At 38.2% G+C, this 133,660-nt stretch overlaps 2 protein-coding genes across 7 annotated transcripts; both read right to left on the bottom strand.

Annotated features, from left to right (window-relative positions):
* Positions 1-23,406: 23,406 nt before the first annotated feature.
* Positions 23,407-85,037, bottom strand: hectd2 (HECT domain containing 2). 3 transcript variants are annotated; one of them, XM_011484259.4, is made up of 22 exons: positions 84,395-85,037; positions 76,396-76,537; positions 70,156-70,294; positions 69,953-70,055; positions 69,773-69,862; positions 69,122-69,186; positions 67,291-67,336; positions 64,779-64,888; positions 64,166-64,314; positions 63,960-64,083; positions 62,689-62,785; positions 62,493-62,600; positions 60,337-60,469; positions 58,134-58,222; positions 49,644-49,708; positions 48,735-48,828; positions 45,875-45,949; positions 40,794-40,881; positions 40,292-40,398; positions 34,979-35,094; positions 33,253-33,396; positions 23,407-27,068 (listed from the first exon to the last, which is right to left on the bottom strand). In XM_011484259.4, exons 1-22 carry the CDS (start codon positions 84,476-84,478, stop codon positions 26,948-26,950), a joined length of 2,289 nt encoding a protein of 762 aa, XP_011482561.1. In that variant the 5' UTR covers positions 84,479-85,037; the 3' UTR covers positions 23,407-26,947. The 3 variants fall into 3 exon arrangements, with proteins under 3 accessions (XP_011482561.1, XP_078788538.1, XP_078788539.1); XM_078932412.1 differs by lacking the exon at positions 84,395-85,037 and adding an exon at positions 74,821-75,000; XM_078932413.1 differs by lacking the exons at positions 76,396-76,537; positions 84,395-85,037 and adding an exon at positions 71,963-72,081.
* A 25,509-nt stretch (positions 85,038-110,546) lies between these two features.
* On the bottom strand, positions 110,547-125,730 carry pcgf5a (polycomb group ring finger 5a). Of its 4 annotated transcripts, none has more exons than XM_078932416.1 (10): positions 125,417-125,730; positions 125,244-125,344; positions 122,188-122,916; positions 121,143-121,239; positions 120,777-120,832; positions 118,133-118,192; positions 117,085-117,263; positions 116,785-116,883; positions 115,376-115,475; positions 110,547-110,948 (listed from the first exon to the last, which is right to left on the bottom strand). In XM_078932416.1, the coding sequence occupies exons 3-10, from the start codon at positions 122,300-122,302 to the stop codon at positions 110,929-110,931; spliced, it is 726 nt and encodes a 241-aa protein (XP_078788542.1). In that variant the 5' UTR covers positions 122,303-122,916; positions 125,244-125,344; positions 125,417-125,730; the 3' UTR covers positions 110,547-110,928. The 4 variants fall into 4 exon arrangements, with proteins under 4 accessions (XP_078788542.1, XP_011482560.1, XP_078788541.1 ...); XM_011484258.4 differs by having other exon boundaries at positions 115,386-115,475; XM_078932415.1 differs by lacking the exon at positions 125,244-125,344.
* Between the last annotated feature and the right edge of the window lie 7,930 nt (positions 125,731-133,660).

The following is a 133,660-nucleotide window of genomic DNA, read 5'->3' as shown; positions in this document are numbered from 1 at the left end:
GTTCAAAATGTATTACTCAATCAAGCAATGACAATGCCCTTTCGTTAAGGGTGGTCTACATTTCAACATTATAGATGGGAATGGGTTTTCAGTGACAAACTTAAAGTCATAAAAAGTACCACTGTATTTCTATTAGAAGTTTTGGTTAAAATTGTTGAAAATGTTTTCATGCTTTACAAAACTGTAAACTTTAACTTTAATCTTGCATTTGAAACAGAAGTGCGGGTGGGGTTCCTTATTATGTAAATGGTTGGATCTGATATAAAGCATCCCTCTTGAGGTCTGGTGTTTTTCCCCAAACGACTACAGTGTAGTATAATTAAAAAAAAAAGAGAAAAAAAAAGAAAAGAAAACATGTTTGTTTGTTTTTCAAAACACAGACACACATTTTTTAAAAGAACTTTTTTTTTTCCTAAAAGTTAGAAACATTCCAAAAAATGGATTAGAGCTCACCTTGGGATTGATATTTCGAAGGTTGTTTTGTTTGTGGATGGACAGCAGGTGCTAGAGAAAAAACTGGATTTGGTGGTGTTGAAAGCTGCACAATGTATTTCTGACCCTCAAGTCCCGGACATAATGTAACCAGAAGCCGAACACCACTGAGGCTGGGACTCACTGACATTTGAGACGAGTAATCCACATCAATCAGTTTGAGCTCATAAAAATAATTTTGCTAATTAAAAACCTAATTGGTGTGATTTCTTTCCTGTGCTAATGTCTTCTAATGATCCTAATTTTCGTCAACTTTGGTTTCCAACTGATTTCAGATCCTCAGATAATCCCAGTGATAACATTTAATGTCTAAACATGATTTACACATGCAATTCATGATGTTCCATCAAGTGCTGAGATATCATGTAAGAGGAGATACAGGCACGTGGGAACATGGTGATGTATGAGTATTTGTGAATGTGCATGCAGGAAGTAAAATGCTGCTGCTTTTAGGAGGGGATTACAGGTGAAAAACATGCAGAGATCCAACAGGTGAACATGAGATGGAAACTATGACCACGTGAGCAGGAAAAAAGGTTGTGTGAGCTAAAGGTCACACTGTGTATTTGACACTGTGTGGTTGTGGGGGGATAGGGGGTGGGGGCAAATTAGGTGAAAGTGCTGCGGAGGAAAGAGTGTGAAGCAACAAAGGTGACAGATTCACAGAGCTGACAGATGGAGAGGATGAAAGAAGACCAGGAATGCAATAAGATGGATCTGAGGGTGAGGAGTGAGGCTAAGCTTTCGACGCTCACAAAAACCTGGTTACTAAACAAAATCACATATATGCAAAATGGACTTTGAAAAGCTGACCATTATTCTAGTCCACATGGTAGTTAACAATTTGATCTATAAGTAATTTTTTGTATATCAGACTTTACAAATTGCGTGCACAACGGCCGCGATTCGCACATCAGCGGCTTTCTTTTTGAGTGTATGTACAGACGCAATCAGAGATCCTGTGGCTCTCGTCTGGCACAGCACGTTGGTCTGGCTGTAGCGCGTTTTGGGCATCGCAACGCATTGAGAGTTAAAAAATCTGAACTTTGGCACAGGGGCAGACTTACCATTGGGCAAAGGTAGACAATCGCCAGGGGCCCCCAAGGTGAACACTAAATAAAAGTACCTCAAATGAATTTTCCTTCCATCGTTATATAACTCTGTCATGAAAAATTACCCCCAAATCACTGAACTGGCATAGAATGATCATGTAAAAGTGTTGGGGCCTTCTCTGTCCTTCTGCAGCAATGGTTTATTTCAGTCAACATCAAGTCCAGAGACTCGTAAGGTAACAAGCAGAGGCAGCATTGCCAGACTGGGTAGTTTCCCAGTCAACAGGGAGGTTTTTATTCTGTATTTGCGGATAAAAATTGCTTGAGGTAGATGGACGTAATTTGGGTGGATTTGGGTTTAGTTCAGGAGCTTTTAGTTCCTGGTTGAAACACGTTTCTAGCAGTGCAGTCTAGTAAGAGGCAGGTGACAGGCATCGTCTTCCTAACTTGGCGTCATAAGATGCAAAGCCTACTGATAATAAAATAAATACGTGTTTACACTAACCAGTTCCATAAATAAAAAATAAAAACTGATCTCTCAACATCATCCGTGTCTTCCATGCATTGCAAATGAGTAAAACAGTTCATGAAGCGATAAGTCTAATAGCTTTAGGGAGTAGCTTCTCCCACTTGTTTCTGGAGCATCAAGTTTAAGACCACATTTTTGGACAAGCATCCAGTGAATTTGACAGGCAAATTACGTTTAGTGTGTATGCAGCTTTTGTCTTTCTTTTCTGTAAAAAGAAAGACAAAAAAGAAAAAAGAAAGTTGTCTTATCTTGTCAAGTTAGAAGCTAACTTGTCTTGCCTTGTCTTGTCTTGTCTTGTCAAGTTAGAAGCTAACTTGACAAGACAAGACAAGACAAGACAAGACAAGACAAGACAAGACAAGACAAGACAAGACACGATACGATACGATACGATACGATACGATAAGATAGGAGCTCATTGGATGACTGCTCCATAAAAACAGACATCAAATGAGTTTATCTATTGCAAATGGATGATGACTTATAAAGTCCAATGGAGTGAGATGGGAATGATCCTCTGTAGCGGTTGGTGTGACAGCAAAGCTGCCTTAACCTCTTGGAAAAGGCGCTTCGCTGACCCTTAAGTACAGGATGGAGAGGATGCTAAGGATTATCCATGATGGATGCAAGCTCATTTAAAGTCCTCCTCTCACAGCTTTGAAGGTTTCCATTTTGCACCCGATTACAGAGCCAACCTTTCTAACCAGTTCAGTCTCTTTGTGTCACTGGCAGCTATGCTGCCCCCCAGCAGACTTCCGAGAAGAACAGCGTGTTTGCCACATCAGACAGAAAATTTTGAGCATCCCGCTGCATCCCAAACTTAACAAAAAGTAACAAAACATTGATTGATTAAAACGAAACAAAAAAATAATGTGTCTATTTATAGCATCACTTTTCCCATCCTAATAATAAACGTATATTTATGTTCAGTAAAAAAATTAAAGTAAGTACATTACTGCTGCTAATCTTGGCAAGGATGTGCTGTTATGACACAATAAAATTGCCTTTGTTGTCAGATTTCACACAAGGTTAGCGACCAAGAAAATATATTTCTGCTCCTGCTGGAGGTTAAGCTCTCACAGTCATTGGTGACGCAGTTGGTGCTCAGAAACTGATGACTGATGGCTTCTCGTGAAAGACATTTGCTCCTGCCAGCAGCTATTCATTCTACACTAGTGACAGCTCAGGTTTAGACAAGCAGCTGGGATGCAGCTGCTTTCAAACACCTAAAAGGTAGGTTGGAAATGTGCTGCTGACTTGGTTTATTTGTTGTTTTCAAACTTCTTCACTAAACTGACACACCCTGTTTGCTCCTCTGTCATCAAATTCTTTGCATCTGAAAATTGAAAGGACTTTTCTTAACATTTTCAAGTCAAGATGTCAAGTTGTGGGTGATGAAACATGGTTGAGTTGACTTATGCAAAGATAAAGTCCTCTATTTCCCAACACTCAGATGAGACACATTCTTTTGCGGCCATCCACTGACTCATGGGAACTGGAAGTGACTCCTCCTCTTTCTCAGCTGCTCTGACCTGCAGATGTAGTTGTGCCCATCTCTGACTTGCAACAGTACAGGTATCAGCTCTGACCTGGACTATATCCTGCTATTTCTTTACTACATTATACTTTTCCACAGATGCTTGTCAGTTGTATGGTAATTAAAAACAAAGTCAACAACTAAAAATTTAAATAATTTAACCTTTCCACTATTATTTCTATTCTGAATAATCTCTGTGGGGATCATGTTTGTTACAACAGAAGAATCCACTCGTTTCATGCCAGAATACATTTGATCAATTGGCAAATGGTAAATGGCGCATACTTATATGGTATTTTACTACCCTCTTATATGGCCCAAGGCACTTTACAGTCGCATTCCCACTCATCCATGCACACTCACATTCATTCACTGATGGCGGCTCTGCTGCTGAACATTGGCGCCAACCTATAACCACCAGGAGCAGTGTGGGGTTCAGTGTCTTCCTCAAGGACACTTCAACTGATGGGTGGGTGAACCTTGGATCTTGGATCTTCCAATCAGAGGTTGACTGCCCATCCTCTGCACATCGGTTGTTTAGATTTTGTTTAGGATTGAGTGTTTGTCTTTGCTATATATCTCACAGCTGACAGGAATAAAGACTCCACCTACTGCACCAGTGTTTGTGTTAACTGTATACAGACATGTATAGATAGAGTATTTAGCATGGAGCCTGGGATGGTAAGCTATAAACTCACTAAAGGGGGTTTAAAAAAACCATCAGGACAAGACGGTTAGGAAGAAACAGAACAAACTACAACATAAATCTCAAAGAATGCAAATTAAATGGGTTGACCCTGTGCTACTTCCTAGAAAGAAACAGATTGGTGGGTGGAGTTTATTCAGGATAAAACAACCTGCGCAAAAAAACAGTAAGGTAAAACCTGAGCATCTTTATGAAAGTTTGATTTTTAAAGCCCCCCTTTTAAAAAAGCTTCATCATTTTAAAGTTTTATCGTGCTTTCTGAATCAATTCCAGGAAGGGCATTGGTGTAAAAATCTCTGCAAAACCACCTGCGGAACTCGGTGGAAGCTGACTTGCTGTGGTGACCCCTAAAGGGATAAGCCAGAAGGTGTACAATAATGTTTTTGCACAAATGATTGTCAAATGTCTTTATTTTATTTGCGTAATGTTGTATTTCCTAAACATAGCAACAAATAAATATCAGTAATATTAAATTAACTGTCAACAATGCCCCAAATAATTTCTTTTTTTGTTAGTTATTCCTCAAAGTTTGCTCTCACTCTGTCTCTCCTTATTTTATTAAGTTGTGAGAAATCACAATGCCTTTCTTTATATCATTTAAAAATTTGACCCCAGCCTTACATTGACGTGTTCTCCCTACCATGACAAAGGTGGAAAGATTTCATGTAATCCATGGACACCAGTGAAGATCACATATCATTGAAGAAAAAAGGTTCAGCGCACTGTCTAGTGGGTCTAGATGACCCAACTCCCAATGTTAAAGTGCCTAGGATAGCACAAGGGTTACACTATCTATTTAAACTGTCTATTTGAACATTATCCTCAACCGGTCAAGCTTGAACAGACAGCTTCCTGCTTTGTATCTTTCCTTTAATGTCCTTGAAATAAAGCTAAAAAAGAGCTTGTGTTTCAAAGGAGACTTTTGTTCTCATCATTAACACAAAGCAAAAATACACCACACACATCTGAGCCTTAAAAACAAAAAAGAGACCGGAGAATAGGGTGAGGAGGCTGTGTAATATAAAAGGCTATGCTTGAAAGTATCCAACCATATAAAGATAGGATCAACCTAAAAGCTCCAGCCACCCCTTCTGCTTCTTTTTATCCCTTGCATGTTCAGTTCCAGCTGCTTCCTTCAGGGTGAATACATTTTTTTTCCTTACTATATCTACTTTCAAGGTGAGGACTGGTCCTACACAGATGATTTTGGAGTTCACTGTGCACAGCATGTAATTTGTCATCAGATTACAGAATGTAAAATATACAGCATAACATAAACATCTGCTCAGCAGAGCTTCCGGACATTGATTTACTGCGTAAAGCAGAGACAAGTTTTTTATTATTTTTTGCGGACACTCTTTTTGGTGCCTAAGCATTCTGATCCAGATCTGTGTAAACAAAAAGAAGTGGCTACAGAACAAGAAAATTTAATCAATGACAGGTGATCTAAGGGGTTTATGGTAGATTTCCTTACAAAGCAATCATTTAACAATAAACACATTTACAGTACATTAAAGTAATATTGTTTTTGCACATTTTAATTCCCTTGTGTTTTTACCACAGATTCTCTAAAAAGTCTGCAAACTTGAGCGTTAAAAAAACAAACAGAAAAATGGGTAAAATTTACCTAATAGTTTGTCAATAATATAATAGTTGTCAGTTGTTCATGGAATGAGAAATGCATACATGCAAAAAAGGCTAATATACATTTTACTATTTAGTTTGACATAATTGCGTCCAAATCCAATATTTATCCTACATATAGACATCTACTGTCTGTCATTTTGCCAAGGATATATCCAAAATGACTTATAATTCAGAAGTGTGTAATCCCATTTTTAAAAGTCATACAAACACAATCCATTGCAGGGCCACAGTTACCCACAAACACTCACATCCAAGGAGTGATTTAGGTTCAAAATTCAACATAAGAAGGATGTTTTTAGACTGTGGGAGGAAGCCGGAGCACCCAGAGAAAATCCACAAATGCATAGGGAGAACATGCAAACTCCAAACATATAGGGCACCACTCTGTAGCCCAATTTATGCATATAACATCATATATACAGTGCTTCTGGAAAACCAGCAGGGGACTGGCCCTCAAGGCCTGGATTTCAACACCCTTGCGTCCAGGACATAAACTCAAAAAAACAACTTCTGATTATCTTAACTACTTAACTGTATTGCTCAAAGAACACAATTCACAACTTCCTTTTAAATCAACATTTCTAATATGTCAAGTCAGAATAAGGTCATGGTTGGGGGCGGCCAGTCAAATGAAATCCTAACCTCACTTACCTCACTTCTTGACACACCTCTAATCAAGGCATCCACAAAGCAAATATTTGAACAGAAGCTTTATTGAGTACTTTTCATTTGGACATGTTAGTTTAGCTCCTTGTGTAACTCTCAGGTTAGTTTGCTGCATTTTAACCTGTAATTTTTTATGACCTCATTTAACCTTTACATGAGGTCATAAAAACACAATTACTTAGTTTATTCTAATGAAAAATAAAAGATAGTAGATTGGCTGTCAACATCTAACTAGAAAGATTAATATTCTCTTTGTGTTCAACAAGCAAACACATATATGACATTTTTTTTATTGAACTGTTGCTGAAAAACACCATCGTATTTAACCTCTTAAGCCCTGGCTTCCACATACGTGGACCTCACATTTTGAGTTCTATTAACACAATAGCTAGTTCTGCCTAACAGGGGCCCAGTGACTATCAGTGCAGAAGGTTAGCTCAGATTAAAATTGTCATATATGGGTGGAGTGAAGCAGCCCAAAGCAAAATAATCAGACCTGGCATATAAAATATACACATTTTGTTAAAACTGTTAACAAAATCCATCAGCAAGAGTTTATAAATGTGCAAAGTACATGTGTTGATATTTTGATTTCTTTCCCAATATTATAATAACAAATCTACTTTTGCTGTGGATATTAAATATGTCACCTTTTCACCCGGTTGGTTAGGTGAATGAAGTTAAACTAAAAGCTGATAATATAGTTTTTAAATTCAATTTGATGGATAACTTTCTCCTCTCAATGAGATATTACCTGTAAAAGAAGCACATAGCAGTGCCTGCCTTTTGGATTTTAGTGATACAAAGTTGCTCAGCGCATCATTTCATGTTTGGATAAAATTTGTTTTACTGGTTTTACTGTGTGTTTGTGCATTTTTATATAGAAATATGCTTGATTTTAAAATAACTGTAAGACATTTTCAACTTAGCAAACATCCACTGTTGTTTCTGCAGCGCGTAGTAATTCTCAGTTGATGCCAACATTTTCCTTATCTTACCAGGCTCTCCATCACACCCTCCCTTGCAGTAAGTAAAGCTTTTATCACACAGGATTGAATGTTACACGTTGAACTAGCATTGGGGAAAGGGAGGTGAGGGCTTGCGCTCTATCAAAAAAGAGCAGGAAAAATTGATTATTGACCTATTAGTTGTGAAGTAGCCTCTGCAAACTCCAAAGGCAAACAAGGGAGAACATCAAAACAAGAACACATATCTGATTAAAGTCCCACAGTCTACTTGAGGTCAGTGTCGGGTAAAAGGAGGAAAATGAGGGCACGGTGGGATGGCGAAATAGGTGGGCCCACACCCACCAAACAATCTGATTTGAGTTAATGTTTTATTTGCATTTAACAACTTGTCCACAGATGAAAAGTGATGCATTTGCTTAAGTGATTGTTGTTGATACAGTGTAATAGTTCTAAATTTTGTCCTTGAATCTAAATATCTCTTTTTTTTCTAAATCTTAATACCTCTTTGAATGAGAATAACACTAATGAAGTATTGCCAGTTCAGACACATTTTTGTTCATAATTTAAAGTGCAATTAATGATTTGATTTAATTTTGGCATCAGATGAAATTTTACCAACACAGGAAGACAACGATGGTAAACAATTGAACATATGATGTTTTATCTGTTTTTTAGAGCCAATTGGAAGTTTTAGATGTTTAAAAGTGTCTAAGTGACAATCTTAACATGATATGACATCACTAAACCTTGGTTTTAAAGAAAAAGGTTCAAACAGGCAAAAAGTTATGGATCCAAAATTTGATGGCAAACTGTAAATCAAAAGAACAGATTGAATACATTGCAAACTTGAAAACATGTAAAATACAATGTTTATGGTCATTAAAATTCTCTTCCAGTGTAGTTGTCATTGAATTGCCAAAAGAATATCCTTTTTTTGTGCAGTTTGCCTTGAGCTTTATATTCTAGTTGAAATTGTTCTTTGCTCCAGAAGCTAAAGGCTGCAAATAGGCTTTACATAAAAGTGTATACCCTAAACAAACTAATGTTTAGTGGGTTTTTTCACATCTATAAATCACATAAAACAATTTATCTTTGAATACAAAGACCCTTAGAGGTCATTGTGCATTGACAGAGGATATGCACTTGCTGCTAGGTATGTGAGATCGCAGTGGGCTATTTTAGACTAGAGTATGTTTGAGCAGTGGTCTTAAAAGGTTGAGGTCAGGAGGTCAAAGACTCTGTATGATGGATGGGATCTGACTCATGAACAGGTCTGTGTGGACTGCATTCCTTAGCTGTGGACCTGGTGTCTGCTGGAAGCCTGGAACTAAAACTTTAGTCATGAGTCAGACGGATGAGGTCAGGATTCCTTTTTTTTCTTCTATAACGTTTCAGTATCAGCACATGACAAGGGGAAATTAAAGGGTTAAATAAAACAGTTGGTTTCAAACTATTTTTACGAACATGGAAATGCATTTGTTTAATTAACGACAATTTTAACTTGGCGTGTATTTGTACTGTATTTTAATAGGTTGATAGTTTTCCGATAGATGCACATTTTTAGAGACACCAACAACCAATCAGCAGCCACCATTAGAACGACAACAAAATTTCCAATGGTAATTGTTGTTTGCCCTTTTTATTCAAAGAGTGATCACATTAACATTATTAGAATTGTGAAACTGTCATTTTTAAAGTAACTATAAAGTAAACCAAATTTAATTTCTAGACCCTTTAAAACTGCCAGTTCTCAACACGGAATGTTTCTTTTTTAAAGTTTAAAGGTTGTCTCCTGGGTGAAGATAAAATCTACATTATATACAAACACAGTAGCAGCATGTATCAGTCATGAACATGTGGTTCCCCTGGAAGAACACAAAGTCTCTATTTGATTAGAGTGCAGTGACTGACTGAAACTGTATCCCGCTCACAGAAGAGGAGCTAGGCCATGATAGATGCCTTTCAATGATGTTTTATTGAAGATTGAGCTCTTAAACAAGGTTTACAACCTTTTGATCAGAACACAAACTGTCATAGTTCGAACTGTGTAAAGTTCCCCTTTACACTCAATGAGAACTGAACTGAAAGCTGCAACATTAAAGTGTCTATCTCAGTGATGGTGCACATATTTTATATTGTAAAACAGTCAAAGCAACATAATAGGAATATAGTATTGGTTGGTGATAATGCTTAACATATTTCACAGAGTCAAGGTCAAATAAGCACATTCTTTAGGTTTTTGTCACCACATGGCACAAATATGTCAAACACATTTAATCCCCATTTAATTTAATCAGAACAAGAATTTGCAGTCACTTCCTCATTTTCAATAGAAATTTGTTGGACTATAAGGAATGACTGTAATTAATACATTCACAACATGTTTTCACAAAGAGTCATCACCTGTACATGCCACTTAAGTAACAACACGTTGTCCCGATCTCACACAGTATGCATTCTACCTTTGGTCCGACTCTGTTACCCCTCCCCCTGAGAAGGCCCAAATACAGAGGACAAAGGCGCAAAATTTCTCTTGAATACAAACCTCTCCAAAAAATAGTCAAGACTGCAGCAACGCTCTGTTTACTGCTCTATGTTTGGCCCATGTGAAGTGTGGTTGCTCACATGATTGAATGTGTGTCAAATGGTGTGAAAATTACCCACCTATGACATTCGATACCTGCTATCGAACTGAGACGGAAGGAATGTTTCCAGCTTCGGATGAAAGCGTAACGGTTACTTTCAAAATAAGTTATGACCTGCAGAAACATTTTTGGTGGTTGGTAACCCTTCTCCAGTCAAAGCAAGCCTTCAAATATTCATTTGTGTCACATCAGAAGGTGTTGCATCACATCTGATGCAATAGAGTCATAGATTGTCTTTCTAAAATTGGAGATTTTTTACAATATATCATCAGGAGAACATCAAGGAAAGAGGGAATTCTTGTCTTTAACTGGTGAAAGTGAGGTTTTTTAAAATGGAAAGCATGAATATTTTTGAAATAAAAAAAAACAAGGGGGCAAGCTGAGGCAGTTGTCCATAAAATAAAGTGGGGCATGCCAGATTTTTGGAGATGGGGCGGTTTACGGAAATAATCATCATATTATTAACTGCTCTAGTCACAGCAAGCTGTGGAATCGTGACTGGGCAGAGATTTTTACAGGCTGGTGCTCTTACAATTTACAGTATAAACAATCCCAAACCCTGCAAAAGATGCAGAAAAAACAGTTTAACTTTGTGTAAGTAAAGAAGTTAATCAAATATAAGGCATAGAAATAATGTCTTTTGCATTTAGACAGAAAGCCACTTCACAAGACTCATAGAAGATACCGTAAGATGGAAGTAATTGATTGATATTACTTTTAATGCAAGTTTACATGCAGAAATTTACACATAATTCCAGTAATGCATTTCTTGTACATGCTTAACATGAAGATGTTTCTTTTGATTTTACTTGCACTAGTAAAGATGCAGTGACAAAGCTAAAAATCCGGGTTGTGTAACTGTTCTCAATCCATGCCAAGTCTTGTTTCTTTTTCTTTTTTTTTCTCTCTCAAACCCAGTCTGTAAATCTGTTGAGTCAAACCCTGAAACTCATCCAAGTCACACAGGCAGAGACTCTGCCCCACAACAGTAACTACTTCTTCACATCTGGAGCAAAAACAAAAGCTTGCTGTTTTTTGACTGAAAAGATGTCAAACCTAATAGGAGTCAATGGGAATGGGAGGAGAACAGGGTTAATTATATGAAAGAGTTTTGTTCAATGTTTCTGGTTCAATTTTTTTTATGAGTTATATATAAACATTTAGATAAAAAAGAATAGAAAAAAAACCTAATTAAAAAAATGTAGGTGCTGAATCTTGTAATTTTCCATCTCATAGTTAAAATCTGTTAATATTTCTGGGCAAACCGTGCTTTTCTACACATCCAACTGTGTTGCAAAAGCACAGAATATTTTTATCTGTGTGTGCATGCATGAGCATCTGTGTTTGTACGTGAGAAATGTCAGTCAGTTCTGTTCTGGCACTCAGAGCTGGGTATAAGGCCAAGAGCGAATGGAGCACCCTCTGGGTTCAACTCAGGACAGCAGCCTGGAGAAAGACTACAAGAAAGTTTATCGAGACAAAATACACACAAAAGTGTTTCATTTATCAGTGCCAAGGAGTTTAGGTGAGATGTGGTTATAAAAATATAACATTTTTAGGTTCAGGTTTCTAAAAGTCAGCAGCTATTTTTAAATAAATGTTGGTGATAATACAACAAGATTTCAGTAAATCAACTCTGATATGTGTCAGTAAGATGTTGGGTAAACGGTTATAAACTTAGATAGATTTTATTTTCTAGTGAAAAACAAAATATGTATCAAAACCAAGATTCTTGACACTCAGTTTGGCATTGGTTGAAGACAAACAAGAGTGATAATAAGGAAAAAAAATCAGTCAAAGAAAACAGCTTTTAGAAAAGCAAACATCAAATTAGCTTATTTATGGAAAAAGGATGACGAGTTATAAAGTCCAACGGAGTGAGGTACTAATGATCTGTAGGGGTTGGTGCGACAGCGAAGCTGCTTTAGCCTTAGCCTTGAAGAAAAAAATCCTTGTCACTTTACTTCCTGTTTCTGTCCGACCTTTTACATAAGGTAAAGTGACAGAAAAAACACCTCTCCTGCCACAGTTGGACTTTCATTTAAAAAGGTGGAAAACAAACTCTCTTGAACCATAGAACTTTTAGGCAAATACAACCTCAGATGAACTCCTGCAACAGGACACGTTACTCCATGTCATTACTTGGTGAACAAAAGCCAAGGCTGTCATGACTGATTTGGTGGAGGACCCAAATGCAGGAGCTTTGGCTTGTCAGCAGAAGGTAAAATACTTTAAATAATAAACACAAACATGGGGGGAAAAACAACTAGACCTGAAAGAAACCTAACCAGGATAAACCTGAATCAAGGGAACCCAAAGGAAAAAGGTGATGAAAAAGAGGACCTACCACCTAAAAGCTTACATTCACTGAAGGGTACTTCAGTGAAACAAACTATTGTAGATAAATGCCAACTGACAAATAACTGACCGGGAATGAGGTAACCCAAAACAAGATATTAAGTTAAAAAAAAACAGCACAAAGAGCGTGTAGCATTAGCTTTAAGGAAATTATTTCAACTTGATAAAGTAAGACAAGAATCATTATTTAATTATTTATTATACACTTTCTAGTGTCCTGGAGATTATTGTTCTGGTCCAATTAATGCCTTACTCACAACTGCCCTTATGGGTGGATGCGGGCTGCTTATTGGCTTCTGACCAGATAATGCATGAAGATGGTGGTTTTAAATGAAAAACTACCACAATGGCAATCTACGATGATCTCAGTCGTCTCTGTCAACTTGTCATGCAGGAGTCACTGGATTGAGAAATTGTTTAACGCTTGTGTTACTCTGCTGGATAGCAATTATGAGGGTGTGCCTGAAAGGTGAGACAATGAGCTTTTTCAAAAATGGTTTTAGAGTCTGTCCTTTCTTATGGGAAAGCAGACTAGGTTGAAAATCACATGTTGTAGCATCAAAGAGAACAAGTCAATGTGAAAGCTGATCTGACTCAGCAAGTGTTGTGTCAAACAGTCAAAATGCATTAAAAATCTGTATGCTAATCCTAAAAAGGAAATAAAGGGTATATGCTAAAACAGGGGTATTCACACTTTTTTGGAATGTGAACTACTTTTGAGTCGACAATGTATATATATATATATATATATATATATATATATATATATATATATATATATATAAATCAACTTTCTGACAACAGACAGAATTTGCGCTCAGTGAATCTGAACACTCATGTGCATTGACGTTTGTACCAGAGGATGTCCGATTGGCCGTTCTGCATGTCTATCAAGTCCCGTATTCTCGGTGAGGATTTTGATTTGGCTTGTGGATATTTTAGAAGTACATTTTATTTTTTTGGTTGTTTATCTTTGCTGGCCTGCGATCTACCCTCATGTCCTTGAAGATCTATCGGTCGATTGCGATCGACGTTATGAGCACCCCTCTGCTAAAAAATGTCATTTCATCAAAGGACCTTTCATATGCACAGAAATACAAATTACTGTATGTTAGACAATTGGAAATGCAGCAACTGATTCAACCGAAAAGGATACCCAACAAGCAACCACTAGCACTAAATAATTTATTGACAGATACATGAAACATTTGTTAAAAATGGTGAAATACCAAAAAATGAATAAATAAATAAAAACATCCAATTGAATACTATGGCATATGTAAAGCATGATTAATACAATTATTGAAAACATTTTTTTTTAATTAAGCATTTACTAAAAATATATGAAGACAGAAAAATAAAAAGGGTTGAGATCATTAATAATTAAAACCTTTAGTAAAAAGGTTTGAAAATGAAAGCTACCATAGAAGTGGTCATTACATAGTGTATGTTTATTTAAATTATTCACAAAATCACATGTATTCTTTTTTTTTAAGTTGCCGCACTTTTGTTATCTGATCAGTTATTTTCAATTGCAGCAAAGTAGTGGTTTGAAAAGCATGTTGCGAACAGACAAACATGTTGTCCACTTTTTTACAAAGTCCAGATCATAAATGATTTGTTAAAAATGCATTTTTTTTTCTTGATGAACTGCCATGAAACTGTTTTTCTCTTTCATGTCACAAAAAGTGATAAAGTCCATCGTGTTTCCTGTTCAGACCTGAACTCTTTTCCTCTTGCAAAACCCTGCAGAGCTAGAGGTAACCATGACTTGACATGAGCAGGCTTCTTTCCACATACTTCCCCTTTTAGAGACTTTTATTGCTGGTTCCTGTTTTACTGTGTACACAACAGACTCTGACTTAAAATAAAAGTATTTAATCTACACGCAGAATGAATGCATGCTCCACAAAAAAAAAAACCCAAAAAACAATCATGATATGGCTCCTCAAAAACACATCAGAAGCATAATTTCTATAATTGATTAAAGAGAAAAAAAAAACAGAAATATGCCCATAATCTCACCAATATGTTTAATTTTGTTCGACTTGAAGAATATCTAAAAGGCTTTAGAAACCAAAGAGGGAACAGGAAGCTCTCTAGTCCGGTTTAGAGACGTCCGGTTTAAATGTATCTTTAGTTTGGGTGTATCTTTTAATAGCAACTAACCCTAAACAAGTAGATTCAACTAAGCTCCAAAAAGCAGTGTAAGAAACTTGCAAAAAAGTGAATTAAAATTTTTCTTAAAAGTAAAGGAGAGAGAGAATAAAGAGTAGAACGGCTCCAGGTTGGCCAGAACGCTGCTGCAAGGCTTTTAACCAATACTTCCAAGTTTTCGCACGTCACCCCATTATTATTTCAGCTGCACTAGCTCCCCATCCATTTCCGAGTGCATTTTAAAATCCTGGTTTTAACACAAACAGCTCTTAATAACCAAGCACCGGTCTATATAAAAGACCTTGTGCAGCTGTGAAATCCCAGCAGGTCCAGACCAGGGTCTGCTGGTTGTTAAGAGAACCCGGTTAAAAAGTAAAGGTGACAGAGCCTTTGAAGCAGGGGCTCCATCCCACTGGAACTCTCTTCCTCTCAGCCTCAGATCTGCTGACTCTGTGTTTTTATTTTAATGGTAATGGTTATGATGGGCGTATTTTATAAATCTCCAAATGTGTTACTGTACCTTGAAAAACGTCTTTTTTTCTTTGAGCTATTTCCTCATTTGGAACCAAAAGCTACCAGGAAAAAAAGAAAAATACTCGTAATTACATGTAAGTTCTACTGAAAATTATTTGTTCATCAGGGCTGTCAATAATTCTAACATTTAGTAATATTGTGGTGTTCAACATTATAAATATGAAGCAAACTCATTTAAAAAAAGTAGTCCTATCAGGTATGTCAATTAATTTATTTTGTCATTTTAAACTAAATTGTTCTCAATTGATTCTTTTGACCTAAAATCTGTCTGTGATCTGCAGATGAAAGATTCCCCTGCAGTTGTTTCTTGCATGCTTACAGAATATGCATAGTCCTTCAATTGAATAAATTATTCTCGTTTTACACACAATTTGTCAATATTTAAATATGTAATAATCACTGCAGTCGTTGTAGCAATTTACATACTTGATTTTAGTTGCTTTTAGTTGCTGCCACACAATTTGCCTTACATGTACAATCCTCCCTCCATTTATACACCTGCGTTGGGTTTTTGTTGCATCAGATGGATGGATGGATGGACGGATGGATGGATGGATGGATGGATGGATGGATGGATGGATGGATGGATGGATGGATGGACGGATGGATGGATGGATGGATGGATGGATGGATGGATGGATGGATGGATGGATGGATGGTTGGATGGATGGATGGACAGAAGTGAAACTGTGAGAATAACATGAGATCTAACAACAAAAACTTTACTTAAAGCAGTTTTTGTCTAAACAAATACATGGATTGCCTTAAAGGAACATCTTGTCCACTTATTTCATGATTAGGTGTTGATTTAAAGATTCATTTATGACTGAGTCATACATTTTCTAAAGCCATCCTTTGTTTCCATAAGGTTTTCATAAACACATGGTCAAGGAGTTGTTTAATTAACTGTACAGACCACAAGAATTGGCCTATTCCTAATACTTCTTAAAAAACAAGAAGCACCTCCTAGAAGATGCAGAGGAGTCAGTTATAGAAGCTGGGAGGGTGATACCCAACATCCAATCCAACTACAATACTTAGCCCTTGGTGGAACATTGCACAGGACTTTGTTCTGACATGTTGAATAGAAAGGAAAGTGCGAACTCCAACATAAACAAAATAAAATAATTCCCTGATCCAAACAAGTTAAAGCGTGTGTTCTCATTTACTAGCAGTGCATGTTCTTGTTCAATTGAAGTTGAATAAACAAATGACTGGTACAAGTCAGTGAAGCATGTTCTAATGGGGTGGGTCATCACCCAGCAAATCGCAGCTACTGGTTATGGTTTTTGGATCTATCAGTTGCATAATTCTACCTTTCCCTTGCATCCCAAAGATAACACGGTAGATTATTGTTGTTAATTTCACAATGACAGCTCCTCTAATATGTATCTGAGCAAAGTATCAGTTCATATTGGGTATAAGGTTGACAAACTGGAGGCAAACCACTGTTAAATGGCAAAGAAAGGTGAGCATAGTCAGTTTTTTTACATTTGTGTTTGTTATTTCCCACAGTCACCCATCTTACTGATCGGTTGTTGTTGACTGTGTTAACTATAAGCACGTTCGCAACATAGGCGAACCAAGATACCCCCACATTTCTGTTGTGTAAGCCCACTGTTAAAACCCCAATGCCTATTCCTGTGTGTGAAAGCCTGCGAGCATCTGTCAAAACAACAGGTTAAAAAGGGTCGACAGTTTGTACACGAGTGGAGAAAATATATATATAAATTATTTTTCTTATTCCACCAAACATGCCTCATAAAGCTGTACTCTAGTGGGACATCTAGTATTTTTATACTATATTTGTGTTCTTTAAAATGGAATTATCCCTATTAGGCATGAAAAAGACTATCTGAGGTGAGCAGTCAAAAAATAGCATATTTTTTCCCAGAAATTCAAAAAATAATAAAAATTGTATGTGTGAAAATGTGAATTTGAATACTTTATGCTGTTATACTCCATTCTTTTTTTTCCTTTGAGCTTTTCTCTTCAGGCGCCGCCACAGTGAATCAGCTTCCTCCATCTAACCCTGTTGTCTTTAGATTCAAGATTCAAAGGGTTTATTGTCATGTGCACAGTGAGAAACAGGTTTCCCTGCACAAAGAAATTCTTAATTTGCTGTCTGCTCTGAATGCCAAGGTTAAGTTAAATAAAATAAAGATAGGACTAGGATATATACAGGAAACTGAAAATTCACACATAACATCAATTAAAATATAACTATGCAAAAAAAAAAAAATGTGCAAGAACAGTAATAATAAACAATAATGAACAATGAGGGTGTGCAAGGGTGTGCAAGGTGCTGTTCGTTGTTCCAGACTCCTGTCAGCTGTTAAAGAGTCTGATGGCAGAGGGAAAGAAAGAGTTCTTGAGTCTGGTGGTCCTGCACTTCACACTCCTGTACCTCCGTCCCGAGCGGAGGAGAGTGAACAGACCTCGTCGGGTGGGTGGGATCCATGATGATGGAAGCAGCTCTCCTGCGGACCCTGCGTCTGTAGATGCTCTGCAGCGAGGGCAAAGGAGTCCTGGTGATCTTGGACGCAGTCTTGATCACTCTCTGCAGGCGTTTGCCGTCCATGGCGGTAGAGCTGCTGTACCACACTGTGATGCAGCTGGTCTGGATGGACTCAACCATGCAGCTGTAGAATTTGCTGAGGATCTTTGGGGTACGTGCCCAACTTCCTCAGCCTCCTCAGGAAGTACAACAGCTGATGAGCTTTCTTCACCAGCCGTGTGGTGTTGAGTGTCCAGGTGAGGTACTGGCTGAGGTGGACCCCCAGGTATTTAAAGCTGATCACCCTCTCCACATCCAGACCCCGGATAAGAAGCTGCTGACGAGGGTTCCTCCTCTCCTTCCTCATGTTCACTATCATCTCCTTCGTCTCGTCTTTCTTGTCTTCTAACAACAGCTAGTTTCATGTCTTTGTTCACTCCATCCATAACCCTTGTCTTTGGTCTTCCTCTAGATCTCAGCATTCTTCTTTCAATAAATTCAGCGTCTCTCCTCTGGACACGTCTGAACCATCTCAGGGTGGTCTCTGACTTTATCTCCAAAACCTCTAAGATGTGCTGTCCCTCTGATGTACTCGATTTGATAATAACAATATATTGTGGGGGTTGGTTGTTGTTTTTGTTTTCAAAGTTGAATGGGCATAAAGAAGTAGTTTAAATAACAGCTTCTGCCCATCTCCTTTTCTAACAAATTCCTCTCTGTTAAGTTTACATAGATAGACTCTTTTGAATGACTATTGTCATCAGCGAGTGTATAAATGTTTCCGATGCTTTTATACTATGTTTGAAACAACTAAACTAAGCTAAACTAAACTAAGCCTCATGTCACAAATCTTTGGTCAGCAAAAGCTACATGTGATGATTCACAAGTGGAGACCAATTTTCTTGGATCTTGCACTAAGTTTCTAATCAAACTCTTTTTTCCTGTGCTCTGCCTATGTTATCAGATTTTGTTTGATTATATAGAATATATAGATTTGCATGTCTTAAGAGTTTCTTTCTTTGAATGTAACTGATTGCAACTTTCAGCTAATCAAATCTTTGGATATTGTAAAAATAGTTCGATATTTGACCATTTTTTAATAACATTTTTAGTAGACAATCATTTAAAACAGCTGCTCAGATTTTCAGGTCTATAAGTGATTTCTCAGTTTGGATCAGTCAGCCAGACAACCATGGAGAAGACGGCAGACTGTCCAAAATATAGTAATCTAAAATGACCAGTTTGGTCATTTTATTGTACCTAAATAATTTTGGATAAAATGGGAATTTTAGGAAAAATGATCAAAAGTTAAGTAATTCTAGGTTATCATTTTTGCTAAGTAATTTTAGATAAAATTCCTGTTTAGGTAATTTTAGGATTTTGACTTTTCAAACCAGTGTGTTGAGACACACCAGTTATTCTGCTGTCAACATTCACCACAAAGATAAAAAGACAGTTTTGGATCATATGCAAAGAGATAAAAAAAAAGATTCTGTTTACATAACAAACTCTGAAAAAACTGCAATGACTCTGCAAATAACAGTTGCTGTCAGAAATGTGGCCAGGCAAGAAATAAAGAGATGTTTCTGATACTGAAGCCTAACCAGCCTTGATGTGAAAATTATTTAAAGATTCCTATTCAAACTGTTCTGTATATAATATATACTGTGCAAAAATAAAATCTTTGTGAGAGGATCACAAACATAGACCAGCTTTGGGATTTGGTCTGCATTGTCTTCTATAAATGGCAATGATCCACAATATAAACAACAGTAAAATAATATTTCATTTTGTCTGTTTTAGTGTTTTGGTTTATTTTTGTAATATGTTGACACCAAAATTGCATATTACTAAACCAAGTAAATAAATATAGTAAAATCAAATTGCATCTGGAAGGTGGAGTTTTTTGTTCCACTAAGTGAAGAGATGAAAAACCATAAACAATGCTAAATGTTTTGATGCAACTTAAGAATGTAGGCAAAAAAAATGTGATTTTTGACAGAAAACTATCCAAGTGGTCACAGGAATCCAATGGGCTTATTTGACATAGGAATCAAACTGACAAATAATTGCAGAAACTGAAACAAACACAGGGGGTGATAGTGTGTTTTCCGTTTTATTGCTGAATTTTGGACTTGAAAAAGTTCAGCAACCTCTTACTGAGCAGAACGGTGTCAATCCCCTCTTGTTTTGAAGCAGTGTGCCAGTTTTTTTTTTTTTTTTTTTTTGAGTTAGAGGCAAATCAAAGGGGGAATGCAGAGTGGAAACAAGGCCTTCTGGAAAATTCCAAACCCAAAAAAGGCAGAAGACTGGCTCCTCTGCACCAGTCTTATAAAGAATGAATCTGCAGAGGTTTAAACTGGTGATGATTAGAAAAAAGAAGCGGAGAAACTGTATTTCATTGAGGGACAAATCATTTCTCTAATACAACACTAAACAGCAGAGCTAACAATTAAAACAGGGGCAGATTAAGGCCAGATCTTTGGCAAGTGTTGTGTGATTATTTTTGAAAATGAATAGGCTGTAATTTGCTGATTCAGCCCGTCTGCTCTCCTATTAAAAAGAAAATGCTTGACTGATGTTGGGTTATTTATTGACAAAGCAGCACTGGCCATGGCCCACATTTTTCTGTTTGTTGAATAGCCGATAAGATCTTCCCAAAGCCAGCCTCAGCATCAAAGAGAAAAACAGTTTATGTATTGTTAAGGATTCATTAGTTTCATTAGTGTTGAGGATCAAACTTCAGCTAAGATTTTGTAGCAGACACCGAGAGGAAATCCATGTTAAAGACTCATTCCAGCAAATACGTGTACTTTTCCATGGTCAGATTGAATTTACATCAAAGTAACAAAAATATACACACAACCCTTTTGTGTTTGCTCCAATTTGTCATGAGTTGAACTCAAAGATCTGGAACATTTTCTATATACATTATTTCAGCATTTATCTTAAATATTGTTCAATAATCTGTTTAAAGTTGTGATAGTGAGAACTTCCCTGCTAAGCTAATTCATTCCACCTCACAGGTGGGCCATATCAAAATGCGATAAGACAGCATGATTATTGCCCAGGTGCCCTGCAATAAGGCTCATTAAGACTGCAGACAACGCCGGTGTCCTTCTTCACCATGAATGACAAAAGTTTAATTTTTGAAGTACAAAAACACACCATTTATGACTTAAAACATACATTTTACAAGGACTCAGTAAGGAAAGAGAGGGTATGGGGCCTGACGGCTTAAGTTTTGTATGAGTGAAGAAAGCAGGATGAACTACGGTACTCGACACGGGGATGACAGGACAAACCACTCCTCCAGGGGGAGGGGGGGACCGGAGATGCAATGGAGACAATGTAAACTAACTGACGGTCGAGACGGACTTCCCACGCAACACAAGGGAGATGGTACACCTGTGAGGTGGGTTGGATAACCTCAGCAAAGAAGTGCTCACCACCAAAGATATAGATCTGTGAACAATATTTGAGAGAAAATGTTCTTTAGCATATGCAGAAAATGTTTCAGATCTCCGAGTTCAACTCATGAAAAATGGGAGCAAAAACAAAAGTGTTGTGTTTATATTTTTATTTAGCATAAATTAATCTCGTCATGTTTTTTGACACTAAATTGCCACTTGAATAAAAACAACTCAACCAAACATGACCATGATCAGCATGGTCCAATCACGGTCAAAAAGGGGACACAGCATCAGAACATAAACAAATAAAATAAAATTAAAATGTGATTTCCATTAAACAAAAAAATTACTTTAAGGTTAATATTTGCATGAGGTAGGCTTAAATAAATAATCAAATAGCAGGCAACATGAGCATTCAATTAACCATCTTAAACCCAATTAATTCCTTTATGGGTTAGTCATGAGGCTGCTGGAGCCTATCTCGGCCAATGCCGGGGCACACCTTGGATGGTTTGCCAATTCATCGCAAGGCTACATACAGACAGACAACCACACATGCTCACATTCACATGAAAGGGGAACTTTCTGAATCACCAATTCCACTATGAAGCGTGTTTTTGGACTGCTGGTTGAAGTTGAGGTGCTGAAAGAAAAACCCACGCCTGCACAGAGAAAACATGCAAACTCCGCACAGAAGGGTCTTACCCACCGTGCCACCCTATCATGAATAAATATACCTATTTCTGTTTCTCCTGATCCTCTTTGGTGAGTAGCAAAGCTATCAGGCAGCCCCCACTTCTGATGCATCCTCTGATTCAACATACAGATTGTAATGCTGGGTCCGAGGAAGTGCCCTTATCTGACCCATCGCAATGAGTTTGATGTGGATGTGGGTTTTGGGTTTGTGAAGTTCTAGTCTTGCCTTTGGAAACATTACATCCCAACAAAACATCATAGCAACAGTAGCGCTGCTTTGGGTTTATTTAGAAACCGTTAAGGAAAATGGGAGCCAAAGAAGGCCCCTGGCCCCCTGTTTAGGAGAGAAATATCCACAGTTTCCATTCTCCACACAACAAAAAACAAGAGACATTTGTGATGTCACTCTCTGGCCGGTCAGTGCCCTGGAATCTGGTGGCACTGCAATCCAATCCAATCCAAGCCAGCACCTGGCTTTTTAAGCAAGTACCAAACCCCTGAAAGTAAAAAGAAAAATGCTATGGCACTAGGTACAAGTGCGCAAATTGGAAATTCCATAAAAATGTTTTGGAAAAAGACCATGGAAGTAAAATAGGGTTATGAGACTGTGGCTTTTATGCTGGAACTCCTGTGTTGACCTCCTTAGGGCCTGCTCATTGTCAGTACATTTGTCCACAAAGTACAGTTCACCTGTTTGCTGCTATCACTTTAATGGAATTCTCGGGCATGTAAGACAGAAGAATGCAATTGCATCTCTACCTCGTCTTAATAGCATAGATGAGCTGTGAGCATGAAATGTAGCAGAGTATGGTATGGTGTAAATTGGGCATCAATACATTGGGACCCCTGACCAAAGACCTATGGTCTCTTTACATAGACAAAACACTGGTTACACTTTGGAATCACAAAAAATGATATAAAATAAAACTGATTCACGTCTGTGTGTGTATTTCGTCAAAAGGAAAACAAACAAAAATACTTGCTAGTTTGCCAGCTATTGTAGTAACTGTCCAATGACTCGAGTAGGAAGTAAGTTAAGTGCAGTCAGCTGGGGTTTAGTATGAGCCATCAGCCCTGTGTTGTATTTTTGGTTATGCAAGGCCTGTGAACTGTGAGTTGATCTTTTTGGTGGACATTGGATTGCTCTAGTGAAACTGGACTTAACCCCACTGTGCTATAGGTGTGTTTTAGAGGGTTGTTAGGGGTCTGTTGGTGCTGGGCTTATGTGCTGTTATTATGGGAGTTTAGGTGGTCAAGTTGGAAAGCTGCATCCTTACATCCAATGAGAAATTGGCATTAATAGAAAAACCTGCTGGTAAAATCCAACATTGCACTCAGCCTCTAATAGTGTTTGTGCAGCTGCTGCACAGAAAAGCCCTGTGATGAAATAGAGCTCGACTTAATCTTTGACATTTACTTTTTTAATTTTTTGCTTGCTCTATGTGATAAACATCACTTCTTTTGACCCATTTATAAAGTGACCAATAACAGACACAAAAAGCAAATATGTGAACTTGAGGGGTGAACTTTTACTGTAACTGTTGAATCTCAGCTGTACACACAATGCATTACATAAGGCCGGAGTGAAAGAAAAGCAAAACACATTTACATTTTACAAAACTAGGTCATGCTTGGGCAATAGGCTCTGCATGTGCACCGCTTCAGATAAATGCTGATCAACCCTAAGGTTTACAGTTTCAAAAGAAAAACCCTGTCTTGTTCATCTTCTCCTCTAACGACAAGTGTTTTTTTCACTCTTTACATGACTTTACATAACTTTTGGATCCCCTCTGAAGTATTTTCAGACTTTTGTTAAGATCGTTCTACTGTTTAACCTGACAAGAGTTTGGTCCTGTTTCCAGACAACAAATAAATACAAATCTTCTTTTAACAATAATGAGGTTCTTTCACATGGTGTCAAACCTAAAATAAAAATGTTGATTTCTTGGATGATTCCTTCCTGCTGCTACTCTGAACCAAGCATTACATGACAAAAAGGATCCACTGTGAACTTTAAAAAAAATAAAGACACTAAAAATAGAAGTGGCCTGATTAGATTTTATAAATTTGGATGAAGTAGGCAAACAAGTTCTATAAATGCTTCTTGATTGTATTAATGCTTTTTTCAGTCTTCAATAAATGTCACCTCTTAGAAGCAGAAGGTTAGGAAGTTTGTAGATTTGTAATTGTTCAAACAGCCAACTGATCTGCTGTTAAACTGATTTGTTTAGGAAAAGGTTGCTTTTGGCTTTTTTGCTGAAGATAGTTTATAGACTTGCATAATGGATGCTTTGTTGAAAGAGAAGCTTTTTCGAACCAAACCAAACATAAACTCCTGCGGTTTGGTGAAAAAGTGACCCAGATTAGACTGATATAAATTTGGAGAGTGCAGCACAGAGGTTTCTTGACCGTTGCTCAGACATTGGAATTTCTCTTTTAGCTCGGTTTTGCCATGGCAACGTTCTATAGAGGAGCTCCGCTGGTTCGGAGCCAACACTCGGGAGTTACAGAAGGCCTTCGTGGTGCATTTTTGTTCCAAATCCAAATTGTATGGTTCTGTTTTGAGCTGCCTCTATGTTGGAAATTCATATTTGACACATTTTTAAGAAAAGTTAACGATATGAAACAAGTTAAAACAAAGAAATGTTGCCATTTCTCAACAAACAGAAATTTATTTAATCAGAAAAAGAGGACCGGGTAGGGCACTTGTGACCAAACTTATGCAGCATGATGACTTTATGCAATTACTGCCCACACTTTGTAATCTCGAAAAGCTGTTTTCTTGGAATAGACATTAATCAAAAAACACATTGACAGAGTGATCTGCAACAACTGTGGTCCAAATATTCATGAAAATAAAAATAAAAAAGCGTGTTTTATTCTTTGCAAACACAGCTGAAGAAAAAGAAAAGGATCACACCAGCAGATAAACAGGAATTGTAAATGGACATAGCAACTGAATGTGCTCCAGGTATATTTAAAACAATTAAAACTCTAGTTCCACTGAATGTGGTTCGATTAGAAAAGTTCCCACTCAGAGCAGTCCCACTGCCAGATAGAGCTGCAAACCACTGACAAACTAATCAAATTCATTTTATCGTTTCACCATGCTCAAAATTTGGTTCAACTTCTAATAATAATAATATCAATTATTAGTATAATATCTATTCTAAAACAAATTTTGTTTGATCATGAAAAGGTTTTCACAATATGATTTTAAGTAAACTAAAGTGGAAGTTATTTACTTAAGAAATGAACTAAATAAACATCAAACAGTTTTTTTTTTTCTATAAAGCAAAATTGCAAGCAAAGATATTTAAATAATAGATTTATCAGTCTATCCTTAAGTCAATTCAACCCCCTAAAGCAGGGGTGTCAAACTCCAGACCTCTAGGGCCGGTGTCCTGCTGGTGTTTCAGAAACCCTGCCTCATCTGCTGCTGATTACCTGGATCAGGTGTGTTTAGCCAATAAGAAGCTTCAATGGCAGTTTGGTTAGAAAACACGTAGGACACCGGCCCTTGAGGCCTGGAGCTTGACACCTGTGCACAAAAGCCAACTTAACGTTGACATTAATGGCTTTATCTCTTTTCTTTCACTTGTTGGTCTTTTTTTTTGTGAGGTTAGCAACCAAAGCTACTTTGGTACTTTAACAGGGTTTGAGGTAATGTTGAAGGCCTCAGAACTTATTCAAAACTCCACACTCCCTTCCTTCTGCACTGATTTGTCATGACCCTTCCCAGCTTTGCACAAGCTCGTGCAGCCACGGATAAACTATAATTCCTTCAAGTGCAGACCTTTAAGGTAAATACTGTTCTAAATTCAACCACCAAAAATGGTCATGAACTGCGAGGTCCCCTCTTCTCCAGGCTGATGGCAGCCATGACAAACAAACTCTAAGCTGTCAGTCTACAGCTCGGCTTCCACATTCATAGGAAAAGGCTGAAGCACTTTTGCTGCGGCCTTTGTTTGACACAAAAGCAGCAATGTCAATAAAACCATGAAGCGATCTCAACCCACAAGATATACAGGCACACTCTTCTCCCTGCACAGCAATAAAAATCACAACAGTGTGCTGCAAACACATACCAAGACAGTTTGTGGAATATAATCAAAGTGACTACAGTCTGCACACAACACAAATAATTCATACATCTCAAACAAGTTAGCTTACTGATGCTGACACTATTGTACCTGCCAATTGATGATCAATACTCCATAAGTAATTTAAAAAAAGATCAAAATGAACTATATAGTGGTAGAGCAATATTCATTTACAAAATAATATGACAGCGTGGAATACTTTTACCTGAGAGAAATAAACTTTTTCTGCTTTGAAACTAATTATATTCTCCGATTGATTCCATATTCTTGAGAGATCAATTGTAAAACTGAAATGCGTAACACAAGATTATTCTCAGTTTTCTAAAATAATAATCTTTGAACAAGCTTTCTTTCTTATTTCGCTCGTCTCAAATTTAGTTAAACTTTATACCTATTTTCAGGCGATAATTACAATATTGTGCAAAAGGATTAAACACAGAAAAGCTAAGCACATGTTGCACCATTTTTATATTGATTAAGCACTAGAAAGGCAGAAGAAAGAGTTCTGATATTTTCAAACCATCTCATATAAACATTCAATGCAACCAGACACTTTCTAAATGTTTCTAAAGATTTTCTGTGCTGCTGCCTCACTGTTCTCTGATTTTTCTCATGTAAACATTTTTAATCTAAATTGCCTCAGGGTTTTGCACAGTACTGCAATTACAAAGTTGACAACTTCCTTGTGCAGTTTCCTTCATGTCAGGCCAGTTTATAGCAGAACCAACAAGAGTCCATGTGCAAATACAATAAGTTAAACGTGGCAGGTTTAAAAAAATAACAAAGGAAGAGCTAAATTGATTAATCCAACTGTGTCTGCCCTGCTGAGCGATGCATTTCCAGTCAGATGTTCAGCCATGAAGATCCGTGCATCACGTCGGTGAAAGGCAGACACATTGTAGTACTAACAGTTAGTGTGCACATGTGTGTTTGAGCTTTCCGACTGGTCACTCCAGGCCAAAGCCTTCGGCGTTGGAGATGGCGATGGTGAGTTTGTGTTTGAGCTCCTTCCTGGTACGGTAGGGAGGCAAGCAGATCTGATTGAAACATGTGTGAGAGACGGGCAGCCTGCAGAAACACACACACACAGAAGGGGAAACACCCGTATGGGTTATTAAGCACAACTGTAAATCAAACAGGACATGTACTCCTGGTCAGCTCATGTTTCATTTGACCCGCTGACAGATCAGCTGTTTTGCTGCCTATGTTTAAAAAAAGTTTAAGAAAAGATCTTAAAGATGACTAGTCCAGGAGAAAACTTTAATTGCTTTCCACAACTTATCAAATCTCAATTAGAGCAGCATTGACAACCAAAAGTTAGCAGTACCGTCTTTTTGTTTTGTTATTAAAAACCATTTCTCTGCATTAATATTATACTTTATTTAAAAGAGCCACTAGTAATTTATTAATGCTTTGACTAATTTATTACAATAAAAGTAAAATGTTTCAAGCCTGTGTTTGTTTGTTCTTTTAATTGTTTTTTCACATAGATTTTTGTTTATGTAACTAGGGTCACACTGCAGCCACAGCAAGCCAGAGCACAGCTCAATACTTCTTCCTGAAACCCTTCCCATTGCTTACGCACATTCCGCTCATGGTGATGTTGGAGGGTTGCTACAGCAACCTTTTTTTCCACGACATCATTCAGACTCCTGTCATGAATGTTTGGTCTTTTACCTGGAAAACACTCAATCCTTTCTACTAAAACACCTAAAATGCTTGCTTAAAGAGGAGTAAACAGTTGTTTCAAGGAGTGAAACTTCCGCAGACAATATTTGATTATTACATAGGCTTTAAAACTTAGCAAAGTATGATTACTATGTTGTGTTATAAAATTTGTAATTGCCTAAAACATCCTTAACACTATACTTGCTAAAATAACTCACTGGATGCTGACACTAAATGACTGGGAGTGCACATGTGATCACACCTTCAATATAACATTTGTACATTACAAAATGCATTATTATTATTATTATTTGCAAAGTTAAATAAAGTTGTCATAAAGATCTCAAAGGATATAAACAGGTTCTAGAAGTTTAGAAGAATAATGTAATGTAATAATAACTGTAAAAGCCCCCATGAGTCTATGGACACACTGGGCATGTGTTGTGCGTTCAAGAATACGCTAAATGCCCATGGCGTTCGTACTGGACAAACAGGGAGGGACTGCTGCTTTTTTTTTTTTTACACAGCTCTAATCCGATGAAAGACTTGGTGTCACATAATTCCGGCTGGGCACAAAATGCAATTTTTAATTTACCATTTCAAGATCAATTTTGAAACGGTTGGCACTTTTGTGTACAAAAAGGGATGCCATCCACACATTGCTACCGGATCCAAGTCACTGATTGGTCAAAGTTCAACCTGGTTTAACTCTCAACTTCCACTAAAGACCGGGCCTTTTGTACGTAGATCCCAAAAACGGTTCTAATAACTTGTGTACCGCCGCATGAATGTGAGTTTTGAATGCAGAAGCCAGAAACGCGCATTTATGCACATTAATACGCCGTCATAGACCTTTTTTTGAAAGTGGTCACTTGAGCGTGCGTTGCAGAGGGGGTTGTAAACGTAGCTTAGGGTTAATAAAACTAGGAAAAATATTAAATTTGGTAGAATGAAATAAAAAAATGACAAGAATAGAAAAAAATGTTCAGCATTGCTTTTTATAAAACATAATAATGTTTTATTTTAAAGTTTTACACACACCAGACTTAGATCCTGGCTTGGTGTTTTTTTTTCGTTCGTGCAATTTTCTTTTTGTAGGCCCGTCTGATTGTGTTTTCTCAAGATAAGTTGGCATTCTCTCGCAAAGACTGAAAACATGCCTATTATGCTGACTGACATTTCTATATTCAGCTTGACCATACATGGATTTATTATCTCGTTTGTCCCACTGTGACCCGGTGATGGACAGGAATACTGTCCAGCATGGCTGTCACTTCCAGCCTGATGACAGCTCAAGACTCAACCTCCATTCAAGATGCATTTCATGTTTGCAAAGGTCAAAATGGAGACCTAAAAGAAATAATTCTGCTTTCTGCCAACCTCTAGCCTGATGTTATGTTGAAAAATGGAGAAGAATAGAATAAAAAAACAAAATGTAATAAAATACGCCTTTGTAAATTAAGAGTAAATACTTCAGCTATTATACAGAGATATTCACAAGTGCAGATTCGAAAGTTTTAAACACAGTAAAGATCTGTGCTGAATCTGAAAGTAGAGCTCAGGAAGACTTAAGAGAAGCTAAAGTTGAAGCTTCAGCACAACAACACGAGGGCTGGAGGACTGCGGCGTGGGGGTGGAGGGTGGGAAATGTGTATGGGGCTTTGAGGTCGAGGAGTTCAAGGCAGTGCGTCTCAACCAATGAGCTGAATCCGGTCTCCTATGGATTCATCACAAAGGCTTGTGGCCCATCCCCTCCCACCACCCAGATCCTCGGTCACAACATACTCCATGCTGGTTTCAATGTGGAAACCAGTAAGACCTCAGTTTATACATGTGTGGAGGTCATGTGTGGGGATCAGGATTATTTTTTCTCATGTATGTCTTTGAACCCCTCTGTTTATATTCCTGTGGATACAGAAAGCTTAAACAGGTGGAATATTTGCTGAGACTCGTGAGTCTGTGGTTCACTTCAGTTGTCACAAAGACTAGATTCCAATCCCTATAGCTGTTGTCTCAACGTCAAAGGCACTAAAAAACCAGGATAAACAAGAGAGCGCTTTGGTGTTTCTGCAAATGTGGGAACATATAGTGTTTTGCATATTCTCTCTGTTACTAACTTCACTTTTTTTAAGGAAAAGTATTAACCTTAACCCTTGAATAACAGATATTTAGTGCCAGTGTTGGCATTCTTTCAACTACGGTAACTTTTCAATCGTATGCAAATAACATAGTTCCTAGAGATTCTGAAGCATATAAAATCAGCTTTATGCTGATATGCAACACTTTACGGTAGAGAATTGCTTACAATGAAAGTCAGCTGAATATGTCGAAGTGAAAAGTGTTTTTATTCAAAATTTTATGTTGGTAATTTGTTGTATATCGGTGCAAAGTTGACATAAAAAGCATAAAAAGCGGCATTTCTCTGTGTCAGAATCAGGTGATTCACATTGATCACATAAAAAGTTGACAAGTTAGGGTATATCAAAGAGTGTGTTATTTTGGTGGAGCTGGTGACATGTCTAATATTAAAAGGTTAAGTCAACAGGCCTTTAGAGGAAATATGTTTGTCAAAAAAGATTTTTAATTTACAAGTTGAAAAAGCAATTTATGACTTAAGGGATTGAGCATTCTCTTCTATATTTCTCTATTTGTCCTCCTTTATGTACAAGTTCCAATAAAAGCATAAACTACAATATGAATTGCCACACATGACAGCGAAGACTAATATGGAGCCCTAAAGCTTCAGCTTTAATATGTAACATGTAGTGGTGGAGTGAAAGGGGGAGGCAAATGGTGGCATCCGGTTCAATGAGTTGAAGGCAGCAGAGTCTGACCAATCAGCGGTCTTTCCTCCTATACATTTGACATACTTGCCTCTCACCCCATCCCCCCGCTACCACCACCCACACAAACACGACACTCCCACAACAAGAGCAAACACTCTTTCCGAACAGGGTCCAGGCTTTATGGGAGCCAATGAGAGCTGAGAATATGTGCGGCTCAAAACAGTAAGAGGATTGTCTTTAATGTTTACAACGACACAGGGAGCCGTCCAGTTTTCTTCATTCATTTTCATTTTCTATAGGGTAAAACAAAAGCACAGCCACAGATGCATAGGGTTTTATTTTGGTGCTGAATCCTGGATGATGTAATGATAATCAGCATTATGGCAACACAAAACAAGCAGATTATTTCACATGTTAAACCTGTTCATCCCTTTATTGTAATAAAAATAATATATATCTACACTTATTTGCACAGTATTAAATAAAAGAATGTCTACAACTAAAATAGGAATAATACATTGAATATGCTTTGCAAGTGACTTTTTTTAATTACGAAAATCATTTTAGTTGCAAATCTGTGAAGGGTCAGAGGAGGTGACAAGACTGGAATGTAATCTGACTGACAGCCAAACAGAAATGAATGCTCTGGTAAATGATCGCAAATAAAAGTTAGGTTCAGGAAAGTTTAGACAGTTATGTGGTTTATTTGTGTTAAAGCCGATCAGAAGCTGAACACCACATCACTGTGGTTTCAAGCTGAACGGAAAGTGAAATGCAAATATTAGTAACTCCAGCTGCTGAAAGGCAGCTTTGGTGTGGACAAATATGAATTAAGAAGATGCTCAGGGGGCTGAGCTTGATTCAAACTCAAGATTTTTTTTGCCTATTAAGCTCTTATGGATGAAAAGATGATTTATTTGTGTGAAATTATACAATGCTTGAGTAAAAGTGATTCAAAATATATAAGCTTAAGCATTAATGTATAGATTTTTCTCACATTTAGATGAATAAAAATTATGTTTAAAAAAATCTGGTTAAAATCATACTTACATTAAATGCAAAAAAAAAAAAAAAACATTTGCTGTGTGAGAAAAATCATGTGTAAATTATGACAGAATGTGAGCTTATATAAAACTTCATAAATACAGTATATACATAAATAAATAATATAGGGTCACACCTACTCTTTTATATGCAATTACCGTATCTAAATAATTTGATCTTTTTCTGTCAGAAAATAAGGCAGTTTTAAAGGTTATAATTGTTTTTTTTACGCTCCATCTAAAAGGAAGGTGAATTTTATTTTAAAAAAATGAAGGGATTCAGCAGGAATCTGACAAGATGCTGTGTTAAATAAAAACAGTTGTCCCTGCATCAAAGACTGAATGAAGGTTGAGAATGAAACTGGAGCTGAAACTCCAGTAGAGGAAAAAAACAGTGTGGATGTATGTGTGTGTCTGTGTGTGTGTGTGTGGGGGTAATTGGCGTCATACAGGTCGATGAGTTCAACGCAACATAATCCGACCAATGAGCTGAATCCTTCGTTCTATACATTGGACACAATCCCCCCCCCCCCCCCCCCCCCCCCCCAGTCCACACCCCCTCAAGCAAATCTCCTACCACAACATACTCCATGCCCTCTATGGGGACTTCAAGTAACGTGAGAGCCAATGGGAGTCCAGCTGGTGCATGTGTGTGTGTGTGTGTGTGTGTGTGTGTGTGTGTGTGTGTGTGTGTGGGTGGGGGGGTGGACCCACTAAGAGGATTGTTATTATTCTGTATTTATTCTTACTCCATCTGTCGGAGCTTTATCTGTCAGAAAACTAATGAAATATGGGCCGGACCACGTGAGGCTTAGATTCAGCTGCTACATCCAACCACTGGTTCAACAAGACCACACTGATGGAGTTGGGTCATCGCCGCAGTTTTTGTGTTGCTCCACAGCAAAGAGAACCCGGAGAGGAGGGGGGATGCCGTGAGAGAGTTTACCATGTAACCTAATGAGCCGGGGAAGTTTCTCATGGAAACATCTCCCATCTCTGAGTGACTTATTCATGTTGTACACTGGCATTACTTATTTAGGAAGCTGAGGCTGGACCGACCCCTTCTTTCTGCTAAATGGGGATCTACATGCTTGGAAAATGAGCTGTTTTGAAGGATTTTTAATCATTAAAGTCAAATACGACTATGGTTTTTCTGATTTAAGTTTTGAAAAATAACTACAATTTCTCTCATTTTAAAGAAGACACAGTAGGATTGAGCCTTTATTTGTTTGTGTTCTATAGGTCACTCTGTAAGCCACAGAAGGATGTGCTAGTTTTTGTCCAATACAATTTTTTGGGCCTCCAATTAAGGGGAGATTTTTTTATGTTCAAATTTCTAATTGGCAATGTTTTGAAAAAAATAATAAAGATATAGAAACAAATAATTCAAATTTGGTTCATTACTAGGTTGTCAGTTTTCTCCTTTTTGTTCAGGCTTGAATGACACATAGGTCATTAAAAAAATAACTTTTTAAAATGATTGAGTTCAAGAAATTGAATGAAAATTTAAGATCTGTACCAATGAAAATATTTGATTGCCCAACTGACAGCTTTGGACAGCTATAGAAGAACTTGTTTTAAGCACATATTTTCATAGAAACATTTCTCAATTTAAATGAGTTTTATTGAATTTATTTTAACCTAAATAATATATAAAAAATCCTAATTTCCAAAACTTTTTTTTCACTGCACAATAAAAAAGTTGTTACTAACCAATCGGAGACCAGTGCTACTTTGTCATTTATTGGAACGTACCAGTCAGTTGGAACATCGATTTTGGAGATTTTAAAGTTGAGGTCAGCCATGCCCCCGACAGGAACGCGATCACTTCCTGTGGCAAAGTGGAGAAGCTTCTTCTGCAGTTCCAGGGTGAAGGCCAACACCACTTCCCAGAAACACCTGCAAAAGCACAACGAGGAAGAAATTAAAGAGTACAAGAACTTTTTTTAAGCAGGAGTACCAAATATAGCATAAAATTATTATTATCATGATTATTATTATAACATTAGATGAGGAATTTGACAAAGAACAATGAAGAGCAGAGGGTTTCAGCCTGAAGCCTTTTAGTGTGGTAGAGCAAAGCAAATGAAGACAGACACCAACAATGACTTTGAAAAGGAAAATGTGAACTTGCAAACTGTTATATAGTCATTTTCTAATAACTGGAAAGCAGTCATCACACATTAATGACAATTGTTGCGAAATATGCACAAGAGTAGCGTATTATCTTAGAAGACGCCACTCAATCTTAATGTGCAGCGGAAAACTCAGAGAAAACTCAGAAAATCAACTAAGTTTTCCTTTCTAACAGCGAAGTTTTCAAAAAAGTATCTATTGGGGACTCAGAAACAGTTTCAGCTTTTTATATTAAAAGGATAATTGTAAAAAAATAAATCAACATTAGATAAAATATTTTTCCTTCAATAATCCAATCATTCTTAGCCTGGGCTCACACTGCATCCAGTCCGGCTCTGGTGCAGCCACCAGAGTGGTCTAGCTACCGCAGATGACTTACATTGGCTACGGTTGCCCAGGCTCTGTCCTTTTTGTTGTTATCATTAAAATCAAATGACATAATGTTAACACCACAGTGAAAACATAGTGAGTACAGCGGAAAAAAGGTTTTATTTTAAAATATACCGGATACACTTGAGACTTGCACGGTTTAGGTCGTTTAATTTGCCCCAACTTCAGAAAAAAGCACTTTGGCTCGCTCCGGTGTCCGGCCAAAATTTTGAAGCAAATGAAACGGATTTGGAGCAACGGTGAGGTCAGACCGGACTGGATGCCGTTTGAGTGGCTCTCGCACTTTTCAAGTTAGGTAAAGACTCCGGTGGCCGCACCGCAGCCAGATTGGATGCAGTGTGAGCCAAGGGTTATTCTTTGGTTAGAGTTAGACATCTTAGCATTCTTCTTCAGAGTAGTAAAGTGTGGTTTGGGTGAGGGGAATAGAAAGTTTTCCTTGTCAGTCACAATGGCTGTCCGACAATAGGCGCATCAGCAGCTACAAAACAAATCTGACCCCATTTTGGCTCCAGGTTATCGTGTTATTTCCCATAGAATTCAATGAGAAAGGAAGCTGCCCAGATAACAAAAGAGCAAATGAGTCCATCTTATCTTACATATTTTCTGGTCTTACCAGGTGGCTGCGAAAAAAACTGTTTATGTTTAACTCTTCCTTTGTATTTTATCAATGTCACACGTGGTTGCATGTATTTTGGTCATATAATTCATGGACTATAGATAGACCCTAGAAACATGTTCTACCTTAATCATTTCTTATGTTGCTCAAATAGAAAGTTGACTACAGAAGTGAGAAAGCATTCATCATTTTTTATGCCCTTGAGAGAAAATATTTAAACCACAACATTTGTACCACACATAAAGGTTTTGTAACAGGTGTATTCAAGTGAGAGTATTAAAAAGAGGGGCGCAGCTTGTGAAGGAGGTGCTAGGTGAGCAGGAAGAGAGGGTGCCTTACCTGACTGTGGTGTCTGCTTTGCTGTATCCTTCATATTGGGCAGCTTTCTGCAGCGCGCTCATGTCAAGCTCTGGACTCCCACACACCAGCATCTCCACTTCCTCTGGCCGCAGCAGCTAGAAGAAAGAGAGAAATGATCAAAATATCCATCCATTTTCTTAACCCCCTATATCCCTTGCGGTGTCGTGGGGCTGCCTGAGAAGCTAGGGACACTTTAAAGGGCCTATCCTATGCTATTCTTATGCTTTTTTATTGTAAACTCCATCCATTCATATGATAATATATTAACCTTTGGCACATAAACACACCTTTTAAGAACTATTAGTTATTTTCGCAGCTCATTTTCCTACCCAGAAGTAAGACGACTCGATCTCTGAGGGACAGACTCTCGCTCTTTGTGGGTGACGCCCATTTCATGACATCAACCTAGAGTCGGCCTCGGCAGCGTGTCTGGGTTTCACCCGTGAAAACAAACAACATTCAAACTTTTGCAAAGATGGATGTGCATATTGTGCATAGAAAATGAATGTGTTTTGCCAAACAGCGAGAAAGTGGGTGTGTGTTAGCCTGCGGGCAGTGCTAGCAGTGTAGACTCTTCCTGGAAGGGGTTGTTCTAACTCGGCCTGCGTAAGCTTGTGAGGACCCGCTCGTTGTCATGGGTTGGTAGGGGCTGGTGCACAGGTTTTTAGATGAATACTCAGAAATGCCTGGATGGATCAAAATGCCGCTTCTGGGTTTCTTTTAAAAGCTCAAAAAATTGATTTTGCATGTATAGGTCCTTTAAAGTTAACCAATCAATGATCAAAAGATGAGGATGGATTTTTAATTGTTAAAATCATTTCAGTTACAATCATTTTTTCCTCACACCAAGTAAAAATGCCATCTCATTGCTATGCATTTTTTTGTTTTTTTTTTTCTATGAATTTACATAAAAAAGAGGTAATAAATAAAGGTTGAGAAACATAAAAAGAAGACAATGACTTTGTATGGGTGGCAAATGAGACCAGCAGAGTGGGCCAGCATACACAATAAAAGGGCAAAGCAAATAATTTGAGGAGCTCAAGAATTCTTTCAAAAATATTGTTTCGATATTTTTGCAATGTTTAAAGAAGCTTTTATTGATGATTTTTTTTTTCAGTAATGATACAAAAATTTTATTGAAAATTGATAATCATAAAAAACAAACTGTGGCGTTTTAAGAATGTGTAGTACCCAAACCACCATCTTACCGGATTACAAAATACAGTAAGTTCGCACTTTATACATTTTTGAAAACTAATTACAGCCAAACTGTGAACCAATAACATCATTTTCACCATTAGGGTCATTTTGTCATATTATTTCCAACTGAGATCAATGTTAAAGAAGCTACAAAAAACAAACAAACAAATAACTAGATCCCAACACTTAAGATTGTGGATGGCTATATACACACATTTATGAATGGGAGGCTAAGAAAATGGTGAAAAATCTGAAAAAAACTGTTTATAGTTTTCCTGCAAGTTTGTAACTGTTATTCAGCCTGTGATTTCTTTAACACATTGGGCTTAAGGAACCAGAAAGGAATAGCTTCTCAGGCAGGTGGACGTCTGCAACAACAACCTCTGCACTTTTACTGGAACAATAATTATTTCCCCTGCTCGGATGATGCAAGTGAAGCACAGCCAGTAAATGAGATGAAACGGGAAGTGTTGCCTAATTATTAGAAAACAAACAAACAGAACTAGTTAACCTCTCAGAAACTCTCCCAGAGATAAAATCTACCAAATGCAAACTTGAAACAGACTGATATGTTCCTTTGGGCTTTCTGCTGGTTAAATAACAGAAAACAAACACACAAGGGCTCAGTGCGACTGATACTATGAGTTAACAACAAAAACTCCCTCCATACCAAACACACCCAAACTGAAAACACCGAATCCTACACACGCCCAAAATTGAACCGCAGACCTGCCTCATCACATCCTTCAACGTCAGTCAGTGCGGACGTGACCACATAACTGATTTAGAGCCTCAATCTCACAGTGTGAACTAAAAAGCAGCTCAAAAACCAGAAGTGTGGCACACAAAAGCTCAACACCACCATGATGTCTATCAGAACCGTGTTAAATGCTAGTGCTGTGCATCATGTAGGACCGATCATTCACAGTTTTACAGTTTTGAGCGGTTTGGGTTAGTTTAGCTTAGCTCTGGTGTGGAGCACAACCAGGATTCTAACAGGGGAGTATCAGCGACCAAAGACTGACATGTACTTTGAGAGAAAAAAGAAAACAAAATTGTTTTTTCCAAGAATGGCCAGTCACCAAAAAAGAAAATGTTGGAAAATGTCTTATGTGACGTATTAAGAAGATACAGGCAATCATTTATTCTTCATCAGACCAGCTCCACAGCTTAGTGTAAGAATGTCCATCCTGAGAGTAGATATGTGCAGAGCCAGTCTGATGACGGTACACAAAAGTAGCCACAAAATAGTTAGATCGCAAAAACAAAATACTAATTTTTATAGAAAAACATCATATCAACAAAATATTTATTGTGGCAACAAAATAGTTAAATTATGTGCACGAAATGCCAATAATGACATTAATAGGAACCTGGCTCTCAATATTAAGTTTAAATGTCTCTCAGCCTGACGATTCTTTGCAAATTGCAATTGTAGCTCATTCCAACCCTTAAATAAAACTGAAACTGTCTCTGTCCATAAAATAGTTTAACTCTACAGATTATCTTACCTTAGACCATGTATTTATGTAAATATGATTAATGAGTAGCCCGTCTCTTATCACGATTGAATTATTTTGTGGCCACAAATTAAGTATTTTGTTTGCACGTTGTAACTATTTTGTGGCTACAATTTCTTTTTAGCCGTCAGACAGGCTCCATGGATATGCGAGTCTGAATTTGACACACAGCGTTGAGTGGGCGGTCTAATGCAGAGGTAGAGCGGTCGACATCTCATCGCAGGTCTGGTTCCCGCCCTGCCCACCCTTGTGTCAAAGTGTCTTTGACCAAAAAAAAACTGAGCCCAACATTGTTCCTGATGATATATCATTTGGCACTGGTGTAAGGCAGCAGTGTGTGAATGTGTGTGTGCATGGGTGAAGGGGACTGTGCTTGTTAAGCGCTTTAGAACCTTCTGAGAAGCTAGTAACGCGTCACTGAGGTTGAACCAGGGGGTTAAACTACTAAATGGTTCTCAAGCTGCTGTGAATGTAGCTCACTGCTCTACCAAGGGGAAAAGTCAGATGCAGTGTCATGTTTTGCAGACTCAAATGTGTGACAGCTAGTAGCCATTCAACTTTCAACTCTTTTCTCCTTTCTCTGAGCATGTTTTGAAGAATTTCACCACCAAATAAAAAATTAAAAAAACAAAATCTTATCAAATCTTTAAACTATCCTTACTAAATTGACTTTGCCAGTACTTCCTCGTTTAAAAAAAACCTCCATCAAGTCTGACAGTTGGTTAAAGCATTGTTGTTTTTGATTAAGGTTGGTGCTATTTTTCCACCATAATCATGGTTTGTTTCTTCACAACATATTGTAGTGGTTTGGTGGTCCAATGATACCACGTCTGCAGGGACTTACAACCAAATGTGATGGAAAAAATAACTTAGAAACCATGAACACAGTAATCAGAGAGAGTCCCTAAAGACAGAAAGCTGGCCATGACAGCTGAGGCTAGTTGGCCTCACTGCTTTCTTTTCAGTCAGAGAGACCTGTCCTTTCTCTGACCCACTTTCACACTTTTATCAGACACAACTGGAGTCAGGTTTGGCTTCATATCTCCTCTCCATGCAAACATGAAGCGTTTTCTCTGCTGCCAGGCACAGCAGATGTGAAACTTCCAAATGCATATTTCACCAGGAGCACACAAACTATTCATGAACTGACCTATAACCCTAAATCCAAAAGCAGGGAAGGTCAGAACTCAAAGGTTAGAGGTCAAACCACAAGATATCCTCAAAATATTTTGACTTTGACTTTTCAGAAACAAATAAGTCTGTAAAAGGTAAGATATGAGGAAATTGTAATCAGTTATGTGGAGTTTCATAAATCAGTTCTTTTTGTTTAAAATTAATATCTAAATGATAAAAATGTGAACATTGGTGCTTTTAAATAATCAACATGAGCTATAAAATGACTACATGAAAGCATTGTTCCAAGAAAATGATGAGAATCAACATTTAAGCATTTAAGGGTTTGTTTCCACTGTTGCTCCACAGGAAGTGGTAACTTCTATCAGTACTGGTATGTTGGAACAGGAAATACATACTTAGCTTATCATGGGACAAGCTAAGCTGCAAGACAGAGTAGGTTGATTACACAAAACCTTAACTAAATGACCCAAGCAGCCATCCTTTAACTCACCCAGAAATGGATTTATTTCTACTAGTTTCTGTGACCTCTATTAAGATTATGTTGTTAACAGAACTGGCATGTTGTCAAGAGGCCCACCTTACCACATTCTTATGATAACAGAAGAAAAAGGAGGTCAGGAGAAAGGCGTCTATTTATAGAACAGGGTCCTGAAAAAATCATCCACATTCATGCTTATCCTGGTATTGGCACATTTTTGATGCAGGTCATGTCCGTTTTTGCCCTTTTTAGCACATTTTAAATGATTTATGTTTTCTTTATTATTTGGAGTTTTTTTTAAACTGTAGAAAGTCTTTAAACGAGGAAGGACCAAAACATAACGTTTTTTTTCTTTTTTCACTCTTAAATGAGTTAAAAATGTATTCTTACCTTAAAATCTTCTAAAAAAATACTTAATTTCCCACCTAATTGGATTTTTGCAATGGAAACACCCGTTTCATCTAAAAGTACATGAAAATGACATTTGTATCAAGCTATCAGGCTGCCAAATGCAAATGTGGAAACTCCTTTTTTTTTGCAAAGTTTACTATATTTATGGTAGTTACAATTGATAAATAAAAACACAACATCAAGTGTAACTTTGAAAGGTTTGCTTAAATGAGACATATGTAAAACTCAAAGAAATGTATAAGTGGCTTACAATACATTTTTGCCAAAATGAAAAAAGGCATTTTCACAGAAAAATCTATAAATGTATAATAATTTAAACTACTGTCTGTTCTTGAAAATAAGGTGAAAAACTGTCAAATTAAGATGAAAACCAAAAAATGTATATTTGTCGCACACTGAACGTGTTTTTGTCTTTAACCTGTCCTGTGTTCAAACACAGTCACAGAATAAAAATATTGGCTTTTTAAAACCAAGATAAAATGTTTTTTATGCTTTTTTTGCGAGATTTTTCAAAATGATAAAACAAAAATTGAACTCCAAACTCACCATCAAGGCATCAGAGGCACACACACTATGGAAGCCGTGGTAAAAGGCAGCAAACTGTTTATAAATGGACTTATTCAGCAGGAAGTCGACATAGAGCTGGACATACTCTGCAGAAAAAGAAAATAAAAGCATTTTTATTATTCCATTACAAGCTGTCTGCTTGGTTCATTTGCTCTGCAAAAAAACCCCACTGCACCTGAATACTTGCAGGATGGAAAACCTTCATAAATAAAATAAAGGTTTGTACTTTATTTATTTGAAAATAAGAAGGCTTTTAAGCAAGTTTGAATAATATCCAACTTTACTGAAAGAGCTGATATTGCTGTGGTTCGAATGACCACTGCACAGAGGAACCATGGTTTTATTTCCAAAATATGTGCAAGACAAATATTCACAGCTCGGAGAAGAAGCTGGGCTTAAAACTGACTTTTTAGTTCCAAAAAATAAATAAAAATAAATATATAAATCTGGGATGTTATCATTCAAGTTAATATTGGCTCACCTTTTCTGTTCTGCTTGGTGACAGGGATTTTATCTCCTCCAGGCTTCAGGTTGTAGGATTTCATAATGCCCATCTCCTCCTGACTAATCTGGAACACAGAAAACAAAACCTTGACACAGGCACTGATAAAAAAGAAAACTGTTTTAGAATAGACCTTACTTTAAAGTTTCATAGTTACAAAATTACAAATGAGAACGTTTGAGTAGTCAGAGTAATTGACTCGCTAAGCACGTTTTCTAAAACGCAAGTACAACACATGGTGTTCACATTGGGCAACCAGGGATGGGCTTCTTCTTCTTATTCTATTACTTACCACAGATGTTCAGCACCTACATTTGGAAAATGCCAGGTGTGAAATGTCAAAGCAGTGCAAATCTTGCTGCAGACCTTTTCTTTCACAGCTCTATTCCAATTTCAGACTTGTTGTCTTATACTTCCAGCCATACACAAACTGCAATTATATTTTCCTCCATGGTCAATTTTTAATTGGTTGGCACTTTCATGTATTAAAAGGGATGGCATGCATACATCATTTTCAAATCCGGGTCCCTAATTGGTCAAAGTTCAACCTGCTTGAAACTGTCATACCAATCCAAGATGCAGCTTAAAAAAAGAAACCAATTCCAGTCACTGTTTTAACACTCGAGTTCATTTAAATAATGATGGACGACACTCCCAGATTGATTCTGTGTTATATTTAAACATTTCTAAAAAAAACACGCTTTTTTAATTTATACAACACAATTCAAACAAACAAAAAAATTTACCTATGTTTGCTAGGACTTTTTACATTATTCTAAGAATTTCATTGATTAAAACTATCCATGATAGTATGTGTGGCTTAAAAGAAAAGCTGATGTCATGCTGACATTTTTCCATCAAGCTGTAAATGCTTCAGAAAGATAGTTTTGCCCTCTACACATAGAAGCACTTCAAGTCAGTTGATGTGCAGACGACAGGAAGATGAATGGACATAGTAATTACCAAAAAATAGAAAAAGAACCTATGACATATTACTTATTCAGACACAAGGCAATGTGGAAGGTAAGTGACATCTTTACATGAAAATGACTGATGGATTCACCCCAGAACGTTTAAGTTGTTGTTCATTTTAAAGCAATATTTTTAACTAATTTATTAGTTATGTACCCCTTTAAAAACCCTGATTGTTATTGATGCACACCAAGGCAAGAATGCAAAAAACAGAGAAGCAGATTTTATTTTCTAAATAAATGTATGTAGTAATGGAGTTGTGACCGGGCCAAAGCATGTAAAAAAAAAAAATGGGGGCTGCAGATCCACACAGACAGGGCCAGTGTGCTGCAGGTCAGTGGAATATCTGTCACAGAGGTGCAACTGTTGACCCGCCTGTAGCTCTCACCGTGGCTTAAAATAACATCTCCAATGGTGTGCTTAAATAACCCGTCATCCCCAACTCTCCCTATAGAAGCCCACTGCCACATAAACGACTGTATTATGTGCGATTACGAAGCAGGTCTGACGAGCTTCGTTCATGAAACACGCAACGCAATACGAAAGGGCAGCAGTTAAGCACCGCAGCAACTAAGACAAACTGGAAGTGTGTTTTTAATACAAACAGATAAAAGTAAAAAGTCTAGACAAAACAAGGTTTTTGTAGAAATTTGGGCCGGTTTCAGTTACCAAACATATCAAACAAGAAAGCTGAATGTTCCAGTGCTTTCGAATGGGATGCTGGTTAGGTTAGATAGAAGGGCTTTCTTTCCTCCAAGAAGCCAAATTAGAAGCTACCAAGACTTACAAGCATTCAAAGGTGGCTTTGGCTCCTGGCAGCTGACTTCAACTCAACAAAAATGCCAGTCATGCGAAAGGTCACTTATTAAAAGAGAGTTCAATAGAGTGAGTGAGCTCAAAACAGCTGAAGAAAGACTTTCAGGAAGGCCCTTTCTTTCAATTCTGCTTTTAACATATATAAATCAGTGCCAGAAGAGTGAAATGTAAAGGAATGATTATGTAACTATAATATACTTGCTTTTTAAACAGCAGATGACTGAGCATTCAAGATAAAAACCAGCAAAATTCAGACAACAGTATTTAAAGACACAAATTATGGAAAATTCTTTAATATGACTTTTGTATACATAATACTGCCCCGATTTTAAAACTAAAAACAATATTTTAGCTAATCTGACTTCCAGATTGAAGCTTGATTAACAATGAACCCCTAGTGGATATTTGGTTAGTCTGTGTAGAATCTCATCCATCCAGGTTGATTCCATCAAAGTAATAGGTTAAAAAAAGGTCAACTGGACCTGGTTTATGTCATATCCTGTTATAATAGAGAAGTTGTAGCATTTAAAAACTGTACTAACAAATAAATTACCTGACCAGAGCTATTGTCCGTCTCTTTTACAGCTAATGGAGGAAAAAATAAATAAATATATATATATATATATATATATATATATATATTTTGATTGTGGCGCTCCATGTATGCTTTCCCTGCCAGCATCTTACACCCTGCAGTTATGTGCTGGATTGTTTCAGGCGGCTCTTTGCACAGCCTACACCTTGGGTATTGTCTGGAGTGGTAGATCTGAGCCTCTATCGCTCTGGTGCTCAGGGCTTGTTCCTGGGCTGAACACAAGATAAATAGGCACATGGATCAATTCATGAGTAACACACAGAAGGGTATTGGTAGAGACTCCAGAGGAGCCAAACACCAACTCCTGGTCGACAGAACAGTCGCTCAAGACTGCAAGTCACGACACACCAACCTGTGCACAGCCTGGATTGATTACAAGAAGGCCTATGACTCGATGCCACACACATGGATCACTGAATGCTTGGAGCTCTACAACATCAACAGGACTCTAAGAGCCTTCATAGGAAACTCAATGAAGCTGTGGAAAACCACCCTTGAAGCCAATGGGAAGCCACTTGCACAAGTGTCCATCAAATGTGGGATATACCAAGGTGATGCTCTGTCCCCACTGCTGTTCTGCATAGGTCTCAACCCCCTCAGTCAAATAATCACCAAGACTGGCTATGGATACCGACTCAGAAATGGGGCCAACGTCAGTCACCTCCTCTACATGGATGACATCAAGCTATATGCCAAGAGCGAGCGTGACATTGACTCCCTGATCCACACCACCAGGATCTACAGTACTGACATTGGGATGTCATTCGGGCTCGAGAAATGCAGCCGGATGGTGACAAAGAGAGGCAAGGTAGTCCACACAGGAGGGGTCTCACTCCCAGAAGGAACAATAGCAGACATCGAGGACAGTTACAAGTACCTTGGAATTCCACAGGCAAATGGCAACCTGGAGCAGGCAACAAGGAAAGCTGCAACAGCTAAATACCTCCAACGGGTAAGGCAAGTCCTGAGAGGCCAGCTCAATGGCAAAAATAAGACCCGGGCAATAAACAGCTACGCACTGCCAGTTATCAGATACCCTGCAGGAATAATAAGAAGGCCAAAGGAAGAAATACAGACCACGGATGTTAAGACACGAAAGCTCCTTACCATGCATGGAGGGTTCCATCCCAAATCCAGCACCCTGAGACTGTATGCTAGCCGCAAGGAAGGAGGCCGAGGACTAGTGAGCGTAGAAGCCACTATCCAGGATGAAACATCCAAGATGCATGAGTACATCAAGCTCAAGGCCCCAACTGACAGTGTGCTCAGTGAATGTCTCAGGCAATGGAGAGCAGAGGATACAGTGCTGGAGGACAGATCCTCATGGGAGGACAAACCCCTGCATGGGATGTACCACCGGACCATGACTGAAGTGGCTGATATCAAGAAGTCCTACCAATGGCTAGAAAGGGCTGGCCTACAGGACAGCACCGAAGCGCTCATCCTGGCAGCCCAGGAACAAGCCCTGAGCACCAGAGCGATAGAGGCTCAGATCTACCACACCAGACAAGACCCAAGGTGTAGGCTGTGCAAAGAGGCGCCTGAAACAATCCAGCACATAACTGCAGGGTGTAAGATGCTGGCAGGGAAAGCATACATGGAGCGCCACAATCAAGTGGCTGGAATAATATACAGGAACATGTGTGCAGAATATGAACTGGAAACCCCAAGGTCAAAATGGGAAACACCTCCGAAGGTGGTAGAGAATGAGAGGGCAAAGATCCTGTGGGACTTCCAGATCCAGACTGATAGGATGGTAATGGCGAACCAACCAGACATTGTAGTGGTGGATAAAGAACAGAGGAAAGCCATTGTGGTGGATGTGGCAGTGCCAAGCGATGGGAACATCAGGAAGAAGGAACATGAGAAACTGGAGAAATACCAGGGACTCAGAGAAGAACTGGAGAAAGCCTGGAAAATGAAGGTGACAGTGGTGCCTGTGGTAATTGGAGCACTCGGGGCAGTAACCCCCAAGCTGGAGGAGTGGCTACAACAGATACCTGGAAAGACCTCAGACCTCTCAGTCCAGAAAAGCGCAGTGCTAGGAACAGCTAAGATACTGCGCAGGACCCTCAAGCTCCCAGGCCTCTGGTAGAGGACCCGAGCTTAGAGGAGAAACCACCCGCGGAGGGTGAGAGGGGCATTTTTTTTATATATATACTGGTATACATACAAACATAAAAATCACATATCTAGAAGTGATCACCTTCACCAAAATCTCTTTTCCAGAGATGTCCTTGTTTTTACCATTAATAAGTTTACAAATTGACAATTTTCATGGCTGATGCTGAATATGGTAACTGCACTAATCAACTTTTCCTTTTTTCATTTGTTGATTGACTAAATGCTACTGTATTTTTCCAGATGGCATGCATGGAGCTGCTGGAAATCACTCTGTAGTACAAAATTGATGATACTGGAATCAAACAGCAGTGAAAACTGGCACATATGTTTGTCACAGTGCTTCTACTCCAACATCCTGTCTATTGCTGCAGTATTTCTACAACAGCTGCTTGGGGAGTTTCATGTAGTCAGGTCTCTGACATTAGAACTGGTAGTCAAATTTTTTAAATAAACTTAGAGATAAGAGCGAATGTAAGTAACTTGATTTTAACAAATTTTACGTGTTAATGGCATTTCACTGAGTTTAAATGCATAAAAAAACAAGCTTTTTTACCTGGAAGGTGAGGTAGAAGTCCTCCTCCACATTTCCCTCGTAGCTCAGCAGCTCCCCTAAACCATGAGCCAGCTCCTGCAGACAGAATCAGGAACACTCACACTTTCATTTCAGTGGAACATCTTTCTCCACTTTCATACACTGATGAGAAACTCAAAAAAACTCCCCTTTTTTAGGTTGAAAAATGAGATTTTGTTTTCTAAAGACATTTTCTTCAAGCAAAAGAAAGCCTTCAATCCAGAAACATAGCCTCCAGTCTGAACTCTGACAAGTTCAGCACATTTTGTCTCCATGTCAAAAGTGCCAAAGAACCCTTAAGCAAAGCAGCAAGTCTTTACAAAAATATTTAAGGCTGCAAATCTGAAATCAATGTACAGAAGCTGTTAAACCGGGAACCTCCTAAAGCCCTGAGAAACTACAAAAGCTCCCTTGCTTTTTTCAATAAAGTTATTTGTATTTTTAAACAAAATTATAGAGGCTGTGGGATGAAGTTGGATTTTGACTTAGCTGCCAACGGTCTAAAATACTCTTTTTTTGAGTCACAATGTATTGGCTGCTGATACCATACAAGCTCCATATCTGATACTCTAATGTTACACAACACTGTGGTCAGTTAAAGCACCACCTTTTTGTGTGTCTGTGTGTGTGTGTGCGGGTGGTGCAGTGGCAAAAGGAGTTTTTGACCTTCACAGTCAGGAAGGTTTTGGACGTGACACAAATTACGGATCAGATCACTTTGCCTGGATACAGCTTGTGATTTTTCACTCAGTGGATTGTTACATAAGCCTTAGTGTGACCTACTTTCCACTTTAGCATCCCTATTTTCTATCCGGTGTTAGTAAACGGAGTGAAGTTCAATCTGCTGTACAGAGTTACTTCACTCTTTTGCCAGAAAATGCTTCATTTAAATACCTGGCATCTGTCATTAAGTTCTGTGTGTAGCATATATCTGACTTAAAAGGAAGAACATGTCATTGACAAGTGGAAAACCTTTGCAAAGGTTGCAACTTCTATTAGGTGTGAGGGTCTGGACAGCTTCTCCCTGTAGATGTACAGAGAAGCTAAAGCTTCTCATTTTTCTCTATGGAACTCAACAATTTTAGACGTAAAAATTCATAGAAGACAGTTAGAAAAGACTAAAAGGTATGATCGATGTGGAAAGTTTGGCTTAGGAGAGCATCAATAACAACAATTAACAGAATTCTCTACAGTGATAGTGGAGCATGGTGGTGGATTGTGCAATGGTTTGGACATGGAGGATCAGACATGACCAGACGAGACCAGACCAAGACCAGACCAAGCCACACAGTCGGATCAATTAATGGGATCTATTCAGATGTTCTCTGTGCATTTGAGTTTGTTTCAGTTTTAATTTTTAGGTTTGCTTGGTGTAAAAAACATCTTGCAAGGACAAATTCAAACAGATCATTGCTTGTCTTGTTCTTTTAACAAAGTCACCCATTTAGCCAAATTAGAAACAATACACGTGACGGGTAAGGGCTGGCTGAATTTGGATCAGTAGCCACACTATTCCCATTATAGAATGCAAAAAATGAATGTAATATGAAGGTAATTATGGTGTTGGAATGATCTAGCTAAAGTTCAGGGCTTGAAACAATTCTATGCTGGGATCTTGGCAGAAAAGAACAAAATAGTGAGTCAAACAGTTGTTGATTTGAGCCAAAATAAAAGTGGAACACAAATCAGTTTGCACCTTCGCTTTTTTGTATTAGTGGTAAACTGGCAAAAAGAGAAATTAAAGTTGACACATTTTGACTCTCATTAACCCAGAATGCATAGTAGTTAGGGTTTGCCACATATTCTTTAATTGATTAAAAAAGGCACATGTGCAGAAAAAAGAGGGTGTTTATTTCTGAATCAGTACGGCACCAAAACTTTCAGTTTTATATTGACATTCAATGCAGAGAATTAAAAGTATCAATGTGAGAGGGGAATGAAATGTAGAACTCTATCACCCTCTGTTGGTGGATGAGAGAACTGCAGAAGCTTAACTGAAACGGCTGTTTTATTTTAATTTTTTTATTTTAAAGAGCTATCATATTGATGTTGTAATTACTTTATGTTCCGGAGCTAGCAAAATGGCATTCTGGGTTAATACAATTGTTTATCTGCAAACAGAAGTATGACTTGAGGAAAAAACTTCTAAACCAAAAATCTTTTGTGATAATTTTCTTTCCCTTTGGTTTTCATACATTTCTGTTTTTCACTCTATCAGTTTTTAAAAATACACTTTTATTTTGTGAAATTGGCAGAAAGTAAAATATTTACATAATTAAAAAGTTGAAAGGCTATTATACAACACTTCCACTGAGACTTGTGGGTAGTAGATGTCTGCAGGCTCCATCATGTATTATTATGATTCTACTTTAAGAATAATGGCTTTAGGGTTTATTAAATGCTGTTATGTTTTTTTCTAGCTTTCTTTCAATATGGTTTTTCATTTTAACTAGAGACAATATGTTGCATCTCAAATGACCTTAGTCTGAAGTGAAAAAAAGCCTAGACAGCTGTTAACCACTTAAATAAACAGATATTTAAATATATATAAATTCATTTTAAACGCATGAGTAAAATATACCACCGCTTATTTAAATTGTTGCTCAAAGTAAAGTGTTTGTGTTTGCATAAAAACTCGAGTGTCCTCAGGAACGTGGCCCATTAATGTAATCTGACTTCAGGATATTAACTGCTGAGACCCTGGTGTGTTTAATTTTTCATGAACCCAGTGTTCACAAATGCTGCTGTGTGAACCATCAACTGACTCTCAACCCCATAATATTACTGAATACACTTTTAATCTTTGCAATCCGAGTCTCAGACAACAAGTTAAGACACTTACCGGCATGACCTGCTGCAGGTCCTCTAAGGTGGCTGTTGCCATGCCAACAAAGGCATTCTGGTCACATGGTACAGTTGGTGGACTGAGGAGCTTCCTTTAAATAAATAAGAACAAAAAATAATGGTTCAGGTTCAAAAACACAAACGAATAAAATATTCAAATTAAAGAAGCATCTTTGGTGCAGTGATTCACACGCTAATAACAAATAAAATGTTCGCAAGAAAGAGATGTCAGACTGTCAGGGTGCATCCGTTTCAGCCTTTACAGGCAGATTGGATCAAATGCAGTAAAGGGCTTTGATGTTTTGACAAGAAAAAAAAAGCTAGTTGCTGGCTGCAGGTCAAGAAGGATCACACTCATCATTAAGTTGAAGAGTGGTGGTTCATTTCCTGGCTCCAGATGAGGCTCTTAACTGTGATGTGTGAAAACTGATGCTTGAGTAAATAGCTGCAGGAAAGTTTTTCATAATTGCAGTCATCTAAGCATTAAGTGCATAACTTAGACAAATGACATCATTGTAATCCAACAAGATCTAACTAAAATATAACTTTATTTTTTTTAAGCAGAAAGGTTTTTATAACAACAACAAATAATGAACCAAAAGATTTAACCTGGGCTTTCTAAATGTTAATATGTGATAATGTAAGGCACAAAAACGACCAAACTGATGTGTTAACTTCATCTCCAAGCCTTGAAAAAGATGGCATGTCCTAAAAAGCTGTTTCAGCTTGTAAAAATGTCACCAATACTAAGATCATTGTTAAGCAGAATAGTGCAATAAAGTAAAATAGTGTTTATGGAAGAAAAGTAAAAATTGAATACCAACTCAACTGTAATCTATAAATTTTAAAGATAAAAAAAAGACCAAACTACACAGTTGGATCAATAATGTGTCAGGTGAAGACTTACCTGTAACAGTAAAGAGGGAAGTGGATGTCCAGAGCGATACTGTTATAAACCGCTAAGCCCATCAGCTGAGAACACACGATTAAGGAATAAACCCACAAACAGTTTATGTACATTCAATAAATGATAGTTTTGAAAAGAAAATTGTAAATGATAAAATTGACGAGCAAAAAAGGGAATCGGCACAGAAAAAAATTTAAAGGCCTTCCCACTTGAGGGCTAAAGTAGCAGGATGGAACTAAACAAACGCGTTAATTTATGAATTAAAGGTTTGACTCCGTTTTCTTACTGCAAATGTAAACTTCAATTTGGGAGGGATAACATCAGAAGTTCACAAATTTGATCAAAAACGCTGTTGTGAGTGGTAAATGTCATAAAGTGAAAAGTGATTTGAATGCTAAATGTGCATCAATACAATAGGAATAATTGTTTTGGTTAGTTAGTTAAAGAATTACAGCATGAATGAAATTATTAAAGATGCCTTATAAATCCAAAAAATCTGTTTTAGATCAGGAATTTTTAAAGAAAATGTTTAAAAAAAACAAACAAGATCAGTGGTTAAACCTCCTGCTCTGCATCTGTATGTAAATAAAGTGTGTTTGATTGATAGAGGGAGAAACATGGGGACTGTAATCTCCACCAGCAACTTTTTTCCCTCCTTAATTAGGTCAAAGGGGCGGTGGCCCAATATCACTCCTACTCTCACGTGCACACACACACACTTACAGCTGACACATGTGGGAACCACATGTGTCGTAAATGCGTGTGCCAGCTGTGTAACTGTGTGCGCTTATTTCAGGTAAGTGATACACACACAGCTCGTGTAAAACACACACATATACATATATACACACACATACAGCGCAGAGAAAATAAAATAAACATACTCTGAAATGAATTACCGCAAACCAGAAGGTAGTTAGGAATTCACTTACAGACAGGCACAAACATCACAACTCAGACTACCACCAGTTTTGCGCTTGTTTCAAGGGGACCATTAGGAAAGCCTGGACAACAGTTTGACTGTAGGGACGCAAAGGATTTTCCACTTTTTATTTTAAATGTGTATGGTTTGACACACTGCACCCTTGAGAACTGACCAAAGACTGTAGCAGAGCAAACTACATTCAGCTGCTTGATTTTATTTTTTATGTCACTCATTTCTAGCAGTTCATCAAAGATCTTTCTGCTACATAGTATGAGGTCATACTGTTGCTGGACAGAACCAGTGTAAGACCCACTCCAATGAAATGTGTCTGTGGCATTTTTCTCACGATGGAAAAAAAAAAACTTTATAAAGAAAAATTAAGCTTAAAAGTGTATTTATGATTATTTTTTTATTTAAATAATTGGGAAAAAAATGCCATCAGAAAAAGCTTGTAGCTGTGCCGTAGGACATATAATGGCAAGCCACAAGTTCCCATGCTCCGCTCCATTCTGATGTATCCACTTGTAGACAAACAGATCCATGTACGTCTACATTTTCCTCATCCAAGCTGGCATCCGGCTCAAAACTGTATGTCTGGATAGCTCTAACATTACTCGCCATATTTGTTGCATAGTTTGCGGGTGTGAGGAGCTGTAAGCTAGCGGGAGAGAGTGGAAACAAAGGGATGATGGGAAATGTAGGCGGTCCCGCCCACAACTCTGAAGGGAATTTCTAATGAACTCCTGCCAGATCTGCAGAAAATATGTCCCAGAAAACGACAAGTTTTTGATTTTGCATAAAAAAAGATGATTAGAGTGGGAATTTAATCGCAAGTAAAAGAGAAAATTATTTTTGTTTTTTTATCCAGATAGAGTTAAGGTGATCTTTCCAAGGTCAGTATTAGGCTGAGAACCAACTCAGCTGGTGTAAATGGGACTTAAAATTCATAAACTACTGTACACCTCTGTTATCCCCCTGAGAACTGAATTTATTTCCAACTATGAAAAAAAAGTCACTAATGTTTTTGCTTTCAAGTAAATACTTAAATAGCAGCAATAGTTTGGAGCAGAGACGGTTTGATACATCAACAGACGTCAAGGGGTTAAACCCAGGTGAGGTCAAGGTAACGCAGTGGGTTAAGAAGCTCTCTAGCAATCAATTGGTTGAGGTTTCCACTGAACGGTCAATGTACCTTTTTCTGTTTGTTTTTTTTAAATGAACATCTATAAATCCCCAGAGATGGGAGATTTGAGACTCATCCTGTATCAAGCTCCACAAATATTTGTTGACATTTGGATTAAACTGGGATGCTGGAGGGCAAAAGGAAACTTGATGACACTGAGTCCTTTCATAGGATTGGTTGTTTGGAACTCTTCCTCTAAATTCCCTCAGCTAAACCTGATCCAGTAATCGTAACTTTCAGATTTTTCTTTTAAAACAGAGTGGAGAACAGAACAAATGTCAGCCTAAAAATGTTTCATGTACAGTAGACTGTAGTAGCTAATCACGTGTTGCTGACGACTTATTAGGAGGTGATTGAAAGCTGGATGATGCGATTAAATTGAGAAATTTGAACTTTTAGCATATAAATTGAGATGTTTGGTGACTCAGGCTACATGTGGTTTTCCTTACACACGGTTTACTATTTGGTTCATAAGTCTGAAAAAAAATGTCTTTAAAGACCAATTTCAATGAAAGTTCTGAAAAAGATGGCGTTCCTTTGTGTGCAACAACGCCCTACTCTCAGAAACAGGTTTTGTTTTCTTGTAAAGATCATCCGGGACAGACACTACCCTGCCGACGCACTGATCCATTGTGTGGACTCAGGCCACAACCCCAGACACCGCAGGGCTTAAAGCATCCACGCACACACCAAACGCTTTCACAACCGCTTCTTCCCAGCTGCAGTCAGAATGCTAGCGCAGGCCTTAAGAGAGGGGAGACTGGACTTAACTGAACCACACAACATGCTAACCAACCGGGACACTAAGTGCAATGAACAACCACAATATGTCACAAACATGACAAAAAGGTGGAATAATAAAAAGGTTGAGACACTGCAATAATGTGTGGTTATGACTGCATTACGTCTTTCTGCAAGTCATACATATTTAAATATCTTAAATGATATTATCTTCAATTTTGTTCCCCATTTTCATTTCTGATCCTTGTTAGTCTTTGTTGTGTTGTTGTCCTTATGTATTTCACCCTGACTTAAGAGCTGCCGAAGAAAAATTCTAATGTACTTGTCTTAAATTTCCAAATGGCAATAAACTCTTATCTTATCCTATCCTATCCTATCCTATCCTATCCTATCCTATCCTATCCTATCCTATCCTATCCTATCCTATCCTATCCTATCCTATAACATGTTCTTGTAGCATTTTCCTGATAATGGTGGAGATCTATAAAGACAATTACCGTAAGCTTAAAATTGCATTTCTGAGTTATTTTTTATTCAAATCGTTTGGAATAAGGAACAGACACAAAAATAGCATTGGAAAAAGCTTGTAGTTATGATCTAGGTTCTACAATTGGTGGGCCACAAACTCCCTGCTCTGATCTATTCTGACGCATTCATTTGTAGAGGACTAGACCCATGTACGTCTTTGCTTTACTCGTCTAAGCTTACATCTGGTTTAAAACTGTACAGTACCTGTTATGTTGTGTTTGGGTTGTGAGGGGCTGTAAAATGGCTGCAGGGAGCGTGTAAACAAAGGGATGATGGGAAAAGGGGATAGGTGTACTTCAAGCCAACAGTTCCACTGTTGGCAGGAACTGGTGAATTTCTATGAACCACTGCAGCTCTACAGACACTATGTCTATGGTTTTGTTTTGATTTGTTTTATTTTAGCTAAAAATCATAATTAACAGACCACTGGGAATGCATTTAAAATAGATCTAAAGATGATCAAAGTTGGTGTAAAAAATATGGAAAGTCCCTTTCAACCCCTTTTTTAATGCATGCTTATTTGTTATTAGGTTCAAGTTTCCACCAGTAAGAGTAACTACCATGACAATTTTAGACTCAGACAATACTCATTATCTGAGTTTTCTAGTTGCCACTAATTTTGATGATTACATTGTCTTAACTTTTGCTTTTATGGCATTTAAAAAATGAGAGACATAGCAACCCAGACTGTAAAAGGACAGGGAAAATGCATTTGGTCCTGCAACGTCTATTTTCCTGTCTTTGTTTCTTTCTTTATGGGATTTTGCATCTTCTGTTCTATCCTTTTTCTCTAGCCTTCTGGCTGGATATAGTCTGCTTTTGTTCTTAACAAGAATAAATCCATGACGATGCAGCGGCGTCATGACGACTGCGCATGAACACAGGCTGATGAATTAGCTCTTAGAACAATTGCACATGTGGAACACCCAGGAGGAAACACACAAAGACAAGTCAAACACAAGTTAACACACTTTCTTTTGTTTTCCTTTATACTCTCACTGGCTCTGCCAAACAACACACACACACTTTAAATATGTGCAACATGAATTAACACGTCTTTTGTAACTCCTTTTTCCTGATCTTTTCAACCCATCAAGCGTGTGGTCCTTATAGATATGTAAAACCTATATACATAGGCGCATTACCTCAGAGGATGTCCCACATCTTCACATTCTTTGCACCACTCAAACCCAAATTCAAGTCCAGTCTTCATACAATTAAAGAATTCATAGATTAATAGTTCTTATTTTTAAATCCTCATACTATTTACCCAGTTGAAAAGTGGTGGTTTAACTTTTGAGCACACATGCGCACACAAGCCTGGCCAGGAACAAGCAGCTATTAGGTTATATAACCTTTTGACAGTTCCCAGCTGCCTTGTAACTAACTCTGAAGTGCAGGAGCTTTCTGCAAACACACACAAACACTGTCATGCAGATACACAACCATGGAACATTTTACAAAACTTCAGTAATAATCGACAGAGCGTCTTTGCTGTGTTAGAAACTGGAAAATCCTAAATGAATGCATTCATTTAAATAATATAGTTTTAGAAAGCATTATGATCTGCTTCACACCTTTTTTTGACAATGTTGCCTGTTGAGCAGTTTTTTTTTTTTGGGGGGGGGGGGGGGGGGGGGCAACAATAACTTTGAGGTGAGACAAATATGTAATTATTGACTTTTCAGCTGCTGTGAGTTTTGATTGGAAGCCTGGAAAATCTCAAATTCTGTTAAACTGATGCTATTTAGGGAAAAACCATAATGCCAGGGCTTTGCAGTTGTGGGTTCAGCAACTTTTTCCTTTATGCATCAGAAAGAAACTTTCGTTTCTGGTGAAAAAAGCTGGAAAAATAAGGAGTCCTCTGTCCTTCTTAGACAAACCTTGTTTTTATTCCATGTTAAATTGCAGAAGTAGTTAATAGCTTGCATGTTTCCTCATTGGTCATTTATCGTTTACGTAAAGTGACGGGCAATTTGTTTTAAGAAAGGTGATGGTGCTGGTTATAAGTCCGATGAGGTTTCCCTCAGATATTTTACTGCTAATGCTTGGCATATTATGCATTCACAAAAATTGAAATTTTGCCTGTATGGTTCATGAATTTCCTAAGAAAAAATGTAAGGTCCCAGTTAAGCTATATGCTAGCACAAAAAAAGCCATAACTGGCTCAAAAAGCTATAGGGTTCCTGATCCCTGCATTTAATCATTGTCTAAACTTCCCATAGAAATAGTGGGCAAAAACTATTATTATGAACATGGGTTTTTACTTTTGCAATTAGTGAACAGTAAAATATTCTACAATATTATTTTTTCCATTAGTTTGTAAAAGTAACTTAGGGCTCTGATCATGTCTTTAAAACCATCCTCTCTAACCACTGACAGAGGTCTCAGTCCTTCTAGAAACACGTTAAGGATGCTCTGTGTAATGTTTCAGCCATATCTGTGAGCTGGTTCCTCCCTAGTCCACGGTCATTGGGGCAGACCATAATTTGGGCAAGGGTGTCCGGAACGCCTGTAATCGCGCTGCGCTAACCAAGTTTTTGAGTCCGGTCACGAGTTCTACTTACAAATCAGGCGTTCATTGATCACGCGCTGACGGTTCAACCAGTTGAACCCTTTAACGCTGAATCGCAGTATTGTGACCAATAAGGCTACGTTCACACTGCAGGGCTTAATGCTCAATTCGGATTTTTTGAAAAAATCCGAATTATTTGCTAGACCGTTCACATTTCCAAGTAAATCCGAACTTTTGTGATCTCCAGTGTGACCGTGACACGACCCAAACGAGACCCGCATGCGCAGAAGCCAGAAGAATACTCAACGGTGAACGACGTCACTTGTTTGCGGAGCAAACGTTAACAATGGATGTCAACAACAGTGTTGTCAAAAGCGGAGCTCTTTTTGTAATATTAAATTTATTTTCACGAAGGAGCAGCACAATTACAATCTTCTCATTTTAAGAAGGCAATGGAGTCTGGATCGTCTGTACCCACTGTTGTGGAATGGAAATGTGTATGTGTTGGAGCCGCTCGCCCGCGTGTGTGCAAGCGCGTGCCGCGATAGAGAATAGGGGGGGGGGGTGCAGTGTGTGCGCGCATTCATGTTGTGTGTTACGGAGGACGGTAATAAAAGAAGGTTTCCCCCAGAATAAATGCTATGGACTCTTTATTAACCCGTTCTGGAGAATCTAAGGATCAGAACAGGGAGGAGGAGGAGGATCGCCCGGGTCCCCCGCGCTTGAGCACGGTCAAAGGGGAGAAAGAAAAAAAAGTTATCGCGGTAAAGGTTCAACACCACGCTCTGCCATTTATCTGGAAATTTTTTCAAAAACCGCCCAGTTGCGATCAGAGCCCTGGAGTTTGGCCTGAAAAGAGCGATCAGCCCAAATATTAATCCAATCGGGGACATCGCTTCCCTTCCACTGACGGGTCTCAGCAGCATCGTCCACCATGGTTGATGTTTACGTTCTCGTTCCTGCCTACTTTAACGCAAAATGATGACGTTTGTTGCGTGTCGATGACGTACAGTTCGGAATCAAGTCGCCTGGCCGGTCAGACGGCGGTCGCAATTGAAAAGAACGGCTACAATTCGGAATCAGGCCGGCAAACCCACGGGGCCTGGGTCGCAATTGAAAAGATCGGATCTGTGTCATTCAGACTGTCGTGAAAAGATCGGAATTGGGCCGCTTAGGGGCAAAAAATTCGGAATTGGGTCGTTTCAGCCTGCAGTGTGAACGTAGCCTAAGAGACTCGGATTTGGTAGTGACGTGAATTTCTTCCTTGTTGCTACCTGCATGTCTGGCACTGGTCCTGTGTGTCCAACACCGCCTGGATGTGCGTTCATAACACCCTGTAGAGCACATTCTGAACGCACCACACGCAGTGTGAATGCAGCATTAAGTGTAAGTTTCTGGTTGTGTCAGAATTCCTTCCCTACTCACTATTGTGCACTATATAGTGCGTTCGCCATTTTTAGTGCTCTCCAAATCTACAATTCTTTTTTTTTACTACAATTCCAAAATTCAGTTCCCCTAGAAATTTCCCAGAAGCCTCTGTCAAAAACCAGTGTGCATCAATGCTCACTAGATCGGCGAATATAGACGCATTCCGTCGTAACTATGTTTGCTAAAAAAATTATTTAAATGTTTTTTTTTTAAAAACCATCAAAGTTTTTATCTTCAGAAGACAGTGGACTCATAAATGATCGTCGCAAAACGCTTATATCAATGAGATTTTAACTTTGTGAAATCGATGACATCATATCATCATTAATTCTTAGTAACCCAGGTCCTTTTTAAGTGTTTTTAAAATTTGCTCTATTGATTTATGTTCAAAATAAAGTTTTTTGTGGCAATGCTTGATATCAGTATTCTTAGTACAACACCAACATCTTTTTTTTACAGATACATTTTCAATATATAATACAATAATTCAACAATGAACCTGCAGCTGTCCAAAAAACTCAATTTCAGGTATAAAATTATGACAATTTAAAAAAAAAAAATGTACAAAAAAATTTGTAATTAAACAAATTGCGAATAAACTGTTTTTTAGACTAAAACATGTAAAGACAAAATAAAAATGCTTAAATTCACAAACAAGCCAAAGACTAGACTAGATTTTTTCCAAGGGTTTTCACAATTTGTCATAACTCCTGTTAAGTTTTTAAACCAAGAATTTTAAAGCTAAAAACTATTTGATACCTCTATGTAAAATTTTGAATGAAAACTACAGTATATTCAAAGGTCATTGTTGGTGTCATTCTTATGTCATGATGAACAGCCGATGTGATTGGCAAATGCATGGCTGAGTTGAGAATGCATGGATGAGGGTTAATCCTTCTAGTTTTTTAGTTTTATAACACATATTTATGTCATTTCACAAACTTAAATAGGATGTGCGTTTCAAATGTACCCCAAGTACACCCCCGCCCAAAAAAACCCATAATAAACTGAGTTTAAGATTACAATCCAGCAAGACTTCTAATGCTAAAATTATCATCTTTTGCATGTATAGATTCAGCCTAAAGTGATTAAAGATGCATAATATGTACAATGAAGAAGCAGCAACAAAAAAAAAGGTTTTACAAACCCAGATTTAATGCGTAAGGATACTGTTCCCACCAACTGGAACTCTGAATAGTTGTCACACTTCCAACTGCTGAACCAATGGCAGCGCGAGTCTTTCATGTAGGTGAACATCCCTACAAAAAAGAAACCTCACTGTAACATTTTAACACACCGGCCAGTTAGTAAAACCAAAACCAAAGAGATTAACAGTCTTTAGACAGACGGCAACACAAAAGCTGCAAAAGAAAATGAGTCAGTGATACATTTAGGATTATAAAAGAATACATAAATAAATCAGGAAGATTAAAAAATGCTATAAAGGACAAAAAGTTACTTTTTCCCCGTCTTTGGTCTGCTTAGCCAGAGCAGAGATGTTTATTGTCATCAAGTGGCAATCACTTTGGTCCAGTTAAATAAAAAATAGAACTGAATTCAACATGCACATTTGCTGCCACTTGCTTATTATGATAAAGGGAGTGATGTTTCTGTGAGGATGCACAGCTTTACATAAAATCACTATTTGAAACCAGGAAAAATGTTTTTGATATATCAACAGAAAAAGGTAACTGGATTCTGGGGAAAGTCAATAAAACATATAAAGGAAAACCACATTTTGTTAAACAACAAAACATGTATTTGCAATTGTGGTATTTTTTTTCTTTTTTTGTAGGTTTGTGTTCTTTATTTGGTTAGGCTGCTTACTTCCTTTGGGAATAACTTGCAAAAGCCTTGCCAGCATTAGATGTGTAATGCAGGAAAACACGATAAGAACTTTGTTAAGTAAAACTTTCATCCTGTCATTATTCCTAGTCCAGACTTAAAGGGTTTTCCAGCCCTGACAGAGGAACAGCAGCAGTCTGTTCAGAGTGGAGGCACATCTGGCCAGCCTGCTTCTACAAATGCAGGAAATCGACACTGCTCCAGTCTGAAAAGGCTGTGTGCACATATGTGTACACCTGTCTGTGTGTCTGCGTAGCTGGGTGTGTGTTTGTGTGAGCCAGAGCAGGGGGGCTTTCCCTGCACAGCTAATGAGGGGAACACAGTCCTCATTGAGTGTGTTGCTTCAGAGCCGCTGTCCCCTGGCAGGGAAAACACAGAAGACCGCGGAAAAGATGGAGTGACGATGGAAAAAACTACTTGGTCAGAAGAGACAGACAGACAGAAAGAAAGAGTGTCAAAGTCACAGATGTGGAGAAAAAATATCTGTCCAAACGGGCTGAGCAGACAAGCTATTCTGAGAAAAACATCTGCCAATAAAAAGGACATTTATTGTAAAAATAAAAGAAAAAAAATGCAAAAATACTCATTTAATTTTAGAAAAATTAAGTTTCACCTAGAGTTTTGAGTTGGTAGATTTGTTGCAAAAGCATAATATGTTTTTAAAAATTCTAAAATAGTCTTTAAAAATATAATTCAATAAAGAAACCCTTCATCTTTTAGGAACTTACATTCAAGGTTAAAAAGCAACACTTTGAGTTTTAAAATTCATATTACTGCAAATAAAACCGATACAACTTTAAAAGTCCCTCCTACTTTGCCCACTTTATATCAAAAAGCAAAATTTAAACATGCCTGCAATTTAAATTATAATATTTATTTGGTAACCAAAAGCACTTACTGTGCTTAAAAGGAAAAATACTCAAATCTTTCAAATAGTAACTCAAGCTCAGCAGGAAGAAACTGCAACAGATTACTTTTTCAAAAGCACCACCTTTAAAACAGATCTCAACTTCTAAACTTTTCTCACTCAATAAAACTGAAATTTATAGTAATATTTCTGAAGGAACAAGATGAGAAAAGCAGAAAAAAAGACATTGGCTTAAAAAAAACGGAACATATTGTGGTTCAGAGATAATAACAGACATGGAAAAAGGCTAAAAGACAACTAAAAGAAAGAAAACAGTCGTAATAAGGACTGGACTGGCACTATTTCTAAAACCAAAACCGTGCCACTTTCCTTACTTACTTAAGTGCTCCTGCTCCCTGGTGAAACCTCACAGAGCACATCTGCTGAGGACTGTAACTAATAAAAATGTACTTTCCATTTCAACCAATAAAAACCTGAGTATGTTTGCCTTTTTTTTACAGGGGAATTGCTTCATTTTCCACAGACTCTACATCAAATCAGGATTCAAATTCTCTGATATAAGCTGTCACCCCTTAGGAGAACACTGAGGACAGTTTCTACATCTGCTCTTAAGTGGAACACCTGGAGATGGTGACCCTGTTGAGTCAAAGCGAGCCCTACCATAGTCTGTGTGGAAGATCTGTCGCACCAGCAGCAGGAACCACTCCTTCGTCAGGCCGCCCATGTCAAGCCCCGCCTCCCCGACAAACGTCACACGAAGCTTCTTCTTCAGGTCACACCGCTTTCTCGTCAACTGTAAACAGAGATTCAGAGATTTTCTCGTGCCCGACACAACTTTGAAATAATCTGTGGGATCTAAAATAGTCTTTTTGCAAACATGATTTAATAAAAAAAAGACTGTCGCAAGAAGCAAACAGTGTTGACAAGATTTCTGAAGCCAACAGGTATGTATGTTTGAGTGTATATGGACAGGCCCCGCCCCTTTTAGATTTATTATACATCTTCACCTGACAGTGATGATTATAAACTTCAAGCAACTTATTGCTTTGTGATTATACCCCCCCCCCCCCCCCAGTCTTCTTCCCTCCTTTTCTTTTCCATCCGGTCTGACAAAAAAAACAGCCTACAAATATAATTACCATAATATAAATAAAGTTTAGTCTAAATGACAAAAGGGGTTAATTCAAATATACACCGTTTGTGACGGAAGATTCATCACCTCATGTTGTAACAGTAAAATATGTCCAACACAAGAGGTTTTCACCTCTCTCTCTGTTTGCTCAGCTGTTGGACAGGACAAGTAAAAAATAAATAAATAAATAAATTTAAAACTTTATCTTACGACGGAGTTTAAGGGCCACCAAAAAAAATAAAGGAAAAATTACGAGATTTTAAGTCGAGAAAAAACTCGTAATTTTACTAGATTAAAGTTGAAGTGAGCACACAGAGCAGCAAGTGAACACCGCACAACAGCAGAGCAGACCGACTAAACTCAATGGAACAGGTAATCAGAATCAGAATTCCTTTATTTATCCCACACGTGGGAAATTTGTTCGTCACCATAGCCAATGACAAAAAACGTAACATAACAATAACAAACAATAAGATTGCAAAATTTAAAAAGCTATTTGCAGACAGTTCAGGTAAAGAAAAATGTGCAAAAAAGAAAAAGAAAGAAAAGAAGAAAGAAAGATGTGCAAAGGTTATCTGTTGCATTGTGAGTTATTGTAGAGTTGAATTGTGTTGGGTATGAAGGATTTCTGGTATCTGGTATCTGGTAAGCTGAATGTTTATTGATAACGTTCAAAATGTTTGGAAGCTCATTTGTTTGATTTACAATTTATTAATGTTGTATTCAGGATCTCTGCAGCTGTTGATGAAGCCATCAGTCTCCCTGCAGCTGTCCACTTCAATCCCTTCTTCCTCCACCAAAGATCTCTACGTTTGTGTGATGCTTCCGTCTGAGGAGGAGCACTTTTTGGTATTTTCAATGTTCTAATGCTAATATAACAGACTATTTTCATTCCTCTTTATTGTTTTGAAATGAAAAATCTAAATCTTAAATCTAGAGATTAATCTTAAATCTTTAAAGTAATATTGAAAATAAAATTAAAAAAAATACTTTTGAAACTTGAATATACCAAATGAAAAATAATGTTTATTTGTAACAGCTCCTGTTTTGCAATTTCAACTTTCATGTTTTCATTATTTCTCTCCCTTTGATTTGAATCCTAAATTTACAGTTTGAGTTCAGACTTTTTGTTTTTGGGGGGTTTCTTCTGTTGGTGTCGCCCATTTTATCCATCCTCTGATGTGGCGTATAGGGGTGTTAACGCTCTTCTAAAGTTTGGTACAAATAGTTTATTTTGTTTGTTATAATTTGTGTTTTAATTATTTCACATTTTCAATATTTCCTTCACTTTTACAATGTGTACTTTTGAGTTTAAAACTTTTTCAAATTTTTTTTTCCTTTTTTCAAATTGACAACCTGTTTTTTTTTTTTATTCACTTTAAGCTGATCCTGATTTAACCCCTCAAAAACTAACATATTACAGCAGCCTTTCTGAGTTTTTGTTATAAAACACAAATATGTCATTTTTTTGTAGGGACTTGTCCTACTATACAGAAGCGAGTAGGAGTAAAGGTATTAAAATGGAGATTGAAAATTTTGAATGCCTTTGCAGGAAAAAAGAAACCCAAAAGAAACAAAGAGTATAGACATACACTACATTTTCTAATCTCGATTTTAAAAAATCCTTTAAAGAAATATAAATCAGTACAAAGTGAATCCGAGTGTTGCATTTCTGGGAGCTGACCTCATCCAGCGAGTCGCTGAGAAGTTGTGCTCGTCGTACTTTAATGTTGAGGAACAGAAGGTTCATGTCCACTCTCTGCCTGCGAGAAACTTTACTGACCAGGCTTTGCTGCGAAACACAAACACACAGCTGTTGTATAAACTTGAACAACAACAACTCGCCTCTTATGTTGTTTGGAGCCTTCTCATTTTCTCACCCTGGCCTGGCTGATCATCTGCTGTTCCGAGTCTTTTTGAATGATGGCTTTCTTCACCACTGTGGACAGGATGAACGGAAACTGACAGAAAGAAAACCTGAAAAAGACAGTAAAAAAAAACAAATAATGAATATTTGCTTTTAGCAAATGTATACATTTGGTGTTCACACTGGACTGTCGTTACCCGATACTAGCGCATGTACCTACAGATGGAAGAACCTTTGTGCGAAATGTTGAAAGCGGTGAAAATCCCGCAAATCTTGCTCCAGGCTTCTGCTTTCACAGCTCTATCTGGATTTGAAATACGTCCACCCAGTCACAAACCACAATCATTAATTTCACCGTCATGATCGATTTTCAATTGGTTGGCACTTCCATGAGTAAAAGGGAACGTCTTCAGTTCATCACTACCAAAACCCAGTCCCTGATTGGTAAAAGTTCAACCTGGTTCAACTTGTGACGCGCAGTTAGTGGCAACGCGTTTTGTACTTAGAGCTTAAAAACTTGCATAGCTATGCATGAACATGAGAGTTTTTATTCCAGCTGGACACAAATCGCTGCTACTAATTTCTTATCCATCATCAATTTTCAAACGGTTTCACTTCCATGAATTAAAAAGGAAGCTATCCATACGCCACTGCCAAATCCATGTCCCCGAATGGTCGAAGTTCAGCTGGTTTAACTTTCAACGCAGGTTCAATGGCTGCGCTTTTTGTATGTACAGCCCGAAAACTGACTTAAAACTTGCGTATAGTTACCCGTGAACACAAGGGTTTTGAACACGGAAGCCTGAAACACACATATACATGTATCTACTTTTCATTGAAAGGGTGTTGCAGAGGCCAGTGTGAATGTAATGTAGTATTAGACAAAATGTATACTCAAATCTTACAGAGTGAGAATGAAAACAGAGTGATTAGAATTTCAATATAATTATAAATAGAAATGCTATGAAATTAACTGTATCAGCAAGTTTACAAGTCAAAGACTTTGTAGCTTCTATAAGAATTCTGTTGATTATTGAAAAACTGCAGGTGGAAAATTCATATTTTTCAGGAACTTTCAAAAGGATTTGGGAAGACATGTGCTCATGTGCCCACATGTATTTTTTATTTTTTGGGGGGCGTTGGATGTGGGATGGAGCTGCTGGTTAACCTAATCCCTGGGATGCGTTGGTTTTGCCAACTGGAAAGAAAACTGTTTCAGTCTGGACACCCTCTGCGGAAAAACCCAACGGATGGAAAATCTAGCAGTGTGACAGTAAATCTGACCGATTTGAGTTGCCGTGGTTCTGCCAGATTCTGTACTCCTCCATGAAATCAATGTGGTCAAGAGTGATGTTGTAGAAGTCAGTGAAGGGCATAATGGGTGGAGAGGAGACACTGTTGGCTGCATCTGAACAAAAAAGATATAAAGAACATAAAATGTGACCCAAAAAAAGAAACACATCCAGCTGTGTGGTTTGTGTGAAACTCACTGAATAGGCTGAGCACTTTGGTAGCAGAGGGAATCCACCAGGAGCACTTTGACAGAGGAGGAAGTTCATCTGGGTCTCCAGGAAACAGGCGAGTGGAGATGAACTGCAGGAGGCGCTCTACCAGCTGTCGGAAGCGGCGTGCAGACAGTCTGCCGGACACACAAGAATGAAAGGGTCTTTAATGGGTCTTAAAGGGTCTTTTTAATGTCTTTGCTACAAAGACATTAAACCTGCACAAGTTCACAAAAAAAGTAACCAAAGGAGAGTCAAAGATCAACCAGATCTGACAGGAAACTGTGGTTTTCTAAAGCTAAGCACAAATAAACACAGTTATCTAATTTCAAGCAGGTTTCCAGTCAATCGTCACCAGAAAAGGACAAGTTTTCTAACATTCTCTTTTCATCTTGACTGAGACAGGAGCTGGCTTGACAGCAGTGTGAAACTGGCTGCATAAAGGTTGTCAAATGGAACATGGGAATGTGCTTTAATTAAAAAAAAATCTAAAGTAAACTTCATTTTACTCTTTTTGCAAAAGTAAAAACTAGAGAAAAAATTCCCTTCAAATCGTGCTCTTGGACATGCACGAGTCCAGTCTAATGTTTTGCATGATTACCTTTTGAGCCAATGAACCAGGAAGTGGTGATCAGCCTCAGACAAAGCAGCGATCTGGCGCAACAGGTGAGCGTATATCACATACGTGTTGGTGCTTGAATACTGGGGGTTCTAAACGAGACAAAAACAACGGTTATTCTACAGCTACCATGCATATTACAAAATAAGCCATAAGAAAAATTCAGAAAGTAGGATTTTATGATCCCACCAGCATTTTATTTATTGAATCAAAATTACTAAAGGTTATAGATATAATAGAATATATATATATATATACACATATATATATACACACAACTAAAAGAAAACAATTTCCACAGAACAAACAAGAGCTGTAAGAAGGAACATAGGAAAGAGAAGGAAAATATTTACTAACAAATAAAAATGACATCAAACAACCTTGTGTAAGGACAACACAAAAATGCATTTCTGTCTGTGGTGTGGGGTTTTGAATTAACATGGACTAAAGTATAAAAATACAAACAATTAAAAGCCTAATGGGACAGTGTATGGACAAACATGACTGTGACAGTGTTTTGAGACCTTGAGTTTTTTTTTGTTTTTCTTTAATTTTGTTGTGTTTCTGTGAATAATTTTTATATGTTTGATGTATAAAAATTATAGTAATTTAATTAAATTCCTTTTTTTTTAAGACGTTGCTTTGGAGCTTCAAAGCTTAGTGTGACTTGCAAACTAAAAATTGCTTCACATAGGCTTCACAACTGCAGGCAGTGTGTATTTATTAATGTACTAGAAGACTGTTTTTTTCCACCATTGGACTTTAATAAAGTTTCTCTCATTGTGTAATTTTACTAGACTTGAGTTATCAGGTGTTCTGTCTGGACATAATAAATACAAAGCATAATTTTTTTATGAAAAAATAAAGTGTGGTTAGGAGAGTAGAGCCTTGGCTTAAATAATTGGCATTCTTTCTCAAAAAACCCGACCTATTTTCACTATGATAAAGCATGGTTGGCTGAAACAGGAGTATTATTTGTGAATTATAAGAGAGGGATAACCCCAGAGGACTGTTCGGCCTGTGCATCAATTTCTGCACAGAGAGAGAGAGAAAGAAGGGAAGAAACAGCAGCTTTCAGAGCTCATAAAGTAGGGAAAATCATCATCAGACAGGAAACCGGGGCAGTCTTCAACCGACATGACTTCACCCAGTGTGAGTATGTGTGTCCATGTGGCTGTGTTCTCATGGGAGCAGCAAGATGAAGCAAGTCTTCAAAGTCAAAAAGGACCAAGTCTAAAGTTTGGCTTGCCAGCATGTTTATGTTTCTTTGTGCTGATGCCACATAAACCCAACATGGAACCGCAGCAGATTCCTACTTTTATCAGATTACACAGCCATCTAGCCACAGATTTTCACGCAGCAAGGACATCGATTTTAATTTAGGAACTTTACTAACTGCATTCAAAATGCATCAATATCCTGCACAAACACATTAATGGACACCAAAAAGTCCTCAAAGGCACTTTGTTAGTGTTTGAGTGAACAAATGTCTGTGCTTTATGCCCTTAAAAGGCTTTTCTTTGATAGTCTGAGACAACCAAAAGCAGAAATTATGACAAAAATGAAATTCAAATCCCTTTAAGTGCCAGAAAATCAATTAAAAACAGGTTGGCAGCATTTGGTTTATAGTGAGATTGAGCTTTTCTGCTTTGTTACATTTCTGTTCATGTTCTTAATCTATTTTGGCTGCTCTTTCTTCTAAAGGGGTTTGTTACTGTAAAGTATGTCTCACCATACCACACCCAAAACTGGCCTCAAACTGCTGACCTTACTGAGCCAAAGGGCTTTTGTAAATTCTCTTAATTTTTTAAGACTCCGTTTTATGAACTTAATTACATTTTGATCTAAACAGCCTCAATATTCACATGCTATGCTATTTTTTATTTTTTTGTTGGACACAGTAGCAAGATAAAATTCTTGCAATTGTTCATTAAAATATGTTTTTCTATTGCTAGACAAAATAAACTATTATTTTTAATTCTATTTCAATATAAATTATAGTATTTCTTCTTTTAAATAAAGTTTTATATTTACCTTTTCTCTCAGGCTTACATAACTAAAGGCATTTAAAATGGTGTGAGATGTTTTTTAAGGGCTTAAACAAAAAAAATAAAACATTACTTTGCACACGTGCAAAGAGAATTCCTACATCACTCATGACCACATCAACTTTATGGATGAGTGGATAACTTGAAACAACGGAAGCTAAACATGACTTTTTTATGTTGTAAAAAAGACAACTGTGATCAGTCTTGAGACTCCAGCATCCATCAGTCCGTGATAAACCATCTGATCCAACTGTTTCTCAGCTTACATAGACCAGTCTGCAAAATTTGAATCACCAACATCATTTTTTAAATGGATCAGTTTTACTAATTTTAGTTTAGTTTTTTTGTTTTTGTTTATCTGGTTTAAAAGGGAATCCTTATTACAACATTACACATTCGTTCAATGTTGTAAATAAGCACTGAGAATGATTTACTATTTCCCTCACCTGAAGAAGGATGAAATATGCTCGTAGATCGTCTTTGGTTCGAGGTCTGAAAATAAAAACACACATCCAAAGCAGAAGCTGGATAACAAGTCAAGACGCACACACTATAGGAACATTTGGTCACACAAAAAGGTGTACAAACTATATTAATAAACATGTGCAATCGAATCTGTGAAAAAAGACGAGCAGAAATTTAACAGTAAGAGTAAAGGTGGTGCTACATGCCAGACATGGGCATTTTAAAAATATATCAGGTTTGAATATAAATATGGATGAAGTTGGTGGTTTGATTCTGACTGTTTTCTCCCAGCTGGTTCCTGTAGCCCTGTTGGATTTGTAAATCCACAAAAAGTATTAAAAAAAATAATAATAATAAAAAAAAAAAAAAAAAAGTAAATCCACAAAAAGATCTTATATTTCCAGACTAGTACCGGTAAGTGTTTTTTTAAATAGTAGCAGTGCTGTAGCCAGTATATGGACTTAAGAAGAGGAGTGATGTGGCGATTTCTTCTGGTTCTGGTTAAAACTCAGGCAGCAGCATTCTGAATGAGCTACAGCTTAGTTTCAATCCAGACTGTTACAGAAATCCAGCCAGCAGAAGATGAAGGCATAAATCAGTGCCTCCAAATGTTATCTGGAGATCTGTGGGTTTCATTTGATTGAAAAAGTTTCTTCCGACAACACAGTTCCTTTGAGATAACACATTAATACAAACTCAGGAAAACCCTCCGTTTTAGTGCTGCTTGATCTTAGTGCAACATTTGCATACCATGCTATGAAATCCTTCTCGACAGGATGGAAAAGTCGGTAGGATCATTATGGTACCTTTTGTGCAATTTCAATAAGATCTGCCTCACGTCCGGGTGTGCTGGGTCATTCCGTTCCTCACTTGACATGAGTAAAGCCTTCCAATGAACCAATAGCTAAATTGTCTGCCTTTTCTTCTCAGACAATCACATTCATATTTTTGCTTTTAAATTCACAGACGCTTATTTCTGTGTATTTTAGACACATTACAGGCCCTCCTCCTACCCCTTCTCCATCTAAAACAAAGCTTAGACTAGATCTCCACCACCATCAGTGTCTGGCTTTGAGATTTGAGCTCTGAGCACACAAGACGTCATCAGAGCCTAACCGTCAAACACTATGGACAGATTTTATGCACATCTATTATACCACTGATAAATGTTTATTCTTTTTGCATTCCTAACATCTTTCCTAATAGAAGTATATGACAGGAAAATGTTATGTTGTTCCCATTGGTAATCAGAAATGTAAAAGTCACCATCTCTTGTTGAGTATGTCAGGATTCAATTCTTGGGCTTCAACTGTTCAACCTGAACATATAAAAGCAGTTTAATTTCAGTTTCCTACACTCAACTTTATGTAGCTCAGGTGCCGAAAAGACCAGAGTCCTAGACTCTCAAAGCTGCTGCTTGGTGCAGCTAAATTCCTGAATTCAGTCAAATTTCTTTCAGTCAAACTATGACAAGACAAATATCCGTTTTTGGAAACAGGGAAAGAAGAGTAAAGGTAACTGAAGAGTGGATTTCTACTCAAATAAAAGCCTAAACCGTTACCCAAAAGGCTTAGAGTCAGTTAGGGCTCTAAATAACAGGCTGGTTGGTTTATAATCTTTCCACTAATGTTTGCATCAAACACGGAAAATTTCACTTCCTTTTTCCCCATCAGCTAATAATATTTTGCCTATAAATCCATAAATGTGTCTATTTTTTTCTTTGCAATTAATTGACATGAATTTAATAAAAAGTGCTAAAGAAAAATTGAAGAAGACTCGACAGAGATGACTGAGGGTTGGACGTTGTCTCACCCTTTCCACTCCCTCAGCAGGCTGTTAATGATCCCTTTCAGGACTGACTTCTGGATGTCTTGAGGCTACACACACCAAGAAAAACATGGTCAGTGTCAGCAGAACATTGGCTCAACATGCCTGAATGCGAGTGGCCCATGCAAAAAAAAAAAAAAAAGAAACGTTTATCCAGCTTTAAGTTTGCCAGAAAAGTCACTCTGACTAACTTTTACAAGTTTAAAAAACAGAATTCCTATATTGTTCCTGAGTTAACGTCTAACAAACATTTTTTTAATCATGTGACATTTGCAAACAGCGTGTTTTGTTGCCAGTAAAGTAGACATGTCATAGCAGACACATATAACAATCAGTTTACTTCAGAAGATCGTGCTTCATTTAAAGCTGCCTTGCAACTCTTTACGGTTCCAAGCTTGACGGAATTTGGACAAAATTAATAAACCTTACCCATGAAAGATTAGCTAGTTTGAGTGGTAACCTTTGAAATAATGTCATAGTTGACTATTTAACAGGGGTCTGGGGGTGGAACTGATTTTGTTGTTTGCTTTCAACTTGCAACAAAAAGAAACTAAACCCAAGGTAGCAGCAAATCTCATGAGATCTGAAGTACTTTCAGTTGCCAATAGTGCTTGTGTGTGTACAGGCATCTCTTACTGTGCCGAGCAGCGTATCATAGACAGCATTGACAAACTTTGCGTTGACTCCTGAGTCCTCTATTGTGTTGAATAATCCATTCGCCTCCCGCTGCAATATGGTACCATGAAAAAAAAAAAAATTAGGTGCCCATAGAAAAGCTGGTAAACCTGTAAAAATTGAATAAGTGTGTGTTTTCACCTTGAAGGCTGCGTTGATTTCAATGAAAGATTCGAAGGTGGTCAGATAAAAGTCTCTAACTTCCCTCCAGTCTCCTGATTGGGTAGCACGATCCATATCCTCTCTAGCATCAAATTACACAGACACAAGCACCAACTTGTTTGAAGAGTCAAATTAAATATTTTTAGTTTTTTTCCTATTATACACTGATTGATTATACTCACTGAAACTCTTTGGTAGTCTTGGTACGAAGTGGAATGATGGGGTCCAAGGGGAACGGGGCTTTGAGTTCTGGAGGCAGAGTGTCGATGGAGAGTCGGTGCTTCTGACGAACATCATTGCAGATTGGAGGCAGTTCTCTTCCTGAGGGTACACAAAAGCAGTTTCTTCTGGCAAATGCTGACACTGGCCATAAAGGCTCATGAATGCAATTTCTTCACAGACCTGCAGAGTAGATGGTGGCCTATACTTCTTATTAATTGTCTATCAGCCAATAAAATTAAAGAAAATGGCGTTAGAAATCATAAAAATTCAATTAACAAAGCTAAATGTTTTTATTTATTTATTTATTATTAGAAACAAAGGTGACACCCCTGCTTAAATTTCAACAACCCTGCCGTTGCATCTTTTAATGAGCTGGACACACTTGATGCAGGTAATTAGCAGTGCATAAACCGATCATTGTCCTCTACATCACTTTCAACCTTCTTGTACCAAAGCGTTTCAATCACACTTCCTTAAACCCATTTAAAAACACATTTGTGCACAGATGGCTGCAAAACACATAGGACCACCAACCTCCTAAATCTGGAGTTACCCACACCTCCTTTTTGTTCAGGCGTCATGATTAAATGTTTTGACCCACTAACAAAAAAAAGCCAGCAAAATGTAATCAAACATTCATATAAACCACTCCCCCAGAGGATCGGTCAAATGCGGAAAACACGTTTCGCACACCTAGGTGTGTGACAGAAAGTGGAACTTTCCTTCTTCTTCTTCTTTCTCAATGAAAACTAGTAATTGATATCTCTGTGAAACCACTCATGGGATTTTGTTGCACATTGCTAACTAATTTATTCAATTTTTCATAAACAACTTCTGCTACTTTATGGGACCTCTAATGTCTTCATCATATAACAACAACAACAACAATAATAATAAAATAGATTGCAGCCTTTAACTTGAGTCTCCAGTGAAACTATGTGTGCAGCCATGTTGGAATATACGTGCAAGGTGTAAAGGTGTGTCAATATCTTATATGCTTTTTGGAGAAATTCCAATTTTTATGTCATGTAAACACGTCTTCTGACCCTAACTATTTGCCTACCGCCTGCCCCGACTCTCACTTGGATTTTAGTCACTCTGTCTCTCCTCAGATGAACTTAACTTATTATCAACTCCTACCTGTCTGACCCTGATTTAGCTTTGTGGACTTTTAGCTCAGCTAATAAACCTGCTGCATTTGGATGCAGCCGTCTGCCTGTTCTTGTGACAGTGTCAAAAAATTGTCAAGGAACAACTTCTGACCATCAGTACGATTGCCTACCAGACATGTTTTATACAAAATAAATTGTCCTAGACAAATTACAAATAAAATGTAGCTCTGCCTATTAAAATAAAACATGCCCTTATGTCCGAAGCATTAACATTTGCTTCCATTTCCAGTAGATAAAAAATGTAGCTGTGTTTAATGAGCTAGTTTGATGCAGATGTCTATTTATTTGCACCACTGCTCGGTTGCTTTTTCTCCTCTGCAGTACAATGAGCTCCCTTGGCTGAAGAAAATTACACTATTAAACAGTTACTGTAAATAAATTTCACATGGGTGATGACAACCAGTTGCAAATCTATGTCTCCAAAGAGCATTAAAGACTACATATATCGAGAGAAGAATGAAAACAAGTCTGCAAGCACTTTTTGAATAATGAAAACTTTTTATTGTTGCTGTCTGGAAATATTAGGAGCAATATAAAGTTAAAAAAAAACTGAGAACAAGACTTTTTTATTTGATTTCTGCAGCCATCCACTAACCTTAATCAGCATGACCAGTCTTCAACAGGGGAGTACAAATCCTCACAATACAAAAATACACACAAGTGCAGGCCCATTTGTCTTCCCGTCCTCATAGTGATCCATCCTCCCTCCTTTATAATTGGCCTCCCATTGTATGTAGCCAGAGAAACCACCACGAACATCTCTGGCCAGGTGCATTGTGGGTGCTCATTTTGTAGGCTTGCACAGGCAGAAGATGAAAGGAGCACAGAGGCACACACAAGAACAAATCGGGTTTGTGGGCAGATGTTAAATCACTGTCAGCTTAGCTGAACTGGGCAGGGCTGCACTGTTTCCGGGCTGCAAATTTAAAGGCATCTGTCTTTTGAAGTTTGCTATATCATAATAGTATGTTATTTAAACTTTACCCCGTACCACAGTTTTATATATTTCATTTTAAACCGGATTTCTGGGTTTATTACCTGATTAAACTTAGTGCTCAAGAGATTTGGATTACCTTACTGTTAAACCATTGCAGACAAAGTAGCTCCCTTCTGAACTTATGAAGTGTGAAATATTGATTAAATTACTGAGACTTTAGAAGAATGCAAAGAGAAGCTTATCTGTGATAAGCGGCATCTGGATTCCAATAAATAAGGCTATAAAACTGAGGTTTTTAAGATTTATTTATTCTTTTTTTTTTAAGTTAGAAGTTTGCCAGATAGTTACACACATTCACAAACCTGATTGAAACTAAACAAAAATTTAAAACAACTGTGTCATGTTTCAAACATGTCAGCAGCTTGTATGAGTGTTATGTTTGCTGTCCGGATTGCATTAGAACATTTTGAACCCATAAGCAAATATCCCCAAAGTATCTCTCCCTTAATAAAGCCTCTCAATTCTGAATTGAAGACAGCTGCAAATGCAGGTGACGTCGGCTCAATCTGTGAGGGTTTCGCCCTTGTGTCTTTGGGTGGAGTTGGAGGTGGAGTTGGGGACTGGGCCAGCGCTTCTTTGTCATTTTATGCATCACTTATCTGCATCTTGACAGCAACAACCCTTGGTTGTCATGACACCTTTTTATCTTTAGAAGCACTCTGATGAACATGGTGTGCTCTTCATTGGTTTTTTTTGGTTTGTTATTTTCCAACACTCTTTACTTCAGAAAAAAGCTTTGATGCTTTATGAATAAAAGGTAAGAGGCCAAATCTGTAAAGCTCACATTAAATCATGATTTAATGATTTAGGGAATAAAAGAAACATCACATTCACAATTTTCCTTTGCCACAAAATGTTTGAGGAGTAAGGTCTAATTAAGAACACAAACATTAAATGACAGAATATTATGTCTTTAGCTATGATATAGTTATTGTAAAGTCACAAAAATTTTACAATGTCACAGAAGCTCTTAAAAGCGAGCTTCCTTGACACTTTAAGTTTGCTTTTGCTTTCTTCATTCCAGTTTTTTTTTAAATATGATCTGCAACCACAAATGCAATCCATATCAAATTCATCTACAATCTCTGCTATTCCACCCCAAAACTTTCTGAAGTTAGTGTCATGATAGGATAACAATTATTTAAATTATATTTCATAAAAAAAATGTCTTCATTTTACATTCTCAAGTCCACATTTGTGTAGAACCTAATAGTCTAGTACCAATGCTGTAAACCTGAAATTTGATTGGCCAACTCTTAAATTGTAGTCAAATTGAGACCAAGCTCCCATTTTCCATTCCCCTTTTGACACAAAAAGTCCATAAGAAACTGGTTTGAGAAAGGTGGACGGGTAAAAAGTCAGATTTTAAATACATGTATGCACAGCCACTAACAAAGATTCCAAATCTTTCAGAGTGTGTTAAAAAGAAAAACACACAAACAGTGCAAAACATTTCACTTCCACAATCAATCTTTCCAGACTCATTTAGCTGGGGATTGGTACACTTGCAGAATTACACACCTTCACACACACGTGTGTGAAGGTGGCATTTTTCCATAGAAGATAGGAAAACTCATTTCTCACATCTTAATTGGTACAGAAAATTCTAAGCTTTTTGTTCTCCTGCAGCAACCTCTCCAAGGGAATGCTGATTAATTGTCCTTTAAGTTCTAGCACAACCGTACTAGAACTTAAAGGTCTGCTCAGTTGGGATTCCACTAATACATCAAACCAAACGTTTTCACCTCTCAAATTGTTGTCAATTCATTTTTATATCACTCTATACCTGTCACTTCCTCAGAACCTCAAGAGAAGGGTATTTTTTAACCTCTTTAAACAGTTTTATATCACAAGAACAAGAGGAGTCTAAAGGCAGACCTCATCCCTACAATCCACAGAACGCGCTACACATTTCGGTGTGTACATGGTATGATACACTGCACTTCTGTTTTTATTCTCAAACCATATTAAAGAAATTGAATTTAACAAATTATGCTAATTTCCCCCTCAAATAAGGAAATTAGAAAACAAAGAAGATGGCTTTTGTCAATTTTTTTTCTTTTGTATGCAGTCATTATATGCAGCTGTAGTGCAGCAGTGCTCCAGCTGAGATCCATAAGCTTTCTAATCTTTTTCATCACAAGATGTCCTTTCATACTTCTTCCTTTAAAAATAACAGTCCGTTTTTCAGATACTGAACTGAAAGTAAAGGAAGATGACTGCTTTAGGACATGAAAAAAAAAAAAACTCTTGACAAAACTCAAAATAAAGCTAAAAACCCCCAATAATGTTTTACAGATGAAAGAGCACTTTGTGGTGATTATTCAGCAAGCTTGACGAGTGTATTCGGGTAAGAAAATGCGAAAATAACCAATGTGTGTGTGCATTGGGAGTTTCTCTTTCATATGGTTTTCATTTGGGGTGGAGGTTTGCATAATTATTCTGGCATCACTAACCGTGGTGACAAAGTGAGCCGGTGAGCTTTCCTCTGGGTCTCTGCTCACATGGCAGTCCAAAATAGTCCAGCCTTTTTACAGGAAGCAGCAACCCCACGGATCTCAAACCACTCATAATAAGTGATCAGTTTTCCAACTGACATGCCCTTACTGCCACTTTATTTCCTGGTATCTCCGAAGCTACATTCACAAAGAAAAAAAAAACAATCAAGCGGCTTTTCAGCACAGAAACCAGAAGTTCGAAATCAAAATCAAAGTGACAACACATGGCAGGAAAACTGCCTTTCAGTTGGAACTTAGTTTACCATATAAAGACAAAAACCCTCTAATTACAAACAATGATTTTCTGCAGGACAGAAGTTCTTTTCAGTTCCTTCTTTGCAGAAACTTCCATCGCCATTTCGTGAAGCTCAACATAAACAGAGCCTGAACACATATGTCAAGCGTAGTGTAAACAGAGCATGTAACACATCATTACATCCCAGACAAAACATAGATCTACTGCTTGGACTTCCTTACCATTCCCTCTAATATAAGTGGACGCCAATCTGATGAGGTCAGCAAACCATAATCTCAACACATAGTCACTTTTCTAGCACAGTTCCTAAAATCCTAACAGTTTTTCCAAAGACAGAAGAAAGCTCAAATGTGCCTAAATTTACTGGGTCGTTCTATAAAAAAAAAAAAAAAAAAGGAAAGAGCACCAAAATGTATATTTCTATCTAAAATTATTAAACCAACTGAAAAACTTTTTCACACTTTTGTAAATTTTTTTTGAGAAAGGATGGGTGGGATTTGGGAAATCTGACATCAACAGATTAGAGGATTTTTCCAGCCAATAATATGGCGATAATTATTGAACGAATTGGACAAAAGGTCATGCAGTTTACACTTTTCGTGTCAATTGTCAAACTGTTTATGTTGCTAAGCTTTTATATAATTTAATTTCTTTCTTCTTTTTTTCTTTTTTTTTGGCCCTGCTCACTTGGCACCTATAGCTTTCCATCCCTAAAACAAAAAGCAGAAACATAAACAAACTAAATCTGTTCTTTAAGACTATCCATCCATCATCTTAATCCCTTTTGGGGTTACGTGGTTGCTGGGGCCTAACCCAGCCACTGCTGTGCGAAGGCAGGATAACTTCTAAACTGAACGCCAGGCTGTTGCAGGGCCACTTTTAGGACTAAATTTGTCTACCTAATCACATTTTTAACATGTTTAATAAGATGCCCAAGTAAGATCTCATGTTTTATTCAACACAATAAGGCACTCAGCTGTTTGCCCAGCCGTTGGATAAAGACCAGAAAGAAGTATAAAATTCTTAAGCAAACATGTCAATGTTTCTTAAAAGTATCTTATATGTAGCTAAATGTATCCTTAACAATAAATTACTAAATTTATTAGAGCAGCTACAATAATATAAAAATATATATTGTTTAGAACTAAAACTTAAAAATCTAACTTTATTTCTTTTGTTCTGTTTTAGAAATACAGAAACTCCCTCTGAGAAAGAAAATCACCCAGGTCAGGTTGAGAAAGTGTTATGCTTTAGGAGCAGGAAAAGTGTGAACTCACCGTGTCTGAGTCCCACTGTGCTGGTCAAGGTGCCCGCAAAGCTGGCAGGAAAGCCCCGCCCTCCTGCATCCCTTTTTTGACTAAGAGATGAAATGAAGTTACCCAGAGATGGAAATGGCTGCTTTGCTCCTCGTCCCAAAACCTGTGACGCAAAAAAGTAAGATAATTTGAAAAACAAGGAAACAACATGAAAGTAACCCTATATCTGAAGTTCACCCCCCCCCCCCTGCAGCCTGCGTTCAAGTGGCCACTTCCAATGAAAAGTCAATGTCAACAAACGTAAATGCACATTTCGGGCTTCAACGTTTAAAACTATTGCGTTCACACGTAGTTACGCAAGTTTCTACGACCATTTTTGGCTCTACGTACAAAACGTGCAGCCATTGAATGTGAAAGTCAAACCAGGTTGAACTTTGAACAATCGGGGACTCTGATTTGGTAGCGATGTATGAATGACCTCCATTTTAACTAATGGAGATGCCAACCATTTGAAAATTAATCATGGAGGAGAAATGAAAAATTGGCGTTTGAGCCCTGCTGGAATTATATGACACCAAGTCTTTAATGTACAGGAATAGAGCTGTGATAGGAAAAGTCTGGAACAAGATTTACACCGCTTTCGCACCAAGCCTCTTCCAACTGTAGCTGGCGGACATGTGCTAGTAATCAGAAGAAAAAAGAAAAAGAATCCCTTCCCTGCTTGTCCAGTGTGAACACCATGAGCTAAACGCGCGTCACAGGTCTGGTACGTCCAACGCTTCATAGTGGCTAAATTAACGTTTTAATACAAAAATACAGTGATACTGTAAGAAAACAAGAGGTTGTAGAATACCAGATAATAGCTCCATTATGACAGAAAACAAGTCTAATAAAAAAGTCTAACAAGTTTTCTTATTTCTTTTACCAAAAGAAAATTTGAAATACAAGATTACAACTTTCGTTTCTTTATCTCAAAATGGATTTTACTAGGTAGCTGCTCTTTCCCAGTTTCTGAGACACCTATTAAAGTCGCTAAATGGATTTGCGTTCCCAGATGTTGAGGTTTTTTCACCAGAACTCCTTAAACAAATCCAGCCTCTGGGCTGCATGAACAGACAATGACTGCATTACCAAAACTAAACAGATGAACACAACATTTATTTTATGGTCCCTGTGATTAACTGCAGCTCCAGGTCTCTCTGAGCTGCAGCCACAAGCACAACCGGAGGCAGACACGAAAAGAACAAGAATGAGGGATATGAAGCAGTAAAAGGAAACAGAAAGCAAGGAAAAAAAGAGGGGAAAAAGAAGACAGATATATAAAAGGATGATATATAAAAAACAATTGGAGGATATAAAAAAAGGATGAAAATGTGGTATAAAAAAGGTAAGACTGTTTTGGAGAGTTATACTGATAAAAAAAGAAAAAACAGAAAGACAGGAGGAGTGGAGAGTAAAATGCAAGTTAAAGAACAAAAGGAGAAGGGGGGATGAAAAGAAGAAGAAGGAGGTGGAGTGTGGGACAGATGATCTGCAGCCGCTCCTGACTGCAATACATAGTCCAAAGAATGGAGGTTATAAATGAAACCGCAGCTAGTCTCCCGCTCAAAACAAATCTGCCTTCAAACAAATCCCCAACACAGAAGTCTGTACTCGATATCATTCTTTCCTCATTCCCAACGCAGCAAACACTTTCACGCAGAGAGGTGACAGGCTGTATTTTCCCAGGAATCCCGCCACCGCATGTGTGCACGCAGACAGACGCAGACTGTGTGTATGCACCCGTGCACGCACATGCCGGCTCTTTAGGACGGGAAGTGAAGTGCCTTCATGAGACATGACAGCTTCCTCACTCAGATCTGATCAAACAAGTCGAAAGACCCACAATGGAAATCACAGAGCACAAAGCAGCCGTTCGAATCCCTAACAAGAACTGCAGATGCGTCTTCGACACCGAAGAAAGAGCTGTGAATAGTACTTTGGTCTCCACATCATGAGGGCCTCTCCTTTTTGTTTGCATAAACCGTGAGAAAAGTCTCCAAAGTCTGTTGATGTGTGCGAGTAGAACTGCATTCATTTTAGATTAAACTTGAACCCGACCCTGGAGTGATGGCGGGGAAAGCATTAACCACGCATATTATCCTGACACTTACCATGTGTTTGTAACTTCCGACACTTCCTGAATGGGATCAAAAATAAAGATATAAATATGAGGAGAATGTGTCAGATGGGATGGGCTTTCCCGCTGTCTTTAGAATAAAATCAATCTCTCATATAATATCTAATCAACAGAATCTCACATTGTCATGTTTCCATTGGCTGTTACTGGGAAACATTTTGCCTTGTAGACCCACTTAAATGTTCGATCAGGTTCAAAGTCAAACTGCACAAGTTTGGCTTAAATGATAAATGGCTCTATTCTATCAGACATATTCTGGCAGACTTGGTCAATTGGGTTTTGTTTCACAATGCCCTTTTGAGAGGGGATCAAACTGCCAAGACCGTTTCAATAACTGCTTGTTTAGGGGCAACATTTATCCATTTTCTTAACCCACTATATCCCTTTTGGGCTCACAGGGTTGCAGGAGCGTGTCCCAGCAGGGTACACCCTGGCCAGGTCACCAGTCTGTTGCAGGGCCATACAATCCCTCAGATTAAAAATTGAAGGAAAAAAAAGTTAAAAAGAAGTTATTTTTCAATTAAAAATTTAAAAATAACTTCTTTGTGATGTAGAAAATACACCCGTGCATGCTCCACAACGGGGGGGGGGGGGGGGGGGGGTTGCCCTGCACAAACGGTTCCGTCCACAGCTAAGAGGCCAATTTTTGATAAACTCCTGCCACTCTGCAGAAGCTATGTACTAGAAAACGAAAAAGGTCTTTTGATTTTGGCTAAGTTCGGCATAAGCATACTTAAAAGATCAGTGGGAACGCTGTTAAAATAGATCAAAAGATTATCTGAGTTTCATCTTAAATTAATAGCACTGATTTAGGTATTAACCAGTTTTTTTAAGCAACAATATGTAATTTTGTTGTATTTTGATCATGTTTGTAATTGATATAAACATCAATTTGTCTTGAAAATAATAGCTACTTCAACTTCAGGAGAGAGAAAAAATCTGAAAACACATCATCATCCAGCTAAAATGGCCCCGTAGGTTAATTTAAAAACATCCCAGTGACAAAAGAGGAGAGATCATTAAAAAGCAATATTTAAATTATGAGCTAAAAGAAATTGCATAAACATTGCTGCTTCATTTAACCAAACTCTTAGTACATTTTACTCCCCTTTCCGAATCATTCCAGCATCACAACTAACAGATCAGCAGATCTTTCCAATGAAAATGTGGTGACTAGCACAGCAGCTCAACATGTATAAATATCACAGCATATAATTTCTTCATTTGTTTATGAGCATGGATTGGTTCTCTGTGTTTAACCCTTTGGAAATTAGATGTTAGCAATTCAAAATAATTTTTATCCTAGGACTCATGTTCACACTCAACAGCAACTTGCCTTCAAAACAGTAAAAAGCTGCAAATTTAGTCTCTTAGTCTCTTCACACATCCTATTAATGTGCCAATTTTTGGGCTATAAAACGTTCTTAAACTATTCAAATGAAACTACAATAATTAATGTTAAACAAAAACGTATATTATATGAGTTAAACAGTCCTTACTGATATTGTATCAGTCTGTTTAATATTGATATTGTATTGTCTGTTTAACCATTTCCTGTATGTGTTGTGTATATAATCACACCCTTTCTGAAAGAAAACAACACTCTCTTGTCCTTTCATTAGGAACCAGCCTACAGCAGCTACAAGATAATCAGAGCTCCATGGAGTCTGTACAGAGACAGTGTACATAAGCTGAGGAAATGGTTCCCAACTCAAATTTTTTTTTCTACTTTTTCACATTTGACAATAATTAACCTTCTTCGCAGCATTATTTTTCTCTCTCTCTCACAGATTTTTGTGATTTTAGTTCAGTTCTGCTCTTCTTAGCCATCCAGTTTAAGAGGAAATTCTATATTCTGGATTAGATCCACCAAACCAAATCTGTTAGAAATTTTACACTAATCTAATTAAATTCTCCTCTTTGATGAAATTTGTGTCAAGCGTAGTTAGGACCTGCCTAAATATGAAAGTTTTGGATGATAATTTTCTCATTCGGCCTACAGACAAAATGTGTGTAGCTGCTGTACATAAAACATTCCTTTATTTAAAAGCTGAATGTTGCCACATCTGGTTGAGGTCCGGCACTGGGCTTACAGATGTGTGCAGATGTGTGCCGACTCTGGCTCATATGTGAAGTGAACAGGGCTTGGCTACACAGACTTGGATTGCAGATTGTCCAGAATGTTTAGAGGCACTTGTGCTCTGACAGATCATGGGACTGACTCCAAAACTCTATGAACAGGTGATGTTAGGTTCATGAAATATGGGTCAAAGAATGTAAGCTGCATTTAGCTAAAAAAAAAAAAAAAAAAAAAACTAGACCCAGTTAGAGGCACCTAAGTCATTCTTGTGGCGCAAAATGACGTGTACAATGATTTGTAATAAGGGTGAGATCAACCTAGTGAGTCATTATAACCACAAGAGAAGAGATCAGCAACAAATTGGTCCATGGCCCCTTTAAAAATGCAACTCAGTAGTATTACTTTTTTTTTGTTTGGTTGTTTTTTTTTTTGTTTTTTTTTTTTACCCTTTAGCTGATCCCTTCAGAAGTTACTACACAAAACTTTTTTGTTTTCTAAATATAATTGAATTGAACTGAGAGTAGGCACAACTCCATCACCCAACTAAAGAAAATGTCATTGTGGGCAGATACCAGACAGATTTGTTTCTGGTGTCAATAGTTGTGTAAACCTTACAAATAGACCCGAGAAAAATTGGCATTGATAAGACATTTGTCTCTACAATCTATACATCCATTTTCTGATTCCTCTAAATTTTCGGGGTCACGGGGCAGCTTGTTCCGACAACTGTTGAGCAGGGTTTGTCCTGGAAAGGTTTCCAGTGTGTCACAAGGCTTTCCCTATAATGAATCTTGTATTTTGTGCTGGTGCCTAAAGAATTCAGATTTAAAGCAGCAAATAAAATGCTTACATTTGTTTTCCTTGATTCTGGGTTGAGTTTCTTTGCATAGATGAGGACTTTAGTCTTTGGCCTTATTTACAGCAGGGTTGTTAAAAAGTCTTGTCTCATTTGAATGGATGTGAGAGCTAATCGGAGCAGCACAAAAAAGGACATACCAATTTCAAATACAAGCAAATAAAGGATCCAGCCAACCATTGAGTGGAAGAAAAAAAGAAATTATGCATTGTACATAAAAAATAAAACTATATGAGATTGATCCACCCAAGAGTGCAGTGTGAAAGCAAACCAAAATCAATGAAATTGTCAATTTTCTCCATTCTCCGCCTGTGTCATCCGAGTCCTGAAGGTTAAATTTCCACTGGTCTGTCTCCAATGTGTCTCCAATGTGTTGACACAAAAAAAACAGAAGAACGTTCATTAATCAATCGTAATGTTTACATCGCCTCTGTCATGTCTGCGGTCCACATCTGTCCCTCCGCACTGCAACACAAGCTTTACGAAGAAGTTACCTTTCCAATCCGTCAAAGCTTACATTTTGTGGCAAAAAGCTGGGGAACCGGAAACATATCTTGGGTCAGGGTTTCAAAATAAAAACGTATTCTGTACTTTCAAAATAAAACTTTATAAAGACTTAATTTCATATTTACTTTGACGTGCTCACATGTTGACACACGTTGACACTACAGATAACACCACCATGGATGACAAAAGTTTAATTATGGAGGTTCAAAAACATAACATCATATATGACACAAAACTTAAGTAAGGAGAATCATTGATTGTTTAAGTGTTTGGATGAGAAAAGAGAGCAGGACGAACTACTCGACACGGGGGTGACAAGACAAACCACTGCTCCAAGATCAAGGGGGGGGGATGAACCAGAGAAGCATTGGATCCAATGTAAAATAACTGACGGTCGTGAGACGGACTCCCCGCACAACACAACAGACGCAGACAGACCAGTGTAAATTCAGAGTTCGATTTGACCATTGACTATATACAGAACTGGACTGAGTAACCCCTCCCCCCTTGTGTTTCAAACAGAAGGTACATTCTGGTCCCAAGAAGCCAAAATTCCATTGATTTCTATTGAGAAATAAACAACTATTACTCAGTTATTAAATTTGTCAGAATAACCATTCTTGCTCAGATACCTTACATTATCAAGTTCTTGATTATCTCAATTCCTTTTTCATGACATTTTTTCTGCAGTGACAGTTGTTAAAAATAATAATGAGACCACAGACAAATAACTACTTCCGATTGAAGCGGGGAAAAAGGCGCTTATAGGATTTTCTTCATTTTAAATACTTCTTCATTCGAAGAAATTAATATTTCGGGACCGATTAAATTATTCCAGTGGAACGATGAAATTATTCAGTGGAAACGAATGACTATTTCTTGAGAACGATATACTTTTCGTGGTAAGGAAATCCTAATTCGTGGGAATTATTTAACTATTATTCTTACCCATGTAATGTCACGGGCTCTGTAGATTGCCGAGAGTGGTTGCTATTGAAATGTCAAGTCAGACCAAAAACCGACGATTTATGGTTCCAACAAGGCGATGTCCATATTACAAAAAAATGGTGATTGAATTGACCTCATTTCTTTGGAACTGGAAGCAAGTCATTTTCTATAAATGATGTCACACTCACTTAACCTTAAGCTGTAAACCTTTTATCACAAGGAAGCACAACATGACTCTGGAAGATCTAGTCTTCAGATAAATAGGTACACCCCATTCAGGTCAGGGGGCCCCCTGCATTCTACTTTTCTTTAATCTATGTGGTCCTTCTGCGCATTGAGTAATGTTTATATTTACTAATACACCATGCCTGTAAATACTTTAAGGATAGGAGAAAATCCCATTGGGATTATCAGACATACTTCCAGGAGCAGCTCTCCATAATTGTCTGCAAAAAAAAAAGAAGACATTTTTACAGAGAGAGCCAGCTGTGTTCAAATATTTTTTTGTTTTTTGTTTTTTTTTTTTTTTTGGGGGGGGGGGGGTGAGTTAAACAAAGACAAGCCTTTTTAATCATGGCTTATAGTCGTCTTATAGTCGTTGCTTAACTACTTCAGATTTCACTCAACTTGAGCAGCCATGGGATCAGCCTGAAGCTCTGAGAGTGAAACCTCAAAAAGAAAAAGTTTTAAAGAGGGTTTATAGCATTTCCAGACTCAAGCAGGGCGAGTGTGAGCAGTGACAGGCTGCTCGCTGGTCAAAACTATCCGCTGCGCACATTCCTGCTCCCTGACACAATGGAGATGACATCAATCAAGGAGGCTTTGCAAGACACAAAAAAAACACATCACACTGCACACAGATGACATCACCAGCTCCTGATGCAGAGATGCCAGGAGTCAAAATTGATGTAGCTGTCTCACAAGTTATTTCACTTTCTTTAAAACCCGTAGTTTTATACTGACAGGATAACATGTAAGAGAACTCTAAAAATATATATAAAACATGAGGAAGAGCAGATCTAAAGTAAAGATTTTGAGCCAAGAGGAAGAGGAACAATTATAATTAGACACAGGAGCAGTTTTGCTGTTCTGTGGTTTGGACCCTCTTTAATTCTGAGTCATGTTTGAGTTGCATAATAAAGAGTATCCTGCATTTCCAGCACATTCCAGCATGGATGCAAAAAGGACAAATTAAACCAATCAGAGTAAAGAGTTGGGCTGCAAAAAGGACTAAAAACAGAAGTGTGGCATTTGACTAACAAAGCAGCAAAAGTGGAGATTTTATGCATAAGAGAAGCATAATTTTAACAATGAATGCATGAAGCTGCAGCAAAAAAAAATGCTTGTTGATTTCTACTTTCCACATGAAAATAATGCATATGATCAATGTCCCCAGTAAGATTTATGGTTAAGGGATGGTGAGAAAAGGAGCTGAAAGAGGTGTGCTTACAACAGAAGAAGAGTTGCTGTAAATTGGTGGAAGCCTCTCTCTGTCCCTCTCAACTCCTGACAGTGCAGAATGTTCTCCATCCATCCTCTTCAAGTGGAACAGCGGAAAAGTTGTTGTTGTTCTCTCTCCTTTTCCTTGGAAAGACTTACTCCCCTACAACCTCTGTGTTCCTGCTCCTCCAAGAGCTGAACATATTTTCTCCGGCGCCAGCTCTGACCTCCAGTTCAGTCTTTCCTCTCCGTTTGCTCCGTTGTTTGATTTAAAATCAGGGAGATTTCACATCCTAGTAGAAAAGGATTGAAATCTACCTTCGTCGAACAGGTGGGCTTCCCGTTACGCACACAATCTGACGCACGAACTTTTCCAAAAGCTGTGCGTAAAAGCTTCCCTTCGGTTCAGTTACGAAGCAGAAAGTAACTGTTGTTGTAGTCCTTATTTCGTTTCAAACAAGTTTCAAAACACGTTCAGAATTAAAAAAAATAAAAAATCTACTCATTCCTACGACGCTCCTTACGCCGCTTCTCCGCGTCGTCCGTCGGGGAGGCAGCACAGCTGCGGGCCGGCGCCATGTTTGGAGAAGGAGGAGGAGGAGGAAAAGAAGGAGGATGTGGCGCCTGGAGAGAGGAATCAGAAACGTTGCAAACAAATAAAGCGCGCGCGCGCACACAGAAAAACGTCAAGGAAAATGTGCATAATGCAAGAAGTTGCTAAATATGTTGAGTAGAAACCAAAGAGCCAGGTCCACGTGTTATTATTCAAATAGTTAAAAAACGAAAATGCTTTCCCTTGTTTTATTGTATTTATCTTTTTTGTTTAGATTGAAATGCAAACAACATTTCTATAAAACATGTAGAAGCATACAACTCCTATGTTTTGCTACTATTGATATTATAACATATCCAAAAACTATCAATTTTAAAAGTACTAACATATAAAAATGTACAGTTTTTGTCACAAAACAATATCATTAAAAATAAAAATCTGATTAATTTTGAGACTGAAATGTAAAAATATATATATGGCAAAGCCTAAATGCTTTAAATTGAGAACCCACGCTTCTTATTTTTGGTGTGCATCACCCCACAGGACCAGGTTGACATTGTTGCCTTTTTAACCACAGATGTGTTTTGCATCATCCTACATTTTTATGACTTGGGGGGCCTCAAATCTGTACTCCACCCTGTCTGCAGCTTGATGTGCCTGATGCTACAACAAAAACCTGTTGGAGGTGGTACTATTAGTTTGTGTGAGACACACTGTGAAGCATTATACTAGAATGGAAGCAAATGAACTTGTGTTGATGCTTGAGAACATTTGGTTTTATGATTTCTGTATAGAGCATTGCAGTTGGACTTCAGGAGCATTATGCAAGAGCTGCTGAACTACTTTTGACAGGTGGTTTAATGAGCTGTGGACTTCTTGTGAAGATGAACATCCACTTGCCTTAAAGGTTTGAATGTAAACATCAGGGAGAGAAGGTGGGTATATAAATATATGAATGAAAGACTCACTGCAGAGCAAACTCTAATAGTGGGATATTTAAAATTGTTTTAATCCTTCTGTGTTCCTTTTTTGGGGTGTATATGAAACCAGACAAAAAACCTGTGAAACACAGATCTTTATTGTACTTTATCATAAAGAGGTAAGAGGTAACGTCTTTGTTGTTGATATATAGAGTCTGAAGACTTTTCTTCCAAAAAATCTGAAACTTGGATTCATTCTGACTACTGAACACATTTCTTTTTCTTTATTCATCTGACTTAAGCTCCAGTCTAGGACACTTGGCATTATTTCCATACAAAGTTCATATTTATTTCACCTTATGTAATTTAGTTTAAGTTACATTTCTGGATGCTGAAGTAGATTTTCTTGACTGTTAATGGTTTTTCAAGGTACCTTAGAGCCCCAATGTGTCTGATGAATTAGATGTGATCATGACAATTCTTACTCCAGCTTGACAGTTTAAAGGCTACACACTTCCAACCTTTACCTTTACACTTTCTTCACATTTTCTTTTATCTTTTTTGAATTTACAGCAGGGCAAAAACGTATTTGGCAGTCACCAATTCTGCAAGTTGTCCCACCTAAAAAGATGAGAGAGGTCTGTTATGATCATGAAACCCTATTTCAATTGTGAGACAAAATGTAGAAAAAATATTCTAGGACATCACATGTTTTATTTTTAATGATTTTGTGTGTGTAATGGTGTTAAAACTGAGTTTTTTGAATGTTCTTCTTTCAGAAGAGCTTCCATCTCCACTGCTTATCTGTACAAAAGACAGTCGTCCACATCCTTAAACAGTCAGACTGCAACCTCTACACGCAGACAAGACTGGGATGATTTAAGAACAAGGGCAAAAAAACTAAAAATGGTCTTGGATGTTTGAGTGAAACTATTCTTTATTGAACACAATTAAAGCCAGTAGTTCTTGCAAGTGTGGTTGACGCTCTTAAATAACAGGTAGAATTTTAAAAAACTCTTTCTTTTTGCTATTTTTTTATTGACAAGTGAAAAACACAGGCCGACTATCAACTTTAACAGTGGCATTGATAAATTGAGGGCTCTTTACAGATGTCTGGGTGTGGATTTGTAACTACAGACTAAGACAGAGTGGCAAAGAGGAAACAGAGCAGTATTTTTAACCCACATAGGCATCAAAGCTGCTGACTAAGGCAGCTTCTCAAAGCCTGGTTTATTCAGGATGGGGAAAAGAAATGTTTCCATTTTGATCCTTTGAAATACCTTTTACAAGAAAATTGAATTCCCAAAAATTGAAATTATAATGTAAGGATTCTGGTTGACTTGAAAAGTTAGGTCAAAATATTCAGATCAATCTAAAAGTTGGAGTTTTTTAGAGCATAGAATTAAATTTGCTGGAGATTAATACAAAATTGATTTGGTTGTTTAATCAGTTTTTAGACTAAAGCTTTGTTTTTACTTGAAATTCATAGAAATCTTTATAGTAGTAAATTAGTTTCTTGCATGACAGCAAATGCTTCTTTCTTGGGGGATATCAATCTCTGCAATATTGGACTTTCAAACAGAGGATCCATCTAACATCTAACTCTATTTAGAAAATGATATCACTGTTTTTTTTGTTTTTTTTTTAATAAACAGGGGCACTGATTAAGTCATTTTCTGTCAACCTGTGCGTGTGTGTTTGTGTGTGTGTGCGTGCGTGTGTGTGTGTGTGCATGTGTGTGTGTGATTGGCTTTCTCTTCTTTCCTATGGCTCCCACTGATGAGCTTAGAGGAGCTGAGCGGGAGGAGAGGCAGCAGTCGTCAGGAGGAATATTTGCTCTGATTCATAGCAACGCCTCAAACTGCAGGACACAGGGAGGGGAGAAGGAAGAGCTGGAGAAGCAGGATCCTCCTTTTCACGATTTGGCAGCAGCAATGCTTTAGGGTGAACACACACACACTTTCCCTTAAAGCACAGGAAGGTTACTACAGTTCATCCAGAGAGAGGAAAAAGAGGAGGAGGGTGAATGGTGCACACATTTCCTGCACTGGATGCCGCTGTGTGCCTGGATCAAGCATGAATGAGGTCCACACCAACTCTCACCACAGGAGGGTGATGTTTACCAGTTTGTGTTCCACAATTGTTCTAGTTTTCACAAAAATGCCTTTTTTTCCTCATCAAATCACAAAGTAAAAGTTTTTGTTAAGGTTTAGACAGTGTCGAGATCACTTACATCCTTTTCTACTAGGATGTGAAATCTCCCTGATAACTTAACACATTTGACTGTTTAAAACTCCAAACTTTATTTTTTGTTTCAATAGCTTCAGATGTTCAATAAGTACTAAAAAAAAGTCTCCTCACGAGTATATCAGAAGAAATTACTGTTTTCGAAGAATATCAATAGTGTATTATATTGAACAGCATTTCAAAAGGAGGTCTTCAACTAAATTTTCTCTCTTTGACAAACATAAATGTAGTGATGAGGCACTGCTGACAACAAATCATAGCATTTATTTATTTATTTATTGCTTGTTTGTTTAACTAATCTGATTACTTACAAACTTTATTACAAGTGACATGAAATTACTCAAGGGTTAAAATCATAAAAAGTACACATTGCCTGATAAAAAAAAAAAAGAACATAAACAAAAAAATACATCTGGCTCAGTTGAAACCACTGGGTAACAAAGAAAAACGCAGTAACCAAGTATCTGATTTGTGTGTGTGTGTTTTATTATTGATATCATGTTGTAAATCTTATGGTTTGTCTCTGAACAATCACAGTAAGTCAGTGCACACTACCTCTTTGCTTCTCATTAACCTTCCGAACACTTTTTCACTTTTGATGATTCAAAACATTTATTTTCTGTTTCATTTAATGGGAAGTCACCCCAACAGAGGGTAAAGAATAGATTTCTCACAAAAGCTATTGAACTTAACTATGCAGAATTAAGGGCAACAATATTAATTTAAATGAAAAAATAACTTGACACACCATACAGATAAATCAGAAAGAAATCACGTCTGCTTTTTGCACATTTTTAGTTGAAAAGGCTCTAAAGTAAAAATGGAGAAAAAAAACACAGTTATTCATGAAATTACAAATCAACTTAAAATAGAGTTTCTTTTGTTAGTTATCACATAAGTCTTGGTTTTATATTTTTACAGATAGGTGTTTTTTGGCAAAAATATCAAGTTTCCAATCTTGAACTCAGTAAAAAAATGCTCCTCGTTGCTCTCATGCTCCTATCACCACTTCCTGCTCCATCCAGTACAGCTGAAATGCCTTTATAAAAAAGTCAAATGAGAAGGTGAGATAGCAGCGGGATGGGTCAGTAGGACTGGCACGTGAGTTTCTTTTCCCAGGGGCGCGATGAGCTTCATCCAGTGTGGGTTCTTGGACAAAACTTTCATGTTATTGCCTGAATGTGTAGCCACAAAGAAGGGCCAAGTCTGGGTCCCCCTGACCCGGTCTCCAGCCCGGATAGGGTTGTGTCTGAAAGGCATCTCTGCCTCGTGCAAATCAGTGAAAGCTGATTCCCTGTGACAACTCCTGAAGGGATATATCGAAAGGTGAAATACACCAAATGAGAAGGTGTGATGTTGCACACACCCCAGTGTGGAACAAGGCCTGTGATATAATCACATTGTTTTTGGGGCTGGAATATCTTGAAACTCAACGGAGGCAACTCAAACAGGTCAAACCAACCTTTCTTGGTGTTCCTGCCAAATTCTAGGTGAGCATTTGTTCTCTGCGCTTCCTAGTAGATGTCTTTTTGTTGAACTCTGTATCTGGGACTCACTACTGTTTTCAGCACTGTACTTCTTATAGACTGCAGCATCTCAACAAACTTTCAAGCATTTCCTCTGTTGAAACAGACTATTTTTCTTCTAAATACTACAAGAAAATACAGGTCTAACTGGATTCTGACAAAAAAAAAGATAACGTTTCACCAATGGTTCTTTGAAGCTAACAAATTCTTTGAGATACAGGTGCTGTGAATCTTTTTAAGTCTAAAAGAATGTCCTCTCATTAAACACTTTTTAAGATAAAATGTCATGCTACATCGATGTCCAATATAGAAAAACAACAGGTAGGAAATCAATAAATAAAATAATGAAACAAGCCAAGGTTCACCAAGAATAAAATGAGGCTGTAGATTGGTGCAAACTTGACCTTTTTTTCCACTTCTTCGAGTTACCTAGTCAACTGTTTTCACCAGAGTCATCAGAGCTAGTGTTAGCTGAATTTTGATGACCTGCAACACTTAAGGGGAAAGGCATCATCCATCCTCTATACCCTCTTTGTCCTGTGCAGGGTCGGGGGGAGGGAGTATGTGCTGAAAGCTAGTAGGAGGAAAATCCTACAATAGCTGGAAAAGGAAGCTGAAAAAATAATGTACAAACAAAACCTCCTTAAGCCCATATGTTTAAGATTAAAGCTGTTGTTAGGTAACTTTGCAGCATCACATTGTCTCAAATATGAACTGTGTTGGTTGCAAAACAGCCCCTTAATGAATGAATTTGTAGCCTTTACATAGCAAACCGTTCCCCGACTGAGAATTATGATGAGCCATGAAATTAATCATGATAAATCTCTCTGCCTGGAGGATTTCAGCTTAAACATAAACTGTAAACACAATTTATTGCTCTTTAGAATAAAATATTCAAAACAGCCATTTGTGTGAAACCTACCGCTATTTGCTTCACTGATGTTTACATCTTCACATTTGCCCCGTAAGAACCTATGGTTGACACAAGTGTAACAGAAGAACATCAGAAATGTGTTCTGTGGGCCACTTGATCTGTGGTATATCCCACATAATTTTCTTTTTTTAGAAAAATTGGGCTGGGTTCTTTTATGGGTTAAATCTACAAAACGACAGAAGTCTAGTCTCTAAATCAGAGAAACATGTTACTTCCACATTATTGTTTTTTTTGTTTTTTTTAATAACGTGAGCTTAGCTTTTGGGTACCATATGGTAAGTGAGCTTCTTTTGCAGGTTGCAGCAAGTTTTTCCACAAAGTCTGAAGATAGCTTGGAGTCCCAAGCCTGTTTTACCATGAATGCTCACTATGACTGTAATGCACTGACGTAGTGCCATAAGAGGACCTTTGTCATATTCAGCCAGGAGGTTCAGACGCTTCAGAGTGACCCAGTCAGGCTTGATCATGAAGCACAGAGTTCTGCCGCTGTAACCTGATAAGACGGAGACTTGTGAGGGCAAACAGTTTGATCTCTGGACAAGCCTGGAAGAGAAACCGAGAACATGCACAAAAAGCCAGAGACATTCCAAACCGACTTTTTTCTTTTCTAGTAATTGAAAGTATAAATTCACATTTTTGAAACTTTTAAAATTTAGTTTCAGGTAGTCATCAATCCACACAAAAAAGCTTCCTTTGCTTTTTAACAGATGAGTTCAAAGAAACCCAAGCACACACACGTTACATGAGTTTCTAAGCATTTACATGTTTCACATGTTTGTGACATGCTGTCACACACCTGCTGCCATAAAACAGAGTCACACCTTCCCTGTTCCCCTCATCCAGACACATGAGCTCGACACCCACACAAAAATATCAATCTGTCACATAACCAAAATCAGAACTGAGCAGCTATTGTGATATTAGTAAAGAGCAGCCTCAGTGACACACTTCTTTTTATAACCTCACCACCACCACCCCCAAAAAAATCAACAGAAAACAAAACTTTAGCTCTGTCACGATGGCAGTTTTTACTTTTTTATTATTTGAGTTAAATAATTTAAGGAGGAACAATTGCTTTGCAAAATATACTTAGAAATGGAGCAGCAATCATCTCAGCGCATCATCCCAGAGTGATGTGTACTGCAATTAAAATGACCAGGAAATGAAAATGTGTGTCTTTTTTACCTGCAAAGTAATAGCCAGCCAAAAAAACAAAAATGCGCCACGGCTCCAAATACAGATAGGAAAAAAAACAAAAAATCACATAAAATGATGTAATCTGAAAGTTGTACAGATTGAACTTTAGCAGTGACTGCGATGATTTCCAAAATTTACATTATATCCAGTTGTAACTCTTAAGCATAAATAGATTGTATTAACTTTTATGCATACTGGATATGACATGAGACTAATAAATATTAAGTTTGTCAAAACATATTCTGTCACAGTGCCACGATTTTCACTCTATACTATTTATAAAGTGCAGAGAAACAACTAAGAGGCAACAAGTGTGGCTAAATGCAAATCAAACAAGCAAATCAAAAACACTGTGGCGAGCCCTAAAAAGATTAGCTAAAAGACAAAAAATTAGAAAGCAATAGCATTTTAAGGTGTCACAGTGCACTAAAAAATAAATAGATTATATTAAATAAAACCATGAAAAAAGGGAATATTAGAGGTTAAAGAAACTTAACACTTGATTTAATGACAAATGGGGGGAAGAAAACTTTTTGAAACACTTCCAGTGGTTTCTACAGTAACCCTGATTAAAAAAAAAACAGTATTTGTCACCATAAAAGTTCAGTCATTTTGAGACAGGGTTGTGTGAATGCCACTCCATATCTTTGAAATTATTAACATACATCTGTTGAAAACTCAGGCAGGACAAAGGCAATACACTTTTCTTATTATTTTTTAACTATATACATCTATATATTTTAAATTTACATCCTTTAGTAGCTTTAAGGTGTACTTCAGGATTACAAAAAGGCACTCTCGTTTCAATTCAACAGATGTAAATAAAACATTTGTAAATATCATTTTCAATTACAGTATATTGAGTAGTCTTTTGATTTTCATTTCAAAAACAGTAATGTATTTAAAAAGCTCATAATATAAATGAAATTACAGAGACTACAAGCATAGCTTGATTTAACAGAAATTGCAGCTCAGACCCCAGCACCAACTTAATAGCATCATGCATCACAGTCAGGACCCATCTTTGGCCGTCAGAAGCAGTGGAAGGCTTACATGCTGATGCATTGGAGGATTTTGATATTTGGATGTCTGCACTCTTTATGTTTCCCATAATTAATAAACCTTTCATCTTAGGAAAAAGAATGAAGTCTCGATGCACTCTGTCACTTACAGTCAAAATCCAAATGTCCCGTTTTTCATCCATGAGTTTGGGCATTTCAGAATCAAAGAGGGAGAACAGTAGAATGATGCATTTCTATCAATTTTTAGATGGAGCTGCCTTTAGATAAAGAAAGGTTTTTTTTTCTTTTAGAAAAGGCAAAAAAAAAGCCAATTTCAGCACAGCAGATTTATGGATTAGTGCCAACAGTTTTCAGCCTGCTGCTTAAGCAATCTTTTTCTCACTGTAACAATGTGCAAAGTGGCAGGAAAACACTGCACACATCCAATTAATCTGTAGCGGATGTTTCTTTCATAAAATATACAAAAGCAATGATCTTGTTAGCATTTTTACTACGGGGAGGTGTTATGGGGGGGGGGGGGGGGGGGGGGTTAGGAGATCTGATGTGATGAAATGAGACTCAGTTTTAATGTTTCTTTGTACTGAGATCTGTGTTTACAAAAGAAAAAAAGAGAGGATCAATTATAGACCAGTTCCATTTGGAGAAAGCTCATGCTGTCATATAGGCTTTAATGTTTTTACTTTCTTTTAGAAAATAACTTTATTTTGGGACTTTAATAATTTGCAATGTAACATTTTAAATTAAATTAATTTTAGTTCATCTGTAGGTTGTGTCTGGGTAAGGATTTAAAATGTGATTTCTTTTGCGTTTTGAGAATCTGTGGATTCTCTGCTTCTTCCCTCTCTGGCTGCAAGACCTCCCATGCCATCTGCTGTTTAACTTGGCACAACCTTCGACTTGCTGATATCTGTGCTGAGCATTGATACTCATGCTGGGATGGTATCACGGTGAGGTCATATCACTGTACTGCATAAAGGGAAAATCCCACAGCAGGTATCGAGACAAATCACATTTCAGGGCAACTGTAGAACGCTCTGGATGAGCAAGCAGCTGTTCCTGAGGGGGACTGCAGTCATGTGGAGACAACATGATTTAAATCTATTCTGTATTTGGTTGTTAATACCATATATTTCTGCTAATGTATTCATTTCTGATCAAAAGGGCCTTTTCACCTCAGATCATTGCACTTTCATGCAAAGGACTTACATGACAAGCATTGATGTTAAAAACCAACTTCAATGAAAATTGTGTTTTTGGTGTTTTTAACATGTTCTTGTGCCATTTTTCCCATGATGGATGACATATATATTAAGAAAATTAAGCTTAAAATTGCATTTCTGAGTATTACTTTATTCAAATCATGGTGAATCAGGAGCAGATGAAAAAATGCAGTTGGAAAAAGGCTGTAGTTGTGAAGTAGGTGACACAGTCTGCAGGACATCCGCTTCCTGCTCCACTCCATTCTGATACATCCACTTGCAGAGGATTAGATCCATGTATGTCTTTGTTTTTCTCATCGGAGTTGGAATCTGGTTTAAAACTGTAATGTTGTCAGAAGCTGTAAGCTAGCAGGAGAACATGTAAACAGATGGATGTCACGAAGTAGGGTCACACTCACAACACATGTTACGGGGGAGAAGGGAAGTACCCAGGCGCAGAGAGGAGAGGAGGCAGGAGGATGCAGGGAATGGAGGGTTTAATAACACAAAACTACAAAACCAAAACCACTGCTTAAGCAGGCTAGGATACTCGAAACTTGAAAATACAGAACGCTCAAAACCAGGGAACAGCACAATATGGACCAGCACAGGAGGAAGGGAATGACAAGAATTAAATACATGCAGACAACGAGACACAGGTGGAAACACTCAGGAAGGATGGGGACCAAAGTAAAACTCAAAACTACAAACCAGGAAACACTACAAAATAAAACAGGAAGTTATACTCAAAACATCACAGAACAAAAACCAACTGGAACCCAAAAGCAGAAAAACCTAAAACCGTGACAACACAGAGGCGAATATCGAATGAACTACTGGTAAATGGCGTATACTTATATAGCGCCTTTCTTCCTACAAGGACAAAGCGCTTTACAGTCACAGACCCATTCACCCAGTCACACACACATTCACACACTGGTGGTCGCACCGCTGCCAAACACAGGCGCCCGCCTACCACCAGAGGCAAGGTGGGGTTCAGTGTCTTGCCCAAGGACACTTCGACTCATGGGCATGCAAGGCGAGAATCGAACCTGCAACCTTACGATCATGGGACGACTGCCCTACCGCCGCACCACGGCCGCCCGTGCTCAGCAGAAACTGTGTTCTAGAAAACAAAACAGTTTTTTTTATTTCAGCTAAAACGGCATAATCATAATTAAAAGACCACTGGGAAGGCTTTGAAAAAAGATCGACAGAGGATCGGAGTGGTACTTTAATGCTTCATTTTCCTGTAGGTACTTCAGTTTTCAGTCAGGTGTGCAGTCACTAAAGTGATTATGCATATTTTAACCTTCTAAGGAGCATTAATCATAGTTCACCAGTGCATTGCTGTGAAAAATATCTCTAACATATACACACTATAGACATGTTTGTTGTTCTCTGATTTATTTGATTCATCATGTCAAAATGTGTGATTATTGCAGAGAAATCCATTTATTCTCCTTAAGAGGTTTATTTATGTTATTTAAATGCAAACACTCTGTTATTGTGAGTCTTCAAACTTCAAGATGGTGGAAAAATCTGACCCGTCAGACTCTGTCAGCAGACATCAAAAGGACAAAGTTTTCTTTGTCCAGCAGAGGATCACACACAACCTGTCTCGCTGTCAGTGAGACCCGTCTTACTTCAATGTCACTGAAGTCTCTGCACCTTGTATGTGTGTGTGTATACTCAGCATTCATGGCATCAGTCCACACCGGAAGGACTAAAGAGGCAAGACTGTGATGTATTTATTACCAGAACAGATCAGAGAAGCGAGGCTTGACAGATTTCGTAATGCATTAGGTGTCGTGGATGAGGTTTGGGCGATCAGAGTGAAGGCAGGGCCACAGTGGAGGGAAATGATGCAGAGAATCTTTATCTCTGAGAAAGCAGAAGCGGAGCATTGTGTCTGTGGGCTGGAAACCACATTCCAGGTCTGTGTCATTAAAAGTAGCACTTCTATCTCCAACCTGGTTTCAGTTTCACTTTGACTAGTTGTCGATCTAAGTGTTGCAAGTTAGCAGGTTGTTTTTCTTTAGACACTATGATTGGGCTGTTTTCTTAGCAGGAAACATTTTGTGTTCGAGTTTCACTAACACTTACCATTACTTCCATTACTCATACCGATCTGAAATTTCACTCAGGTTCACAGAAACTTTCCTTTAGAGAGTATCTAACTCCATGCTATTAGAACTTATTTAACATAATATTTTTTTAAAATCTTTGACTAAGATCTAGATCAGGGTTTTGCAACCTGCAAAACTAAAAGATCCATTTGGGTCCGTTTCTTACTGGCCAAAACCCAGCGAGACAAGTGAATTTACACATCAACTTTTAGAAAAATATACTTTGTTTTTGTTACCAGTTAACCATTCATTTATAAAATGTAGCTTTCAAGTCTTCTTTCAAATCTTCCTATAACATTTATGAATTATTTTTTTCTGACAACAGCACATGTACTGTAAGTAAAAGTGGAAGAAAATTGGGCATTTTCTATGACTCCTCTTCTTCTTATACTATCAAAAATAAACAAGACCACGTTGGAAATAATCCAATTTAAAAATCTGTAAATGTAGATGGTGTGAATGGTGTGAACTTAAAGCACTTCTTAGAAGACCCAAAGCACATTACATTCCCATTCACCCACACACACACACACACACACACACACACACACACACACACACACACACACACACACACACACACAAACACTGACGGCAGCTCTGCTGCCTAATAACCTATAACCACCAGGAGCAATGTAAGGTTCAGTGTCTTGCCCAAGGACACTTCAACACAGTGCAGGAACCAAAGCTCAGATTTTCCAATCAGAGGTCAACTACTGTACCTACGCACCGCCGCCACCCCAGATGCTATAGAAGCCTTAGTTTGCATACTCCTGATATAGATGAAGTCCAGATTGCTGCAGATAATTCTACCTTTCCAATTTCCAAAGAATCCCATCTTGGTTTGAGGAACTGTCAGCGTTGGACAGAATTGCATTTGGTTGCACAGTCTCATCTTAACATCTCTACAATGAGATTGCCTCCAATGAAAAAGAGGTCATTTTCCTTGAAGGCAGCAATTTAGACAGAAATTGGCCAACTGTCATGGGCAGAAGCTGAACCTGCAGGGCCCATGTTCAGAATTAAGAATGTTCAAGCAAGAGTCAGGAGAAAGAACAAACAAAAATGGCCATTTCTGACACAAGCAGAGAAGACTACCGGTAGATAATGTGACACAGGTGGATTCTAGTAGATCATATTCTGTGCAAGGAGCAGAACAACCAGATACAAGTTTTCAAAAGGTTTATTGTCCAAGTGTCCAAAAGTGTCCAGCCTCCGGCAGTCCAAATGCTCCAGGATGATTAGAGGAGCATTCAGTCCAAACCCTGTCTAATAAAAAGAAGAAAAAAAACACACAGAACCAAATGAAACCCAGTATAAAAACAGCAAAAAATGATAAAAATTCATGCAATAAAATCCATTAGAAGGGGTTCAGAAAACGTCTCGTTTTGGGCTGACTTTGATTTGCACTGAGAGGGTAAATTATTTATCTGGAAGAGGGTTGGGTCGCAACCTCACCCCTCTGCTGTTGTCCGTCGCACCTCCGTCTCTGGTGCTCCGCCTCTTTTTTTTTCAGTCCAATTCCAGCTGTTTGTCCTTTTTAACCCTTGTGCTATCTTAGATGACCCCACCCTTACTTTGACGTATTATTCCTACCATGACAAAGGTGGATAAAGGTGGAAAGATTTCATGTAATCCATGTACACCAGGAAGATCACAAATCATTGAAGAAAAAATGTTTAGCGCACTGTCTAGTGGGTCTAAATGACCCAACTCCCAATGGTAAAGTGCCTAGGATAGCACAAGGGTTAAAGGATCAAAACTCCAACTCACCTTGATCACACACACCTGCAACTCATCAGCAGATTTGCCATGAGCTATTCAAGGGCCCTTGGAGTTTTAGGTTGCACAACCAGGATCAATAAAAAAAATTATTTTAAAAAAACATGAATGGTACAGGTAGGAAAATCAATAAACTCACAGATGAAACCAACACTGGTTCTTACACATGTGAGACCTTTGAAAAAAAAAAACTGAGTTTCAAACAGACATAGTACAAATAAAAAGTGTCTGATTTTTGTTCACATTAAAGAAGTTCAAATATGTCAATTAGTGAATTGTATTGTTTAGAGATGCATAAATAGTAGGGGTGTATTGATTCATTTTTACAATGGTTCAATTTATATCATAATTTGTGGTTTGCCAATACAATTTATGGTCAATATCGAGTCATTTTGAATGATCCAATTCGATCCAATTCACTGACCTAAAATTGATCCAGGAAATCTCTAGCCAAAAATTCCACCAGTGTGACTTAGGGTGTATTCATACTGGAAAAACCGTTTGGATCGGAATGAGTCTGCTTAATTTGTTATGGATCAAGTCCTGAACCTTGCGTTTGGTCTGTGTTCACATTGCTTTCAAGCGGACTTTCCTGATTCAAACCAAAGCGTGACTGCAATCTCTTTACTCATTGGTCAGGAATTTACAAAGGTGCATAGGTGGAGGACACGTGATGCTGTAGTATCGCGAGAGCCGACGAGAGGAGTGTGGTGAGTTTACTTGGCGGCGCGTAAGTTGTGAACAAACATTTTTTGATTTATTTTATTACACCGCCATATTTAAATAATCCAGAAAGTTAAAAAATAAAAATCTGAAAAAGTTTGTCAAGCATTTGCCAGCCTGGATGACCTGGAGGACCTGGAGGATCTGGAGAATTACATCGACGAGTGTTTCAATACCTGCCTCATGAGGAAATCAAACTCCGCCACTCCGTCCACCAAACGCAACCGTCCCGAAGACTCCCCGGGGGCTGCCTCCTCCCCAGGCAGCAACATGAGTGATATCCTGGATTCAATTGATAAAAAGCTCTCCAGCCTTGATTGCCGTTTAAATCTGCTGGAGATCCTCCATAAGGAATTCCAAGGTCTGCGAGAGTCTCTGGAGTTCAGCCAACAGCAGGTGCAGGAGCTCGCAGCGGAGAACCAGGCCCTCAGAGAGACCGTGAAGACCCTGAGCAACGACACCGCCCGTCTCTCTGAGGAAAACCGATCCATCAAGGAAACCCTCCTGGATCTTCAGGCGAGGAGCATAAGGGACAATCTAGTGTTCGCAGGGATTCCAGAAGAGGCAGGAGAAGTCCCGGAGAACATTGTTAAGTCCTTCATAGAGGTCCACCTGAAGCTCCCCAAGGAAGAGGTCCAGAAGATCTCCTTTCACAGGGTTCACCGGCTCGGAGGAAAGAGGCCGGACAATCAGCGTCCCCGTCCTATTGTTGCTAAATTTGAACATTATAAACAAAAGGTGCAGGTAAAAAGCAGAGGGCGAGAGCTAAAAGGCACACATTACAGCGTGAATGATCAGTTTCCAGGCGAGATCCTCCGCCGGCGGAAAATTCTCTTCCCGCTGAGGAGGAAGCACCTGTCTGCTGGAGCCCGTGCGGTGGTTGCCGTTGATAAACTTTTTGTGAACGGCAAGCTGTTCCGGGACCCAGAGGTAACACCCTGGCTGTGCTGAAGGCTTTCAGAGGCGCACTGACATCTGCGCCGCCCAGAAGAAACCCGCAAACTTATTTAATTGAATAGGAAATAATCGGATCATCAATAATCCACACCTCTCAGGAAAAGTGTTTTTTCTTTCTCTCACATTCGTGTTTCTGTTGTTGTTTCGTTGTTTTTGTTTTTTGTTCTTTCTCTTTTCCTCTCTCTTTTCTCTTGTCCCCCCCCCCCCCCCCCCCCCTTCCCATGTCCTCATATGTGAATCAGGTAAAGTCAACGCAACCACGGTGAGTATTTATTTATGCACGGAACGGGCGCGCGCGCATACTAGCGCGCATAAGAGCATGCACACGCGATCCCGCACACACACGTTGATAAACTGCAAAAACCTCACTTAGGCTCACACAGGACGCACGCAACATGCAACTCACAGCCAAGACACATTCACCCACAACGCACAGCGCTTGTCAGTGTAGCAGAAACGCACAGCGTGCACGCGCACACGGACGGGCACACGCACTATTTAGCCTTGCACTCTCCCGGTTAGAACAGCTATGAACAGTCTTAACATCGTTAGCTGGAATGTGCGTGGACTTGGTTCTGGGCCAAAGAGATTGAAAGTGTTAAATCACCTGGATGATCTTAAAGCAGATATAGCTTTACTGCAGGAAACCCATTTATCTTTATCAGCTGGTCATCTCCTGTGCTGTTCCCAGTATCCAGTTATGTATTCTGCCAGTTTCAACTCCAAACAAAGAGGGGTTGCAGTTCTGATTAATAAAAATGTTTCATTTAATCATAAGGATACAGTTACTGACCCAGAAGGCAGATTTGTAATCATTGATATATCCATTCAGAATAAGGACTTTTGCATAGCCAGTATCTATGGCCCGAATGCTGACGACTCTTCCTTCTTTCACAGATTCTTCACCTCACTCTCAGCTCACTCTGACTCCACAATCATTATAGGAGGAGACGTCAACCTTGTTTTGGACCCTGAACTTGACAGACTCAGCACAGCAGCAAATCAGCGTACATGGCGGTCTGCAAGTATTCTAAAGCAGTACATGAATGATCTGGGTCTCTGCGACGCGTGGCGCTCATGTCATTCAAGCACTAAGGGGTTCACCTTTTTTTCTCCAGTTCACCATTCACACTCCCGTTTAGACTATTTATTAATCAGTAACTCCCTTTTGAAAGAAATTAAAAGTTCCAACATTCATCCAATTATTATCAGTGACCATGCACCAGTTTCTGTTACTATTTCAAGGGAAGTACCCAGACCCTCGGGTTCAACCTGGAGGTTTAATACATCTCTGTTAAAAGACCAGGAATTTATTGAATTCTTTAAAAAAGAGTGGGAAACCTTCTTAGAATTCAACAATACTTCTGAAATATCACCAAGTGTTCTTTGGGAAGCAGCAAAAGCAGTCATGAGAGGGAAAATCATCTCTTATTCAACGCATAAAAAACGCAAAGAGAAAGCAGATTTATTAGAATTAGAAAATAAAATAAAAACTCTGGAGACTGCTTATGCTGCCTCTGCACAGGAACACATACTGGGCGACCTGAAAAATTTAAAGCTGCAGTTAAATGACATCATCAATAAACAAACACAATTCCAGATACAAAGGCTTCGACTGGAAAGATATGAAAACTCAAATAAATCTGGCAAATTTCTAGCTAATCAGCTTAAAATTAATAAAGAAAAATCAACAATCACTTCTATTATGGACCAAACAGGGAATGTCACCCATGACCCGGTAAAAATTAATAATGCGTTTAAAGACTTTTATCAAAACTTATACACTCCACAGATCAATCCATCAGAACAAAGCATCAACTCATTTCTCAACAATATAAACCTGCCCAAGTTAAACGAAGATCAAATCACAAATTTAGACTCTCCGCTCTCGTTGTCTGAGCTTCATGAAGCTCTGTTACTTATGCCTAATGGTAAAGCACCAGGGCCTGAAGGCTTTCCTGCAGAGTTTTATAAGGAATTCTGGGAACAACTGGCACCAACGTTTTATAAAACGGTAAAATTTATCAATGAAAGCCAATCTCTACCACCTAACATGAACTCTGCCAACATTATCCTTCTTCTAAAACCAGACAAAGACCCCACGAGTCCTTCAAGCTATCGCCCCATTTCTTTAATTAATGCAGATGTAAAAATTATCTGCAAAGCACTAGCACAGAGAATAGAAAAAGTCACTCCTCACATAATTGACTTTGATCAAACTGGATTCATCAAAGGCAGACACTCGGATGACAATGTCCGCAGACTCGTTAACATAATAGACTTTGCCACCATCAAAAACCAGGAAATGACTATACTATCACTGGATGCTGAAAAAGCCTTTGATAGAGTAAATTGGAAGTTCCTCATTGCTGCCCTCCATAAGTTTGGGTTTGGAGAATCATTCATCAATTGGATCAAAATATTATATCACAACCCCAATGCATCAGTTAGAACTAATAAACAGACTTCCAACAGGTTTTTTCTTGGAAGAGGAACTAGACAGGGTTGCCCACTCTCCCCCTCTCTTTTTGCAATATTTATCGAGCCTCCAGCTGCAGCAATAAGACAGAATGAGAGTATTAAAGGAATCAAAACCAAACACAGCCATCATAAAATCAGTCTCTATGCAGATGACATATTACTGTTTTTAAGTAATATACATTCTGTAAATGAAACGGCAACAATCATTAATGAATTCTCTTCTATATCAGACTATTCCATTAATTGGAATAAATCTGTTTTATTACCACTGAACAGTAATGCGGAGCAAAGACTCACAATACCAGTTAAATCAGGCAATATAAAATATCTAGGTATTTATTTTTCCCCCAAAATATCAGAACTGGTGCTGCTAAACTACACCCCATTACTGAAAAACATACAGGACGATCTAACACGCTGGACCAACCTGCCTTTGTCCCTTATGGGCAAGGTAGCCACGGTAAAAATGAAAATATTACCCAAAGTTAATTATCTCTTCTCAATGATTCCCACACAACCGCCATTAAAATGGTTCAAAACATTAGACTCATCCATATCAAGCTTTCTATGGAACAATAAACCTGCAAGAATTAGTCTAAAAACTTTAAAATCTGCAAAAAGCTGTGGAGGATTAGAATTACCTAACTTCCACAATTACTTTCTTGCAAATAGATTACAATACATTTTAAAAATGGTTAAAAAATAATCCAGAAACTAACTCATGGTTAGACTTGGAACAGGCGTTATGTGGGAAGATCAACCTGTCAGATCTTCCATTTATTAGCCAAATAGTTAAAAAACAGGATTGTTTCAAAAGTATTAATATAAATGCCACTTTAACAGCCTGGTGGGAATTTCTCAAAATATCAAAATCATCAATTCAACCGTGCAAAATGACACCCATCTGGAACAACCCAGACATCCTCATAAACAAAAAAATTATCCACTTCCCAGCTTGGCAAGCAGGGGGCATAAAACAACTAGAGCACGTAATTATTAATAGAGGATTCATAACTCCCCAGGAACTTCAAGACAAACATGGAATATATAACTTCTTGGAATATCAGCAACTTAAATCAATTATTACTAAAAAGTTTAAATACAGAGACAACGATTTAAAGCTACCAGATGTAGTTACCACTCTGATCAATTTCTCAATGAATAAAACTCTCTCCAAAATATACAAACTTTTATGTAATTTAGATAATATTTCACTTCCGACAACAAAATGGGATGCGGATTTGAGCATCAGCACAGATGAAAGTTTTTGGTCAGAACTTTGTCTAAACACCTTTAAAATGACAAAAAGTCCAAATCTGCAGCTAATCCATTTCAAAACTCTTGGACAGAGGATGTTCAAGATGGGTCTCAGTAACTCAGACATTTGTCAGCACTGTGACAGTAATCTACCCGACAATTACATGCATGCACTATGGTTCTGCACGCCTGTCCAGGCTCTCTGGCAGCAGGTATGTGCCGATCTATCAGTCTGGCTTAAGGTTTCAATCACAGCTTCACCGTCACTTTGTGTGCTTGGTGACATGAGTGCCATCGATGTAGAAGGAGGATTAGGCTCTATCATTTTCATAACTCTTTGCATTGCTAAAAAAACTATTTTAATAAATTGGAAAAGCAAAAAAAATATAAATATAAGTCAACACAGAAATCTGCTGCTTGATCATATCAGCTTGGAAAAAATGTCAGCCCAAAGTTCAAGTAACTTTGAAAGAATTCGGTCTCTCTGGTCTCCCATAGCTAACTCCATGACTTAGGGGGTGGGGGGGGCCTGGTCGTCGCTGCTCCTTGCCCTTCTGCCGTGGGCTGGGGTGGGGGTCGGGGCCTCCGGTGCCTGGCGGGGGGTGGTGGGGGCTCCGTTGGTCGGGGGGTCGGGTCCGGCGCCTGGTTGGGGCGGGCTGGGGCGCTGCGTGGTCCTCTGGGCTTGGGTGTGGGGGTGCGTGGTGGGTGGGTGGGGTGGTGGTCTGGCTTGGCTTGGGGGGGTGGTCCCTTTGCCTGTGCTGGGGGGGGTTGGCGGGGGGCGCTGCTCGGGGGGGGGGCCAGCGGCGCTGGATGGGCTTCCCATCTGCGCCTGGGGCTGGGATCGGCCCTTCCCTGGCTCTGGGGCGGGATGGGACAACCCTCTTTGGGCCCCCGGTCACTCTGGGTGTCATCCGCTTCGGCTGCGGGGTCTGGGGGGGGGTGGGGTGGGGGTCTTGTCGGCCTTGTCCTGTGGGGGGGCATTCTGGGGGAGGGGGGGGCCGCTATTGGTACGGGGCAGGGGGGGTTGACGGGTCGGGGACTCCGCTGAGGCCATCGGCGGTTTCCCCGGCCGGTTGGCTGCCTCGGTCCCGTCGAGGCCTGACCAGAGCTCTTTTAGTGCCAGCGTTTGGGGGTCGGGGCCTGGGCTTGCTCCGGGGGGGGGCGGCGCTTTCTGGCTCCTCTCTCTCTGTGTGGGGGGGGGTGGTGCTGGGCCTGGGGTGTCGGCGCCTCCGGGGGTGGGGCCCCTGGGCTGGGTGGGCCTGGCCCCCTTGCTGGGGGGGGGGGGGGGGGGGGGGGGGGGGCGGGGGACAGCTGTTTGACCACCGGGGGACAGTCTATCAGCTGTCCCCAACTTACCCCCTTCCTCATATAACCTCATAATATGGTGAGGGGGTGGGGGGCTTAGCCTGCGATGAGCCTTGGGGGGGGGGGTTTACTAGGCAGTGGCCCCCTCCTATGGTTGCCGTATGGAGTGGGCCCCCCCTCTTTCGGTTTTATTTGCACCTTAGACATGTAGGGCCCTTGGTAGGGGGGGTGCTTGGACATCACTACCAGCAAGCAGCGGATGTCCTCCTAGCACCCTACCCGCCAATATTAACCGCACCTTAGACATTTAGGGCCCCTTGGTGGGGAGGGTGAGGGGACGTCACTGTGAGTAATCAGGAGATGTCCCCTTAGTGCCCTACCCGCCAATTTTAACTGCATCCCCCTTAGTACACACACCCCTCCCCCCTCAATATATACATCCCAACATAAACACACACACATGCACACACACACCCTCTCAAACACACATACACGCACACACATTTTGCAAGGAAGGTGGGACCTGGGTCCATCTGTCCCCTGCCTCTTACCTGGTGGGGGGTACGGGCCCCTTTGCAACGGCGGCCGTGTCCCCGGGGTGCCGGCTTCCTGGGCCCGGCGGTGCTCTCTCCGCACGGTGGGGGGGTTCACATTACAACTGAGCCGGGGGTGTCTGGTCCCTGGGGGGTGGGTTCTGGTCCTCGCTCCTGAGTGCTGGGCCCCACCAAATTTCCAACTGTGGCCGAGCCTGGTCGGGCCATATTTACAACACCCCTTGTGGGCCCCTCTTTTTTCCCCGGGGTTCCCCCCTCCTGGGCGGGGGCGGCGGGCCCCTGCCTCGTTTGGCTCGTATCTGGGGTTGGGGCGGGGGGATGCCCGGAACTCCTGGGTGGTGGTGGGGTGCTCGTTTGCGGCTGTGGGCGTCCTTCTCCAGTGGGGCCCTGCGTTGGGTTCTCCCGGCGCGGCGGGGGGGCTGCTCTCCTGGTTGGGCTGGGGCGGCGCTCTCTTTCCCTCCGTGCCTCCCTGGCCTCTGGCTCTGGGGGCCTTGCGGCGGCCCTGCTGGCCCTGGCCTGGGTGGCGGGCTTGGTCGCCCGGGCGGCGGTTGTTCCCTGCCGGTTCCCGTGTGGCGTTGGGGGAATTCCGGCTGCCGCTGCTGCTGCGGTGGGGGTCTTGGGGTGGGGATGGCTGGGCACTCTCCCTCCTTCTTTTCACGTTCCACCACCCATTTTAGAAGAACATAAACACTCACCTGAGCACTGGTGTTAGCTCACCTTTGCACTAACAGTTTGCATGACTGAATGACTGAAATATTTCACACTAGTTGGTTTTAAGGCATAAGTATGCGTGTGAACACTATCTGTTTTGTGTACATGTCGACAGGTGGACATTTTTGCAGCTAGCAGGTGTGTTTAATACATTTCAGTGTGTGTGTGGAAAGGCTCCGCCCCTTTTTTTTTTTGTTTTTTTGTTTTTTACTACATTTGAACCCTACCATAATGATTAACAACCAGTAAACTTGTTGCTTTATGGTGCTTCATGGTCTTATCCCCCTTCCCCTCCTATTATCACCCCCTACCCTCCCTCTCTCTAACGTCCCTCTCTCTTCTTCCCCTCTTTCCTTTTCCGTCCGGTCCAACACCAAAGATTTTCAGACATGATTGAAATTAATAAAGTTTGGCCTCAATTACAAAAGGGGTTTATTCAGACATACCTTTGGTTTGTCTGAAGATTAATAACCCCTCTTGTTAAAGTAAAATATGTCCAACACAAGAGGCCCTCAGCTCTCATCTGTCTGCCCAGCTGTTGGACAGGACAAGTTTAAAAAATAAATAAATAAATAAATAAAAAAAAAAGGAATTTACAAAGGTGGAGTAAAGAACCAAGAGACAAAAATTATGGAAGTCTTGGGCCTTAAAATCCTAGTTCATTCAAACTTTATATTTCGCTGAACAATTTTTAACATTTTTTTAACGCCTGTATCAACGTCAGGTACAACACTTTTTATTGCTGCTTTGGTATGTGTACAAAAAGCAAGTAAACAGGAATTAATGGCAAATCAGTTCACACTTTAATTTTCCTAAAGTTCAGACCACTGTTGTTTTCCATATCAATATGATCCAAAGGGAACATTATTAGAACATTCTACTATACTGTATGATCACATGTCTTTGCTAAAATCAAAGTGTTTCCACACATTGGACTATTATGATGGCTGGATCCGTTTTTTAATGCAATCACATGTGTGTTGTTTGCTGTGGTGCACTTGGTCATTTTTACTTTAAAGTAAAACAACCAAACTGTATCTTAATCCAAGTGGTATTTTTTTAAGATTGATTATAATCAATGTGTTTAATTTTAAAAAGATTTTAAATGGTATAGGTGGATTTGATAAAAAACTTGGGTCAGACAGATCGATTTGGTTAGATCAAGGAATATAAATCAATTAACTGATAAAGGCAATTAATCATTATACCTTTGATCAATAAACACAGACGAAAAGATATTAAAATTTCCAAATGTGTATTGTTTAAGTAACTGATTTCATATAGATTTTTGTTGCCTTTAAAGAATAATTAAGGCCCGCAGCAGCAGTCACCAAATTGTTTTTGCAGTTGGAAAAAGTTTTGTGCCTTTGAACAAAGATTTGACCCTCTGCACACGCGCAAAAAGTCACCCTGTGAAAATGAATTTTAGGCATTGTGAGCGAAACCATTAAAAAAAATGAATGGGCCAAAAATCGCTTGTGAAAAAAATATTTTGAAATAAAAAAATGAAACCAAAATGCAAGTGTCGGGGATATCCAAAGGAAGTTTTGATAATATTATGGGATGGCCACACAACCTATGGTGGCCATTTTGTGTCAAATAGTGGGTTTTGTCTATTTTCAAGTTTTTATACATTATAGGAAGACAACACTTTTGTTCGTGCGATTATCACGAAATTTCACAGACAAGCCACCAGCTTAAGTCCACAACCACCACAGAAGTTTCATTGACATTTGACCTTAGTAAGAGGCCGCCATGTTGAACTAAAAAAAGCACCTTTATTATCAACTACAAACAAAAACTCATCAAAGGGATTTTATCGATCGTCTCCTAATTTCTCGAGCATCATTGGGAAACTACTTTGGAAAAAATGTTGGAGTTAGTAATTGAAGATTTTGAACGGCGTGCGTGTGGTGAGTTTGCGGCGGTTGCAATCTTAGCAAACTCTTACGTTTTTAAGCAGTATTTTGTAAAAAACCTATACATTATTCCCTGGCTCAAACTTAACAAAACACTGTCACATTAGATATGACTGTAAGTGCCTCCATGATCCATCTGCTGTGTCTGTTTTCTTCAGTGTGGAGGACTTTGGCCATGACATGGTTTTTTGCTCGCAGTGGTCTGTTATTGCAGATTTCATATTTTCTTGAGATGCCTGTTGTTGTCTTGCTCTTGTAAGAACAAGAGCAGAACCGCAGATGGATTATGGAGGCGGTGGAGATGCGAAAGCAAGCCCACACTTCCATGAACCGGGATGGGGGGGCCTTACTGCTGTCTAATACCTGGAGCAAAATCACCCAGCAGCTAATGGACATCAAGGGGCGGAGTCGCCTGTCCAAGTTTGACTGGTGACACCACCTCAGTCACAATCAACAGTTTTTATATACGTCACACACAACCACCTGATAATCATTCTCACAAAGACGGAAGGCAGCCGTCGAAACACGTCAGGTATTTTAAAACCCAACCCATGTCTGATAACAAAAGAACCAAGAAGTCAGACAACCAAACATGGAATTGCTAATGTAGAAGCGAATTCTTCTCTTAGAGTTTGTGTACATCACCTATCCGTCCAGGGAGAGGATCCACCCTTCATGTGGACATCCCTGAGGTTTCTTCTTTTTTTTCCGCAATCTGTTTTTTTTTTGGTGGAATTTTTCCTTACTGAGAAGGAGGGTTTAAGGCACATGTGTCAAACTCAAGGCCCATGGCCAAATGTGGCCCACCATGTGATTTTATGTGGCCTGCGAGAGCATAAAAGATTAAATTCCTTAAAATAAAAAACAAAAATTAGTGTGTATTTATTCATATCTAGTGGGAATTGGACTTGAAATATCGGATTGGGAAACACACATTAGGACACAAACACTGTAAATATAACCTAACCTGACTGAATCAAATTTAAAAGGATTTATGCTAGAGTAACAAGCAAACATATGTTTTCTATGGAACTGGAATTGTCACTTTAAAAAGTTATAATAAATAAATAAATGAGTTATTTAACATTAAGGAGTAGTTACATTTATTTTACATTACATTTAGTTACGTGTATAAGTTACATCTGGCCCTTTGAGGACAACATTTTCAACATTTTCATGCAAAACAGTTTTTTTGTGTTTCTCTATGATAGATATTTTATTTTAATTGAAGATTACATTTGTTGCAAGAATGAATGAATAAATAAATAAATAATTTTGTTCTGTTCAGTTAAAATTAAAATGTTTTTAAATTGTTACAAAAATAAAATCTATACTCAAAAGAGGACACAGCATGTTTCTGTATCTTGTGTTGGTATAGAAATTTTTTTCTCCTTCTTATACAAGTAATGGTCTTTTCTTCTCATTGTACATAGGGTGAGTCCATTTTAGTGTAGGAGAGTGAGCAGTGAGTCAGTAGAAAAACATTGGGACCTCTGGCCTACATAACAGAAAAAGACCAAACAGCAAGAGCAAGACGAAACAGCTGGAAGGACATTAGAGGCTGTGATGCAGACATACACACTGGATTCACACTTGTGAGCAAACACATCTTTGCATTCAGACTATTATAGGTCCAAAGCCTTCTGATGTTGCTTCCCTGTGACAGGATATTTATAGATTGTCACGAGATGAGTGTACATGCTATAAGGACGCACCATCTCCTGACTTCCTGGCTGATTTGCACTACATTTCTCCCTTTTAACCAAAAGCTTATGCTCTGAATTTCCTTGCGTTCTCATTTTTTTTATGTTTCTCCTGCTGCTGCATCTTTGGTAAATGCCCAATTGGAAAAAATAACAACATAAGTTGGAACAATTGAGGTGTTTGCCTAATTGAGGGAAATACCTCAATTAGTTTTATATAGCTGTTGACAAACCTAAAAAAACTGCAGCATAGCAGCATTGATCTTGAAACAATTATATTCAAGGTTATATTACATCATTTTTTTTAAATCTCCAGTATATAAACAATCACATTACAGACTACTTGTTATTTTTGTTCAAAAATATTCCTAAACCCAGGAAATCTCATTAGCCCTCTGAGTATCATTAAGCACTTTCATATTGTCCTTATAGCATGTTTATCCAAATGTTCAAACTTTATGATTTCAGATTCTACTGATTGAAATGATTGTTTTGCTCTTTGCTGGTAATGCACAGCATTAATGCCAGTTACTCCATCTGATTCACTCAACCTTCTGGACTTTAAACCGGTTTACCACCTGTATTAGTTCATTAGAGTCTGGTAAAGTACATAAGATTTATATCATCTGTTAAAAGGGTACAAACTGAACAGGCTTTTGTTTACCCCCCCCCCCAGATAGACCAAAATACCTGACTGATACCAGAGATGGGGACACAGACTTGAGTCTCACATGCAGAGACTTGAGACTCAACCTTGAGGACTTAAGAGCTGGCTTGAGGTTTGGTACTTGTGAATAGTATTCATCTGATCTAATTATTTAGCTCCAGGACATCCCTGACAGTTCTAAAAATAAAAAAATAAAAATGGATGCTCTCCTTATAATGGTTTTGTATTTAGAATGCAGAAACCCCAAGTTTCTGTTTTTATGTCCAAACAAGATAATTGGGGTCATTGGAGTGGGTCTTTATACCGTGACACTCAAAATTAAAATGTGTGTAACATAAATAAAGGAGAGCTAAAAACAAACACAAGAACCACAGTCCACAGTAGAAAATCAACATTTAATCTACAGTTAGTTGGACAGGCAAACTGGAGAAATAGTCGTACTTCATTTTTGATCTCAACAGGTTTTTAGGCACAGGAACATACATTTAAAAATATCATATCTTGTAGCATATATTATTCTATGTAGCATAAAAGATTTTGAACATAACAAATGCACTTCATCATTGGCTGTACAAAAATACATCTAAATCTTTCTCTGCACATTCTGAGTGTGCGTGTTGCTGCGCATGTTTGTGTGTGTTCATGATGCAGGTATGAAGTTCTCGAGGTTTTGGATGAATGCACAAGTGCATAAATTTGGGTCTGGAGTTCCATTTCTTGCAGCTGTAGTTCAGCCAAAGTCGATCCGGGGTCGGTACTCAAGAACCATGGGATACGTCTGAGGAAGACAAGTTTAAAAAAAAAATTAAAAGAGCGGAAAAGATTTAGAGATTATTAGCTAAAATGAGGGGAAACACAAGGGGGTCTCTTAGAATATGCTAAACCAGCAAACTAAAAGCAAAAAAAAATAAAAAACAAACTTTTTTTTACCAGTTCCATAAGCAATACATGAATAAAAATATTTGTTAGATTTTTTTAGCCTATCCCTTTAAAATGCTTTCTGCAGATTTTTTCAGTGAAGTGTTTTGTTTTTATTACAACTTTAGTCCCCTATTGACTTTTATAGCAAATTCATACGTATTTTTGAGGTGCAGTTGAAAAATCAGTCGGCATTGAACGTTTGAGGTAAATTCATGTTTTTTTTTAAAGTTGTTGTACCTCACTGATGCTTTCTTTGCCTTTTAAACCTTCAGTAACAAAATAGCTCCTATGCATAATTTAGCCCCCTTCGTGTATTACAGTCTTTTTAGCGGGTAGGTTGGTTTGTGAACTTGAATTTATGAAAGTACGCAGCAGGATTTGTAAAATATTTTTCTAAAATAAATAATCTAAAAATAAATATTTAACTAATAATGAAAGAAAAGAAGAGAAGAAACATTTTATAATTAATTGAGCAACATTGTACATATTGCAGTACAAATACGAGAGATGTGTACATTCACTGCTTCCTGTTCTCCTTATTCTATCTATTTGGCATCCTTATAGTGAGGAGTTTCTTTTCTGTAACCCACTTTACCCTCAGCTCACCACTTTCTCTTTTGGATGCAGCTGTATTTTACACACTTCCTGTCTTTACTTGCAAAAATAAAATGATTCAATGTTCTACTCAAGTTATCATTAATTTACAAATATCATGATTTGCTTTATTGTAAGAATGTGGGCAGAATTATATTAAAACAATCTTACCTTTTACACTTTTTTTAAGTTGGTTTTGAATATCTTGTATTCCCTGTACCAAGAGATAAGCTTAATCTTTTGGACTTTTCAAAGCCTCTTTTTTCTTTTCTTTTAATGCCCACTGTCAAACCATCTTCTCAGCTCCTCCCAAAAATGTTTTGGCTTTGGGTCTCATCATTTGGCGCTCCCCATGAAATGTAAAGAATCGGAACTCATTCATTAGCATAAACCTTTGCATTTTTGGTGGCTAAAGTGAATCCGCTCAGACTTAGAACATAAATATAGACTTAGATTATTTTTTAAAATTATTCCACAAAAAAAAGCGAGTGGTAAGAAGTAACAGACTAGTAATGTACTCTCAAGGCAAAAAGTATTCACAGGCAAGGAAAAATCCAAAAACTGCAATATGTCCAGCCTAAAAGTCAATTGTTTTGTTCTAGTACTGATAGTGTGCAATCGACACGCTTTTCCAAAGCAAAAAGCTTACATCTTCACCGGCAACCTGCACAGTCTGCTGTTTATATATATATATATATATATATATATATATATATATATATATATATATATATATATATATATATATATATATATATATATATATATATATATATATATGTATATATATATATATTTGTTTGTTTTTTTATTTGATTTTGTAGCTGATGCCTTGTAAGGTAATGTACCAAAGCTTTAAGCTTATATGCTCCGTCATAAAATCATCCTTCACTGGGGTAATAAAAGTGGAAGGTTTGGTTGTTTCAATTCTGTCCCAAAATGGCAAAAAAAAAAGAAAAACTACATCTGAAAGGGAAAACACGAGTGCTCCTGTAAGTAAACCTGGCAGAGTGAAGAATGCGTCTCAGGTATTTAAACTCTGTGATTTCCTGCAGCTCTGACCCGTTACTGGCTGTCATTTTCTTCTGGCTTTCAGCATTCTGCTGCATCATGACTCAAAAACAGAAATAAAACAAAAAAAAACATTAAATATTCAGAATTACTAAGCAGCTGTCAGGAAACTTAGGGTGTGAGAAGCTTTTGGAGATAAAACAGATGGTAAAATACTCAAGAGCTCAGTTCTTGTAACAAAATATTACTCAGATGATGACAGTATGGTGGAAACTGATGGCAGAAACAAATTTTAATAAAATGCTATAAAAAGTCTCTCTGAGCGGATAGAAGTTGGTTAAACCCAGATAATAACACAAAGGTGCTATCTGACATCCCAGCATGTTTCATGATGATCGTAAAAAATCAGAAATTTTTACAATCACAAGGTCAATGATTGGTCAGATCAGTAGTGTCAGGCACAAAACCGAAAACTTTAAGGATATTTAGCCTTTTTTTTTGGCTTCTGTAACATTAATTGTTATTTATCAAAAACAATGTTGGTATGTTTCTGACTTAAATTTTACCTTTTCTATTGAAAATAGAGGTTTTATTCCTCTATCTGTCTGAGGAGCACAACTTTAAGAAGGTAACAAGGAAGATCACTAATTTTAACATACAACAGTGGACGTTTATATCCATTCATTAAAAATTGTCTTTTTGGTGTATTCATTATGTTGATTTGGCATTTTTCTCCCGATGGAGGACACATATATAAGGTAAATTAAACTTAAAATAGCATTTCTGAGTATTTCTTGATTCAGATCATTGCAGACAAACAAATGCAGTTGTAACCCTTGCACTATCCTAGGCACTTCAACATTGGAAGTTGGGTCATTTAGACCTACTAGACAGTGTGCTGAACCATTTTTTCTTCAATGATTTGTGATCTTCACTGGTGTCCATGGATTACATGAAATCCTCTTCACCTTTATCCACCTTTGTCATGGTAGGGAGAACCCGTCAATGTAAGGGTGGGGTCATAGGATAGCACAAGGGTTAAAAAGCTTGAAGGTGTGAAGTAGAAGCAACAACGGCAGGCCACAAGCTCCCTGCTTCTCTCCATTCTGATGCATCCACTTGGAGACAATTAGATTCATGTACATCTTCATTTTCCTTAAAAAAGGACCACTGGGAAAACTTAAAACAGATCAAAAAGCTATCTAAGTGGAACTTTAACAACTGTGTCCAAACTTTTGACTGGCAATGTATGTGAAGACTTCTCAAAGTGTCACAAAATATTTTCGAATATTTAAACTAAATATAGAAATAATACTTCTCACATGAGTATTCAATGTAAGGAATTAACCAGGGTTCTGGGAAATAAAGATCAAAAACAAGGATAGCTTGTTACATCATTCCCTGTAAGCAGTTAATTTGTGAAACATTTCAGAAACTCAACAGAACCTGTTCTGAAAAGTCATTGGAGAGCTTCTATCATCTAGCTTACAAAATAAAACTTACATTATAATCAGAAAAAACTCATTTGCGATGTTCTTGTGATCAAAAAACAAATAAAAACCCAAACTGAGGACTGTTTTTCTTGCAGTTCCCCATCTACTAGCTTCATGCTGGGAAGGTTTGATGCAAATATGTAACATGGACAGCGAAAAAGAGGAAGAAATGATTAAAAGAACAAGACAAAGCATTGGCTTTTAGTTGAAACAGGAAAACATCAGCTTGTGCTAAAATGTACAGATTTTATCCTAAGTAATATATTTTTAAAAAAGGAGTGAAACCTACAACTAGAAGCCATCACTGAATCCTGGTGCGACAGAAGAATAAAAAAGATTTTAAACTAAACTAATAAGGAATTGAGGCTAAAATGTGCGTTGCACCATGCAAAAACAACATTATTTGAAGCCAGCTTTATAAACCCATTAGGTCTTGTGTTTTTTTTTCTATTCATTTTTTTCTATACTTTGCTGAAACGCAGAAGCGTTGCTCAAATGAAAAGGTTATGAATTACATATGAGGCGAGAATATTTTGAGTCTGAAAGCCTCCTGACACGCCATTGTGCTTGTCTCTGGTTACAGAAATGTGATCACTTTAAAGTAAAAAATATATACGGTATTTTGTCTGATATGGACTTATAGCACTAAAAATGTATTAAATCAACTTTTGCTCATATTAAGGATGCCCCAACTCCCATCTGAAAAACCAAAGGATTGTTTTTTTTTAAATTGCAAAGTTATTTTTTAATGTTCATTTGCAACACAACCACATAAATGTCCCCTTTTACTGTTTAAAATAGTGTAGCTCAGGAATTGTGCAGACAATACAATAATATCTTTAGACACTTTAAAAGATATATTTTTATATCCTAAAATAGGGTTATATTATTCAGTTTTTTTTATTGAAAAATTCCATTTTTACACCACTAACAATGAGGGCCCATTACATTTAAAACAGTTTTTGTAAACCACCACAATCTGAGTTTGTAAAGAACCTTGTGATGGAACAGTTCCTGTAATAAAACTAGACAGGGAAATGAGTCTAACAACACCAATATCCAGGTTATTTTGTATTGATTTAAACCTTGGTCATACTTTCACCTGCCTAGTCATAGCACAACTGCTACATTACTGTAGCTTTAGATTTCGGCCAGAACATTAAGCTTTCAGGAAGCACACACACACATTGCCTTACGTTCTCTCCACGTAGCCTCCATCGTGTCATGTAGATGAACTCCAGGGTGTGATCTCTGCCCATAATTTCTCCATTGCAAAGTACATCCAGCTGGATGGATGGAAAAAAAGGTGTTTTAAAGTAAGGCGAGAAATATTTCTAAATAAAATTCCATCTGCTCAAAGTAAAGATAATGTAACTTCTCATATCTAATGTGAAAAAAGAGGGGATGTTTTCTGTGGTCATACACGTAAGGCTGCACCAATTAGAACGTTTTTAGCTTTGCATGATGCCAAAAATGATAATTTTTGATGAAAATTGTATTCTTCTTTTATGTTTTTGTAATTCATGTTTATCTGTACACATTTGTCTATGTTGCTAATATTTTATAGTATGCCATTTCCTATTTGTTTTTCATCAGGTGATCTGAAAGCTTTTCTTTTTTATTCAATGTACTTTAAATTTGAAGAGAATATTATAAAATAATTTGTTTTGATGTGCAGAAAACTACGATACGTCTTGTTATGCTCCTTTTCATTCATGTATGATTGAACTTATAATGCATGTTTATGCATTAGTGTATTAATAAAATATATATTATTTTCCCATTCACTTAAATCACTATATTCTGACAAATATTTTAAGTATGCTACTCTTCCTTTTTTCAATCATTTTTTCCTTATTTATTATTTTTAAGATATAAAGGTATTAGGATTTTAAATTATGTGACCACAGAAAGACCCTTTATATGACCTGTGACTGTATAGACTCTTTTATTAGCTTTCCAGTTTGTTTCATAGATTAGTCATCTTAAAATGTAACTTTTCAATCTGTGAATGTATTAAAACTTGTATGTTTCTAAAAGAAAAAAAATCATAGGTTTCAGTATTAGAAAGTCCACTCACTCAACACCTGTTTTGGTGGCATTTTAAATTGCTGTTACCGGGACTTTCAAGTCCTTTTTCGAGGTAAATCTATACGTAAATCTATTAAAAATGTCAGAGAAGTAAACAAAGCATTAACGTCAATGTTCATAAAGGCTCAAATTAAATGAGATTTTAAAAAAAATCAATAGTTCTAAATATCTGTCATACTTATAGTATTTGAAAAACATCTCATATTGAGAACAGGAAATGCACGAGCTACAGCTAGTAAAACCACATCCTCAGAAAAACAATATTCCACAATAGTAAATCAGATATGCAGATTACAGTACGAAGTTTGAGGTCAATTATGTTTTCATCACAGATTTATGAATATTTCATGTCAAGCTTTTGAAGAATGTCAACGCACTCTTCCAAAGATAATTAGCTTGAAGGATAAACAAAAGGGAACATCGTTCCAAAAAATAACAAAAACTGAAAAAAGATTGACAGATTTTTTTTTTCCTGTATTAAGAATTTGAAAATGTGTTGATTACCTCATAAGAGCTCGGCAGCTTCAGTTTAAGACTGAGAAACTTCTTAATAGTTCCCACTGTGACTCTACTGGAGCAGCGGATGAACCTCTTCATCAGATCCTATTGAGAAGACACACAAAGTAAATTACAGCCTGAGGAGACAAGCTTGTAAAAAATAAACAGAAATAAGATCCTCAATATATCCAGATTCGTCTTTTTTTCTTTCTCTGAGTAAAATGGGTTAAAAAAATATTGGTTTAATGTATCACTAAATAAAAAAATTCAGAGCTCCTAATTAAAATAGAAGAGGAAAACACAGACCGTGACAGTGTTTTCTCCAGACTGTCCTGTGTTGCGGAGGCAGTCCAGACAAATGGCTATCTGAGGGTCACTTCTGTGATAGTCATCATCTCCCCCGCCGTCACCATCATCACCGCCGCCGGCACCACCATCGACACCACCTCCATCGGGTAGACCAAGTCGCTGACGCCTGGGGTTTTCTGTGAAAACCATCATTTATCAAGGCAAACATGATGGTTAACATGATAATGATGGCAGTAACCTTCAGGATCTGTTTTAATGTAGTAAATCAAACTTTAATACAAAAAAAATCATATTGTCATTGTTCAGCTGTCATTTTAAAGTAGTAGATTTTTAGGTGAATCTCCTAGCCGTTATCTTAACTGCAGACCGTGGATGGTGAGCAAATGAATGGAACTTGAATTCAAAAGGCAAAAAAATGTTTTTTGGCTAGTAATAATTAAGACAGTTCATCTTGCAGAAATAGACTTAAAGAAAGAGTTGTTGCATCTCTTCTGGGCCTACATATGAAGTTACGGACACACCGGACATGTGACGCACATTCAAGAATGTACTAAACACTAGTTCTTCAATGCACATTTACCCCATGGTGTTCACTTTGGACAAGCAGGGAGGGGTTTCTTCTTTTTCTACTGTTTACTAGCACTTACAAATCTCACGAATCTTGCTCCAGGCTTTTTCTTTCTCAGCTCTATTCTAAAATACCAAAGACTTGCCTTCATATAGTTCTTGCCGGGCACAATCGGCAATCATTCATTTCTCCTTCATGATAAATTTTCAAACAGTTGGCAATTCAATGAGTCCCTGACAGGTCAAAACTCGACCGGGTTTAACTTTCAATGTGCGTTTAATGGCCGCATATTTTGTACTTAGACAGTCATAGCATCCTTCCATCCCATTTACGTGCGTTTACAAAGACTTTTCATTGGAAGTGGCTACATGAGCTCATGTTGCCGAGGGTGATGTGAATGTAGCTTTTAGACACATCGTGGTGGAAATGATTCAGACATATTCTATATTTGTCAGGTTTCTTTGACAGACAGTTCACCTTGGCCATTTTCTTTGGGCTGGTTCTTCTTCCAGAATTCCACTTCCTGCTTTTCTTCATCTAGTTAAAATGAAAAACACAGAAAGATGTAAGGAAAGCATTATCAGATTTGGGAAATGTACACAAACCTAACTTCAAACTCTGTTAATCAACATGTGTTAGTCTGCTCATCCAAAGGTGTATAAGTTCACAAAAGATATGAGTTTAGTGCAACTCAAAACCAAATTTTGTTCAAGAAAGCTGGATCAAAAGTTGATTTAAATGTTAAAAGTCAAAACTGCATTCAACAGAACTGCGATTTTCAGTGGAAAATACAATGGTTCTTGCTATACACAGTAAAACAATGTTTTCAGATGTCTTCATGGACGATGTTGTTGAGCACGGAACTAGTTCTTTGAGAACTTTACGCGTCAAACTTTACAGTAGGAGTTTACATGAACTGGTTTACGCTCTAAAATGTTCCACAGATAGTCGCCATGGAACCATCTGGGAACATCTGTCAAAGGGTCCTCACTAATGCGAGGAGAAACATCTATAAGGTGGCTGTTGCTATGAGATTGCAAAAGTTTAAAGGTAAAAAAACAATGTACCAGTATCTAACCAGCACCACTATACAAACAAACCTATCACTTCCGCTCAGTTCTGACTCTTGGAGCAAACTCCAGAAACTCTCTGAATATTGAGAACTTTTGCAATCTCTACACATAAACAGCTCACACAAGTTTACCACACAGACATTATGCTGCATTATGTTCACATTACTGGCTGTGAATAAAATGTGGCCCCTTGCATGAATGTATTTAATTCCCAATGTCCCATTTACACAGATGAGTAAGGTCTGCAAGAAATACTATGATATGCAAAATGAAGAGACAGTCTTGAAAATGAATGCGGCCAGATTAATCCAAGTCGGTAAGATTAACAGGTTGGGTAGCACATGCACTAAAAAATAAATGATTTTTCTCTCTTCTTCGGTGTAGATTTGTGGAATCCAACATTCACACAGTTAAACGTGAAGGCTTGACCCCACTTCATAGAGGTGTTACATCTTCACCTTAGCTCCTCCTATTGAGCTTCTGCCACTCAAAATAATCTAAAACTGATAAAGAAGTACTTAAATTCTGCCAAGAGCAAGTCGTATCTAATAGATCTGTGACATCAAAGGTTTGCTGCAGCAAAGAGCACAAACTTAAGGCTTTTATAGACATATTGAAGTGTTGATTAAACACTACAAGTACAGTTTGCCTGAGTGAGGTTTCTTTTTCTTCATTTTTGAGAATAACTTGAAAGCAAGCTGAGTTTGAAGATTAATACCTGTTGCCACATGTTGGTTACCTGCTCTACTTGTTTCTCAATCTGCATAAAACACTCTATTCATTGATTTGAACCCTTTAACCAAACGGTTAAAAAGGTGATCCTTGCATTTAAGTCTCCAGCGATTACTTAACATTTTGACCCACATTTGAACTTTTAACTGTTACTGAAGTCTGGCTAAAAGGAAGTGTTTCTCGTTGTCTCTCTAACTTGTAGTAAATGCGTAGCAGAGCAGACACTGTAAATGTGTTTTTATAGCTTCAACTTGAACTCAAACACCCGACTGGCAAAAAAAACAACAAATATTCAAACGTCTCAGAAAAAATTGTTTCCATATTTAGGATTTTGTTAGTCAGGTCTGGATATATTCATTTATCAACTGAAACACTCTTAGATGCAAGCAGGTTTTCATAGTTTCCCCTTTACTGGATTAACCTTGAAATCCTTCTAATGTACAGTTTTAGCCATTTATGGGTAACTGTTTTGACTGTGTTGAACCTCTCTGGATGTCATTTTAAATCCCTCTTTGGACATTTGCTTGTAAAATTTGGCTCAAACTCTAGAAAAAAAGAAAGAAAACCTGTTTTTGTGTGTCAGAGATGGATAAATATAATGGATAAAGTAATAATCTGACCTTTAACAGTATAGGGATCCAGGTATCCCCTACTTCACTGTCAAGCACAGACAACAAAAATGTGTCTTTCATTTAAACTTTATGAACGCATTTGTACATTTAAGCACTAGTACATTTAAGTTTTAATAACAATTGTTGAAGTTGCTGGGCCCATAAAGTATTTTTAGGAAGTAAAATCCTTATTATGGCGTGTGTGGCGCAGAGGTACAGGGGCCAACCTCTGATTGCATTTAGAGAAAAGCGTCTTTGTGCCATTATGAAACACTTTACGAACGATAAATGAAGTTTATGGTGAACACACAAAAGGTCAAAGTTTTACGGTGTGTCAAGGACAGTGTGTTATTTAGGTGTCACCAGCGATGTCTCCACTGTTAAGTACCCACTCCCATGAAAATTGTGTTTTTGGTGTTTTTAATTTTGTTTGTGTAATGTCATGACAAAGCGTTTCCGAACCTCCCAAAGGTTCATAACCCACTAACTGTGTTTATCAGGTCTTTTTCTTTGCAAAAGCAAAGGCACTAATAATTCATTGTGGACAACCATGTGGGCTCCGCGGAGAAACAGCTGGCATCTTCTCTCAGGAAAGATCTCATGAGCTACTTTGGTTTTCTGTCACTGTCCTTTTATAGTTAAACAGCAAGTAACACAGACTCTCAACAGTTCTCAAGTCTCTCACAGTTTCATCATTTGACTCACTTTCTCTGAGTCCAGGAACTAGCTTGAAGATGATCTCCTCCAGAGTGTTGTCCAACCTGTGAATGTTAGAGAGAAGAGAGTACAAATATTTCATTTTTAATAAAGTAGGCTCGATTAAAGAACAAAAATGCAAAAGCAGCAATGGGTGACTCATAGGGGGGGGGGGGCTCCTCCCCAGAAAACATTCCTACTGCATTGCAAAGCGACATCTTTAAAACTGCATAACTCTTTCATAATGGAAAAGAAAGTTATATAACAAATAAAAGTAAGACCCCCTTTTAAAGAAAGAAAAACACCAGTTCAGAAAGGCTGAAAAGGACAGCATTAGAAAGAGATTGTATGAACAAAAGGAATAGACGGATTTACCTGAGCATCTCCAATGGGTTGGTCTCATGGACCTGAATGCCACACTTAGGACAGTCATTGCTCTCCTCAAAGTGCTGCACAATACAGCTTTTACAGACTGGAAGAAACAACAGAAACATATTTTACGGATTCAAACAACATTGATCCTTGCCAAAACTTTGACAACGAAACAAATTGCTAATGTAAAAAAAAAAGCAGAACAGACTTTGTAAAAGCACCCCAAAAAAACAACTTTTTAAGCAAAATTCCAATACTTAATACTGTTCTATTTGGATTCATCTTCTGATTTGCACTGTAGTTATATCTAAGTTCAAATAAAGACTACCGGTATTAGTAAAAACAAAAAAACAACCAGTTCATCAAAGAAATGGCTTATTATCATTTCATCACATTCAAATTACAAAAACATTTAAATTAAACCTTTTAAAAACAAGTTGCATCACCAATTTTGACAATGATTAATCCAAAACTAGAATAAGGAATGCTTTTTGTGGAGTTTCAGTCATTTTTCCCACTACATGACCCCACTGGGATTGTCAGTAGGGAGGACTGATAGCTGATAAAATCAGCAAGAATCTAGCAATAACAACATCTATACAAATAGTCACTTAATCCGTGAACTCTCATTCATTTAGGCATAATTCCATCAAAGAAGTAAATTAAAAACCAACTACTTTGATGGAAGTTGTGTACAAAAAAGTGTTTAAACATGCTTTATTGTTTTGCGAAATGACATTTTTAAATATGCTTGAATGTTATATAGATATCGTCTGGGAAGTTTTCGTTTTTTTTGGACTGAAGAATCTCGGCGGCAGCTAAATATTTAGGGTCAGGGCAGTTCATTCAGTGTTGCCACTGGGAAGACCCGTATAGCCGCCAGGAAAACCACTCTGACTGATTGCAGTGGTTTCTGTTTGATTTTAAGCAGTGTCGCTCTGTATCCACTCAGCATTCAGACTCAAACTGGGGGGGTTGGTTTGCTCCAACATAGGGTGGATGTTATACGACACAGTACACAGGGTTATGGTTTGTGTGTTTCACTCACATGTGTGCAGGCACTCGGTGACTGTCGTTGGTTTGATCAGGTAACCTCGACAAAGGTAACAGGTGATGAAATGGTTGAAATCCCTCACCAGGTGTTTCCTTCCTGTTGCAGCCATATTTGGAGTTTTTCAACAAGTCTGTTTGATGCTGCGGTTCAGGAGACAAAGCTGAAGGGAAGCGACTCCCCTGAGCTTAAGGAGAATCAGACGTCCATTTAAAGCAATGAGGAATGGTAAATTTATGCTTTAGAGACTTCTTATTTATTTAGTTCTGCTGAGCTATTCTGATGAGTATTCACCAGCACTGTCTAGCGAGTCCAGGGTAGAGGACTTGTGCAATGCTAGATCCTACTGTGTGAAGTCCTGCTCCATTCTTGGATAGAATTTATAATCCGTTCTTCAGGAAATGTGCTATTCCATCTTCGATGAACCACTTTAGTGCCATTGGGCAAAAACAAAAAACAAAAAAAAAAACAGGAAACTATCTTCAGTTTTTGGAATGTCTGTTTAGACAAAGATGTTTTCAGGAATCTTGGAGCATAGATAGACAGCTCTGATTCCTTGTGTGTCCCAGCCAAAGTGCCATTTTAAATCCAAGAGAGGTCAAAGGTGAATTATAAAGAGGCCTTTATCCCAGTCAGATTATTGTCACAATGCTGATTCATCTCTTGTTTCTAATCTTCTGGAAGGACAACAATTATTTGAACTTCCGTTTGACATAAAAATTCAACCTAAAAAGAAGAAAATATAAAAGTTAGTAATCGAGTTAACACATCATTAATATACAATTACATGACCATTCAACCAACAATACTGCTGCAACTCTGACCTAAATACATCCTCTCTAAGACTACTCTTACTATGAATAGCTAACCTCTCTGACTTGTCCCCATTCCCTCCCCATTTTGATGAATTTGAATGAGTTTCAGCTCTTTTGCTTCAAATATGGATACAAGAAAAAGTGCTAACATCATGAACACCCGGATAAGCAGAGATGCAGCTTCAATTGTCATCAAGGTGGTTGAATTTTCTGCTCTGACACACAGAGTGGGATCTACAGTAAACACCTGGAGGCCATAGCCTTCAGAGTAAACAGCTATGTCTATTCCATCTCACACATTTTCAATGGTCTGTCATTAATTGATGGGAGAAGACAGTTTGATGGTCATCATCAAACAGATGACTGCTGTCACCAAAACCTGAACATTTTCGACAGCGATGCTTGGGGTTGATTTATCTGATGCTTCATGAAGGCACCATGAGCGAGGTAGAGTGACCTGTCACCGCTTCATTTTATTATTCCAATTTTCTCAGGTGATGAAACATTGGAAACACAACAATAAATGATGGAGCCAGATGTGGCCAAGAAAGGGAAGCAGAAGAACTGTGTTTCAAGGGGGCACTTCAGAGGACTGGAGAGGATGCAAATGCAAAACTTCGATCAGTTATAGAAGTATGGGTTTTTGGAAGTTTGCAATATTGTGAGGTGAGGTCTTCCCACCTAAAAGACCAAAAGACGTCTTAATGAGTATTTCTTTTCCTTAAATATATATATATATATATATATATATATATATATATATATATTCATTTTATTTTCAATTTTCAAACAGGAATTTAAAAAAACACTAAATTCTTTTAACTCTCTTCTCCTAAATAAATTATCTATTTTTTTTTCTAAAAATGTTAATGCAACTATGTGATGCCCTAATGAAATGTCTGTGACACGAGTTGATTACTTTCCCAGCATGCCTTTATAGTTTTACTTTGCAATCAGTGATCCCATCAACAGCAACAGCTGAAGCAGCCTGCTGGTTCCTCTATAGTACTTCCCCTTTCCCCCATCCAAGTATAACACTGGTGTGAGACCTGATCAGGGCTAAATTTGGGGGAAGCTGCCTTAAATTTGAACAGCTCGTTGAAAGAGACATTTTGGAACATCAGGCATGTTGTCACTTTAAACACCCAAATAAATGCCATCAAACATGCTTTTCCAGCATACAACAATTATAATTGCAATCTATCAGAGAGACATGTAGTCAGCTCAGTATTTCCTGCAAAACTGTGAACTTCCTTTGCAAGCAAATATTCCTGTCATTGTCTACTTCCTGCAGGTAGGCAGGAGCTCCTTGCCTGTTCCCACTGTTTTCTCCAGCTTACACTGCAGCCGTTCACAAAAGCACGTGCTTGTCAAGCTGCCTGGTGACTCTGCAAAGACAAGGTGGCTGTCTGCATGAGCCTCTGCAGGACAGAACCAGTACAGCTAACAAATGTACACATTATGTAATGTCTAAGGCTAGAGTGCATGAATTAAAAGGGGAAGTGTGCACAAATGCACACAAACACTTCCTCTTGATGAACTACATCTTAAAGGTACATTTATTTCAACATGACCTGAGGAAATATTTCTATTTAATGATACAAAACTATTTAATACTGTCAGATGATCTTGAAAGAAACATACATTTAATAAATAATTCTTTTTTAAAATGAACTGTTAAGAAAAATAGATTTCCTCAGGTGTTTCTCTTCACTGACAGCTGGCGTCATTTTTGCGCGTGCGTGCTTTGGTGTGTGTGTGGGGGGGGGGGGGGGGGGGGTCAGGTGTGCGAGTAGTGCTGGCGTCACGCAGGGCTGGATTCCGGCAGCTTACTCACTGCAGGCTTAAACTACACCCGGACAAACATTCCGGACCGGCCCGGTTCAGCGCGGTTCGCGCTAAACGCTCACGTGCGCAGCCCCGCCAAATCCCCCCCACGTCCGTCAATGAGCCATTTCTTCACTCGGAGCGGAACCTTTCGGCTCGTCTCATTACGAATGCGCGTCACGTTCTACGTCACCTGTGTCCAAACAACATTTTAGGGACGACACTTTCTTTGCGGTGACGCAGCGATGTGTGTTCGGTGGCTCGCGCGCACTCGCCGTCGCTTATTTTAGCCCCTATAAACATACGAGCCCAGGTGCGCACGCGCATCGAAGGTAAAAGTTGTAAAGCGTTACGTGACGGTCCCGTTCTCTGTAAAGGAAACAAAAGCACGCTTCTTTTGCGTTAACGCACCTTAATCCCGCATGTGCGCGCACATGACGACGCACTTTGCCCAAACGGTTGGGTATAGAGGGGAGGGGGGATGAGGTCCAGCCAGTAGCGTCAAAGTTTAGCTGAAACGCAGGAGACGCTGATGAATCCTCCATCCGCTCAGAAATAATCCGAAATTCTGACACGTTCCTCACCTCCGTCCACACTTCGCGGAGTTACGGATGCCGCGGCAGGGCAGGAATGTCCACCATGACACCGCCCGGTCCTCCCGATCAGTCTGCCATGAGTATTAAAGAGAGAACATGGAACTGGTCGGCACGGATCTGCCCCAGTCCGCCCAGCAGTCAGTCAGCGAAGCAGGCAGCAGAGAGCAGCGGTGGGCGGGGAGCCACCAGGAAGGCAGGGCTCGGAAACTGAAAGCGATTGTGTAACAGAATGGCCCACGACGCGCACACGCGCACAGGGACACACGCGGAGCTGGGGAGAGATGAACAGCCTCTGCATGTCTGTTTGTCCTCCCCTTGTTTTGAGCATAAGATGCAATTTCTAACGACAGTAACCATCACGATCAACGACACGGATGCACCACGTGATGGCAGGGACAAGCCAGCAAAATCGCTTTGCCTTTGCAGTGAATAAAAGTTCTTAAAAGCAATATTTTAAAATCTTTCAAATTAAAAAAAATCCATACTTTTGAAAGAAGAATGTATTTTTTAAACCACAATGTAAACTATCTCTTGTCTTGTTGGTTATGAGGTAGGTTCTGTCTCTTCATCTGCTATTTTTGATACCTCCACACATCACATGTGGTGTCACATGGGTTTCACCTTCTTAATGTAGATGTTATAGCTAAATGTCAAGTGCAACTGTTCCCAATATATCCCTACTGGAAGTCTTGGTTCACTGTTCTGCAGCCTCTTTGGACTATGATTTACTTATTTCAATTGAAACTTAAACATGCCCCCTCCGTTTTGATTCTGATACCAGTTCATTAAGGTTTAAGATGAAGTTGTTTTCAAAATGTTAAAGAGTTATCTAACTAGTTCTAATTTGATCTACCCACCTCCATCTTTGTTCTGAATAGAAAGTTCACCAATAAATAAATAAAAACCACACTCCTTTATGGGGAGAAATTTTTAAAATACCCCCCAGGTCCCCCAAAATCTTTGATCATTCATTAAAAAAAGTTTTTTTTTATTAATTAAACTTATTTAGACACATGTGAGTTTGTTATTTGCAAATGCTGAAGAGACTGAGACCAATTAGGGAAATATAAGTTCACTGTAACATTACTCAGCGGGACATAATCCCTTGCTCTTGGAAGTGGAATATAATCTCCATGACAGCCAAATCCTTGTCATCATGGAACAGTGTTTGAGGGTGTGAAATGTCCAGAAATGCATGGGAGCCCATTGAGAATTTCCATAAAAACGTGTCATTTTATCCCTGGGGAGACAACTATGAGGATTGTTCCAAAAACATGATCCTTGGATTGAAGAAATCCTGTCTCCCAAATACTTAATGCGGAAACAAAACAAAAATAAAAGTTCTTTTTTTTTAATGTTTGTTTTTTCCACCCGCCTGCCCTTGAGTTGAGTCACTTGCATCCTTTCTCCACTGCCCGTCCCTGAAGAGAATTGGCAAGATGCCTCTGACCCACGTTTGGCTGCTGGTATACCTTCCCTGTTAAGCCTAAACTTACAAAAACATAAACAAAATAAGTCGAATATATTCAAAAAATACTACCACATTTTTTAAAAACAAACAATTTAGTTGTAGAGAAAACATTTGTGTTGTACTGAATATCTGGAGTAAAATACTAGTAGCATTATACTGTTATTTGCTTTTTAAATAGCATTTAGAATACAGTTCTTTAAACTGAGGATTACTTTTCTTGTTTCTCAATCTGCCTTTAAAACCAAAATAAAAATGGTCAGGCTGACAGCCTTTAAGAAAGTATAGAAGTATGCAATTTACTATTTAGACATTACTGCTTTAAAAAGAAACAATATCATTTCACCTAAAGAGAAACATTTCAGTTTGACTAAAAAGAAGAAATCACCAGAAATGTGAACAATATAAAAGATGTAATTTCTGACTAAATATATTTTAAAAAGTGTAGATAAATGAAGAAAGATGATCGGACTGGGACTTTAACAAACTTTCCTTTTGCAGAAGTAGCTTAACTCTGCTCTCCTACTTTTACCTGAATTATCATAAATTAGCCTGTACTTTTAGGTCTGTCATTCATTTGGTTTTCCAGACGTAGCCTCACTGAGGTACAGTATGTAGTTTTTCTTTTGTGTCAGAGGTAGTCAGCTATGTCCTCTTTGTGGGCCCTTAGTTTCCATTCCCAACCAGGACCTGCAACACATGGAAAGGAGAAACAAACAGGCAGGTCCTGCTGAGGACAATGCTGGAAGATATTAGAATTAGCTGGGATTCTATCTATTTTGGCTGTACTTTTCTGTTATTGTTCCAATTGCATTATAATGAGCACAGCATTGAATACGTTGACTGAGGCTTCTGTGTTAAGCTCTTATTCCTTTGTAAGCAATAACATTTTCTGGGATGTCCAAACCTGGAATTATTGTCAAATACATTCAAATTTATAACCATCATTCTTGCATGCAGGATCACTTTAGTGTGTTTGTATACATTTGAAAGCTTCAGACCTGTCCTCAAATTTTATAGATAAACTGAGCTCTTTAATGCTGGACTTTTAGCTCCAGTGTTGACATTCTTTTAATCACCAAAACTCTTCAACTGTTTACACAATTAACATTGTGCGACATCTCCGGTGTTAAAGTGTTACATTTACCGGTGAAAGTTACTGTTTTATTCAAAAGTGCCTTTGATTACCAGCAACTTCACCTGATACTCAACCTTGTTAGTTGCAACAAATGGCATTCTGCTTCTGCGTTTCTTCTCATAATTATTTTATCATCACTTATTGAATTGGTTTGGGTAAGTTTTCAGTTGCATTCCACTACTATTTAGCTTGATATCACAAAAAAACCTGTCATGTAAAGGTTATATTTATTTTTGTCTTAAATCTATTGACTTAGATTAACGGAAGGTCTTCTAACTAGATGTCTATACATATTTCATTTTACAAATAACAAACTGCTGCAGGATTTTCAAAATAAAAAGCTGTTATCTAAGCTCTTGAAGAGACTCTAAATCACTTGAAGGAGGATTTTTAACTTTGGATCATGTTTTAGATGAACATAAGATGTTATGAAATTATCTAGAAGCACGATAAATCTCTTCAAAGTAATGACAATTAGTTTGAACATTAAGAAGAACTTTAAGTGCACAGTCTTGAGACTAAAAGACCAAGAACATTTTTATTAATTATTTCTTGATCTATACTTTCTTTTATCTGCATGTTTCTGCTGAAGCCTGAGAGTTTAGCAGCTTTAGCAAATAATGTTTTTTTTTTCTAAAATCTTGTCTTCAAACCAATTAGTGCCAACTCTGTGAATATGTGTTTTGAGGTTTATGTCAGCATGGATTAGAGTAAAATGTGGAGCATAAAACCAAGAGAACAACCGAGGCTCATGGGTACAACTGGAAGAAGAAGACAGAGGAGGGCGGGGTGCAGCAGGCAGCTTGGAGGTTATAAGTTGTTGGAGAAAAACAACAGAGTACAAAACATTCAGATGGAGAGGAAGTGTTGAAGAAAAGCTGCAAGACAACAGAGGAGAGTTAAATGGGACATGGGGGAAATGATGGAAGTGATGTGATAGAGCAAAATATTCTTTAAATTATGAGAGAAAGAATGGGAGCAAGGAGGAGGAATGAAGAAAAAGAGGGCAGAGCTGATATGAGGACAGGAAAAAAATGCACACAGAGAAATAGGGAGTGACAAGACACACTTATGGAAAAAAGATGGAAAGCGGTGAAGAAAATGGAAAACTGCAGTAGATCCACATAAAGACAAGAAATCTGAGTTTGTGTTTAGTGTTATCTTTTATCTAGCCCATAAAATCTACTGCATCCTTACAGAAAATATATATATTTGGGTTGTATATTACTAATTTAATAAAAAGTTATTTATTTTTATGTACACACCTAACTTCTTCTTTTCCCTATTGTCTCATTTGACTTTTTATTTGTAAATTAATTTTAATAAAGCCACATATTCTTTGTATGAATTAAGCCAAAGCAATTAAATGATGTAGTAAATGCAATGAAATACAAACTGTTGAGAAAAAAAGGGCATGGATGCTAACTACTTTTGCAAAACAAATTATTTTAAGAAACGTCTTTTTTTCATCTGTCTTAGGTGAAGAAATCTAAAATGAGGAAAACCTGAAGTTATTTCAGGCTTTGACCTTGCAGTCTTTTGTTGTCGGGGATTATTCCAAAAAGAGCCAGTCTATATAAACATCTACAGTAAGTGTGTGTATGTGAGCATGAAAGAAAAACAGTCACTGATTGAGGATGGCAACAGTTTCATCAGTTTATATTTTTACCGGTTAATCGCAGGACATTAGGCTAAATCTATTGCTTAACAGTCACCTCTCGCCAGTCTACATGGATACACAAGCTATATTTAAACAGGTGTATGCAAGTCATTTATTATTATCATTGCTCTGCAAATTGATAGTGAGCCTCTATGGATGTCAGTTGTTTTGATTTGTTTTTATGTTGTTCCTTTAAAGCAGGGGTGTCAAACTCATTTTCACAGAGGGCCACATCAGCACAGCGGCTGTCCTCAAAACGCCAGATATAACTTGTACAAGTAACTAAATGTAATGAAAAATAAATGTAACTACTCCTTAATGTGAAATAACTCATTATTTATTCATTTTTACTTTTTAAAGTAACAATTACAGTTGCACAGAAAACATATGTTAGCTTGTCACTCTGGCATAAATCCTTTTAATTATTTTCCACTTGTTAAAACCCACATAACTCCATTAATGAAGGATCACACTGTCCAAGTGTTCTGATTATTTGTCATCCCTCAAACAATTCCCCCCTTATTTTGCTCTTTGGTCCCCATTATTACTTGTGTATTTTTCCCTGTCTTTACTTCCCATCGTTCGTCCTCCCATCATAATTTACCAGCTCAAATGGATGTTTCAGCATGTTCCTAAGAGACCAACTGACTGACTCATCCTCGTTTATCATTTCACTTTGATGGACTCATTTTTCTGTGTGTGCGATTTACACCCGTCACACAGAAAGAAACACCTCCACAGTTGATAGCAGCATTATGGTTGCTTGTCTATAAATGCTTTAACCACGTGTACATTTTGTTAAACAGCTCTATTGGAGTGAGAACATAACATTTAAGTCTTTTTTTAGCTCCAAATTTCTACTTAGATCACAGAGAAGTCACTTACAATGTATATATAAATGATTTTGTATCTTCTAATTATACTTCTAAGAAAAGTAGGCAAAAAAGTTCTGTCATCTCTGTAAGTTAATTTATTCCTTTTATGTGTTAAATATTTCAACAGAGAGATCATCCCTTTGAAAAAAGCATCCAGCAGCTGAATGACAGCTGAGTCAGAAAATACCAAACGGGGAGTATTTTCAGGGAGTGACGACACCGGTCTATGGCGCTTGCTCAACACCTCAGCTCTGAAAGCAGATATGATCTTAAGCAGCCTGGAGAGTGAATACAGTAGGTGTTAACAGAGAGGCTGCAAACACTACAGGCCAGATATTAAACCCAAGTCAACAGTTGAAATCATTGATCATCCAAAACATTTTTAAAGAAATGCCAGCAGACATTTAAAATATCCTCCCTAAGTTGAATGCAATACTTTCTTACTCTTTTCATATGCAAAACTGTTTTGCTGGTGTGTGGGCTGACATAATCAGGTGTGACAATCTTAGCTAAATGTGGGCAAATACCACGTTACAAAAAAGTTGAAGACTGTTGACACAGTAGGCAGAATGAGGATGTTTGTTTTTTATAAAAAAAAAAAAGGTGAGATGAACTTTTCCCATAATTAAGTCACAGGAACAATATATTGCTTTTGAACTTTTTAAACATTTTGATGACTACCTGTAATTTATTGTTCTTACTCACTCCAATGAAAACTGTATATCTAACATGTTCTTTTCTGATGATGGAGGACGTATAAAAAGAAAATTATGAATAAAACTATGTTTCTTATTTACTTTTATTAAATCGTTGTGAATTAGGAGGAGAAGAAAAAATGCAGTTTAGGAAAAACTTATAGTTGTGCCATAGTTACTACAACTGGCGGGCCACAAGCTCCCTGCTCTGCTCCATTCCGATGTACCCACTTGCAGAAAAATAGATCTGTGTATGTCTTTGTTTTCCTTTTCAGAGCTGGTTTTTGGCAGAGGCGCCTGGATAGCTCCAATGTTGCTCGCCATTTCTGTTGCACTGTTAATGTTAGGTTGGGGGTGTGAGGGGCTGTAAGATAGCAGGAGAGCTTGTAAACAAAGGGTTGATGGGATATCAGCACAGGCTTACACTGCACCAACAGTCCCGCCCACAACTCAAAAGCAAATTTCCGATGAACTACTGCCAATCAGAAGAAACCATGTCTTAGAAAAAGGGTTCTTGTTCTCCAACTATTTATACAAGAAGCCTAGTAAACTAAAGACTTTAATCTGTTACTTTGTGAAGCTAACCTACACGTTACAATAAATGTTATTTTCATACATCTTTTTTGCTTAAGTCAGAAAGTTAAAAAAAACAGTTTGTAATGTCTGCAAAAAATAAAAAATTAGTCTCACCAAGCCTGAATCATTGAGAACTATCATAAAACTTGAAATTTACTACTTCTAGATGTAACTAATGAGCCAAACATGCAAAACATCCCCTAAATGTATTTTTAGGATGAGAGAAGTTATTTAAAAAGCTGTGGCTGAAGTAAGCAAACATGTTCCTGATAGCTTCTGTGAATTCCTTTTTGTAAAATCAACTCTTGTTGCGGTCAGATGAGAAGGAACTTTTGCCCTATTAGTGCACTCCCGCAGTCCTGTGATCATTATCAGCTGTCGCCTCCTTCCTGCCTTTAAACTTGAACCAGAGGCTCTGCTCTGATTCCCTCGCAGCTCCTGTTTGCTGCCGGTAAGCCGCACCCAGCTCGTGGCCACTTGTTCCTGCACCTGTTCTCGGTCAGTGGCTGGCGTTCCTGCGGACACATGTCACTGAAAACGCATTACACAGTGGAAGCACACGCAACAAATGAAAACACATGCTCCTGGAGGGCAGCCTTTGTGTCTGGGTGAGCTTCACTGCGTGTCCAAAGCATATGGATCAGCAGTTCTTTGTGGTGGCCCAGCAAGAGCTTGCTTTCAAACAGCGATGGCTTCTTCTCACGTCTCTCTTCTTTACTTTAACACAGCAAGGGAGATTTGATTTCTATGTTTATAATTTTTCCAGAGGTACATATTTACAGTTTTTCAAATGGAACTTGCTTCTCAAATGAAAGGGGTTCAAACTAAATGAATGGAATAAACAGGATGATTTTCCATGGAATTAGTTACTTGCAGCCCACAGTTCAGTCAGCGGATCATTGCTTGCACATAGTTCTAGAAAAATTCTGTTTTCATGAAAGTTTGAAAAATTTCAAAGGAGGAATTTGTTGCTCAAATTGTTTTCATGTAAATTTCAGTCCATGATGCTCTATGATTCTGTCCTGTCATCTTTTTATTTTATGACAGTAAGTAGATAAACTGTTGCTATGTGACTCGTCTGTGTGTCTTTAAATGTTTGTTTTTCAGTGAGCTGATATGGAGGTCACCACAGCCAAACTTCAGATCAATTTCAATTTAACTGCAATTTAACTTATTGAACAGGAAAAAGATTTAAAAATCTCAGTTTAAAACGTTTTTTGGAAGGTTCCTGCTCTGCAAAACATGAAACTCAGACATTAGTATTGTATACCAAGACAAGACGGAAGAAAATCATATACCGGTAATCAAGATAGCTCAAGGAGGATACGTGCCTTTTTTTTATTTATAAACTACATTATTTATACTAAAGGTCTTCTCTTTAATTGCTTCTGAAATATGATATTGAAACTCAACTTCTCTTTAGCAGATTGACACCAAACCTGAAAATATGTTGATTAAATAGTGTATGCTGCTCCTAGGACTTCCATTTCAGAAACAACCTTTTTCATCCTGCTGGGCTGTTTCTGCCTGCAAAAGCATCTCCAAAAAATGAAATTAACATCCAACATGATTTTGCTGTCAAATTAATCTCCCAGCATTGCTTTTCTTGGCACCAGAATGATTTACTTACTTTTTTTTATTTTATTTCCAGAGAACAACCAGGAGGTCTGGACTCTTTGGACTTTTGATTTGGGGCAGTGTTATGTCCGTGAAGGATTATGTTTGTATGATGACACACTCATAAACAGTTGCAAGGCACTGCGCTCAATCTCTAAAGTCCACCCCAGAAGGAGGATACAGGCGAGAATTTATATAAGTAA

This window comes from Oryzias latipes, chromosome 15, assembly GCF_053564925.1.
Source record: "Oryzias latipes strain Hd-rR chromosome 15, Olatipes_Hd-rR_3.1".
Classification (NCBI taxonomy): domain Eukaryota; kingdom Metazoa; phylum Chordata; class Actinopteri; order Beloniformes; family Adrianichthyidae; genus Oryzias; species Oryzias latipes.
This window is presented reverse-complemented; position numbering and strand designations above follow the sequence as displayed.

Bases quoted from the DNA above. Each gene is read 5' to 3' on its own strand.
- hectd2 (XM_011484259.4), bottom strand. From the start codon at position 84,478: ATGGATGGAGAACATTCTGCACTGTCAGGAGTTGAGAGGGACAGAGAG. The intron at 48,829-49,643 runs GTAAGTCTTCAC...ATTTATTTAAAG, and splicing joins TTCCCTCTTTACTGTTACAG to GAAGCTCCTCAGTCCACCAA. The intron at 33,397-34,978 runs GTAAGGCACCCT...GTGCTTTTGCAG, and splicing joins AAAGCAGACACCACAGTCAG to GTGTTTCTGGGAAGTGGTGT.
- pcgf5a (XM_011484258.4), bottom strand. From the start codon at position 122,302: ATGGCTGCAACAGGAAGGAAACACCTGGTGAGGGATTTCAACCATTTC. The intron at 121,240-122,187 runs GTGAGTGAAACA...TGTTTCTTCCAG, and splicing joins CACCGAGTGCCTGCACACAT to TCTGTAAAAGCTGTATTGTG. The intron at 116,884-117,084 runs GTCTGTGTTTTC...TCTTCTCAATAG, and splicing joins CTGGAGAAAACACTGTCACG to GATCTGATGAAGAGGTTCAT.